Raw genomic sequence first — 121,896 nt, forward strand, 5'->3', positions numbered from 1 at the left:
GTGTTCTCTGTGTCCTCTATTCAGGAGAGATTGTCATGTGAAAAGTGCAGAAGGGAGAAAAGGAAATTAGGCAAAAGGGCAGATGAGGTAGATGATTTGAGCTAAATGTGAACATCAGTGTCATTCTGCTTTTAAAATGTTAAAAACAGTACCTGTTTAAAGAATTATATGGACCAGATACTTGCAAATGTGTACATTTATAAATATACTACCATTCAATTGTTTGTGATTAGTAAGTGTTTTATATTTGTATTAAGCAAGGATGCCTTGAATTGTTCAAAAGTGACATTTATAAACACAAAATATTGCTATTTCAAATAAATGCTGTTCTTTTGACTTATATTATTATGATTTCAACATTAATAATAATTCAGCTGTCATCACAGGCAAAAAAAAAAAAGTTTAACACATTAAAATAGAAAATGATTATTTTAAATTTTAATATTTCACAATATTGATAAAATTTGATCAAATAATGCAAGGTGAGCATAAAAGATTTTTTTCAAAAACAATTAACTTTTGAATGGTAGTTTATATATACAAATACAATACATACATACAACATTTCATTCCAAACCTGTATGAACTATTTCTATCAGTGACCTATTTTGTTTCCATATCATGAAAATGAATGGTGACCATGGCTATCAAGCAAATCATTTTTTTTTTTCGTTTGGACCTTAAATGATCTTTTTCGTCTTGGTCCCCACCTGCTTTCATTGTATGGAAAAAAAAGCACCTAAGACATGATTATTAACATTTTTACTTTCCATGGATGAAAGAAAGTCATACAGGCTTGGAAAGACATAAGGATGAGTAAATGATGGCAGAATTTTCACTTCAATGTGAACGATTCTTTGAGGTGCAGGTGATATTTCCTTAATCCTCTGAAAATCAAATCTTATTGGCAATCAATGAGAATGAACATGCAGAGATGTGAATATTTTATGCCCTGCACCTGGCAAAAGTTCAAAATGCTTATGTTACAATGAGACTCTCAATGACTGACTGAACATAAGCAAGGTTAGGGCGCATAGAAAGACTCAACTTTGACTGTAAAATTGAAACAGATGAGACAGGCCATCTTTATAACCTAAATAAATATTGATTTTGAAAAGCTTAACTGAATAAAAGACCTTCAATGACTGCTGAAAGACTGCACAGCCCTCACTGACAGGATAGGTGTCATTACTTTAGTGAGAGATAGATATTATTGGACTTGCATACAGAAGGGGACTCTGGGTCACAAACAGAAGCAGTCAATAGTCTTATCAAGGACATTCTCATTCACTTTTTCACATGCCTCTTCAAGCACAGAAAGTGAGTTCTGTATGATTTCAAAGCAATAATCTTTGCAACATCCCGTTATCTAACATTTTTAATAGTCTTAATTACATCTCGATGTTAAAATTGCTTTCTTTGTAGGCATTCGCATAAAGGCGCATCAATCAACTGTAATTGCGCTTAGATGAGAATAACCTTTTTAAAAAGGTAAAAAAAAAAAGATCTTAAATATGTATGACAATCTTTTCAGATCTTTTCAGATAGTCTGTTTTAGGCTCACCAGGTTGAAGATTCTGGAGAGTGTATTCTGTTCCCTTCTGCGTCTGTGAGGTGATCTAATGCTCTCCGAGCCACGCGCTGACGGGGATGCCTAAAACATATAGTTTATGAACACAGAGAGGATACCAGCCTTCTGCTCTTTAATGATATACTATGAATATGTTTTTCTTTGTGATATTATATCAAACTGTGAATCTGAAAAAAGTTAAAAAGCAAAAAACAACAACTGGAGTTTATAATGGTGCAGTATAGTTTCTGTGCTATATGTTTTGATTGGTGATGCATCAGTGCATTTCTGCACTGACATCTACAAATAAAGAGTGCAAAAGGAGGTTGCAGCACAGATAATGTTACATGTTTGCCACATATCAAGTATTATAGGAGGGGGTGATTTAGAGATGGCAAGAGTGAAGCATAGGAGGATAATCATAACATTGGATTATTTACATATTTTATCTACCATAGGAAATGCCAAAGAAAAACACTTTATTTGTGTGTTTGTCAGTTACTAATGCCCAAATACTTCCAATGTTGCATGCCTGCTTTTTGCATGCCTTTATGTTTTGGAGCCTGTGGAGTTAAAGAACATGTGACAAAAACACAGGGGGCGCTGGTGAGTCAGTGAATCAAGACCTGAGAAGGGAGTAGATGGGTTGGAGTATGGGTTTATGAGGGGAAAGAACAGTTCGAAGACCCCTAGAGAGAAAGCTGCTTTACCGGCTGCGACTCAGAAAAAGCCTTGCTGTCTCAAAGTCATCAAGAAGCAGAGAGTCGCTCTGGTTCAGGAGAAATTCCATCAGAAAAGAAAGAGTGCAACAATCAAGGCAAAAAATATATACAGTAGAAAGAAAGAAAGAAAGAAAGAAAGAAAGAAAGAAAGAAAGAAAGAAAGAAAGAAAGAAAGAAACTGAAAAACAAGCAAAAACATGAAACCTCTAATAATGTTCTAATAATTTTAGTGCTTAAGATCACTCTTTTATGTACTATAGCACAGCTAAAAGCTGTGGAAATCCATAATCACATGAACAGTTCGGGTAAAACTACAACAGATTTCTTAAGTAATGCCTATTTCATGCAGTCTGGCATTACAAAATGTGTTCTGAATTGAAATTGCGCATCTCATAAGGAGTGCGAAGTTAACAAGTGCAAAAATCATATTGAAAGCATTAAATGTGGCTAAATTGAAACCACAATGCAATAATGCTTAATAACTCCACTAAAAATGTCATGGGCCTAAATTTCATGGCCCTTTTTTGATTTGGGTAAAATGAACCCATTCAACCAATAAATCATCCAATCCCACAGGTTAACGAGAAGATCGCATAAAGCGCAGCAAAAAGTTCAGCAGCTGTAATTAGAGCGATGCATTGGTTAATTCATAAAGAAGAGAACAAATGATTAAGATACGTGACAGATCTATTAGAAACGAGACATAGGACAGGAAGGCATCCTGCAGTCAGCCAATCAGATCGTTTATGAGAGTGTCTGTGAATGCAAACGTGAATCACATCAAAGATGAATGACGTACCAGGCCCAATAGTTCTCTCCACTGCACATGAAACAAAAAAGAATGTAGAATGATAAACTTTCTTCTTAGATGAAATTACAATTTCATTGCTGGACACGAGAGTGCATAGAAAATGATTTTGCGTCACATTCTAGTCATATCTATCTGCTAGGAAACAGCTGTATTATTAATTTAAGTGGGTGGTGGGAACCTCATGGTTAATAGAGGTAATGATGGCCTAATAGAGTGTTACAAATTTCACATTCTTGCTCTGTCACCATTTATATCCTGAGCGAAGCACTTTTTCAGCAGAATTTTGCTTCAAATTGTCTCGAAATAACTATAAATGCATATACCAAGAGCATTTTAAACCATGAGATTAGATGCATGCCAGTAGAAAAATGGGATGTGAGACTTACCCTCGACTTGGGACGAGGAGAGGACCCCTTCAAGAAAACAAATTAAAACTTTTAGTCAAGGACAATTTTAAGAATTCAAAAAGCAGAGCCACATCTTTTAATTTAGAGGCCTGAGTATTATAACGAGACGTTTGGTTATCCAGCATAATACAAATAAGATAAGCAATCCTTGAACACAGACTTTTCATTTTAAAGATGTTTACGGGGTCGATCATTAGGCTTCCTTGCAGTTCAGATGAATAATGAAGGCAGAGACTGTATATTTTTAATGAACAAGCCCACAGAACTGAGGAACAACTGTGCAATTAGTGTTTCCCAGAAAACCATTTTTAATTTAGGACATGAGTAATGGGGAAATGTTAACACTTGTATTTAGCTTCCACAGAACTGATTTTATGTTTTCAGGGGGAAAAAAATAAATCTACATGCTGGTTTGAGGTCATGCCATCTGAAAGTGGAATTTGACACATTTTCACATCACATCTTACATCACAAAATAAAAAAGGTGATGTTAAAGGAGAACAATCGACTTCTCTGTCACGTAAACGTTACACACATACAAGAGTATATTCTAAAATTTTCATCTGAAATAGTGACTTTCAAAGAGTGACTCATTCTTTACTACATAGCAGAGAATCTAACACTAGTGATGTAAGTGTGTGTAATGTTGTCTGTCTCACAGAAAAACAAGTCTGGACTATTGTAGCAAAGAAAACATAGGCTGCATGTTGAACATGACGACAAACTTGGCCTGCGAACTTAGACGGCAAATGGCCAGACACATTGTGGCATGTCTAGGACCAAAGCTTGCCTTATGTTTCGATTGTCATGCTGAAGTTTAAGCTTAACCTCTTCTAATATATTTGACCTGATGCATTGGTTGAGGTAATGTTTCCCTGCTGCTCAGTGCTGTGAGAGCGGGAACAAACTCTTTGGATCGGTGGGAGCTAAAGATGAGGACAAAGGGAGGTGTGAAAATGTTATTATCGTGTCTTAGGTCGAATTGATTTCTTTTCTGGGGCTGCATTTGTTGGTTTCACATCACTCTTTGAAGTTTGGGACTTGTAAAAATCCATACCAGCACACGTGCATACTTACAAGGCTCCTGAAGAAATGCACCACAGGGTTGACATCTCCACGACGACGGGTGGAAGAGTGCTGGGGTCTCTGTGGAGAGGAGGAGAGATGACCACGAAATGAGCCCTTCAAATAAATGAAAGAGAAACGTCTAGTGTCAAGCTGCAACATACATTAGCACGACAACTTCTTGGACTGGAAAGACAGTCATTAAAGATTCACAATTTAGCCACAAATGAACAGGTAAAAATGGAAATAAAAATATCATGCTTATCTTAATTTACCTTTGCACCTAAATTGACATGCTTTGAAGGAGGTATGAGTGTCAATAGATGAAGCTCTACCTAGAGGCAGTAATTGAATTGCACTTTTCCTGCAGAACAGCAATGTAATGATATCACTTGCACTGTAAACAGCTGTGCCCAAAGCTTCTTAATGCTGTGAAAATTCATTGGTTTTAATATATGCGCAATTTCACCGTGATTGATTGCTACTGAGGAAGCCAAAAAAAATAAAAAATCTCATAAATATAATCAGTTGCTAAAGCAGATTGAACAGGCTTTGAACATTGATCTTTGAAGGAACATTATTTTGAACCAGATTCAGCTATTTGTTCAATGTCAGCAGGATTTAAGATCAAATTTTTGTTCAATTGCTGCATGAAATGAAACTTGGAGAATCTTACTATTATCTGGTTACAAGACTGGAATATATTTATAATTTCACTGACATACATATTAACTGTTTTGAATGTAGCTTTAAAATGGTACATTATTGTACATTATTTATAAATTAAAAATATTTGATGGCAAATAAACAGAACCTCAAATACTAGGACTTAAATAATGAGCGGTACACAGATGGCGAACTGCATGCACATTGTAGAATGTGTATCAACCAATATGCAAAACTGAGAAAAATGTAATTTTTTTTAATGCAGTTGTAAAATGAAACTCTGACTCTCAGATTATGAGAACAGGCAGCCCATTTGCAGTGCAGAGTTAGTTTGAATTTGAGTATTTGTGTGTGTCTGTAAACCACATCCAATTGAATGCAATTGAGTTCTAAACTATATTGAAATTCAGCTATATTCTAATTATTCCCCAAGAAATTTATAGCAAGAAGTTGTCATAGACCATGCCAATGTTTGGAAAACACATTTTAGAAAAAAAAAAAAAAAAAGTGACTCACCTTTCCCTTTTTCTTTTTGTCCCCACCGAAGAACCTGCCAATCTGATCCAGGAGACCAGGGGACTTCTTCTTCCTGCCCAGCCCGAAGGGGCTTTGCCCAGAGGTGCTTGCAGTGGCCATTCTAGGTGTTGCTCTGTTTGGTGGTCTACAGTCTGGACGGCCCACGAATGTCCTTCTTCACTCAATCCAAAGTCCGCTCTGAGGACACTCTGCAAACCTTCTCGATAGTCTTCGGCGCTTCTAAGGAAGAAGGGCTGGCCTTTGAAGGTGTCATCCCCTCTGTTGCATGGCATCACGGGAGATGAGGTGGGTCTGTAATAGCGTCAGTGATTCTGGGCCGGTGCCAGGCATTCTTTCGAGTCCTTGTGTGACCGCGGAGGGTGTCACTACCCTGCTCTCTGATAAAAGGAGCTGCTATTGTTCTAGTCCACATCTGCCTCGACTTGGGCTGAGCACAACAAGGCCTGCCTATGAAAAAGAAGCAGAGCGCTGTGAAGAACGGCTTCAGCACAATCAAACCATTGTTGTGATGACTCATGTTCATTATACAAATAGTTTACATTGAGAAATTGCATATGGTATATTGCAACGTGTGGGGTTTGGAATTGTTAGCTTCAGACATATGTTGCCATGTGCTTTATCATACCGTATGAATGAAACGTCTCCAGAGGTTTAAACAACACAGACACACCCTGATGATGTCATGCGACAGTTGAGGAGGCACGCCTTCTATTATTTCATTGATAAATTTTATTTCAAAATGCTGTGAACTAGTTCTTGAACGGATTTCTTGAAGTAGGTCTTGTCACTTGTATCGTGAATAAACGGTGCAATCTGCACTCGCCGCTTGCTCTGTTGCCTTCCCATCTTGAAATATTCACAAATTAATTCATTTTCAATGACTTTGTAATTCATTAACCTACCGCTGTGTGTGATACTCAGCATGGTGTCCACCGTGCTTTTCAGAGAAACATTATGAACACACGGACAAATCCGTCTCTGTTGAGGGTAAAGTGCTGCTAAAAATGCTGTTGGCTTTAGCATGCTGTTTTTTCCTGCTTTTTTCAAACAATCGACAGTTGTTTGTGCTGCGAGTTTGGCCAAAGAACAAAGGCCACTGTGTTTCGTAGTAAAAATATGCTGTATTTATTATTTACTCATTCATTTTAAAAAATGTATTCAGTTTTGTTGTTTTACTATCTTTTGCCAAAAAAATCTAAAATTCTGATCATATAAATGAAGGCTTTTCCTTCGCTATGATCACCCAGATGTGAGGCTGCAATTTCATTTGTCCTCAAGATGTTTTCCACAAGGTCATTAGTAGAGGAAATTCATTCAAGCTAGAGATCCAGCAATCCTACTGAGCAAATAGGCATAAGGTAAAATAATGATGAGGCATATAAAAAATAGCTCAGGAAATATAAAAAACACAGCGCAGGCAAAAAATGATGCACAGAATTTGTAAACACATCCAGTCAATTTCATATACAATCAAATCTAGACCTGCAGTAATTTACAAATAATGCCATATGATTGCTGATTAATCTGTATAAATGCACTATGCACCAATGACATAATTTGGTTTTATCTCCCAAAGTGTAGACAATGCAGAGCATTAAAACCCACACATGTTAGAGATAAAATAATGTAAGAAACATAGCCAAATTTTAGTATTAAGTAGACAATTTGATATGGGAACCCTCAGGTGGTTTCTTACAACAATCTGTGCTTCTCAATCATAAGCATATATGAGTGGAATTAAACACAAACAGATTTTCACAAATGTTTCAGTTGTTTATTACTGTATATTTCATGTGCAATTATACTGTGAGCTGATGAGGACACATTGAGTATTTGCAAAAGTTCACAGCATCCTCTCAAAACATGCCCTTCACAAGTGTTTGCCTATGCACATATTCAACTAGGCTAGCCTGGCCTCAGTCTCAATTTATAGCAAGCCCCGTGTCTCTATAAATGGAGCTAGAAGCTTGTGTTTGTTCACTCTGGCCAGTCCACAGAAGCTCATCTGTTGGCTGAAGGGCTGGCTATCTACAAACCTCCCACTGCTCTTTAAGAGATCAGTGCAGGAATGCAGAGAGTGGGCAGGTTGCACTGCAAGTGGCCTTGTGTTGAAGACCAGAGACTTTGTTGCCCAGAAAGGGGTGAAAGACACACAGGGGCAAACAATACAATTCTTGATGTGATCTTGTGGGACACAAACATGGGAGAGAGCCCAAAACAACGAGAAGAATGCGGATCACGACCAAGACGCCCACAGAGCAGCTTTGGCCCCACCACCACTTCCATTTGCGATGGAGAAATCCCTGTGAAATTGTCTGTAGACTAACTCTGTGTGTAGCTTAAATAGATATTTCCCCTGAAAAAGTCACTCATTTATCTCTGATTGGGAATACAAAATGACATGATTGATCTTCACACACACACACACACATATATATATATATATATATATATACACAGTAATGTTTCATTTTTCAAATTTCTAAAAGTCCTAACATTTCTGATTATTTCAGATTTAAATTAGAATCCCAATCCCCACTGCATAATGTGCATAAATATCCTGTTAACCATAAATATAGTTCATGAACAAATATGGTAACTCTTTGTTGCAAAGTGAACATTTCTGTGAGTTTTTGCCCATGCATGGCAGTGCGAAGTGAGGGCATGATATTGTTGTGACATAAAACAAATGGCAGCATTATGCTTATGTCCAGCATTGAGAGAGGATGCCAAGAGTTGATGGAATCATTGGCGGCCCATCACTGAGGCATTAGCATCGCCTTGTTTACCCGCCAGAAGGAACAATTAGGACAGGCCTCCGGCACACTGAGATCAGATATACCAAGGACAAAGTGCATAGAGAAGTGCTGGTTTGTTGTTGTTGGTGGATTACTGAATTTATGTTACGACTATTCAAAACCTATCCAAAAAAAGTTTATTGAATTTGTTTATTGTACTGAATTAGCACATCAGTACACAACAATAACATGACCAAAAATATTTAAATTCCAGAAAAGCTTTTGTTTCATAGAAAATGAAGCTTGATTGAGATTCCAAGTAAACCTGTAATCTCTCGTCAACGCCATTAAGCATTCACAATGGCTATTCTTCATGACTCCAGTGACCCGAGCACTGAGATACAGGAGGGAGGTGGCCGCGGTTACCAGAGGACATGTGTAATATCAACACTTTCCGGTGACCACATTGATGAAGGATTGTGGATCCTAGAAATGAACAACACATGACTGGCAGGCAGTGTGACATATGGCACGACATAAGAGTTTGTCTATGGGATGTGTACAGGACATAGAGGGTTGTGTTACAGAATCAAAGCTTTACTAGAGGAGCCCTGTCCCTGAGTGCTGCACAGACCGAACGCACAATGAAGCCTTTGTAGTGTAATTCATGCTAGTTTGTTCTTCACAGTTGTTATTCTGTGACTCAGAAACCCTTGATTTTTTTTATCTATATGTAGAGCACTTCTCTTATTGTCCCTTTAATTGTTTTTGGTTAGACAAAGCAGAAGGTACAATACACACTGGCCAAACACATATTCACTACAACTAAAAAGAGGCATTAAACGTTTACCATGCATAATCTCATTCTGCATGGAACATGTTTGGTTCTAAACTGAATTCACTCCCGAAAGGATAAGGATTTCATTATATAAGTAATTGTTATGAATATAGCAGTTGCAGTTGTCAGAAAAATTGAAACCATTAAGTTTAAATAGTGAGATATAAAGTCACACTGTGAGATATTACGGTTTCTTTTTTTTACACTTTTTTCACTCTGATGTGGAAAGGGCATCGATCCACACGAAATCGAACTAAATAAACAAGCAAAGGGCCATTCACACCAAGAGCAATAACTATAACGATGACTATATTAGCATCCACACCAAAAGCATGACAACGTTGTTTATTAAAAGTTTTTCGTCTGACAGCATTTTTTATCGTTCAGTGGCCTACAAACTTACTTCTCTAAACTAAACTAACTCCTAAACTAACCTCTCAAGAATTAGGGCGATTATTACGTTATAGTTGTAGTTATCTTTATATTTCACATCTTGCATAATAAACAAAAGCTACAGAAGCCAATTTAAAGCTGCAGTCCATAAGTTTTGCCTCTTTGTTGAAACCTGCAATTGCAGTTATTTGCGTAATTATTTTCTTTACATAGGTTGTGCGTCGGCACGACTCCTCAGCGCGGATCATTCTAATGTTTTGAGGAGTATGTGTGGCTGGAAGTCACTGCACCAGTGTGGATAGGCTGGATACTGTACTTTGGAATCATAGATTCTAGCCTACATCTCGGGAGTATGGCCCAAATAAGAATTTTCACCAGATATTGTCATCTGAACAAGTTTGCCACTTTTGTTCCGACCAACTGAGGAAAAAAAACCTCACAATAAATTGCACTACCAACAGTGATTAAATCTAATGATTGGTTTGCTGTGCAAATTATCATTATTGTTATACTGTGCTCTCAAATTGTTAATGTTAATAACATCAGCATTGTGTGACTACATGTATGTAGTGTGCAGAGCTGGGTAGTAACTGATTACATGTAATCTGGATTATGTAATCAGATTCCAAAAATTAAGTACTTGTAGTTAGAGTAAATTACATTTTAAAGTACTCGTAATATATTCACATTATTTCTTAGTTTCTTACATGTAATGCAGGCATTCCAAAAGTTTTTGTCATCTAAACCTTATTCACCGAATATGTTTGCGTTAAGTACCTCTTAGATTGTAAAATAAATATTTCAATAATTAAGAATGTTCACGGTTTCTTTGATGCTGATTAATGATCACATGGCATGCAGGTAAATAAAAATATTTAATCTTTTTTAGTAAGTGATTTATTTAAAACAAAGAATATAGAAATACAAAGACGGTGCACTCCTATAGGCCTACTTATGAATGGGAGAAACTGCAATGTGCAATATGTAGGAATAGTCCCACCTTCTAAATGAAAGGGCCAAATTTCCCATAGAAACCTAGACCAGCTAATGCACATGCATAGTATAAGCAGGTTATGATTCCGCATGAGCACTGGCTGGTCTAGCCTGAAAAATAAGCTTTTTAAATGCTATTTGAGCATAAGAAACAACATTCATTGGGCCATTAATTTCATATTTTTGTTGCTGATTTGACATATGTAATTTAATTGTTAGTTCAGTCAGCAGTTTTTGAGATTTCAGGATTCCCCCATTCATTAAGATTAAGAAGGTGTTGCAAATATGGCCGTCGAGTGAAGAGACTTTCCTCGAAAGGGAGTTTGTTTTAAAATGATTTATTTAATTGTTTAATTTTAATTGTCAGCTTTTCATTAAACACACAACCCCCCTGCAGTTCCTTTCCGAACCCTAGTTTGGGAAACCTTGATGTAATATAATGTTTCATGCACTTTATGTTGTAAAATACAATGAATGGAACAAGTTTTCTTACTCTTTACATCATTATGGTACAAGATAATGCTATTTAAATCAATGTGATTAACGAGTTAAATCAAAAAGTAATCTAAAAGTAATCTGATTATATTATCTAAAATGTGTAATGTAATGGATTACGTTACTGACTACAATTTTTGTCATGTAATCTGGAATCAGTAACGGATTACAATTTGTAAGTAATTTGTACAATTTGTACCACTCAAATGAGAAAACATTATTATAAGCATACTGTTGTTAATCAGGCTAAAATAAGAAGATAGTTTTGAACACTGGCTGTTTATGTAGGCTACTTGCTCAAATTTATTTCGGATCATTTTTAACCAAAACAATTTAAGGACTGCAGCTTTAATCAAACAATAATACATACCTCATCGTTTTATTTATTAATTTTTATTTTTTTTAAAAGCAAACATTTCACATCATATACTTATAAAGGGCATCTTCTGTACCATTTTGTTCTATTAGCCTAGCCTTTGGTATTCTGCCGCGGTATCTAACTGTATCACGTGACCCAACATTACGCATTCCCATTGGTAGACGCTTCTTCATGCCACGGCTCATTTGCATTTAGTGAACTCTGCTGTTCCAACTCTAGTTGAAAATGCATGGCTTCATTTTGCAGTCAGCGTAAACACACTGTAATAGGTGATTCCTACCTGCATTAAAATATGATTATCATGATATCACTCTCATAACTTTACATAGTGTAGCCATTTAAGCTTGTAATATGGAATGGTAGGCCTACATTTTTTTTTTAATTGGTCCTCCATAATTTGTAAACAGCAATAGGCTAGTAAGTATGGTAACAAAGAAACATTTAGTATATGAAACCATGATCCTCACTCGTCGTCTTTTTACATTTTATTATACATTTATCACCAATAGGGAAAAATCACAAACGTTTCAGCTCAAGGTCTTCTTCAGTGTGTTAAAAAATTCCATCCTTCCACCTATTTTATAAAACTGTTAATTATATTGACGTCATTTATTAACCAGTGTTCAGTTCCTAAGAACACAAGTGTTACCATTTACATACTGGATAATTTTCATGTATACACAACATAGATTATCACATCCCCCAATACACTACATAATATACCTCTTAAGTCGAACATGAATTACATAGGATGCCATGTTTATCACTATTGTACAACAAATACAATTTGAAAATGTATAGAAATCATCAGAAATACATCGTCATAAATGATCACTGATTTTCACACTGTAAATACTCAAAATCTACTACACAAAAATATAACAAATTGATTTGACCAATTATAGTTCATTAAAGGAAAACAGAAAGATCTAACTAATTCATGTCATAAAGAAACATTTGCCAGATATCCAGAGCTCTTTATCACAGCCTTAAAGGAAAAATTAAAAAGGAAAAGTTAAAATTCTGAATAAGCAATGTGTAGACTAGAGTCATCCATAGGCTCTTTCAACTAACATTTATGTCTGTCTTTTGTGGATGTTTTCATCCAAGTGTATTGAAGTATGACATTTATGTCTATGTGTTCACTTGAATACAACCCTTGGCCTTGGTGTTGTTGGCAACATGTAACAGTATAATAGTAATTTATCAGAAATAGCTGACAAACATAACCACACAAGTAATACTTAAGTCTAATTAAATAAAAAGGATTCTGAGAATATACGTTGCACTACCATGGAAATCATCAAAGAACGTCCAAATGAAGGAAAAACATTTTATTCAGAATAAGTGGGCCTATCATCTTCATTAGTGTCATTTCTGACCCTGAACTACCTTTGTTACAGTTTTTTACAATCGCTTTGCTACTATTTTCAGAACCTTGATGTCATTTTTCACAACTCTAGACACAAAACTCAAAACGGTTATCACTTGTAACACAGGCTGTCTAATGTTCAAAACATTGCATTGTGCATTCACATCTTGCACTTGCATAATCATTGGTTCAAAAAACAAATTTACTGTGAAATACCATTGAAACATAACTATAGATCACCCACACACAAGCAACCGATAGTTTCACTGTGTCATTGTTCGTACAATCATTAAATATTGTAGAACAAAATAGTTGATACAGGTTTCATTATGGTACTACATGTACAGTAAATACATCTCTGTAAAAGTACTGCAGTAGTAGAGAGAATACTACAGACACAGTGGAATCATTGAACAAAGTTTGTAATATATTGATGCAAAACACTACAGTACAATCACAACATAGGTTTATTTGAATCAAACCAAAAATACAGCAATTAGCTATGAAATAGAAAAGAAAAGACAGTACTGTAAAACATCAAATGCAGTGTTCCTCAACTTGGCTGTAAATGCAAGTCTGCATCAATGTCCTACATACTGTATGTCTGTACAATATATGCATTGTTGTATTGAAGCACAATAAGGAAAATTAGACTACTATTAGTCTTTCATATTATAGATATTATAGAGCAGTCTATCATATAAGCACATTTGGACCTAGTAATATGTAAGCATCAGAAGAGCATTAGGTAACACTTTACTTTAAAGTGTTCTTGTTACATGTACTTACTATTATTATAACAATAAATTACGCATAATTACATGCAAGTAATATTAAGACAACCCCTAATCCTAACCCTGGCCATATAGTAAGCACATGTAGTTAAATAATATTACTCAGTAGTTAAATGGATAATTACATTGCGACAAGGACACTTTAAAATATAGTGTAACCAAGCCTTAAATACTTAACATGGAAATGTTCTGGAAAGATTCAGAATAAGATTAAACAAGCTTCCAACTGTGCCCATGCATGACTTCTGGAGCAATGCCTGAAGAGCATAGTTACATGAGAGATAATTGCTTTCTGTTTTTAGTATATTATTATTGAATTGTATTATTATTATTCAGAATTATTATTATTGTGTTCAGTCTTCTCCTACATGCATTTATTATTAATATATGTTTCCTAAAAGTTTTCTGAAATGTTCTGATAATTTGGTAAATATCCCTTCTTCTTTTTTTTTTTTTTTTGTCTGTACAGTGGAAGTTAATGATAACCTATACAGAGACAGCGAGAGAAAGTCATAGTCCAAAGGTTTGGATTGAGTGAATAAATGATGGCAAAATTGAAATTTTTGGGTGAACTGTCCCTTTAAATGAAAATGAGTTGCCTTTGCTGAATGAGATTTAAAAATCTAAGTCAGTAAACTGAGCCAATCTAATTAACAAAACAGCATGCACAACAAAAGTGTTTAAAGAGAGCTTATTTTATTATATTCTGGTGCGTAGCAACCATTCTAATCACATTTGCATTTTGATTAATACAATTTGGTGAATACAAACAACGGAATTCAGTTTATTAACCAGAATCACAAATTTAAAATCAATTTGATACCTTCTGTACGTCAGTCAGCACATATTTTCAGTTTTAACCAATCATGGCCATTCCAAAATGTTTTCGAAATTTTGCATGATTAAAAAAATGGCCCATTGATTCTATCAACTCTTCAAAGAGCGTGAGCAGGAGCTTCAATTGAAATTCATCAGCTGTAGTGAGCCAGCCAGAGCTGTGTACAGACAAACCGTTTGTTTTCCACATGAACAGTTACTATTTTTAGGGTGCAAAGGTCTCGTCAGGCTCACACAATAATACACGCTGGGTTGAGTCATCCATAGCATCACTGCGGTCCATTAAGACCTAATCAAACAAGCCAACCTCATTAACCTAAGAATTTAACCAATTGAAATGTGCAAGCACTCATTATCTCTGAAGTGTTAAGTACTTCAGTATACATGTAAATTAAATATCTAAAAAGAACTGACAGATTCACAATGGACATCTTTTTCTAGTTTCTGTTCATTTCTTCCTCCCTCTTAGGATAGGTGTTGACCAGAACGAGAGCTTCTACTCTTCTTGACTGGAGTCTTGAGAGAATAATGATGCTCTCTTACCCCCTCCACAGTTCAAATGAAGCACCACAATCACTCATCCCTCTGTTTCCTGAGCTGATGTCGGTCCTCTCCTGTGTAAAACCTCCAACAGGTTCTATAGCATTCTTCACAAAAGAGGCTACACCAGAGTACTTACCTCAGAGGACACATGAGAGGGCAATTTGAGATCGACGCTAACCTTTCATTTCAGATCTATTCACGATTTCATTTCTGAGAATATTGCTTTGGGTTACGAGGAGGCGTAAGGATGGTGCTGAATTAAGAGCATCACTCAGTGGAGGGAAATAAGTTGTCAGGAATGTTGCATTTCATTTTGTGTGGCAGCAACATTACATTATTTCACTTATTTTAAAGCAATTTGAAAAAAACATTTTTTGTTTTTTTGAAAAAAACATTTCAGGCTTTGGAGTGTTTGTTAACAAACAGTGTCAAACTATGAAAGGCATTTTGCAGTTCACTATTTTCTACAATGAAATAATCAGATGAGTTTTGAATGCGATTTCATAAATAATTTAATGCTGCAGATGTTTGCACTTTCTCTATCAGGAACACTTCAAATCATTATTATAATCAGGAGCTCTAAATGAGTGTCTATCAAAATTATCCATTTTATGGACCCATCTGTTACAATAATCAAGAGGAGATTGGGCGAGATAATAATAACCAAGGAGAGATAATGACTAATAATACTTTACGCTTCAGGGCATATTGCGGCAGACTTGTCAAAAAAATTATGACAGCAGATTTTAATTATCATCACTTCTTTTGGCTTTCTCAAAATCCATCAGAAGTATCTTGACAGCAAATTGATGCATTGGTTGAAGGCCTGTGAGTTTGTGGCCTCTGTCCATGGTGCTGAAACAAGCATTATGTGCATATGCTGACCATTACTGTTTTGAAAGCTCTGATGACACCTTCTAAGTAACAGTTTTCCTCACTTTTAATAACCATATGATTAAAATGGATTCTTAGATGAGTAATGATCTTTGTGAGAAGCTTAATCACATTGTGTTTGATTCATCTGACCCAGAAAAACATGATCAGCTCCAGCACGGTCTCTCACAGCGAGAGAAAAAATGTTTTGGTCTTAGAGAAGAGGCAACTGGTCACCATGGAAACTTCAGTAGCTCAGGATCTCACAGGGGCAGCAAACAAAAGGCTGAAGGACTCCAAAACTATCTAAACCGGTAAAGAGCAGCCTAATAATCATTCAGTGCATATAGGAAAATTGATGAGTGGCTGAAGTAAGATATATCAAATGTTTTTTTTTTCTCTCGTCTGATGCAAAACTGAACAATTTCAGAGGATGTCATGTCTGTGAGATGTTTAGGCCTTCCGAGAAGAACTCTAAAAACTATCCTAGCATGTCAGAGTCAGAACTGTTTTATAGTTCAAATCCCTAAAAACTCCTACAAATTTCTCTGGAGATTCTTGGTCTGTTGAGCTTCCTTGCACTGATATGTATTGGTTGTATTATCTCATAATCATTCGCCTCATATGTTTGAAATATGCTCAGGTGTTCTCACATTGTCTGGTGATGCACTGCAAGCTTTTATTTCAGATCATGTGGGCCCACATCCCCATTTTTGTTTATCATAATGATTTTTCATTAAAAAGACGATGCGTGGAAGCTCTCAGGTTACTTTTTTTTCTAAAATAATTTAATTATAAATTCAGTTGTCATAGTTTCCTGGGCCACATCAGTACTCGACGAGAAGCCTGGAGATGTGGTTATCTCTTCAATGATCTTACATGACTAACCATCTCTGGTTCCCTGAGGACAGCGCAGTTGTGTTTCCTCTTTGGATATTGGTAGTTGTGCAGTACAGGTCAAACGAAACCGTTCAGTATGAGAGGAGAGGCAATTTGTATGCGTAATAAGCTTCTTAAATAATAAATGTTGTATAGTGGTGCTTAGGTAATTGGTCATGAGGCGCCATAGAGCTTAAAATGAAAGGGCATAACCCGAAGGAGAGCCGTAATGATGTGATAAAATAATTTCATTTTTGAGAGATTTTCAAATGTATAATCTCATAATATCAGTGATTCTCAACAGGAGGCTGCAGGCCACTTGGGGACATAAAATGATGATGAGAGAGAGAGAGAGAGAGAGAGAGAGAGAGAGAGAGAGAGAGAGAGAGAGAGAGAGAAACAGGAACTTTGAACATCTGTTCTAAATGTAAGCTTGATGAGCAGGTATGAAATCCCACTAATCCTGGCAACAAATGCACCACTGCATCCGAAATCAAATATTTCCCTACTATATAGTAGCCTATGTGAAAAACAGTAGGCCTATGTGAGGCGAGTAGAGTAGTATATACGAATTCATAGTATTTTGAAAAACAGTTGACGTAAAGTACCTGGATGACCTACTATTTCAGGTGAGATTCTGAAGTGCAAATTTTACTATCCCATGAGGCTGTGGGAGAGGATTTATGAATGGCAGTGAATGACATTGGCAGGTCACGTGACCATAACATGGTTGATGTAGTAGCCTAGTAGGCCTAGGTCCGAATTTCATCCTTGCTGCCATATTCATACTACATAGATAATTTTTAATGGTCATTAAGTAAATTCATATTCAAATGTAGTACTCAAACAGTACGCGATTTCGAACGCACCGCAACTGTACAACTACTGTATCGACTTGTAGTTAATTATGACAGTGAATTCCACTCACTTACCAGACAGCTAGCAGTGTTGGCCCAGATCCGGCCTGCATGGATTTCACACAGGCCAGATGTGGGCCGGATCTGGGCCAACGCTATGTTGCTGTCTGGGTTAACTGTAGGAGGCGCCAAAATACATAAAATTACATGGTTGCTTTAACTGCAGATTTAAAATCGTGCTACTGAGAAATGATGTAGCCTATTTCTTTCTCCTCCGTATGTATTGGCAGTTCTTGCAATTAATCTGTCAAACATAGGCTAATGGGTTTGCAATTAATTAAACGCTGCTTTACTTTTAAAGCTATTTTATGGTTTACCTATTTATTAAATGAAACATAGCCTACAAGACCTTCCCACAACCTTTTCCCTTGAAAATGAACCATGGCTTTATTATGGTAAAAGTGAAGCAACCCTGTTTTTTTGGCGTATTGACTACCATTTGTATAACCACAGTTTTACTGCAAATACCATAGCTAAACTATGGTTAGTGTAGTAAAACCATGGTTAATCTGTGGTTACCATGGTTTAACTATAACTATGTTTTTTTTTCTTTGTAATAAAACCATCGCTAATTTTCGTAAGGGTTACGTTGCCTTAGACAACCCCCATCCCTTCACAAACGCTTTATGAATTTGCTTTTTGAACATATTGTGCTTATAATATAGTCTTTTATCATTAGTCTCAAAAAACCGCTTACAATACAACTTTTAAGTCCACTTTTCCCCCCTTTTGATTACCTGTATAGCCGGGAGTTGAAAGGGGTCTAACCGTGGAGAAAAGAGGGGGAAACTCTTGAATCATAGAGCCTGCGCTTTTCTTATGTCAGTGTAAGAGGATGGCTGGGAAATTGGTGTCTCAGTGACGTCCACACAGGCAATATTTTATTGCGGCAGCTCTTCTCCATCTAGCGCGAGCTCAAACACAAGAAGAGCTCCTGCAGGTGAAAACATGAATCTGAGAGCGCCATCAGTGCCAGAAAGCAACTGGATTATCAGAAACTTCATTTCTAAGAATTGTTATGAATTATATTGTGATGCGCGTGAATGAGCACTTTCTGCTGAAACCCCGTCGTTGTCGGACTTCAGTAAACTTTAAAGGATTTCTCAAGCAAACCTTCTCTTCTGGAGAATCAGTAAACCAAGAAAACTAAGTGCAGAAGACTTTTTCACGACGAGGCGTCAAAATAAGCTCACGTTGAAGATGAACATCCAAAACAGCAGTGATTTAGACAGATCTGAGGGCAACACAGACTTGGAGGCACCTGAAAACCCCTTATTTGGCATCGGCACCGATAACTTCGTCACGCTTCTGATCTTTGGACTCATTTTTAGTCTAGGCGTCCTGGGAAACTCTCTGGTTATCACTGTTCTGGCTCAACGCAAACCTGGACAGCAACGAAGCACCACCAACATCTTCATCCTCAACCTCAGCGTGGCAGATCTGTCCTATCTGCTCTTCTGCATCCCTTTTCAGTCCACAGTTTACATGCTGCCCACATGGATCCTGGGTGCCTTTATTTGCAAGTTCATCCACTACTTTTTCACCGTGTCCATGTTGGTGAGCATCTTCACTTTATCAGCCATGTCGGTGGACAGGTATATCGCCATAGTGCACTGCAGAAAGTCCTCTTCCATTCGAGTTTCGAGGCACGCATTGATCGGGGTGCTGGTCATATGGGTGCTCTCTTTCGCCATGGCCACACCGGTCGCCTACTACCAGGGCATCGTGGAAAGTAAGGACAACAGCACGTTTTGCTGGGAAGTGTGGCCAGATCACAGCAAGAGGAAAATCTATGTGGTGTGCACTTTTATCTCTGGATACGTGCTGCCGCTGATTCTGATATCTTTCTGTTATGCCAAGGTTAGTGGCTCGTCTTTAATTGTTGTTGATTAGAAGTATTTTAATTGAATGTGGCTTGATCATAATCTCTATTAATGCAAAACAGAATATGGGGTTGTTTCAGAATCTAACGACGAATAAGAATGTCCAAAATTAAAATGATGAATCTTACTTTAAAACACTTTTCCCAAGTTCTTTGAAATATATCCTCTTTGAATTCATGCTGGTTTAATAATCTTTAAAAAGCAAAATGTGAAAAACTAGACGTAGGAAAACATATTTAAGAATTTACAATAAAGTATTTTTTTTTTCATATGTTTTCCACAAGTTTTTGCATTTGACCTGAACAAAACATTACTTTTTCTCTTTTTTTCTTGTCACATGAAAACAAAATGGCATCCTGCTGTTGGTCACACCACACTGACTTTGATTTGGCTGAAAAATGTCTTTAAATATTATTCATATATTTAAAAATGTATTTTAAATAAATAACAACAAAAAGATCTATTTTTCACGTCAAGCATCACAAAATGTATCAAAATAAATTAGGAAAGAAAGAGGTGTATTCAATTCATCTGCAACTATTTACTTTATAGCCTATATCCAGACAAAAAAGTGTCAAATCATATATCAAGGAACATTCCTCATATTTTCATTTCAAACTCTTATGTACCAATGTGTCTTTAGGTCCTGAATCATTTGCATAAAAAGTTAAGAAATGTCTCCAAAAAGTCTGAGGCAGCAAAAAAGAAGGTAAGAAATATCAGGTGGGCTTTCTTCAGATATTAAAATATCCTTTTTTAATGAATATTTATTACTTTACATTTAGTATACTTTATATTTATTATGTTTCATAGGGTAATATATAATAATTCATATTATATATTATTATTTACACTGACCACACATATTTGTTAATTGCTGATCATGTTGTTAAAAACCAACAAAAATGTCTCTCTCCATTTCTCTTGTCAGACTGCTCAGACAGTTCTGGTGGTTGTGGTGGTCTTCTGCCTGTCCTGGCTGCCTCATCACGTGGTGCACCTGTGGGTCGAGTTTGGCTCCTTCCCGCTGAACCAGGCATCCTTCGTGCTCCGTGTTGCGGCTCACTGTCTGGCCTACAGCAACTCGTCTGTTAATCCAGTTATCTATGCATTCCTCTCAGAGAACTTCAGGCAGGCGTATAAGCAGGTGTTCCGTTGTCAGGTGGCTTCTGAGTGCCCTACAAATGAGGCCAGAGAGATGAAGAGCAAGACAGAAGCAGCACCATCCACCAACTGCACCACTGTGTAATTCCTGCAGCTGTTGTGTTCGTCACAATTTATGATGGCTTACAAATGAGCTAAGGTTGAGTTTTTAAGTCTGGGAGAAGGCAAGAAGCTAAGTTAGAGATTGATTTAAATGTAATATGGTTAGATATTTGGATCGGTTAAATGCTTGGAGGTTTGGATTGCTGCCTTAAGTGTTTTTGACATGTTAAAAAAGCATTTGCTGTGTGCTTACTCACGACGATGCATTTCCTTGCAGAGCAATCGAGACCGTACTTAGCACTTGCTGTGAAGCTGTAGTAATGTATGGCCTGTAAATGTGCAATCAAAAAAAAGGGGGGAAAACAAAGGAAAAAAAGAGAAAGATGGTAAGATGTACAGATGGTGAGTACATGGGATATGTCTTTTTTTCCTTCAGGGAAAATAATCACTGTTATCTTGAGTCATGTTAGAGACTTTCAAAGTCCAAATGCTTGTTTATTTAGTATTATAATTATTATAATTATTTTATTTTCTTGCATTATGACAAATGCTTTTCATATACATGTCTCATGAAACAATGTGGCTTATGTAACATTATCAACATGGGATCTGTTATTTCATTTCCTTCAGGGAAAATAATCTAAAAATATTGAATTGCCTTGAGCCTTTCAAAGTATACAAATGCTTGTATAATATTTTGTGTGTGTGTGTGTGTGTGTGTGTGAGAGAGGTATATTTTATATATATATATATATATATATATATATATATATATATGTGTGTGTGTGTGTGTGTGTGTGTTATATTATATTATTATAATTGTATTATTATTATATTATTATTATTATGTGTGAAAAAATCTGAAAATACTGGTCTTGAAAATATCCCATATTTTATGCATTAGTGCATCATATCAGAAGTATAAGAACATCATGCATCATTCAGTATGTGTATCATGACCACATGAGAAAACAATGTATATACATATTCAAAAAAGATTCTTTTGAAATAACTCTCATTGGATCAGACACGAAACCAATAGTCCTGGTGATGCCACAGTCTTTATTTCAAATCCCCAGCTACCTGCATAAGATGCCTCTTTCAGCAAACCAACCACTTGAAGTTTATTAAATTTACTTTATTATTAGGATAAAATTAATAAGTGTCCTTAACTTTGATGGAAATGCAGAAGCTCAATTTATATGCGGTACATTTAGTGCACATTGAAGTAAAAAATCCAATAATAAGACACTGGACTCCCAGGGTCACGAAAAGAGGCTATGTTTATCTTATCACTTCAGCGAGAGACCTGACAAGATTACCTTTGTGGTAAATGTACCTGAATTACTGATAATGGAATATAAGAAGGTCAAGTCAGGCAGCAGCATCACAATCTCTCAACTCTCAGAATGGAGGGGGAGTTAGGGTTCTAAATGTGCAATATTTCAGATTTGCAGTGGAATTGATATATCTACAACTGTATTGTGTTATTTGGTTTTGTTTTTGTGTGATGTGTGAGTAAAGTTCTTTCATGTGCTGCAAAGAAGAGTTTCTGTCTCAAAGTATCCTGCTTTTGGTCGTCATGGAGACAGTGCAGTACCTGATTTGAGTCCTGCAGTCTCAGGCTTAAGAGTGAGCAACAGGAGTTGTAATTCTACATCATTTGTGTGTGTGTGTGTGCGCATGCGTGATAGGTCACCATGATCTACAAAAACACTTGCTTCTGGAAGCTTCCATCCAATAGGTCTTGATTCTTACTTTACTGCAAAAAAAGGAACCACTACACAATGGAAAAAATGGCTTTTTCAGATTTGTAATTCATAAACAGGAGATGAATTTGTGATATTAACAGTTACATTATATGTTCTTTCATTTATGTTGGTCTACAACTTCTGTTACTCATATACAGTAGTAACTTTTGACAAATACTTTACTGTATTATAACTTGCAAATAAAACAGATAATTGGAGTACACTTTACAACAAAATACTATTTCAGTTTTAATTCTTAAAAAATTCACATTTAATTTAATGTTACTTGCTATTTCTTTGTAATTATTTTTGAAGTTAAGTGAAAATAGTTTCTACATCATTTTTTTCAGAGATACAAAATTTATATATACACAACACATACAGAAATAAAGAACTGAGCATACTGTACATGATGAAGTATAGGATTACAAAAGGATTCGCCAAAAAGGGCTATTTTTCTCTTCTCTGATGTGCAGATTGTAACTTTAAGTGCCTTCCTCTGACTACCATTTTTAAGATTTCAAGATATTCACTCCAGGGCCTCTTGTAAGGGGTCAATTTGTGTGTGTGTGTGTGTGTGTGTGTGTGTGTGTATGTGTGTGTGTGTGTGTGTGTGTGTGTGTGTGTGTGTGTGTGTGTGTGTGTGTGTGTGTGTGTGTGTCTGTGTGTCTGTGTGTCTGTGTGCGTGCGTGTGTGTGTGTGTGTGTGTGTGTGTGTGTGTGCGCGTGTGTGTGTGTGTCTGTGTCTGTCTTTATGTGAGAGTGCACATATGAGTGCCATTTGAATTCTTTTCTGTTCCCAAAACATAACAATAAACATGAATTAGGTTTTATATTTGTTTTCATTTTCTTTATTTAACCAGGTTAAAAAACTCGTTGAGATTAAAATCTCTTCATCATGATCAAGAGTGACCTAGCCAAGAAAGCAGCAACAAATAACATATGATTGGAATCATATATGATTGCAAAAGCAGTTATAAACAGCATGAGACGTCTGGCATTTTCTGGCTCACATTATATACAGTATATACACTGTATATAATGTACTGTACACACACTGCCCTCCAAAAGTTTGGAAACGTCCTAGAAAAGTGGGGTTTTGGACAATATTGGCATGAATCCTTTTTAATTTGTGATAATTTTGCACTGATAAGGGAAAACACAAACTACAAAAACATATTTTATTACATAAACAGTTTATACATAGAAAAAAAATTAAATTTTCGATTCATCACAATATCCACATAGCCACAAATAGCTATTTGTAAACTATCTGACCTAAATTGTGTTCTAATAGGTTCATTGTATTCTAAACTTAATTGGCAATCAATTGTTGAAGCTATTAAGGTGTGCTGACCCAAAAATCTTTTTAAAACATGGGCCAAGTTTAAACCAGTAACCAAGCATCACAGCTGGCAAAGGAGCATGTCTGACTTTGACATGTATATATTGCCATTATTATGTAATCAAAATGAAAATTAGTATTGCTGATCTTCAATGATAATGTCAAGTTACTTTAATGTATTTGCACCAAAAAAATGATAAGGATTTATGCTGATATCGTCCAAAACCACACTTTGCCAGGGGTGTTTCCAAACTTTTGGAAGGCAGTGTATATATATATATATATATATATATATATATATATATATTCTGTTTTAAAATCACTTACGAAAGTAATTTACATCATTAATAATTGATAAACTCGTAACAAAATGTTGCTATATTAGGTTTTACCAGCAGAGGTCAGACTTGCACAGCATTTTAAAACTTGCGCTTCACATTATGTAAAAACCCCTCTACAGATCCACTCAAGTGTTACTAGAGTAGTTACCCACCAAACAAACTACAAATTAATCTAAAATGCTAATAATAAAACACAGCACTCATATAAGTACTCTTCAAATTGTAACAGAATTCCCTCCTCCATTTTTAAACACAGACGGAACACAATACGCCCCCAGCAACATATCAATGTTTTATCAGCATAAAGCGTCGAGAGGATGATGTTATGGTAACAGTATTATGGTAAAAAAAATGTTAGTAGGCTAAATCTGAATTATTATTAATAATAATAATAACAACAATATTATTGTTATTATTCATATTATTATTAATAATAATAATAATAACAGATAAACAGTTTTTACTAGCCTAACTGTAAATTGGTTACCTCGGTTGTTAATCAACGTGGCAATCTGGCGCATTAATTTAATCATAATTATAATTTAATTCTTACTTGCATTCGCGGGATCAGGGATATTTGGCTATTTGGGATCATTTATAATGGCTTCGAATGCGGCTCGTCCAATTAGAATCGAGTCAGAACTATTGGTTTATAATAAAGGAATTACGTACAAGTAGTCATATACAGTATAACAAAGGTGTTGGAAAAATGAAGCATATATAGGGGCCTGTCATAGGCAAACAAGTGGAGTCTATCTTGTGGATACTAATGAATGATTTTGCGGTGATTGTTCGAGTTATTAATTCCGTGCTTCAAGGCACTCATAGGAGTTTAACAATTAAATAAACGTTAATCACTCACCTTTCAAGGTTTACGCAATATATAATTTTGGAAAGAGCATACACGAATGATGTTATGTTTAAAAAAAAAATGTAAATATAAAATATTTAAAAAAGAGAGAAATGTATTTTTTATATTTATTTTTTTATTGTTAGGACAACATTACTGTAGGCTTTGTAATAACCTGCCAAAAGAGACATTATGTCGGTCAATAGAATTGCTTCAGGGTTTGGATTATGATGCAGAGTATAATTTGGGCGCCTCATATGAAACGTAAATGCCATGTGACTAATGACTAAGGTGGCACCTTAAGAATACACACAGTCCCAAGCCCTTATAGCAACTTTCCAAAGCTGTGACGTCAATATGATCCATTACATGCTTTTAAGAGCCATCCAAAAAATAATCTAAAAGCAGAGGCTAACAGGTTCACACTAACCAGCAAAACCTCGACCCCTTGGTCTGAATGCTGCTATGCAACAAAAACATTATTAATCTATGATATTCTGAACCACATCATAGATCTATTCAGCGGATATTAATATAGTGACCAATCAGCATCTGACTAACCATTTTAGAATTGTATAACTGCACATAAAGGTCGAGAGAGATCATGCTGCTGCTGTTGTTCCACTTTCTCTCTCCTCCTCTTCCTCCCCCACAGTGAGCTGATGGCCATACATCTCTTAAAGAGCCCATGACAATCAATAATACTCCACGCTAGCCCTCAGTATTGGACTCTGTAGTCATTTAATACTGCAGCATTTGTCATTATTCGCCCTGACGGCTGAGGTCTGTGTTATTCTCCTGGGAGCTGTTCCCCGGTCATTATCGCTGTCATAAATAATATGCACTAATGAGATATGAATTGATTGCTTGTGTGAGCCTGACATTTTCATCTCTCACATTAAATGCTGTTTAACAATAGATTACCACCCAATCGTTCCTTCAGTACGGAAGAATGAATAGACTCTGCATCAGGCAGAATGCAAAAAATATAGGTCTAATATACCTGCTATAGATGTTGTGCAAAAAGCTGTCAAGTGTTTCTTCTCAAGCTGTTCAAAGAAATACTCATTTCTATCTGAATATTAATCATAAATAGTGTGTAGAGTGCAGGTTTTCAGGGTCAGTTCTCATTATATTAGTGAAAACTAAAGCATTATGCTGCTTCAAATGAATTTTTCTATTAGCATGCTTTAGGTAAAAAGGCTCTCAAGTGGCAAAACTGACTGACTGAAAAGCTTGTTTTATGAAAGACAGCACTAAAAGCTGTATTCGGCCAATAGTTTTCTTTCTCTTGATTAAATCTAAAGCAAACACATCAACAAAACCAGTTGAGCAACATGAAAAGAACAAAAGAACATGAAGAACATAAACTGTGTGTGCTTGTATGGCTGTCACTTTTACTGATTAATGACTTTGCCTGATAATGCACATTGAAGTCGAAGTGTTTGTGTGAGTAAGAGTGTGAGACTGAAGAGAGAAAGTAAGGGAACGAGAACGACGGTGGAAGAGATGGAGATAGGAACATGGAGAGAGAGGGATTGCTGTTGGTCTGTCCCTTTGTTCTCAAAGGAAATGGTGTCAGTGGTTCAGTGTTGCTTGCCATTGAGAGGTAAAGATTTACTGTCATCAAAGAGCAGATTAGAACACACAGACACACACATTGATTTGGGAGAGAGAGAGAAGAAGGGAACGAAAGAAAATAGAAAGAGAAAGAGGGAAAATAGATAGAGAGAGATTCACATTTTTGGTGAGGAAACTCATTCCGCGCTGGGAAAGATATGATCAGCTTATTTCGTGAGAGGGGAACATGGCAGCTCCTTCCTGAATGAACGCTGGAAGAAGTAAATTGTAAATATTGATTTCTGCAATGAACTGTCAATCTTCCTCGGCCCGAGATTATGCCGATCATCGGAGACCGACAAATTCGAAAAATGCTGACAGAGACAGCTGTATGGGATTCGTTTTAGCAGTGAGTGGAGTGGGCTTTATTTTCTGATGGCTGGTAATGGTTGTTCAATTTCATCAGATAACAGCTGAGATCTCATCGGCAGGGGGAAAAATTAAACCAAGCGTGACACCACAGACAGACCTTCACAGACAGAGGGCTTCGTCCCCCCAGAAGGATCTGAGGCACTTCAGTGGTCCTGTATAGCAGGTTAATTTTGATACACTAGAAAACCTGTTTCAAACCGGGTCAAGCCATTGAACTGATGTCAGTCCCCTTAAGTGAGTAAATTTTTTTGATGTAGACAAAGGAGAACTTAACAGATTTGTTCCAAAATGAGGAACAGACGATCTTAGAGGTGCACTCAGTAGTCTTTTATATATATATATATATATATATATATATATATATATATATATATATATATATATATATGTATATATATATGTATATATATATACACACACACGTGGTCAGAATTGTTGGTACCTTTGGTAAAATATGATCAAAGAAGGCTGTGGAAATAAATCTGCATTGTTAATCCTTTTGAACTATTATTTTAAAAATTCACAAAAATCTAACCTTTCATTGGAGAATAAGAATTTAAAATGGGAGGAATTATCATTATGAAATTTGAAACCTCCATTTGCCAAAATAGTATAGGAGTTTTCTCCTATAATGCCTGATGAGGTTAGAGAACACCTGACAAGAGGTCAGAGACCTTTCCTTCATCCAGAATCACTTCAGATCCTTCAGATTCATAGCTCCACGACGGTGCTTCTCCTCATCAGTTCACACCAATCATTTTCTACAGGGCTCAGGTCAGGGAACTAAAATGGCCATAGCAGAAGCTTGGTTATGTGCCCAGTGACCCGTTTTTGTGTTGTTTTAAGGTTTGGTTTTGGATTATTGTACGGTTGGAAGATCCAAACATGGCCCGTTATAAGATTCCTAACAGAGTCAGTCACTTTTTTATTTTTTTATCTGTTGGTATTTGATAGAATCAGTGAGGCCATGTGTCTAAACAAGATGTCCAGGACCTCCAGCAGAAATATAGGCCCACTACATAAAAAATACAGCAGTATATTTCATTGTACACATGGGGCACTTTTTATCCCTGTGTTCACCAAACCCATCTTGAGTGTTTGCTGCTAAAAAGCTAATTTTTTAGTTACATCTGACCACAGAAGCCACTCCCATTTGAAGTTCCAGTCGTGTCTGTTAACTGAATATGCTGGAGATTGTTTTTTGGTGAAAGCATTTTTTTCATGATATTTTTCTTGAAGCCCTCCCAAACAACATGTGGTGATGTAAAGGTTTTCTGACCCTGAAACAACATTTTTTCTGCAACTCTCCTTCTCGCCGTGCATTAGGATGATATAGACACATGTCCTCTTCCAGGCAGATTCGTAACATTTTATGTTGATTGGAAATTCTTAATTATTGCCCTGATGGTGGAAATGGGAATTTTCACTGCTCTAGCTCTTTTCTTAAAGCCACTTCACTAATTTGTGAAGCTCAATTATCTTTTGTTGCATGTCAGACATATATTCTTTGGTTTTTCTCATTGTGATGGGTGATTAATTTGGAATTTGGCCTTTGTTTTGTTTTCCCTCCCATTTAGATTTCAGTGAAACAGGAAGCCATGGATGGATAATTTCAAGTTCATAATCACACTGGTGTGCTCAAAATTGTGAATATGAATGGGAATATATTTCAGATACATTTTACACATAAGAATTTCTAGGGGAACCAATAATTGTGTCCAACATGTATTTGAGAAAAAAAATATTTATTTCATAATGATATTCCCCCCAAATTTAAATTCTTATTCTCCAATGAAAGCTTAGATTTCTGTGTTGTTGTTTTTTTAAATAAAACTAACAATGCACATTTATTTTTACAGCCTTCTTTGATCATATTTACCAGGGGTACCAACAATTTTGACCATGTGTGTGTGTGTGTGAGTGCATATATACATATATATATATATATGTATGTGTGTATATATATATACAGTGAGGTCAATAAGTATTTGATCACCCTGTGATTTTGCAAGTTCTCTTACTTAGAAATCATGGAGGGGTCTACAATTTTCAGCATAGGTGCATTTCCACTGTGAGAGACAGAATCTAAAAATAAAAATCCAGAAATCACATTGTATGATTTTTTAACAATTTATCTGTGAATTACTGTGTCAAATAAGTATTCGATCACTTGAGTCAAAAAATTTTTATATTTGGTACAGAAGCCTTTGTTAAAAATGACAGAGGTCAAACGGTTCCTGTAGTTCTTCACCAGGTTTGCACACACTGCAGGAGGGATTTTGGCCCACTCCTCCATACAGATCTTCTCTAGATCTGTCAGGTTTCGGGGCTGTTGCTGAGCAACACGGAGTTTCAGCTCCCTTCAAAGATTTAGGTCTGGATACTGGCTAGGCCACTCCAGAACCTTGATATGCTTCTTATGGAGCCACTCCTTGGTTTGCCTGGCTGTGTGCTTTGGGTCATTGTCATGTTGGAAGACCCAGCCATGACCCATCTTTAATGCTCTGACTGAGGGAAGGAGGTTTGTGCCCAATAAGTCACAATACATGGCCCCGTTCATCCTCTCCTTAATACAGTGCAGTCGTCCTGTCCCCTGTGCAGAAAAACACCCCCAGAGCATGATGCTTCCAGCCCCATGCTTCACTGTAGGTATGGTATTATTGGGATGATACTCATCATTCTTCTTCCTCCAAACACGGCGAATGGAGTTAAGACCAAAAAGTTCTACTTTGGTCTCATCTGACCACAGGACTTTTTCCCATGACTCCTCTGGATCATCCAGATGGTCCCTGGCAAACTCCAGACGGGCCTGGACATGGGCTGACTTAAGCAGGGGAACCTTCCGTGCGATGCAAGATTTTAAACCATGACGTCTTAGTGTATTACTGATAGTAGCCTTGGAAACGATGGTCCCAGCTCTCTTCACGGCATTGACCAGCTCCTCCCGTGTAGTTCTGGGCTGATTCTTCCCCATTCTTAGCATCATTAATACCCCACGAGGAGAGATCTTTCGTGGGGCCCCAGTCCGAGGGACATTGACAGTCATCATTAGCCTCTTCCATTTTCTGACAATTGCTCCAACAGTTGTTCTTTTTTCACCAAGCTGCTTGGCAATTGCCCCGTAGCCCTTTCCAGCTTTGTGAAGGTCTACAATTTTGTCTCTTGTGTCTTTTGACAGCTCTTTGGTTTTGCCCATGTTGCTACTTAGACTTTGGCTGATTGTGGGGTGCACGGGTGTCTTTATGACAGCTAGCGACCTCAAACAGTTGCTACTAATTTAGAATCATGAGCAGAGTGTAGCTGGACTATTTAAAAGCAAAATAACAGGTCTTTGAGGGTCAGAAATTTGGAGGATAAGCAAATGATCAAATACTTATTTGACACAGTAATTCACAAATACATTTTAAAAAAATCATACAATGTGATTTCCGGATTTTTATTTTTAGATTCTGTCTCTCACAGTGGAAATGCACCTATGCTGAAAATTGTAGACCCCTCCATGATTTCTAAGTAAGAGAACTTGCAAAATCACAGGGTGATCAAATACTTATTGACCTCACTGTATATATATGTATATACTCCGGGCACTGAATCCGGAGTGACGGTGAACGATCCATGTCTCTCCAGTGTCCACTCCACAAACGCGGCAAAATTCGCTCGAGGGCCATCCTCGGACAACAGCGCTCTGTACGCAGAGTTTAAGCTAGCGTCATAGAGCACACAGAGCGCATCGTCCGAGTAGCTGGAGAGGTTGGCGAGGACCAGGAACAGTCTGGTGTGGCCCTCGAGCGATCTCTCTCCCTGCTCCAGCAGGAGGAGGAGGTATTTTGGGCGAAGGAGGGGATCCATGGGGAATAAACACAACGGAAACAAAACAATGACGAAAAAGGCAGAAACAAAAATGGAGGGAACATGGAGGTAACTGTGTCGGTCGGGTCTGCTGTCCCGAACTGTGCTGTGGAGGAAGCATGCAGGAGTCGAGGAAACGTTTTACAGTCTTTAATCAAGGAACTCAGGAGATAATCCACAAAGGGAGATACACACAAACACATAGCAACAAAGTAGACCCGGCCAACAAGAATTGAAAGGACAGGGGCTTTTAAAGACAGGATAACGAGGGATGAAAGGAGACACACCTGGAAGCAAATCAACAATCAACGAGAGGGAGAAACTGGGTCACAGGGAACACATGGGGAGCAAAAACACAACAAAACAGTCCAGGGGCGTGATGCACACACGTGGTTATATATGTATGTATATGTATATATATATATATATATATATATACACACATATATATACAGTATCTCACAGAAGTGAGTACACCCCTCACTTTTTGTAAATATTATATTATATCTTTTCATGTGACAACACTGAAGAAATGACACTTTGCTACAATGTAAAGTAGTGAGTGTACAGCTTGTATAACAGTGTACATTTGCTGTCCCCTCAAAATAACTCAACACACAGCCATTAATGTCTAAACCGCTGGCCACAAAAGTTAGTACATCCCTAAGTGAAAAGGTCCAAATTGGGCCCAATTAGCCATTTTCTCTCCCCGGTGTCATGTGACTCGTTAGTGTTAGAAGGTCTCAGGTGTGAATGGGGAGCAGGTGTGTTAAATTTGGTGTTATCGCTCTCACTTTCTCATACTGGTCACTGGAAGTTCAACATGGCACCTCATGGCAAAGAACTCTCTGAGGATCTGAAAAAAAAAAGAATTGTTGCTCTACATAAAGATGGTGTAGGTTATAAGAAGATTGCCAAGACCCTGAAACTGAGCTGCAGCACGGTTGCCAATACCATACTGCGGTTTAACAGGTCAGGTTCTACTCAGAACTACTCAGAACAACTCTTTTTCAGGATTCTTTGATAAGTAGAAAGTTTAAAAGAACAGCTTTGTAACACTGTAAATTTGTTTACTGTCACTTTTGAGCAAATTAATGTGTCCCTGCTTAATAAAAGTATTAATTTCTGAACAAACAAACAAAAAAATTAAATAAATCAATCTGACTTGCAATGGTAGTGTATATCTAAAAATGTTTTATGCATAAATCTATAATTGGTAATAAATTTCTTTTTTTTTTAATTAAATCAAATGAAAACTCTAGTCATGTCAACAACCTAATAAAATTTGTACAATTTCGCTTGCAGAATAAATTAACTCTGCATATAGTGCATTTCTATAATGGTCACACATAGGTTAGCAATATATTTTACAATGGCTTTAAATATGCTTTTTTTTTTCTTTTTTGCCGATTTACACCTGCTATTAGATGCACAAGAAGACAGCCAAAACACACTGATGCACATTTTCTCACAATGCGTCCCCAAATTGATCAATAATTAACCAATATTCGTTCAAGACAGATAGCGTTTTCCCTAGAAATGCAAAGTGATCATGAGTTTTTGGCTACCTACATATGTTTTTTTCATTTCCACCTGTATTTTAGCTGACCACTTGAGATCTGACCACCAAAAACGCATCTAAATACTAGGCAGAAGCAGGGCAGGAATGAAGCAGTAACATTCAGTGAATATATTTTAGTGGTAAAGAAAAACAGAGCAGCAGTGGGCTGTGCAGGTTTGAGCAGGTTTCCCCCCTCTGGTCAGATCAATAAGGTTTCTCTGCAGGCACAGAGCTGGTTATAATCCTCAGATGAGTTATGTTTCTGTCATAACCATGAGAAGGTTTTAACACTGACTCTCGGCGCAGATAAACAGTAGGTGGCATGTGTGGAACAGGAGCAGAGTGACGATGACAGCTTTTGAAACATTAATCCAAAGGTGAGGAGCCTGATACGAGAAGGCTGCACTGTTTGTATGCTGAACAGTCTGCCAATCTTCATATTGAACACGGGCTCTGGAACACTGGGCGCTTTGTGGACTCTATTATAAGGTTTTTGACGTATAAAGAAAAGAAGAAGCCACTTTCTGATGCTTAACCTGGTGATCTATAATCTGAGAATTTTGAAGGAAAGGCCATGAACACAAACACACAGATATGAAACTATTCATTCATCACGTATATTCTCAGAAATGCTTGAGTGTGATTGGTCAGTCGTGGCACTCAGGGCTATATATGGAAACACAGGCAGTTGCTCATTATTGTTTATTTTGCGATTAATGACTGGCTGGCTGCACACTATCCTGCTTATTTTATGGCTTATTTTAACCACCTGATAAATACATATGTGGACATGAAATATTGTTTTGAGTTAAAATTATTGTATAATCTTACCTGTGTATATTATCAGCTTAAAACTCTCATATCACTCTGTGAACTCGCTCCCTCTTGTTGCAAACGCGACGCCATCTTCCATCTCAGTTATCGATTATAAATGACCTCAAACTTCTTAAAGCATTAATATTACTGTAATATTGCAACAGTGTTCGTCTTGTCGTTAGATATCGTTTGTATAGCGTTGCAATAGATGACGGCGAGAATAAGGAAATATCTGACCATGAAATGGCGCGATTGACCAATGGAGCCTTTTCAGAGCCTTTTCTGTGACGATGCATTTCCACAGTGACTAACACTGTAAATCTAGCTTTTTATATTTTCATTTTTTTTAATTGAATGGAGCCTGCATTTATAACACTACTTTGTGTTATATTACTTTGACATTACAGAAAACCAGTGAAGATATGTGCTGGCAAAATGAGTAGGGTTTCAGAGTTCATTAAGCCCTCGTCTAGCAATCCCAATGCTCCAAATAGTAATTAAACATCGAAAATGATATTTATTTGTACGTTTTCTGAGAAGAGTAGCCTAGGCCTAAATTTTCTATGTTCACTTTTTGCGCTGCAGCTGACTGATGAATCGCGCGCATAAAGTCGCTTCCGACAGCGCGCGATCCCGATAAAAAAGCCTATACACTATACACACTGTATTTAAGTAGGCTATTCACGCAAACAAAATCTGTAATGTTTTAAGTGAACGTTTGGGGAACTCTTGGGAAAACATCTGATGTGTAACATTAGGCTGTCTGTCACATGTTAATCTAACAATAAAAGAAAAGAGGGAATCACTGGCTGCTCTTAATTGAACTGCTTTTGTAGTTTTAATCAATTTATTTGTAATGAACACACTTAAGTGATTTTTACATTTGATTAATTGATTACATTTGTTTTTCTTAGCCTACTTAAATGATTTTGTTTAAATGTAAAATGAAAAATGTAACGCACTAGGCCTGTTTGTTTCTTTCTTATATTTGTTCTGCTGTTTTTTTTTTTTTAAATAACATTCGTTATTAAAAAATTTTTGTTATTATGCCAATAACACGCTGGATGGTCTCCCTCCTCTTTAGCCTGGAGGACACGGCGTTTGTGATTTCCAACAAGAATGTCAAATTTAGACTCATCTAACCATAGAACATGTTTACACTTTGAAACAGTTCATTTTAAATGAGCCTTGGCCCACAGGACACAACGGCGTTTTTTTATGCATGTCAGAGCTTTAGTTGGCATCTACAGATGGCACGGCGGATTATGTTTACCGACATTGGTTTCTGGAAGTATTCCTGGGCCCATTTAGTAATGTCAATGACAGAATCATGCCGATGAGTGATGTAGTGTCGTCTGAGGGCCCGAAGATCACGGGCATCCAACAAAGGTCTTCGGCCTTGTCCCTTACAAACAGAGATTTCTCCAGTTTCTCTGAATCTTTTGATGATGTTATGCACCGTAGATGATGAAATTTACAAAGCCTTTGCAATTTGGCGTTGAGGAATGTTGTTTTTAAAGCACTCTTTCACAGATTGGAGAGCCTCTGCCCATCTTTACTTCTGAGAGACTCTGCCTCTCTAAGACATCCCTTTTATAGCTAATCATGTTACAGACCTGATTTCAATTAACTTATTTATTTGCTAGATGTTCTCCCAGCTGAATCTTATCAAAATTTCTTGTTTTTTCAGCCCTTTGTTGCCCCTGTGCCAACTTTTTTTAGACCTATAGCAGGCATCAAATTTGAAATGAGCTCATTTAGTGGATAAAAGTGTAAAATATCTCAGTTTAAACATTTGTTCTCTATGTTCAATTGTGAATAAAATATTGGCTCGTGGGATTTGAAAGTCTTTTAGTTTTCATTTTATTCAAATTTAAAAAACATCCCAACATTTCCGGAATTCTTCAAAAGTGATGCTGTAGAATTCTACATAGCTACCTCAAAAATGTTCAAAGACAAAATTCCAAAGATGGCTGCACTTTGTTTCTCTGATGCATAAGGTCTATTGCAGCTGAGAAAGCAAAAATTATATTTGCTGTACTTTCTGTTCACCCCTATAGAAGTTTACGACTTTCACTTCTGAGAACCCTGTGAAATCCAAGTAGTAGCCTATAAAAAGCCGGGTAATATTTTTGTATAATGACCACTTTCCTACATCACTGTTTCATGTATCTTGTATTACTCCGAAGTTTTCTCTCTGCTCACATCATTTTTTTAAATTAGGTGGAGACCAGGTATGGTTGTTACACTTTTTGTTTCAACATCTGTTACTCACTGAATTTTTTAGCTAGATTGCTCAAACTTTTATACAAAGTACGCACATTTTTTCACTACAAAAGGCACCAATTCAAACCACTGCAAGAAAATCATAGCCCTTATAAGTTGATGTCAAATACATGGAGTGTCCTTGTTATAATCTACCCCACTCCCGGGGTATTGTAACACATACTGGGGTAAGTTGTAACAGTCAGACAAAAGAATCAAAAACAGCAGCCACCCCATAAATGTTGCTTCAAAAACAGGTTTATTGAAACAATCTAAAAGAACAATACAAAACAATGTCGCACTTTCTACGAATGACCACAGATCAAATCCATGGTCTGTTTGATGCAGGAGTGTGCACGTGTGTGTAAATTAGACATCTAGAACAAACCTCCTCAATAGTTAGACTTACTGAACACTCTACTCCAGTGTACCGAGTTAAAGAATATGTAGATCTAACAAAAAGAAACTGTATAAATTTGTGTCTGAGATTGTGGCTATGTGTGAATTTTCTCAATCAGAGTCACAATGGTGACAAACCAATGTTTTTAACCCAAGAGTGCAGACTTGGTGGATCCAGAAACTGCATAGGACACATTTTACCCACACTTCTTTTGACTTTGAGCTGACAAAAAGCTCCATATAAACAACAGCAAAGATCTCAGTTGTAAGGAAATGCTAAAATGTGTTACAACTTACCCCATCCCAGTCATCCAGTATTTAGTTAGCTGTATTAGCATTAAGATTTGAAATTAGCAGTTTAAAAATGCATCACATTTTGCCTGAGAATCTACAATTTATTCTAATGTAAGTTATGATTTTATCTGCACCAGTTTAAGTACTAAGCAAAATATAGTTTTGTCAAAAAATTGGATTTTTACATCAAAATCAGTTTTTTTCTTTATAAAATCTACATATACCTATTTACAGCCTTGACAACCATTCAAATAATATCAGGGTGGAAGTGGGTAAATAATGAAATTATCATAGGACTCCTAGCATATCCCTGATAGGTGGAAATGGTGTTGTTACAACTCTCCCCATGTTACAACCTGGTCTCTCCTAAATATTTTTATGATTTTTTTTTTTTTTTAGTAAGTATAAGTGCAATCACATTAGAAATGTTTCAGCAAAATGATGTGGGTCAAAATGGATGTTAATAGTGCAGCGATGTAAGAAGCACAGCTCACTGAAGTCATTTTCAAACACTCCACTTACTGTTGGTCAGTCCACACAACCAACCAGTCGAGAAATCTGCATGGGGAAATGCCTTACCCTCATATAAATTTCCATTAGCTTTGATTCCTATTGAAATGGCAGAATTTTGCCTGCTGAAAAAATTGTAAATTTGAACACACCTTAACTTATGCAACTGCAAAATAATCCCCTGCATTGCCATTTTCAATAGGTAATAGGTGAATAACGTTATAAAAATAAGAAAAAAGGGAAATGGAAAATGGAGCGAAAAAACAAGCAACATCTTTGCTAAATGTCTTTCACAGATTTCCACAATTCAATCAGAGACCGCTGCACACCTGTGAATGATGTGCAGAAAGCCAATGCTGGCACTTTGTTTTGTTAGCATGTGCACATCCAGGTCTCATAACATTAGGACCACTCAATGCGCTGCTCTTTTGAATTACTGCTCCTGGGCCAGGCCTGGGAAGGCTCATTTGCGAGCAATCGATACAGGAGAGGGATTGGGTGCAGATGGAGCGGTACATCAGGTCGGCCTTGATGGGGAAATCATTGAGGTCAGCGCTGAGAAGGCTAGAGCTGATCAGCTGTGTTAAACTCCTGCAGTGTCTCAGACTTCGCAGGACAGGGTCAGATGCATAAACAGACTGCTCACCGCCGCATTATACCTCTGAGAAACGTGCTTGATCGTTCAAAGATGATATGAGAAGATGGTATTAGGTTTTAAAACATCTAGACCTCGTTAGATTCAATCTTAGATTACTGTGACAAATGAACAGTAGACTTAAAGTGATATATGCAAGCTGACAGGCTGCCCATAATATTGTTTTTGGCTGTGCATGACTTCAGGTCAAATCAGATGAGATTCAGTGAAAAATGATCCGTTCCCAAAGAAAGTCTTGCAAAAACACACAAATCATATGTAATTGTTTTTTCATAATTGATTCTGTCTAACCGACTTCTGAAAAAAGGCTTATTTTGGCAAAAAAGAAAAAAAAAAACTGTTGAGGGAAAAGAAAACAATTTACAATACCAAATTATTAGTGATAGCCTACATGTACAGGCTACTGCCAAACTAAATGAATTCAAATATGATTATATATATAATATATATATATTACACACACACACACACACACATATATATACTATATATTGTTTTACTTAGCAAATATACTATTTCATTAAATATATTACAGTGTAAATGGGTTTTCCACAGGTCACTTTCCACTTAACACAGTCTCATCTTGCAGTCACTACTGTCAAAACTCAAAAATGACAAAAATAAAATTTAGTAATCAATTAAAAGTAGCATATATTTCAATAAATGAACATTGAGGCCAGAGAATTTAGCACTGTTTCTCTTTTAACTACTAGTATAGTTTAAATGGTTTCACACAGGTCACTTTCTCCTCTGGCAATCATCATTGTAACAAGGAAAACAAGACAATACAAAACTTGTAATTAATATTAAAAACATCAACAAACACTTTGGAAAGCAAACAATGACAGCTTTTTAAAGACCGCTTTTAAATATAATATGGCATATCTTTCACTTAATGAATACTGAGGCCAGTAATTTTATCAGTTTCTTTTTTGTTGAACTATTAGTATAGTGTAAATATTTCCATACAAGTCAATTTTCCAGCTCTTGCAGTCACTATTGTCAAAATTCAAATATGCCAATAATAAACCTTAGTAATTCATATTTTCACATAATTCATATAATCAAAAAAAAAAAAAAAAAAAGTTAAATAAGCAGCTTTTTAATGACAGCTTTTAAATATAATATAGCATATATTTCATTAAATGAAGACTGAGGTTTGCCATCACTATGGTCAAAACGATGTGAGCGTCAATAACTTTTCTCCCATTAAGCACAAATGATTCAGTTGTGTTAATGGCATTTTTGTTTTGTAGTATGCATGTTTCCATGGCAAACAGCCGTACTTGAACTTTTGTCCGAGCGATTAGGACACAAGGACAGTGCCTGCAGCATTAGGTGTGCTTTAATTGCCATTTGCATAGTGGGTTAATCATTTTCCGACTCCCCAATTACTTACCCTCTGTGTCCATGTCAATGACGCTCTCACACAGATGCCCACATTTGGGATTATGGAGGCTTTGTTTTGCTTAAATGGTTATCGTCCTGGGATCAATCACAAAGTGTGCATTTAGAGAGCAGAACGTGGTTTTCCATTCGGTTGCCTTCTCTTAATTCTAATAGGCCCCCATTTATAACATTGGAAAATATTTTTTTATATAGGTTTTTATTTATTAATTAATTGTTTAGAATATATATATATATATATATATATATATATATATATATATATATATATATATATATATATATATATATATATATATATATATGCATATATGCACATTGATCAATAAGGATTACTATTCAAATTGCTTATTTGTACATTTATTAATAATAATAATTCTACATTTATTTATTATTTTCAAAAACTACCTAGTATTTTACCAGTGAATAAAAACATATTTAATAACCCATATATTTATGACAGTTACTATGTATTCACCTAATTATGATGCAATTTTACTTTTTTTAAGCAAATTATGTAAAATTTTGTTGAAAAGCAAGAAAAGGTTTTCAAAATCTTTTATTGATTAACAAATTGAATACGTATTCATATTTCATTTACATAGATCTGACATGAAAAAAGTTCCTGACAGTGACAGGAAAGTGAGTATTCTGGAACACAAAGAGCTGACTTCCAAATTATTTATTGTTGATTCCCTAGATTTTGGCATCTTGTTTTCTTTCCCCAGCTGTGTAGTGCCGACTTTGCCCTTTCCCTGAAAGGACGATATGAGTGTCAGATTTATGACCTGCTAAACGAGGCTGCTGGCCCGATTGAAATCTACTGCAGTGAGTAACAATGACAGAGTGAGGATGTTTGCCCATGATTAGCAGAAATGCTAGAGGTTAATTACTCAGATCTACGTTTATTGTTCCATTTGCACATTTCAGACAGACTGATCGTTATTAATTAGGGTCACCGATCTGATCGAGGCGAACAAGGAGCCCCTACAGCCATTTCAAGCAAGCAGAGACCGAGGCACCATTACCTCGGCGGAACAGTTAGCGCTGTAAGCTATTGGCTTCATCTAAGAGCTGCATTAGCGTGAAGAGCTGAGCTCATAAACAGTGTGGGCCGAGCTTTAAATGGCTGACTGGGTTTATGTGCTCTTCTATTTGATAATGCTTTGCACTTCTAATGCATTTTTAAGTGGCCCTTCACGTACTCATTTCCCAATAAAGTGGATTACTTTGCTTTAAGACCCGGTATGAAGGGGTAAATCACAGCAACAGCCAAATGAAAATGGGAAAATTAGGGGTTTTTTTGCATATGGAAAGCAACACCTGGCTAAAGAACCTTCAGACAGGGCTTCGCAGCTAATTACAGGAAGTGTTTTTGACTTCCTGTTTTGGAGTGTTGAATATACAATTCAAACTATTCGACATACAATACATAACAGCTCGCGCGCAGTGCCAAAAGCACTTGACGGGCCAAAAGCCAATCAGCCAATATGCTGGTATACTAATATCAAAATGAGAGTTTGATCCTTGACATTTACTAGATATTATTTACTTAAGCTTGAAAATTGAATCAATACATTTCGGCAATTCCATAAATGTAAATCAGATCTTTAAAACAGGATTATCCTCTATGAGGTGATGTTATTCAGAGTGAAATGACTGACCGCAAGAAATCAATTCGGCAAATTAGAGAAGGATGAATCAGACGGCACCCATGTGGACATGGAAAATCAATAAAATAATTTAAAAGATAAAGGCTCTGGGTCCTTCAAATCTCCCCTGTGGCTATACGTGACAGTTTATTCTCATTAAAGTTTTGGATAAAATGTCATACAATGGAATTTGAGGACTCTTGTATAAACAAAATGAGTCGTACCACCTTCCTATCCGTGGTGAGTAAAGTTGGCGCAAACCATGTGTTTCTAATAAGTAAGTCTACGCGGAGGCCTTTGTTGCAACTGATGACTCAGAGATGTTTCAGAGTCCTGGCATTTCTGCTGCATTAGCTTTATTGCTATATTTAGAGTTGCAATGCACTTTCTGGCTGAGGGATATCATATCTGAATGGCTTCAATAGAAAATATGATGGCAATCATATTTCATACCATGTGGTGGTGCTGCAGTCCAGTTCCTCGTTCTGTCAGATGGAGATGTACTCTGATTTTTAATAGCAGAACCAACAAGCACAGCAGGTGAGTTGGATTAATGTATTTTTTAAAAATAGAACTGAACTTAAAAAATGCTTTTGTGCTTCAGTGCCATCCATTCTTTTCTCAGCATGTGCTGTGGCATGATTAATTAATGTGATTGTATTATTTGACTGTTTGCCAGTTTTATGTACATAGTCGTTGCTGGTTTTTGTCTTATTAATGAACTTGTTGTCTTGTGGTGGCAGCATGCGTTTGTTTCTCGACTCAAAGTGATCAGTAAGGTACCCTTGTGACATTACCCTTGTCGTGATTCCAAGTTTTGAGGTCTGTGTTTGGTGTTTATGAAAGTTTTAATCTCATAAGTACTGGAATATAAACCACGAAAGGAAATTATTTGCTTAAAAGTCTTAAAAATGTTAAAAATTAGTTAAGGTAATTGTTCAAATGACTGCATTTTAAATTCAGTCAAGATATTTACTTCAAATAATTACGCAAAATAATCAACTAAAAAAAACATGTAAACTGTTGTCTTCATTTTTTAAAGTTCTGCAAACATCCCATTTTTTAGAGTGTATATAAACAGTGTAGTAATATATGACAAATGCGTGACCACATATGACAGAAAATCTATCCAATAAAGAACAAATATTTAGACTTACCCTAGACTGATGGTTCATTTTAATAACACTGCTGTGATGAAGGTAAATAAGACTGAAAGTTCGTCTTTCTGAAGAGGGACTCAGAGTTTCACAGAATAAGTTATTTACAGGCACACTGAAAGGTCACACTAATCTCTGAATAACCAGCCATTGATTTTCAGTTATACCTTTTAATAACGTAGAGAAAAGAGACACTCCTTTATATACAATATTTATTAAGTGCCTCTAAATTATTAAGTGCCTTTAAAATTACGAAATTCTCTTAGGCTTTGCTCTAAATCTTTTTTCTTTGTGAAAAAACAAAAATGGAAGCATTCTTCACGCTTTGGTCTATTCAAGATGCTCATCGACACAATGTAGGTACGGAAACCTCCATAATGGAGATGGCAAAATGAGCAGAGATTATTCTTTTGAAACGACTAATTGGTATGAATTACTAAAGCTACGGCTGTTTACACCCATCTTCTTGTTGGTTGACAGGTCTGGACCTCACAGGGCACCCCTATGATTGAGAATGAACTCAGACAGCATCTGATGAGGTCAGGCTATTTGTTGATTAATAAACAAAGAGTCACACTAGGACTCCATTAATCAAATGAGAATGTCACGTTCCGTATGATTTACATGTCGCCTCTCCTCCAGCAACTCTGTTTCGGACATGGCACGGGGTGGGAACAGAAGGATGAGGGATGAGAAGACAGGATGATGAAGGGTATTTTAGAGAATGAGTTTACTGTATGTGATACACTCCGCACAGCGGGACTATTCGTACAGCAGCAAACTTTCATTTCTGTCATAAATCTATCTATTCAAAATATACAGTCAAACGCAGCCTGCAGGCTTGTTTATTAGTTTCGGTTGGGATTGGGCACAGGTTTTCCAAAGAAACGTACATTTAAATTAGATGGAATACATAAAGTTTTTTTTTTTATATATATGCTTTGAAAATAAAAATACATAATAATTAAAAATATATATATTTTATAATAAAAAATAGAGATTAATTTTGTTTGTATGGTTTGTTTATATGCTCCTATGACTTCTATGATCTGTGTTCAAACTAAATAATAATTCTCATTCAGTTTCAGATTCAGATTTTTCGGTTGTAGTTTCAAATCTGATTCTAATTCATGTCATGTTTATATTTTTATTTGTTTTCATCATACACTATCGTCACATCGATGTTTTAATAATGAATCTGATTCTAATTCTTATTCTGATTGTAATAATGTTTGTTTGTTTATCATGCACTAATAAATTAAAAATCATTCTAGTTGTGATTCTGATTCCACTTACTATTTTAAATGTGATTCTGACCATATTTTACTTTTTAACATTTGTTTACTTTTTTGGTCACACAGATGAATATATGTTAATTACAGATTAATAATGTTTCTGGTTCCTATTCTAATTCTAATTCAAATTTATATTTGTATCCTTATTCTGACTTTCAATCTGACTGATTTAGTTTTTTTCACGCATCTGGTTCTGAATCTAAATTTCACTCTTACTCTGATTAAAATTCAGATTTTGAGTGTGATTCAGATTAGACGTGTTTGATCACATATATTTTTTTTTGTGTGTTTTCACACTGACACATCAATAATGTTTCTGGCTCTGATGTAAATTTTTTTTAATAAAAATGTAGTTTTTCTGACTCTTAATCTGAATTCCGATTCTCTTCATACAGTGAGAATTCTGACTCTAATGGTTTGATATGGACTGAGGGTTTTATTTCACTCTCTGTATAGACGCAGGCTGGTGGTCAGACTCTGACCCTGTCAGTCAGTGACCCTGAAAAATGACACACTGATTGACTCTTTGTCACCACCGTGTCATAAGGACGGTTGTCGTGGCAGCTGCGGAATGTTCCGAGCATAAAAGCAGAGCCATCAATCTCTGCCGGAACACGTCTTGTTCCTCGCTACCCTGGGATGATTTCAAACACCACAGGTCTTTTCCATCAACCTTTAAAAATGACAGATGCTTGTCAAGACTGCTTTCTCGCTGTATCGATGCAAATACACATCAATCAAAACTACACACAAGGAGTGTGTCAAACATATTCCCAAACTTATTTTTGATGTTTCCTTCTCCATTTAAGTTGCAACTGTTTCAGAGAGACCACAGTGCATGGAAGCAGATGTAATTTCATTTATATGTGACGTTTCCCAGCATGCCCCATTCAGACGCCAGAGCATAGCAGGGGGGACACTCTTTTATTCCCTCAGTCTCAGGAGACATTCTCCAGCGTTAAAGATCTCACCAGAAGGTGAAGTCAACTAGCAAACATCCCACAATAATGGCACAAAGTGGATTTAATGTCTCACAAAGCATCAGCCGTAATCCACAAAGATGACTCTCACAGTCTTTCAGGGAGTTTTTATGATGCTAATCAGATCGCTGACAGCTTGAAGTCCACGGCTGACAGCGATGAAAGCAAATTTAATTTTCTGTTTCCACACAACGCAACATTATTGAAACATGCACTTATATCTCTACGTTGCGATGATGTACGATGAGCTGTTTTGAAGCATATGGTGAAACTAACATTTGGGCAAAAACTGCCTCAGAACTGTGTCCAGTCGGGTTTTCATTTAGCAGCTGTTTCTTAATCTGGACACAGGACCCCCCACAGTTAGACCAAGTATTTACTTTTCCCTCAACAGTTTACATTTGATAACAAGTGCGATATGTTCACTTCCTCAAGACACTCTCATGTCCCATTCTCTTGCATAATAGACCAGTGAACACAAAGTAAGAGAGTATGGGACTAGAATGAAGTTTTAATAAACTAAAGTAAATCATAATAATAATAAAATATACATAATTATAACGACTTATTAAGATGCCAAAATTATGTTACAAATTAAAATCATGTACATATACCATATGGCTGTCTTTATATGAGGAACAGTCTGACCTTGTCTAATACTTTTCCTGTAAAATAAGACTTGTTGACTTTCACCCATAGGAAATTTCCTAATACTTCCTTTTTGTGTCACGCTAAAGCACATATTTTACATGAAGAACAGTGAGTAATCTGTCTAATACTTTTCTTGTACAATATATTTACTATAAAACAAAACCAAATGATGAAAATATATTTGCACATTTGTTTTATATATATTCCTTTATAATATTATTATAATATTATAAATATTATAATAAAAAATACATATTTTTATTTAATTTTTAAAAAATATTTTCTAATTGCATCTATTAGACTTTCTTTCATAATTATTCTATTGCTTCAAACATAACACTGCTAATAAAAGCTAACTGTTATCTCTTGTGCTAATGAAGCATGTTGAAACACTGAGAGAGCGAGAGCGAGAGAGAGCGAGAGAGAGAGAGAGTGTCTGTGCATCCGCTGCATGTTCTCTGTGCCTCAGTCATTAGTGCAGCAGTGTGAGTGAGCGTGTGAGACCTGCTCTCTCTGGCTGCCCTGCTCTCTGCTCTGTTGTTGTTTATGAAGGCCGAGGAAGGGCCGGGGAGTTGCTGAAATGACAGGACATGCCAACAAATTGCATCACTTCTGCCTCAGTAGCTGGGGACAAAGCAACGCCATATGCTCAGGGCTGGCGATGAATGGGGCTCATTTCCATGGCCGCACCAGGCTCCCAGCATCCCCTCTGTCCACCCGGGAGACAGCTATGCCAAGACATGTGACACAGATGAACCAGTGTACTCCATCTCACCAAAGAGAAAACGAACTTTAATGCCAACTACTACTTTGTTTTAAGTTTAAGTAAAGTTGGTCACAACTCTTAATAAAGATTATAAAAGTTTAGGTAAATTCATGTAGATAATTATTTGCAATTACTCATTATTTTCTGTTCTAATGACAGTATTGCATTACTTTTGAAGTCAACATAAAATCAAAATAGATTATCTTTACTTTCTTAATGAACATTACTGGTCCTACCGAAAAAGAAACTGCTTATGTTTAATTTTACAGTAGGCCCCACAAGTTTTGAATGATAGTATTCAAAAAGCTATTAATATATTACTTTATATAACAAAATAACAAATAAAAAATCAAATAAAAGTCCTGCATGCCCTACAATTTTCTCAGAAATAAATTACAGAATGAAATAAAAGAAATAAATGATAATAAAAAAAATCTGAAATCATTAACACCGTTTGGATCTCTTACAACTTTGGTAATACAAATGAAATGAACTCTTTTTTTTTTTTTTTTTTTGCTGATAAAGCACATTTTATTCTGCTACTGATTGTTATAGGTAATCTGGCTGTCTAATATTTTTCTTGTAAAATATATTTGCAATAATGGAATAAAACAAACAAGCAAACAAAAAAAATACAACAAAAATGTAATATATTTGCATTTTTTTATATTTATTTTCTATTTTCTTGTTTATTTTTTACTTTTTTTTCCTCCATAAGAAACAAAGTAAAATTGTGTACACATGCCTGTGCCTGTCGTACGAGTAACACTATAAGCAATCCATCTATTTCGCTTCCATTTATTAGTTGTTTGGATTTTTATTTTGTTTTAGTCTTTGAACCTTTGAAAGCATTTACACCATTTGTATCCCAGATTTAATTATTATGATTCTAAAGTGGTAACTATAATTGAATAAAAGCAACATATTTTGGTAGAAAAATTATGATTGCTAAGATACATTTTTGTAAGGTATACTGCAATGTATTTCTGCAATATAGGCCATAACAAAGAGACTATGCACATCCAAAATGAATAAGAGTCTCCTTAAAAATACACCATATTTCTTGTTTAAGGACACTGTACCTTTTTGCAATCCCCACAGAGGCGCGTCCCTCTCTGTCGCCAGCCTCTGCTCCTAATAATCACTCTAATTAGAGTCGTGTGCTGATAATCAATCAAAACGATGGGGCTAATCTGTTAACCTCTCTCTCATTCTGCACCTAATCCACCAACCCATTAGCAACCCTTTACATCACTAAAGCTATTTAACCAAAATCGCAGAAACACTCCAAAACCTTCAACGGTGGCCAATTTGTGTATATATGACTGCTGATTAGTTATTTTGAGTGCTTAGTGACACAGCCAATTACGAATGGCAAGAGAGAGAGGGAGAGGCAGAGAGAGATATGATTCTGTCAGTGTTAAATTGAGCATAGAAAGTCCACAGGGTTTAGGCATGTCTGCGCAGATGTTGTATGGCTGAGTTGTGTTCATTACTTCCCTGAAATGATTTTAGATAGCCGACCTCCGAGCTAGACAGACGTTGATTAAATAACTCTCACAAATCGGGATCAAAACGCAACCCGAATGGAGAGTATGTGGTCTTTATAAACAGAGAATTCTACAATAGAAATGATTCAAGTATCGGACGTAGCGCTCAAACAGTGTGATAAAACCCTTTCTGATATCACACCGCTGACTTTTATGCAGGTGTTATCCGAACTAACTTTTAGGCCAGAACTAGTTCAAGGTTATTTGTCAGTATATGTTTACTCTGGGGGGGGGGGGGGGGGGGGGGGGGGCTGCTGACACGGGTTGGGTCGGGATCCTGAGTCAGCCCCACTTATGATGTTCGCTGGTGTATTCTCCAACCTTCTTGTCTGGATTGGTGCCAGCTGCTCTGCCAATCCTCAGCTTGGCATAGGTTGAGATCAGGCATGCAGGTGCTCACTCTTTCTGTCTCCCGCCACTCTTTATGCTAGGAGTGTGACCCTGAGGTAATTTTAGTGCCAGGGTTGTTGGGGCGCTGCCAGACAGTGGTGGTCATGTCAGATATGGTCATTAGTGTTGTGAAGATCTTGCCAGAGGATTTCCTCCTATGACCTGCTAAATGTTTAGGCTCTAGGTTTCGAGTAAACCAGGTGTCTGGGGGGTGAGCTAATCTGTCGTAGTGTTTTAAATCCCTACAGTTAACGACATATGCCGCTTATTTCTGACACTGGTAAAGTGTTGAACTAGACTGTACAGCTTTGAAAAGGCACTGAAAAGAAGGTTATTTACCTTACTGGAGTCTTATTTTAAAAATGTAAGAAAACAATTAAATGTATTATTTTTTTTGCTTAATAACTAAACATCAAAAGTGTTTCATTACATTAAACAGACCAATTCTACTAATATGCAAGAACCAGAAAGTGTATAAAATATTTATTCTTAGGGATGAATGAATGAATAAATAAATAAATGAATAATATATATAATGGGTTTATTTTGATATATAATAATTTAAGTGTAACATAATATAATTGATTAAATATTGTTGTATAATATGTTAACTGGGTTTATACATAAACCCAGTTATATAATTTTTAGTGATGTTACTGTTAAAAGAATTTTAAAGGAAATGTTTATAAATGTATATAAAAGAAAATGGAATTTAAAGCTGAAATTATACTGAAATTAAAGCTGAAATTTACAACGTTCACAATCTTTTTCTTTCTTAATTTCCTGGAGTTTTCTCTGTCTCTCTCTCTCTCTATTCAATTCAATTCAATTCAATATGTGTTTTATTGGCATGACAGTTGTTACAATGTATTGCCAAAGTATGTTTACATTGAATCTAGAACAGATACGCATTTTAGAAAAAAATAATAAATAAATAAATGCATGTATATGTAATTAAATAAAATAGAACAAATCAATTCGATGAATTCTATGAACTATTTAAAATTCAGTGTGATGTGTGTGCGCATCACTGATTTGTTGGCTCCTCCCTCTTTTTGTGACAGGCATCAATGTATCTTGCTACTAGTAAGATACAATCTTGTTTCTCACCTAATAAATATTGAAGTTGAATCTCTCTCTCTATATATATATATAAAACAAAGAAGGAAAATGTCCATAAACTGAATTTAAACCTCTGAAATTATTGTTTTTAAAAAATCAAAGAAATCAAAATCTCCTCTGAAATCAAAGCTTAAATTTTATTGCAAATTTTGCAATCTTTTTCTTTCTTAATTTCCTGGAGTGTTTTTTTTTCTCAATCAAATGTGACTTTTACACTTTAAGAAATTTCGTTCAAGGCGAGCAGCGACTAACTATGATATACAACTCTTTGATACTGCACAAGTAATAAAGAACGGAAAATCTCTTGGTGGGTTTTCTTTCCCCTCTCCCTCTTTTATTTTCTGAAAGGAGATTAAATATTTCTGCATGAGGAAGTCTTTTTAAATCCTGCAGTGACTACTGCACTGGCCCCACACTTATTGCTTGGACACACCGAGATGCAGTGAAATCCAGAAAAGCTTCCCCTGCCCCAGCTGTCCACAATGTAGGGGGAAAAAAATCAAAGTCATTTTCATGGTGAAGACAGAGAGCATGTAAAAACAAAGTGTTTTATGACCTGTTGCTTCTTTACAGGTGTAAAATGTTTATAACGAAATACCTCTAACAATATTAGTGCTTAATGAGCGTGTTTGCTTAAAAATGAAACAAACATTGATTCTCGTGACATCACACAGAGTTCATATGGAAAGATGTAAATGCTCTGATGTGTTGTGGTGGGAAAGGGGCGGATATGCTTGTGTTCAGAGATGATCTCCTGACATCTCCATTGTGATCTGACGGGAAGCCGAGACTGCCAGAGTAACTCAGGACACGCATTTATGGCTGTCTGAAATAACGACTTAATTTTGGAGAAAGGCAAATGTTTTCCCACCCACTTTTTTCCTTCTGTCTTTCAAGCACACCAGCTGACTAAATCCATGAAGTCAAACACAATGTTTATCATTGCAGTACTGCTCTGTTTCAGATGAACGGCCACGATATTATCACTGCCGCATTTTTAGCATAACTCCACTTATACAAACAGCTTTTTGAAAGATTTGGAGTCATCAATCTCAGGGACCCGCGTCCAGCTTTACAATGGTGTTTTATGGCAGATGGGCTGTCCGGGAAACTCAAAGGCTCTCAAAGTCAACTTTTATTCCTTAGGGTTTTTTTTTTTCTCAATCTTCTCCAACATGGATTTGAAACCTGATTGGCGTTTCCAAGGAAAATTCGATCTTGAAGCCTCACTTGCAAGTGATTCTACCCATAAGCCCCCACACCTCCTCTCTATGGTCACTTAATCTGCTATGGAAACGTCCGGCAGCGGGACACTAGTCATATTAAACATACTAAGCCATGTCCATATTGTCCATATAGTTCCCACAATACTTTTTTAATTTAAATGGATAATTCTGTCATCATTTACTCACCCTCCACTTGTTCCAAACCTTTCTTCTGTTGAACATAAAGGAAGAAAGTTGATAACCAAACAACTGATGGTAGCCATTGACTTCCACAGTATGGAAAAAATACTATTAAAGTAAATGGCTACCGTCAACATTCTTCAAAATATCGTCTTTTGTGTATCTTCAAAAGAAACTCATACAGCTTTAGAACAACTTGAGGGAGACTTTTTTCAAAGTCTATACTGCAAAAGCATTGTTGGAGTGTGTATCTGTTTTATTAAGTATCTATTGTGTGGATAAATGACGTCCTAACTCTATTGTTGAGCCTCACTTGTTTGTGACACCAGTCTATCAAACGCATCCCAAGATCCAGATCGATCTGGTGCAGGTGTCTGCTTCTGTCCCATTATCAAAGTGCTCTTACTGTACCAGACTAGAGGGGATTACGTCTAGAGACCGTAGACTAGATAGAAAGGACCACACCGACACCCCTGGCCTCTTCAGGGACACTTGGTGGGGGACAAAAAAACTTGCTTTTGTTCCCTCAGACAAAAATTAATTACTATTTTAATAACAGAGCCAGACTTGCTGAAAATCGGCTTAGAGAAATGGTGATGTAATGATTGCTGGAGAGGAGTTTTGTAAGGGGCATTGGGGGGCTGCCTCGAGGGCCCTCCAAAATCTCTATTTGCCACATTGAAAAAGTGCACAAATCAAAGCGATCTGCGGGAAAATGAAACCCACACAGTAGGTTTGAGAAACCCGGGCTCATTGTACAAATTCCTGCGTGTCGTTGTGACATCTGCACGCAGTGTGTGCTTCCTTTACGTCTCGCACACTTCAGATTGCGCAGCTGAAAGAAATCAAGTGTGTGTTGAAATTTCACAAATGCAAATAAATTTTCCGTTCTTCCCCATTTGAAGTGGGGTTCGCGCCGGCCCGCCAAGTCTGCCGAGAACAAGGGGGAAAGTGATAAGCTCGTTTTTGATGAGCAACATTTCAATTTGCATGTGAACACACACGAATGGTGTTCTCTCTCTCCCTCTTTTTCCCTCCCTCCCTCGCTCTCTATTTTCTCTCCCACTCTCTCTCTTCCTGCCCCTTTCCCCTGACCGTGATTAATACACACATGTTGTACAAAGGGCTCCTTGTTAGCTTAATGGCAAGGCCTAAATGGAGACTTATATTTCCAGGATTATATCTGTATTCAATTGCAAATGATTTTTTGGGGGGACTTTTAATACCCTGCTCTCTTGTCTATGAATAATAGTATCATTTAAATGTAGCAGACACCTGGTGCAGGGAGGGGGGAGCTCAAGGCACCGAGTCTGGCTGGGCACTACTGCCAACTTCCCTCTTTCCCAGCCTTGCCTTATCCCCAACGACCAGCCTCCGATTTCACTCCCTTACCTTCAAATGCCATGCACTTGAAACTTTATTCTCCCTTCGGTAAAAAACGCAGGCTCTCCTGAAAGGAAGAGAGGGATGGAAAAAAAGGCTGAAGAGATTTAAGAGAGAGAGGAAAGAAATTCTTATCAATCTTTTCATAGATTTGGGGAAAAGTCATCTGAAGGAGCCGTGTAACGTTTCAAGGGACCCTTCCAATTAAATACTTAAAAAAAAAGGTACAATAAAAGAAGCCTCTCCTATACTCAACGGAGGCATTAATGCTCTTTTGTTGATTTATTGTACATTACCTTCTGAGGCCATAGAGAAACAGGGGGTACTTTAGACGGGGGGCCATTTGTATGCGCCCCGCGTCCGTCCTGCGCACAATCCGGCCTGTATTGCGTTTTGCAAATTTATACCAGGATGTTGGTTTAGAGTGTTTCCCTGGAAAAAAAGAAAAGTTTTTCAAGTAAGTGTCTGCTTTCATGAGCACAAGTGACTGAAGCTTACAAACAAAGCTTTGTTTCAAAACTCACAGATGTATGGCCGGAGCATGCCTTTGTCCTCCAATGCTGAGATTTTGTTTTTTTTTGTGGATTTTCTGTACAATGCAGACAAAAAGTACTGGTGAGCACAGATATTAGACTAAGCTTTCCCAGGGTTATATTTTTCACCCAAGAGGCTTGTTTGTAGATTTCGAGGCTAAAAACGGGAGAACACTTTTTCTTGTTTGCAGGGAAAAAATTAAAATAACTATTGTTCCTCATTTGTGAGACACTTTGGATAAAAGAATCGGATAAATGAATGCTATTTTTATATTGCGTAAACGGATGCATTTACTACAAAACACTGTACGTTATCAGGGAATATTATTCTGACAAAAACTGTATGAAGTTGTGCCTTACACTGAAGCCTAGCTGAAAACTTTGAAAGTTTCCAAGCGCATCAATTTTATTTTGGAAAGACCTGCCAAATATCGTTTTATGCTATCAACACCCCGCATCCACATCGTTTCTTCCTCAAAAGTTTTGTCGGAGTCCGTTAGCTGCTATGCAAACAGCATGTGTTGGGACTTGGCTTGCCAACGCTTCTTTTGTTGTGTCTAGACTACAGGAAATGCAAAATTGCATTTGTTTACAACCGTTAGGAAGTCAAAGCCAAGGCAACGATTAAAGAGCTGCTCCCAGGAAAAAAGGCTTGAACACGTAGCGCAGATTTTCTTTTGAGGGAGAGAGAGCGAGCGAGAAAAAACACAGGAATATACGAAGAGGGACTGCCTCATAAAAACATCTGTAAATCTTATCGCACTGAGCGTCATTGTTCTTATTCACCGTCCTGACATTTGCTCCTGAAGCTTGTAAGTGCTGCTGTTTTCAGATCTAATCTCGAATCAGTCATTCTCTCAGCTTTCTTAATGAGTCACATAAGGATGTGAGGGGAGGAAGTCGATCCCTAACCAGAAATTTCAGGTTACCACAGTAGTAGCCTTCACTTCAATTTTTTCTATTTTAAGAATGTTCTTCCACGATGTGCGGATTACGGCCTGTCATCTATACACCACCGTCTGCTTTCATTTGTTTGTATAAGTTCTCTGACCATGTCTCACATATGGGACTTTATGTTTTTCACCCTTCGGGAAAATAACAGTGAATGACGCTGACCTTGTTCTGTGTTGTTGCAGTGAGATATGTGTCTTCTTTGTGCCATGAGAATTAGTTGATATGACTGAGCTTCACCAATTCAATGTTGGACCAGACAGACGGCAAACACTACACTGTTGACTGACTGTGTCTACGTACTTTACACTGTCTGGTTATTCTGCTTATTCACTTAAGTAGCAGTTTTATTTTAATTGTCAAAGCTACCACTGACAAAAACATATCTTCATTTGGAGCCAGCTACAAAAAATGTATTCGGACACTTGATGGAATTAGATACAAATTATCAAACCAAGTAGCAAAAACGATGCCAGACATTTTCTCAGAACTAACTTCACTTTTCTATGCAAGTTCTGTAATGACTTTTAAATAACTGGTCTCAAGATCATTTTTAGTGGATGTATGAAGTCAGTTCCTCTCAAGTTCACAAAGTTACCTCAGGTGTAGCTCAGCATAAAAAAATATTATACCACACTAGCAATTTATACTAGAAGATTTATGTTATCATTAACAATACTGTAAATTTATTGTTTTATAAATAAAAATTGACCTTTTTTTTTTGGTTCTGTTTTTTTTTTGAAAATGGAATTTCATATATTTTGTTGTAGTTCAACGGCAATAGCACATTTTTAGTTCTAGTTTAAGTTCAAACACTTTTTAGGCCATTGTATAATCTTATATTATTATGGCATTTTAATAATAATATTTGATCATCACATTGTAAACCACTAATCTAAAGAGGACCTGAAATGATCTCGTTCTTTTGTTTTGCAGTCTCTAGATCACCTCTGCTGGACATTATGGACATTTTTAGACAAAATTAGTTCACATGCCCAAATTAGTTCAAATGAGTGATGTGTATTTGGAAAAAGCATGGAGGCCACTATATAAGCTAGTCTCATTCAGCACATTCAGAGAAAGCTGTGCCTCCACTACCACACATAATGGTGCGCAGAGATAGTTTTAACAGAGGAAAACAGGAAGTGCCCTGAGTGACCTATAACAACAGCTGATTTAAAGCTATTTTTATCTACGTTTAAACAAAGCCGTGAGATCATAAGCCCTCGGATCTCAAAGTGAGATATATGTAAGATGCATTCCTTACATTGAAAGTATTCCAAAAGCATCCAAAGGGAGAACATCTTATAGGCCATAATGAGGTAATCTCAGGTCTTCTTCCATCAGGGACATGTATGGTGACTTCTCTGCGGTTAGCCTCAAGCGTCTAAGACATGGAGAGGAAGTCACTATTTCAGAGAGTTTACACAGATGGAGCCCACTCTTCAGTCAACACTCACATAAAAATCAAGCAAGACTTTTTCAAGACTTGTTTTTTCTTTTCATTTCAGTGTACACACAGATGCTTATGGCGACATAGAGGTGCCACAGTTTGTTACGAACAAGCAAATTCGCATGAAGTTCAGCTCATAGTGAAAAAATATCACAGATGATTATTATTTTCATATGTATACAAACCAAAAAAATAAAAATGACAACAACAGATCTTGATCTTGATTTAGAACAGGATAGTTATTTACAAACCAGTTTAGATCTCATTACAGCAATCAGGCAGATCTTTTTTTAGATATACTGTACAGGCCACTGCGACTTTTGTTATTCATTCTGCCATTAAATAAAAGTTAGACTTTGCCTTTCTGCTTCTGTTGCTCTTGGTTTTCTGAACTTTTGTCTGTGGTTTTACAGCAGAATGATGGGAGACTCACATAAGAGGTGACTCATAAACCAGGCACACACGTCCGCTAGTCACTGTCTGTTTACTTCTGACAGCTCTTTACAATCGTTAACTGTAAATGTCACAAGCATCTGTGATCTAAGGCCAGTGGCATGCAAGAGAACCCATTAATTTATTTTACTTTGTCAAGACAGCAACAATCATGGCCCTGGGCACCTTTGTGCTAACCTTTAGTTTATGCATTCAGAGGACTATTCAATGGCAACAGGCTTATGTCAAAGCCACTAGATGACGGACGATCATGCTAACCTGGTTTTGCATCTCTCTCAGCATGTTCAGGGAAACAGCTTCCTAATCGTTATCTTGTCCCCAGCCTCCAACTGAGAGAGTAATTTTGGACATGGAAGGTTAGATGTCCCCCCATATGCTCCTTTATTGAGCTGTCAGTGAGGTCTGACTTACAGATACACAGTGTCTATTTAATTACAGAATACATCCAAACTTCAAAAAAAAGAAAATTGCATAACCATATTTTTGTTAAACTTTACAATTTCCACATACAGTAAATTTATAGGTATTATATCCAATCATACACGAGTCATTGATACTAATTTTCATCTGGATCTAAGAAAATAGTGAAAAAGTGACGCATACATCAATATATTAATATGAATATACATCTTCTATGATTATCAATATGTTTTCAATTTCCTGAATTAAATGTCATTAAAAAAAAAAAAAAGTCTTGGTAGTGCCAGATTTAATTTTAAAAGAAAAAAGTCTCATTAAAGTCTAAAATAAAATAAAAACCTTTGACATGAAGACTTATGTTAAAGTAATTAACATTATTTGTATTATTATTTAAATAAAAATGAGCAGAGTGAAGCATTTTTGTTTTTAAAGTAATACATCTGAAACATTTCTGTCTGCCAGATCAAAGCCATTGTGGTGTAACCAACATGCAGGAAGCCATTTTGTTGTCATGTGACAAGAAAACAACAAACTAGTAAATTATATCCCAGAAAGGACTCCTCTAGACCCTAATAAAAAAAAACAATAAAAAAACATCATATATGTAAAACAATTAACTTTAATTTTTTTTTTTGGGGGGCAAAATGCTTATATGTATTCAAGTTATTTTACATAGCTTTTTAGATGGTGGTTACATCATAAAATCATAATAGTAATAATAATCAACTAAAAAAAGTAAATTTCTATTAACTTGCCACATGTATTTTAAACAAGATTTCTCAGCTTCATCATCTCAGACATTGTGATTTGTCACTGGCCCATATACATTTGTGTTTCAAAGACACTTTATAACTTCATAAGACAAATGCAGTATTTCACTTTCCTAATATGTTCCCCTAAGGACCAATAGACTGCACTATTAAACAGCGATCTACCGACCAAAGTACAGATATTATATCTGTATAAAATACGTCCTGTAATTTCAATAGCATATTTCTAAATCCACAGACTCTCCCCGTCTAACGTTAGGTTTACCTTTGGATTAGATTACGCATCCTATGTCACAAGATACTTCCTGTGAAGCGTTCAGAGAATCTGAGCTGATGGAGATTAAACTCATTTGTTACATGCTTTTCCTTTATAGAATGCCAATAAATGCTAATAGCAGGGTCTGTTCTTTTTCAGGTCATAAATGTAAGTGAATTACTTTGCGCCTGAAGTCTTCCCTCTGCCATCTCAGACTGCACACACTCACAGCCAGTAATTAACTACTGTTTTTACTGGCTTTACTCTTGTTTTTGCTCGTTATTCCCTCGAGAACATAGAATACATAATATCCTGTTTGAGCCCAAAATTTGCTGTCTTTCATAAAAATAGTCTGTTGTCATGACGACTTGGGTTAACAGAACTGAAACATCTTCTTTGCAAGGTTGTTTACAAAGCAAAAACTTTGTGTACGTATTCAGCGAAGCGCTTTTGCAGAAGTGTTTGTAAATGACTGTAAGTACGGGGGTGAAATCACTACATGCAGTTGCGTATCAAGGCACACGGCAAAAAGCAGTGCAAATGCTGATCTCCATGCTGCTTTGCTACAGTAAAAGTAGAACGGTGTTTTTTCAGACAGTCGATACAAGACTGTACCACGGTACCGCCGAGGGACCCGTATCTCACGGCTAAAAACGTTTATTTCGCCTTAGATGTATCAGATCCAACTGGCCTCACATAGACCCTCACTCACCCCTCATACACTGAGATTCAGTTTCTTTTCCCAGCTCAAGTCTCTCCCGCTAGTGTCAATCACAGCCTTTATTGGTGGAAGCGGACCTGACACCCTGAACCTCATGTGAAACCATGGCCGACAGGAGGCAATAAGCCGGAGAATAGCAGCCATCTCAAAGTAGTCCTCCATTTAGCAAGTGCTTTTTTTTGCTCTCTTTGCTCCAGTCCTGCATTAAAGATAGAGAAGAGAAATCAATAGAGGTTCACAGCATTAGATAAAAGTCGCAGACTTGAGAAGCAGCCGCGTTAGATGTGGTAAATTAAACCAATCAGAAATTTCCAGAGGCCCTCGGCACATAGAACAGTGCTATCTCACATCTGTCCATCTCACTGGCCCGTCTCTGCTTTGTTTGTTCTTCATGTAGTTTCGGCCTGACACTTCATTTGTTGATCTATCTGAGATGATGTGCTTTATACTCAGAGTCAAACCCTCTTCATCGTGTTTAGAGTAGGGAAAGATGTTTTTTAGCTGTGGGATATGTTCTTGGTTAAAAAGCTGCATTCGGGGCTAAAAGGAACGGAGAAATTGCATGGACCATGAAAAGATTCTAAACACGATTTTGTTTTAATGGACAGAAAATTATAAATCTCAACAAACACAGACTTGGGGAGAATTCTTTATTTTTTCAGCAGAACACAACTCTTGAATTGCACACTTGAACTGAAACACTGGTTTTCTGCACCAACTGCGACGATTATTTTCAATGAAAAGCGAAATTGTTCATCATACGCATTTTTGTGAAGCTATAATGTGTGATTACCAGGTGAGATGGTGATATAGAGTATAGAAAAAGCCATATCTATGATGATTAGTTCATTTAAATCTGCCTTGTCGCATAATTATGAAAGCAGATGGGGAATGTGAAGAAAAACAGCATGAAAAATAAAACAAAAACACAATTAACAACCGCACAGGCAAAAATTCCCTGTAGGTACAAACATTAAGGGTTTCATAAGCAGAATTTTAAATATTTTGTCCTTCTAGGCGCTCTTCTTCGTCTGATCATTTGGTTTCATTTTGAAAAGCCTGTTTCTAATCCTACATGGCATGGATAACAGAAAAGCTGGGATAACGGCAGCCGTTTTAAAGACTTCCCTTGGGGGTGGATTTTGACAATTCCCACCACTTTGTAATTTTATTGATAATGAAGAGGATGGCGAGGAAGGGACTTTTGATTTTTGCCAGAAAAGCTAGTTAAGGACAATCAATAGTACATCATTGGGAGAGTTTTGTGATAAAAGCCCTCGGTTACCCTGGCAATCCATCACTTGGCCATACAGATAGGTCAAACGAAATTATATTGCGCTTATCTCTCTACACCAGAAGAGTAACAGAGACGCCGATCAATAGGCTTATATATTGTTCTACTTGTGTTGTAATGGAAATGATGTATCGCTGATTTAGAGCCCTTTGGCCGCTATACACCAGCGATACTGGTCAGATGTGAATGTTGTCTGATCCCTTGAGAGCAGCTCAATATAATGATAGACACATAACTGAAGTTTACTGTGTTAGGTTTATTCGGCACCACACCGCAGATCACAAAATAAGTGCCATATCTTATATTTTGATCCTTATGAAGTCGGTTTCATATCAGATGTGAAGTTAGGCAAAAAGTAAACAGAAGAAAAACAGCAGGTTGAACAGGGGTCCATCGTTCTGTGATATCCTAGTGGTCGCCTAATGCAATAAGCTTAGAACAGCCCTCCTGCATCTCTCCAGGACTTCTGCTGGGGTTTACACGCACATTTGCAGCAGAAAATCAGCGAGCTCCCGTTTCAGTTCAGCTCCTGACGTTACACGAAGACATGCACCTTATGGGACTCTGGATTCCGCAGGAACGCGCATAGTTTTGAATTGGATGAACTATGGAGGATGCGTCCTCGGCACGAGCGAAGAGCAGGCGGACCGTCCGAGAACAGAACGAACGGTGTTTGTTGTCAACATACTCCTAAACAGTGTGCGAATCATTCGACTGCGTTCTTGACGTTCCTCATGTAACTTTAACGATTTTGAGCTCGCGTTCTGTGCACGTTCCTCTCACGAAACCGAATTGTTTTTTTGTTTGTTTTCCCGTAATACAACATTTAAAACGTGAAAACAGTTTTTGTGTTATACCTGTGGTATATAAATGTATAGAAAGCCATAAATTGTGGCAGTACTTATGTTTTGTCGACGCACCGTCCCGTACAGATCCTAACGGAAAGCGTTCTAGCGGCTTAATGTTGCTATGGTGACCTCCTCAGGCGAACGCGACTGTTGGCTAGTGTCTATTTAGTGTACTAACTTGTAATCTAACTTTTGTGGTTACTGAACCATTGTTTGAAGGAATATCTACCGTTAAAAAACGTCCACATTTTATTTTGACTTCCTCTGGGGGTTTAAGCTTTAATTAGACTAAACGAACCCTTCAAGTAAAACCCAACTACCGAGGCAGCTGCTTTTATAATAGGTAGCCTGTCACAACAAACTTTTCTTGCGTAGATATAAAAATTAAACAGAACTTATTTGATGGAAAGCTACGCTTAAACTAGAATCAATACACGTCGAAAGAGTCTGTTTTAAAGGTGCTTGAATGTAACTCATGCTGTCATTTATTTGAAAAGAAGGCGTGTGAGCGTGACAAGACTGCTTTTCCGTACTTACGGTGATGTTTAACAAACTACGGATGGACTTTACGCCATGTGAAGTGCCACCAGAGCTGTAGACGCACTTGTTTGCGTCCAGTTTGTGGTCCTACGTGAACAGAGAGCAAAAGGGGGAAAAGTGAGGAAGTGAAACGGGCTAATTACTCAGTCCATCCCTCATTTCCATATCCAGAGAGAGTGTCTACTGGCGCGCGGCCAATCCCTCATGCAGCGCAACGTAATACATGACCCTCTTATCATTATAACGCCGACATGCGCAATCTGCACAACGGTAACAACATCTAATATCTCTTATTCACTGACCCCGGGACTGTACGGGACTGCCTGCGTCCGATGTTTCTGCAGATCGGAGCGCCGACGCGAAGCGCAGAGACATGTCCCGAAGAAAGCAAGCGAAACCTCAGCATCTCAGATCGGACGAAGAAGGAGCACAGTCGGACAAAAGTCCGGATAACGGTATGCGAATTGAAATACGACTCTTTTATTTGGCTCTTTAGATATAAGTTTCTTTTGTCAGAATTTCGCGTTGTTTTATGGTTCTTTTCGAGTGGTGATGAAAACACGCTGTAGGATGCATGGCATAGAACGGACACTTTGAACATAGATAGACTCTTAGAGGAAAAAGAACTTGATTTAGTAAGCATATGTAAGTTTATGCCACGCTGTGTTCAATTCAAGTAGGCTAGATGGAACTCGAGACAAAGTTTTACATCCTTAAAAAAGAAACGTTCTTCGATGGTTCTTACGTTCAACAGAGAGCCATTTTAACTGTATATGGTTCTTTGGAGATTAAAAAGTTCTTAATGTTAGGATTCTATGTTCTTTAAAGCACCGGTAGTATATAGATGTTCTCTAAAGAATCAAGGAGATTTCCTTATGAGATGATTGTAAAATTATATTCGAACCTTTTATTTTTAAGTGCATCATAAAACACACGTACAGTGCGGTTATATTCCTAGGCTACATGAAACATACAAATATGTGCTTTTGGAAATTTCGTGTCAAACGTTTATGTCATTTGTCAAAAATGCCGAACAGCTTTTTTTTTCCTAAATAATGAAGCCGTAATTTCTAGTTCTATGTAGGCTATTCTAGCTCTTTGCTAAGAATCTAAATTAATTAAAAGTAATTTAGCATTTATGGGCATGCAATGTTCTCGGCGATTTAATTTGCTTAATTAGGAACTGTACACGTAGGCCTATAGGCCATATTTATTTATTTTTGTGTTTCATATAGGCTAGACTGTTTTTCAAAAAAAAAAAAAGATTTAGCTAACATGATTTAAAATGAATTAATTAAGCTATAATCAGTAACGGTAGATTACAGCTGTGCATCTATTCTGCTTTTGATAAAGCACCGAAATAAAGCACTGCAAAACCTACAAAAGTGTCCCATTGCAAGACCCAAACAAAACCTTTAACATTCGTCTGTTTGCGTGAGAATAATTCCTTTTGTCATGGTAATGAAGTTACTTACGTGCCCACATGAAAAATCCTCACACATGGTTTGGTGTTGAAGTTGTGTCTTCATTTAAATCGCGTTAAAGTATTTACTGCAACACAAAGATCGACCTAAAAGAAGAGAATCAGAATATGGTTTGAAAACAATGAAAGACATGTATCGTTCTTCAGATCATTTTTAATCAGATGAATTCGTTATAATCAGGCCTGATCTGTTAGAAGAGGCTAATTAAAGGATTCAAATGAAAACCTGCTGCAACAATATTGAAGTATAAATAATTAATCATTTTTAAGTCTTGAACGTTTACATAAAGTTTAAACATGTGGTTTAGCTTTTTGCCATTTTATTTTACATTTAGTCAAATAAAATGACTGCTTTAGTCAGTAAATTTCTTTCTTTTTTTAGAAAATAAAACATCTGCTGGAAGTATTCTGAAATTTACTTAAATTAATGTCAAATAAGTGCAGAATTTAAGATAAAGCTCAAACACACTGTGTATTTCAATGCATTTAAGAAAATATTACTAACAAACTAAAGTAACTTAGGGACCTAACACCATCTGTAATTTGTATCTGTTAAAAGATTAACTGGCATACTGTTTTGTAATTATATTAATGATAAATTATGTTTCCATTTTAAATGAATTAAAAAATAAAAAATCATTTGACTTCACAGTTTTAGCCATGTATGCAATATGTACTTAGCTGATTGTTTTCTCTCATTTTGCCGATGTCAACACAATCATTTTGACTTTCGTGTTTGCCCTTGTACATCTTTCAGTTCGCCTTCAAATGCCATTCATCAGGCCTCTACAGTAACGATTGTCTAATAGCATTTTAGCTTTCTTCTTTTGGGGCCTGAGAAATTTATTCTAAGACTCTTACGTTGTAACCTTTGTCTGTCTCATATCGAAAAGATCTAGCTAGCTACCAAAACCACGGTTACCAGCTGAGCACCCTAGGAATCTCACAAGTTTTTTAATCTGTGTAGTGGCTCATGCTGCAGGGCCTCACATAATGTCTTTTTAGATTTAAGAATTTGTTATATCTGTCTTATGAACACAGTTTTGTCCGTCTTTTCACTGGGGAGGCCAAATAAATTTTTTTGTAATTCTATTTAGGCTATTTAGTAAATGCTTATATCTATATGAACTAATCTGTGAACATTTTAAGATTTGCAGCACAGCCTTAAGTTAATTGGTCGCCTCATTATATCAGTTTCAGTTTGCTCTCACCTTTCGGTGTTAAGGGTTTTCAGACCACCCACACAGTTACTGGAATTAGACGAGCAAATGACCCACATTGTAACTACTCTGAGGAAGGCTCACAAAAACTGAGAAGAAACACAACAACACCTGACCACAAAATTATTTCAGATATTCTGTTATCCTCTATTCACTCATTTCTCTTTCTCACGGTCACTTATTCTGAATTTTTTATCCAAAAATATTCTTATTCATAAACATATTCAGTGTGGCTACATCAAGGCTATAAAAGGTGTGATAAAGAACCATACATCTTCTACATTTTATATTACTATATTAAAAATTATAAAAACATTAATAAAAAAGGAAAGAGAAAAGAAGAAATTAAAAAAGGAAAGAAAAGAGAAAATGCACACAACACACACACACACACACACACACAAATACAAACAAACAGAAAATATAAGGAAGTAATGGTTTACATTTTTTTCTGTTTGGACTCATATACTTTGCCATCTCACTAAGCTTATTATGTGTAAATCAAAAAAAAAAAAAAAAAATCTGACAAGTGCATAAATGACCCAAACCCAGCTTCTTAAGCGCTCATCTGTGAGCCAACAACCTATAACAGTTTAAGTTGATGTAACCTAGGTCTTTTATATGTAATCTAATGCAAATATCAGAACAGAAAAAATATTATTAAATGCTGCTTATTTATTTTATGGCTTCATTTTATTTCATTTTTGGCTTCCATGATCATAACTTTTTGAAGCTGTGCATTCTTGTTCAATAAGGATGTGCTGTAAATTTCATAATGTTCTTGTCGTTATATAATTTACTGAATCGATGAGAAAATAGCACTGAAGAGATTTATTTAAAGATAAATACACTGTAAAGGCTTTAACTTCTAGTGAAAACACACAGATTGTTTCTTATGATCAAATATGACATGATTTAAAACAATTTGAAGTTAACTGTGCTTTTACACATTTAAAGATGAAACCATTTTGTCAAGGTTGTACACCTTTAGCAGTTAGAGATAACTGTTTCACTCAACAATGTCAAGTGGAGAGGAATTAGTTCTTCAAATTCATCAGGAAATAAGAGTGTTTGATAGCAATGGAGAGTTCAGATTAGTCAATCAAAGACTCAATTTGCTCTCAACTGACAGTGCAGCTGTGAATTGTATAAAAACATTGGAAATCAATATCCCCTATAGAATTTCATTAAGCTCCCGTATATTCAATAGATAGGTCGCATAATTTGATGGATTGTGCAAAGAAAATTATCGTCTGAGTCTTTGGAGCATGAGCACAAAGAGGCTGACTTTCAGTAATTGGTAAAGTGGTACAATTGATTTAGTTTATCTATATTGTTCACTCCTCCAAGAATAGCTGTGAAAAATCTATCATCTCAGAAATTTCTATTCACACGCTTTCTCTCTGTGTCTTTATCTCCCAGCACTTCTGTTGAGGGGAGACGATGAGGAGGACAGCGGCACGGAGAGTCGCAGCGGAGGCGAAGAGACGCACGTGTGCGAGAGGTGCTGTGCTGAATTCTTCAAGTGGTCCGAAATGCTGGAGCACCAGCAGAAGTGCACGGAAGACCCCCCTGTGCTGATAGTAAAGGAGAATGAAGAGAAGGCCATTTCCAGAGGATCACCGACAGAGTCCCTCTTGAGTGCCCACAGTGACTCAGCAGAAATGGAGGTCAGTGAGCTCAACTCTGAGCTGGCTGAGAAAGTCGACGAGATGCCTGAGGAAATGCACATGATCGACCTGAACGAACAAATGGATATAAGTTTGCCTGAGCATAAAACATCAAACCTCAGCCCTCTACCACTTGACAATGAAAACACCACCTCTTCCAATGCACCACCTATAACCAATCACTATGACATGCCCAGCACTAATGTGACCCTGGAGATTCTTCACAGCACCAGAGTGGCCGTTGCTCAGTTTTCCCAGAGTATTCACTGTGCGGGGTCTGCAGGCAAGCTGAACTCAGCTACGATACCCATGATTCTGGAGCAGTTGATGGCGCTGCAGCAGCAGCAGGTTCAGCAATTACAGCTCATTGAGCAGATCCGCAGCCAGGTCGCTGTAATGAATAGGCAGCCTACGCAAGCCGCCCTTAATCCTGCCTCAAAAAGCCTGCCCTCTGACTCTAACACTTACAATTTCCAGGGCAATGCTCCACCCCCTGTACTTCCATTATCTGGGGTCATGCCCTCTGCAGTGAATGGGCAGGCTTCTGTATCCCAGGCATCTATGCTTGCGAGGCCACCGTTGCTGTCTTCCCAGCCAAGCAGTGGACAAATCAGCTCTAGAGCACTGGAGAGTGCCACTGCTTCCGTAACAAGTTCCAGCCCTCATCTCTTCAGCTACAGCGGGACTTCCCCGCTTTTGCCCACCTGTAGCGGATCGCCCTCTAGCGTTAGTAACACCCAGTCCATAAGCACTCCCAGCCCACTATCAGCTGGCCAGAGTAGCCTCCTTAGCCCTTCTGCCAACCTACCATTACTACCTCAAAGCCCTCCCAACGGAGTCATATTTCCCAATCCACTGGCCAGTATTGCAGCCACTGCCAGTGCATTAGACCCACTTGCTGCTATGATGAAGTACCGTAAGGGCAAACTGCCCAGCGTCTCAATGTTTGACAGCAAGCCCAGTTCCGAGGACCCGTTCTTTAAGCACAAGTGTAGGTTCTGCGCTAAAGTATTCGGCAGTGACAGCGCCTTGCAGATCCACTTGCGCTCGCACACAGGCGAAAGGCCCTTCAAATGCAACATTTGTGGAAACCGTTTCTCGACAAAGGGAAACCTCAAAGTCCACTTCCAAAGGCACAAGGAGAAGTACCCTCATGTTCAGATGAACCCGTACCCAGTCCCAGAATATCTTGACAATATCCCTACCAGTTCCGGGATCCCCTATGGGATGTCTTTTCCTCCGGAGAAGGCAGGACCTACTTGGTTAGACAGCAAGCCTGTTCTTCCGACAGTGCCGTCCTCAGTGGGTCTGCAGTTGCCACCAACAGTACCAGTTATTGAAAGCTTAAGTGATTCATTTACAAGCACACCCTCTGAAAGATCTCCGCACAGGCCGTCGCCAGCCAGAGGTGAACTTGCACCATCGTCGCCCAATCCCACCGGCACTGAGACAGATATGTCCACCATTGCGGCCTCCCCTAAATCAAACAGAGAAGGAGAGATCACACATAGCTTCAACACAGAAGTACACCTGCCATCAAACAGTATCACTAGAAATGCTAACAACCCCAACATCCTGCTTCTGCAGTCCACGTCTACAGAGAAACCTGTTACGGTAAATGTAAGTGAGTCCACTGATGCTCCTTCGGCTGATAATAAGTCCTCTCCACCACTCATCTCGGAGCAGTTCAAGGCTAAGTTCCCATTTGGTGGTCTCCAAGACTCTATGCAAACATCTGAGACATCGAAGCTCCAACAGCTTGTGGAAAACATCGACAAGAAGATGATGGAGCCCAATCAGTGTGTAATCTGCCACCGCGTGCTAAGCTGTCAGAGCGCGCTGAAGATGCACTACCGCATCCATACAGGGGAGAGGCCATTTAAATGCAAGGTTTGTGGACGAACATTCACCACAAAGGGTAACTTAAAGACACACTTTGGTGTCCACCGTGCAAAGCCTCCTCTTCGGATTCAGCATTCATGCCCGATCTGTCAGAAAAAATTCACGAATGCAGTTGTGTTACAGCAGCACATACGCATGCACATGGGTGGGCAGATTCCAAACACTCCTCTGGCAGAAACCATCTACGAGAAAGATACAGATATGGAGAGTTTTGACAGCATGAGCACTTATGATGATGACTGTCTTGATGATATTTCATTTGAAGAAGAAGGGGATGTTATGGAGAACAATGAAAACACTCTAAGCTCGTTTTCAGACAGTCCACCACCAATCTCATCTCTTCCAACCAGTGTATCAGAAACTCAAAGCGTAGGTGACGACTCATCCGTCAATCTTAGCCAATCAAATGGAAAAATGATGGTCAGATGTGGACCTATGGATAACGATCTTCATGCTCTCGGCTCTACCACCACTGGCGAGATGGAGAACCACAGCATAAAAACTAGTTTAAAGCCACATTCGTCTAGTTCTATTCACATTTCACACTATACCAACAGTCAACCTGAGGGCCAACATGAGCACTTAGTCTCTCTGAACCTCTCCTTTAAAGTCCCAGAGGCAACATCTATAGTAAAATCTGAAACAACAGATTGTGCTGCAGCAAGTACAGTCAACAAGGTGACTGTTAATCAAACAGGAATCCAGCCTATCAACTCTACAGTCAAGAAAGAACACCTTTTCAACATGCAGTGTTTCAGTAAGGAACATGGTAAGCTAAAACTGCTATATGACACCAGTAAAGCACTGTATACTGAAAAAATGCTCAGTGAATCTAATTAAATTGAGAAAAGCTTTTATTTTTTTATTACACAGTTATTTTAGGTTTTTACAAGACTAGAATATATCCATTAAAACAAGTAATGTTTTGCTGAACAAACCTAAATGTATGTCCTTGTGTTACATAGTCGCATACTAAATAAAACAATTTATTATTATTATATGAAATGTATGGGATGAACGAGTAAGAAGAACCTAGTCTCAGTACTGGCGTTAGCAGTTATTCTTACTGAGCGAAGCAACACACACACCGTAGTCATCATGTAGCCCACAGTCCAAACACAAGCTCCACTCTTTAGAACAACAGTAACCACACAAAGACTACAAAATAACAGACACTCTTTTAAATCTATAAGATAACTGAACATTAGACATCAGTAGTATTTCCTTTTACTCAGAAACAAATAAAATAGCATGTATTTTTAAAATGTACTCTGCTAATGCAGTCATATGCTAAGCATGCAGGGAATAAAAATTCCACTGTCCAGTTATGACAACAAAATTGATTCATGTAATCTCAACACAAAATCTAATTTACAAATGTAAGTGATTTGAAAATAAAGAAATTATGTTGTGGTAAAATGTTCAAAACATTTTTTTCTTAGTAAACTAAATAAGCAGCAAAAATCTGTTGTATTTTTTGTACAATTTGAATTACTTTAAAGGTGAAGTGTGTCATTTTTTTAAATCTCCTATCCTAGCTAAATATGCAGAGACAACTGTAAGTAAGCCGTATTCAGTTCACCTGAAATGTGTAAACATTGTGGTGCTACACAATGCCTGACACCGCATCATAGCGCAACTAATGGTGTGAGTTTGGAGCTGGACTAGTCTGTTTATTCAAGTAATGGAGGTTTCTAGAAGAAATGTTAAAAATATTAATATATAGAAATGATTAATTATTATTAAAATTTGAACAAAAACCTGCAATTCTGTTGGGCATTCTTTGACAAGAAATGACACATTTAATCTTTAACACTTAATACATAGCATTATGGTATTTATTTGTTTAATTACACTGCTGATTTTATACCTTTTTTTTTTTCAGAAAATCCTCAAAGGTCTACAGAACAGGATACTAAAAATTCGCCGACTGCAGTGAAACTGGAGATGAATGCTTGCAATAGACCATACATGCTAAAAGAGGGGCCTTTCCCTGCATTTGGCCTGCAGTCTCCCACCTCGCTTTCTGAGGTGATGATACCGGCCGTCACCTCACTCACTGGACCACCCCCTCCCAGACGGACCCCTAAGCAACACAACTGCAGTGCATGTGGGAAGAACTTCTCTTCTGCCAGTGCCTTGCAGATCCACGAGCGCACACACACTGGCGAAAAACCCTTCGGCTGCTCTGTCTGCGGTCGAGCGTTCACAACCAAGGGTAATCTCAAGGTATGTGTGATCATTATTGTATTTCATCTAACAAGTGAGTAACTTAAACTATATATGACCTTTTAAATTGTTTACATTTTTAAATTAAACATATTATGTGCTTTTATTTATTTTTATTTTTATCATTTTCATAAAATGCTTACCATTGTTGAATTGTGTTATGTTCCCAGCATTTAAAAAGTTATTGTGCATGTGTGGACCAGGGTTTAAGCCCGTCCTAGGTCAAGGCCCACTCTCTCTCCCTTTACTGTCAATTCTTCACCATCCTGTCAATCAAAAATGATGAATAAATATATAAATAAATTAATAAAATAGACATGGTGGTTGTAGCAACATGAGTTATTTTTTGTAATTTACAGCTCAAAGCTACAGACACACAAATGCCGCAAATATCGTAAAATGATTTGTTATTGATTTCTTTTTCATTTCTGATTGTCTACAGGTGCACATGGGCACTCATATGTGGAATAACACTCCTGCCCGCAGAGGTAGACGTCTGTCTGTGGAAAACCCAATTGCCCTTTTGGGCGGTGACGCCCTGAAATTCAGCGAAGCGTTTCAGAAGGATTTAGCAGCACGGGCCATGAATGTGGACCAAAACTTCTGGAGCCGATATGCAGCAGCTATAACTAATGGGTTAGCAATGAGGAACAATGAAATATCCGTCATTCAGAGTGGAGGAGTCCCCCAGCTTTCTGCCATTACTGTTGCCACGGACAAGGCTAGCACTGGAAACAGCCCACCAATCACAGCCATGGAAAAAACAGGCTTAGAAAGGGGAGCTGGACAACACTTCTCCATGATGATTGATGACAAAAAAGACATTGGAATCAATTAAAGTAAAGGTGACATATTCTTTCTCCTTGCATAAGGAACATTGAAAATTTAAACGTGTCTTGATATTTTAAAATCAGAATAAACTCTTCAGAATGTGCTTGATCCATGTGGGAAAAGATTCAGTTTATCTTATGCTATAATGGCACTTGTTTTTTTTATTGTATTGTTTAAACTGAGGCCACAGTTAGTTTTTCAATTATGTCCACTGACTGAAACCTTACACTTGATCCAAGGGCATTGCTTTGAGATGAAATTATTATTTTATGTTGTAAATATGTATTTTATTTTATTTGTTTTTACCCTCTGATTTTGCTGTTAAAAATCACTCTATTCATGGGAAAGGGAACATGTTTGCATATATAATAGAGACTTTTAATTCCCAAACTGTGGTCTTAATATAGTTACAGCTGAAAGTATGTAACTAAAATCCCCAAGCAAAAGATAAAGAGACAATTCAGAGGCTTTGAAAAGAGATCTATTATTCTTTGACATCCCACTGCTTTGCTGCTATGCATTGGATGCAAACCATTTATTTTCATGCAAATCAAGTACACCACCATGAAAGCCAGTGTCATTTTAGATGCTATCAGCAATTAAACGTTCCATCTTACACCAGCCTATGCTATGTCATTCTTAATGCTAATTATATGTTTTATGCTATTCTCTGCCTTATTTACTTTTACATGCAAAATTAATTAGTGGGCCAACATGAGACCATGAAGTATAATATGACTGCTAATAAAGATCTTGCATTAAAAACACCTTTACACTTCAGTTTAAGGTATAGTTATCAATGAAGAACTTGTGATGCATCTGAATGTGTTGCAGGACAATTCTATTTCACAATTTAGAAGTGTGTTTTCCTATCAAGAACAAAATAAATAAATGTTTCCAGAAACATTCATGTACAAGGAAAAAGAAAAGAGTGAAAACAATATACTTGTCTGTAATGGTAGCTCATGTCTTATTTACTAAGCGTGTCATGTCAGGTCATTTTAGTGTTTTTTATTTTATTTTATTTTGTAGTGCTATTTCCTTATATAATATATTGTTTAGTGTTGGGGAAAACATAAAAATATGAACAAGCAGTTTTTTCATAAGATAGGTAATGGTGGGGATTCGATGTGTCCTCTGCATGAAAAGGAGACACTATTTTTGTACTCAGACACATTATAAGGAATAAAAAGTACACCAGGTTTGCTTTTCTGTCTGCACATCAGTATTTTTACATGGGACAACTGAGGTGGTCTCTCAAACATGCTGACTGAACTGGATTTATTTCTAAGATGCAATATTGCTGCCACCCTCAATAAATAAATCTCAAACTAAATATTTTTGTTTGTGTCACTTTACTTGTATTTTGTAACTATATGTGTATATTGTAACTCTTTATCTCTTTCTGTCTGTCGGTATGTGTCTGTGTTGTGACATAAACACATAAACTGTGTCGAGTCAGACATTGTTACAGTTATTTAAAATAAATAAATGAATAATTATATTGCTGTAATTTAAATGCAACATTTTTTGGCCTCTTTTGGAAACACAAGCCTTCAAAGGACGGCAAGACAACACTGGTAAGATGCCTAATGTGAAATAAACCATCAACGGTTACCCATACATTCAATCACGTAAGATATAAAAGCACCATAAAATAAAATACCTTCAGAATCACATTTCGAGATTATAGCAGATATCTCCCTCATTGTAGTCCGGACGTGACGACATTCATACGTAACCGAGCAAAGATGGCAGACAGCATCCCTTTGAATCCTGTACGGAAGAATTCGAGAAAAACTGCGTATTATAATGCTGGAAGACCTGCCAGGTATGTAGACGGCTGCATATTCATATCAAACACGTCTTTTAAACAAAAGACTGTCATTTGAGATGTTACAATGACGTATTCGCTGATATTGGGTTTGTTTATGCCACGGTTCCGGGGTTGAGTGCTAACGGGCTAACGCTAGCGGCAATGTAAAATCAGCAGCGCGAGCTGTCAGTGTCAGATTACAGTTAACAGCACATGAGAGGATACAAGACTCCCCGAGAGATGTGATATAATCATGTGAGATGTTTGTCACTTCGGTTCCTGCTCGGGAGACGTCTGAGGTACATTAACTGAGGCGTATTATAACACGCTCATGAAATATTCTGTAGGTGTAAGTACTTTTATGGGGGGTCTCATATAAAATAACATAGAATATGTTCCAGAACATTCATTAAACATCACAAAGCACCAAAAACACAATTCGCGTGCGTCAGGTACGTTCGTAGAAAATGTCCTTAGCTTTTGGTTTATCGTTAGACCATCTTATGAGGCTTTGTTCCATCTATAGCATATCTCATTTGCCTTAGGTATTTGGCGAAGACATGCCGTGGTCTTCTGATGCTGAGTTTGACAAGATATCGCTGCAAACTGTTTTCCCACGGTTTATGCGAGGCAAAGATGTCAAAGATATTCATTTAGAAACTAATGTCCATCTGGTTTTCCTGAACCGCATAAACAGCCTAACAGCAGACAGGATCTGTATTTATGGCATCCAGCTGTTTGTCAAATGCTGACAGTCTAAGGACCACTTGTGGCATTGCTGCTTGAGAGTATGGACCAAAACCAAAGTGATTGCTTAATTTGATTTCATTGTTTGGGGTAATGCTATTGCACATAATCACTTTGTGAATCGTTTTGTGTTTTATTGAGGAGGAAAGAGGAGAGCTGAAGAACTGACCACAGTTAGGAGAGATTAATTGGACCACCAGCTATGTTTGGCTCATACTTTGCTTATTCTGTTGTCCTTCTTGATTTATATGGGTGGTTAAGCAGATTTGATGGTGATCTGATTTCTTTTATCATACAATTGAATACAAATATCAGTGGTGGGCCTGCGGGCTTCGAATGTCTTGCATTGGCCCTGCTAGACTGTATCATTTTATGATTACAACGGTCAGCTAACTTATTTGCATTATTATTATTATTACGCCCATTCTGCTTGACCGCTGTCGAGACGGGTTAACCTAAAAGCATTTTTAATGGACACCAAAGGCTAAATTCTGCATGGACACATGTCAGAGTGATGTGTTTTTGTTGACATACCTCAATAATAACTTGCCTATTGTGGCAGGAACCGATTAGCCTTTGTAGAGCTGATATTTGTCATTTCCCATTAGTTCAAAGTCTCGTATAATGGTGAATCTCACGAAACTTGTCAAGAACATGTCTGGACCATATTTTGTGCCAAACTCAAAATAAATCAATGAGAAATTATTATGCAGAGCCAGCTTTATGTAAGCCATACGTAGGTTGATTTCTGAGCATCCAGACCAGCCTGATTTACTCATTTAATGAAAATGTGACTAAATTGTACTCACCTCAGGCCATCCAAGTTGCCATCAGAATAAGAGTTCAATCAGCTGATAAAAACATCATGATAATGCACAAGTAAGAAACAAACCCATCTTTAAGGAGTTTTAACTTGAAAATATTTCTGACCAAAACACGTCTTAATGTTAGGTTTGTTTCTTACAAACATGCAGCTTTTCGTTTCACAAGACATTAATAATTATTTAATGGACTGGATTATTATGATGCTTTTATCAGCACTTTGGACTCTCAGCACTTTCGGCACCCATTCAGTGCAGAGGATCCACTGGGGAACAAGTGATGTAATGCTAAATTTCTCCAGATCTGTTCTGATGAAGAAACAAATTCATCTTCTACTGTATATTTAATATATCTTGGATGGGTAAATTTTCATTTTTAGGTGAACTGTTCCTTTAATAACCTGAGAGATTTCCGTTTCTCCATTGAAAGTCCTCCAAAATATTCAGGTTTCAAAAATGCATAATAAACAGTCCACATGAATTTATCAGTTTACTAGGATGAGAGTTGCTGAAATCGCGTTTGGTCTCGTACTGTATCGTGTATCTTGTCAGTGTGTGCACTTGCTTGGCCATTTGTAGTTGATAAACAGGAAAGTGGGTCCAGCTGAATTGAAATGATCATTTGTTGGTTTGGTATAATAAAGGTTATTATACCGCGGCAGCGGTCGCGGCAGTCGTCGTGTGAAGCCCTCTTAGTGTGAAGACCAAAGAGTGTAAAGACCATCGACTCTACCGTGCGACTCCACCGGGCAGGGACACCGGCAAGGGATAGTAGTAGCTTTTTATTTAATTTTTTCATTGATATGTTTATTATTGAAATGTTGTTGTTATATGCATGTGTTAATTTTATTTAATTTCTTTATTTTCTTAAATATGTGGGTAGATAGTATTTATAGAGTTGTAACTTTTTAGTTTTAGTTACTTTTTCTTATTTGTAAGTCGCTTTGGACAAAAGCGTCTGCTAAATGACAAAAGTAAAGTAAGTAAAGTAAGTAATCCAAGTGTTCTAAGTCACTTTATATGATGAACAGGTTTAATTTAGGTTATTGTTTACATATAAACATTGATCAACACACATGCGTAGAGCACATTAAATATGGTCAAACATGCTTGATTCTTTAGTTGTGATCTGATTTCTTTTATCACACAGTTCAGTAAGTGCAGTAATCTTCACTATCACTACACAATGTGGGCGTTCGGTGTGTTGCGGAGAATCAAATATGATTCACACTCTCAAATGTATTTCTTCCTGATTCATTCTTTTAGAGGAAAAGGGAGTGTTGCTTTTTAAAATTCCTAGGACTAGAGTTTGTAGGCTGTTAATGTCCTCCATTGTAAGTATATTACGCTTCTTTAATAATTTAACAGACACGATATCACTACCTGAGGACTCGGAGGCCTGTTCAGTCAGCACAGTTTGAGGCTGGTAGGTATTTTTATGCTTTTTTCAGTGTTCAACTGCAAAAGGCTCTCAGTGTTTACAGTGGTCACAGAGGCCTAATTGCATGAATTAAATCTATCCACAGACAGTTCTAGAGTGAAAAGAGAGCGTGCAGGTTTTGATGCTAAGGCTAAAGTTGATCTGGTGCAGAAACGGCCTGGCTTTTGTGTGGGTGGAAGTTGATATCCTCTTGGGACGTCGGCTGTTTCAGAGTGTCACAATAGCATTCTGCTGATCTGGGTTTGAGACTCGTCTCAATAAATGAGGAACACAGTGTGAGAGAGGAACAAATCCCTTGACTTCTGCATTTTTTGTTCCAGTCATTTATGTAGGCGCCTTTAAAAATGCCCTTATTTTATTGCATGTCTTTTTTAAATTTGAGAGGTAATAATGAAAGTAGGAATGCTGTTTTGGGAAACAAACAGTGTCTGTTTATTACATTTGTGACGTGATCTTAATTTGAAACAAAATCTATGCTCTTTTTGTAGTTTAGCAGATTATTTACCTTTTTGATCATTTATATAAATGAAAAGGGCTAAACAGCTTTTATAATGCATAAAAATTATTATGATGCTTAACATATTAGAGGGGTAACATCATAATTTTTTGTCTTAATGTTACAATGTTTCAGGTATCAGAATGAAGACGAATCCTCGAACCTTGATGAGATGCCGCTAATGATGTCAGAGGAAGCTTTTGAAAACGACGAAAGTGACTATCAGACGCTGCCCAGAGCCAGAGTGAGTCAGAGACGCAAAGGACTGGGCTGGTTCCTCTGTGGTGGATGGAAGGTCCTGTGCACCAGGTAACAGGCCATGTGAGAGCTCATAATAATGTATAAGCATTAAAATGTTACCTCTAAGTGCTCTTAAAGGATTAGTTCACCCAAAAATGAAAATTAGCCCATGTTTTACTCACCCTCAAAGCATCCTACACTGCAAAAAATGCTTTTCTTACTTAGATTTTTTGTTGTTTCCAGCCAAAATATCTAAAAATTCTTAAATCAAGAAGGATTTTCTAGACGTAAAAATTATTGTCATGTTTTCAGAAAAAAACGAGTCAAAATTAAGTGAGTTTTTGCTTGAAACAAGTAAAATAAACTGCCAATGGGGTCAACAAAATAATCTTGTTTTCTGTTTGCTATTTTGGCTGGAAACAAGACAAAAAATCTAAGAAAAGCATTTTTGTGCAATGTAGGTGTATGTGACTCTTCTTTCAGATGAATCCAATCGGAGTTATATTACAGTCGGCATGAAATCAAAATGGACTTTATTTACTTTACTATAGCACATTGCTAGTCTTTATGTTAAAAATGAATCCATGCAAGTTAATCCGCTGAAAAAAATAGTTTGTCTTGGTAATCTTTAATCAAAATCTGAACATTTACTTCCACTCTGGAATGGCGTCAGTTTGATGTTTTGGGCAGAATATCCTTAAACACACCCCTCCGACCGTTGGTTTTCTATGAGTGAGAGACAGAGAGGAGGAGCGCTAAAATAAAACCTTGCCCTCTATTCAATATTCCGTTTTTGCTGGAAATGCGTCACTACACTGAAATAAAGTCGGCAGCAACTTCCGGTTCACCCGGACTTTAAAAATTGTCCTTCCTCTTCCAAACGTTAGAATGGCAGTAGGTGGGTGTTTTTTTCCAAAAGTAGCCAAATAAAGCGCATTCATCCATAATAAAACGTGCCTCACATGGCTCTGGGGACAAATAAAGGCCTCCTAGTGAATTGATGCGTTTTTTAAAGAAAAATATCCATATTTAAAGCGTTATAAACACTTTTATCTCACTTCCGCTAAATTAGTAGGTTGAAGGCATTCTGGGCGGATAACATAGGACGTCGCGTAGCGCATATTAGTATTTGTCTATCTAGCATGAACCACTTTTTTAACTTGACTGTGTGTCACAAAAATGCAAGCCATTATGCATAGGTTATCTGATGGATACTTACAAAGATACTTACAATTAAAAAATATAATGAGAACCTGTTCTTTGTGAATGGCCTCTGATTTAAAACTCGATTGAAGATAGTTTGGTCTTAACTGTAAAGGCCTGTTCATGTTAAGGGCGATAATTATAACTATAAAGTTTTATTAAGCATTCTAATTCTATGAGAACAGGGAAGTCCATACCTCATTTATAACCATAAGGCAGTGTCCACCAAAGCATATTTAACCAGCTGAAAATGCCTAGCTGTGATTGCTTGAGAGCGCTTCTGCGGCGCGGCATTTAAAAAAAAAAAAAAAATTCAGTTAAACACACCCTTTGGGTGCAACGATACGGAATATCCACGGAAGTGTAATTAGTATCTGATTTTGCAGATACTTTATTCATGAATATAAAAATGTTGACATTATAAAGTACTTGCTCTGGCCCTTGTTTTAAATGCGCAATGTTCTGTTGTTGTGCTTCTTGCTGTCGTCTGTTGCTGTTGTACAAGGAGGATGTAGCGATTGGTCAGTGTGGAATTTGTCCTGCCCATCCTCCACTTTGATTGGACGGCTGACTAAAAATTGTCAGTGATGAGCGCTGCATTTTCTTTCATTATTCAAATTCTTCCTTCTTTCATTATTCACTTAAATATTCTTCAACTCTCGGTGGCGAGAAAAAAACGCTAAGAAATGCTCCTGGCGTTTTAAAAAACGTGAAAACAATTGAAAAAAAATATGGAAAAAATGCTCTCATGGACACCTGGCCTAACAACACGGGAACTTTATTGTTGAAATCACATTAAGAATTTTAAAAAAAAATTCTAGTTGAAGAGTGATAAAAACATTGACAGCCAGAATCAGACTTCAAAGAGCTCAAGCTTTTAAAGCAGCAGACAACAGAACTGCGGTGCATGTTTTAATAAACATAAGATCACTGCGCCTTGGTGTGGATGTTAATATAGTTATGATTATAATTATCTTTATAGTTATCACTCTTGGTATAAACAGGCCTTAAGTCAGGGATTATGATTTTATTCAACGATATGAAAGTAAAATTATGTCTTTGAATTATATTTATGTGTGGGCTTTTATCAGAGAATATTGATATGTGATCGCTTGTGAATTAATTTGATCATCTGATTAATGTATCATGCAATTAATTAGATTTAGTTTTTTTAATTGATTGACAGTCTAGATAGACAGATAGAGGTTTTGCTGAAGACATTCAAAACATCTTGGCCTTCACCTTTTGTTAATAAAATGTCACCATTGTCATGGAGCCTATTGTGTGTGTATGTAGTGCTTGTGCCAGGTTGGCTCAGCTCCTTTCTAACGCACCGGTAACTGTGCATGAAATACACACACAAGCACAGGTCCTGTTTTTTGGTTGAGGTGCTCTCTGCGCATCAGCAGTCAGAAGGTCAAACACGCCAAACGAAAATGTGCTTATCCAGCCAACGATGTCAACATGCTGAATGTCTATTTTGGACTTGCATTCCCAGAATATCTCAATGCCTTTTGTGTTGCATCAATGGCATGTGACACAAGTGTGATTAAAAGATATATTAGTCATTTATTGTTATGAAAGTGTGTGTGCTTGACTCTTCTCCACTTATGCGCTACATTATCAGAAGCGCATCTCAATTGTTAGCTGGGTATTGATTTTTTTTTTTTTTCTCCTAATGAACAAATGGGATTTCGCACAGCTGACCAGTTTGCTGCTTTCCAGTAATTTTCTGTGTGCTTAGGCAAAGGATTATGAAATGAACAAATAATTCAAGCAGAATAACTCTGCTTATTCAAACGGCCCTATTATTTGAACTACATTCATTTGAGCAAATAATCTCTCTTATGAATCAGGGCGCTGGCACTTACAGACAAGAGACAGAAGGGGCCAACACAAATATTATTATATTTTTTTCAAGGTTTATGTAATTTAGTTCAGTGCCAGCCAAACCAATCGCCATGACTGTGTACACTGCGCAGAGTACCGGCAGAGTACCGTCACGCCTTTCACCGGGGATGGCAACCGCTAGAATATAAAATGAATATGAAGGTCAACAAAGTGTTTGGCGCTCTCTCTGACCTTCACAGCGAATCAGAGCTTTCATTTTAGTAGGGAGGGGTTTATTTGGCAGGGGGTGACAGAGGACGTCATCTACAGGTTTGTTGTTCTCTTTAGGTATAGCAAGGCCTGCATGGAATCTGCAGCCTCAGATGATTTTTTTAAATGTTTGCCTTTCACAAAATTATATGTTTCCTCAACTCCCTTGCTCATTTACTTTCTAGACTTTATTCTAATCAAAAAGTGTAGTATTTTCAGTTGACTAACCCACTTTTCATAAGGCTTCTTGGTTTTATGCACAATTCATCATTTGTCAAATATTTCATATTATGGAAGCGAAATGAGTTTGTGATCAGAGATCCCCATTTAAATGCATCTCAAATTTCCCTTCACATCCGTACTCTTCTTTTACTGTTTTCTGGCTCTACCGTTTCTGTCTTACTTCTTAGTGGAAGTGCTCCATGTGTATTTGCTTAAAGTTCAAGTGAAACTAGACTGAGCTAGACTGTCTTTACTCTCTGTAACATCACTTACATTAATGTTGCATTAACGTCAGTTGTATTTCAAGTGGAATCAACTGGATACAAGCGACTGGTGATGAATTCCGCAAAAGGTCTCACCGTCTCAGTGTTCATTTTCAAGAGCATTTTAAGTGATTAACAGGGTGATAATTCAAGAAAATCACTGGTTTTCAGGGCAACCCTTAAATTAGGAGTAATGACCAGCCTTGATATTTGTTAATTATTCGGTCAGGGATATTTTTAAATAAAGACCATTTACTGGAATCCAGGCCTGAACTGTGCCTGTAGCACTGTGTCCTCCTTTAAGTGAATTTGTCTAATCACTGGATGATCTTTTTCCTCCCGTGGTCTCTGTCACGCAGCTGTTGCGAATGTCTGGTTCACACATGTCGCAGGAAGAAGGAGCTGAAAGCTCGGACAGTGTGGCTGGGACATCCCGAGAAATGTGAAGAGAAGTACCCCAAAAATGCCATCAAGAATCAGAAATACAACATTGTCACTTTTGTGCCAGGGGTAAGGCAGTATAAACAATCTCTGCATGTTTTTTTGCTTTCCTAGAGTGCTAAAATTGAGCTAAAAAAGACTATTTGGTTTCATATTTGTGAAATGTTACTTTACTTTTAGTCATTTAGCAGACGCTTTTATCCAAAGCAACTTACAAATAAGAAAAAGTAACTAAAACTAAAAGTTAAAGTTAAATTAAATGTTGTATTACTGTTTTTATATATTTGTTATGTTATCAGTATTATTTATAATCAATATCATTTTTATGTTTTTATTTTAGTCTTGTTTTATTTGACACTTTCTTTATAAAGCCACAGAACTTTTTTTTGTTGTTGTGCAGCTCTCGCTAGGCTGTTTAAACTGAAATCTCTACCCATTGTACGCACAGCAGATTTGCTCAGTAATCAGGTTAATGTGTAACTAGCTGTGAAGTAAGGGGGTGTAACAGCAATCTAACGTATCTTTTTCCACTGAGTGTGTAAGTGATCTACTGTATTATGACTGCTGGCGATGTCTTATTCAGAGGAACGCGCCTTCTGTATGTGCTCTTGGCAAAGAATTTGCAGCTTTTATAATGAATTATGTATAAGCCAATCAGGTGTGCCTCCAAAAGCTGTGTCAGAATGTTATGTGTATTACTGTCAATTACCTGTCAATTTGTCATGGTTATATTATCAAATCTTCATCAAATATAAGGCACGATGATTATTTATTTTTGGTGCTTTCTCTTTCTTTTGTTTTAGGTTCTTTACCAGCAGTTTAAGTTCTTCCTCAACTTGTATTTTTTGGTAGTGGCTTGTTCTCAGTTTGTTCCATCGCTGAAGATAGGATATTTGTACACCTACTGGGCCCCGCTGGTGAGTACATCTAACCGCACAACGATCGGAATTGAACACAAAAATGTAATTTCAATCATCACTCTTGTTGTTCCTTTTTTTTTATTGTTGTTCAGGGCTTTGTGTTAGCTGTCACCATGGTGAGAGAGGCAGTTGACGAAGTTCGGCGCTGCAGGAGAGATAAAGAGATGAATTCCCAGCTGTACAGTAAACTCACAGTGAGAGGTGACCACACTATGACACATCCTGATGATATTATGCCATTTACACATTGACTCCAAGAGTTACTTCATTCGGAACCTATAAAGATAATATAATAGCTAAAAGACATGATAATTGATTTATCTGCCTCTTTTGGGGGAGATTTGTGCTATTTTTAGACATCTAAAATTGTTTCAGGTTTTCAGGTTTTGCAATTGTTGTAAAATTATGGAAATTATGCATTATCTCTATTTATCTTTTTATTAACATTTATTTCCTTTTTAATGTAAGGGAGCCAAGTAACATAAAATTATTGGGTCTTAATTATTTGTATTGATGTCACTCGTCTCACTAGTCAAACTACATCAAATAGTACAGAAAATATGCAATTCAGTAACTTAATGCAAATATGTAATTTATTAACTTTAGGAATATTACATATGTAAAGGTCCAAGCCTCTGCATTTCTGTGAAATGCATTTCACTCCTGGGCGACATGTCACTTGTTGATCTTCAATGATAATTCAATTTCACGATACAAAGAATGCAAATGACTTTTGCTAAACGCCATATACGCCACATTATCCATAAAAAATGTCGGGTACTCTGCTTGGGGCTTTTGTCTGCATGTGTGTGAAATCTTAGTGGCTCCCTTCAGTCCAAATCAGCTCTAAATGTTCCGAGCAATTTTTAGAAAATTTACACAAACTGTTAATCCTTTTTGATATGTTAACTTTTGTCAACCCTAATATTTATCATTTTAAAAAGTGTATTTATTAAATATAAATTTGGACACAGGTCTAATTTATTACCTACAGTTAAATAATTCATTTCTAATTACAATTATTTGTCCATCTTATTTTTCAGGGAAGGTCCAAGTAAAGAGCTCAGACATACAGGTTGGAGATTTAATCATTGTGGAGAAGGTTTGTTGTCCTGTTTTTTTTTTTTTTTTTTTCAAGGTATCAGCATGAACTTGCTGCTACGTGATCCATCACATGAAATCCTGTCATTCTTTCAGTGGGACATTGTGTCTGTCTCTCCCCTCGCTGTCTGTGGTTCGCTTTAATTGCTTGCTAGGGAAATGACCTTGTTCAATTATTCAACACAACGCTAAAATAGGACTTACGTTACAGAAGTGGAGTCAATAATACACGTATATGCCCACATTATTGCTAAGTTCAGCATAACTAATATATTAATATCTCTTAAGCTTCTAAGCTGCCCTAGGTGGGCAAGTCTAGGTGGATAGTATGGAAACCCCATGTGCCTCTGACAGATGTGTAATGTTTTGTTTTATAGAATCAGAGAATTCCTGCTGATATGATTTTTCTGAGAACATCAGAGAAGACTGGTGAGTTTCACTCTTCACATACAAGCGAAGCTTTCAGACATTTCAGACGATAACTACTTGTGTCATTAGTCAGTGGTTTCCAACAGTGTGCACGCGGGCACCATGTAGCCCATATGGAACCTGTGAGCCGCTTGTAGAGCTCATTCTATAAATAGAAGTATTCGTATACAAATTTTCGTATACAAATAAAAAAAAAAATAGATAAGTTGTTTTTAAATTTATGAAGTCTTACAACAGTTAGTTCATCAGATTAACAGTGCACGTTCCACTAACTTTTTATAACCACAAAGTGTCCAAATGCTGTCTTTTTAATTTTGAACAGTTTATCTATTGTTTTATCTTTTGATAAGCTAGATGTTTCTCTTGAAAAGTATGCTTTAAGAGCCTCTTGGTTTTGATATTTTGTTGAAGTGAACACTGCCGGTGCTTCACTTACTAGTTTAAAGTGGCACTTTTAATTCTTGCATACTGAGTAACAGTGAGAGAGTGAGAGAGTGTGTGTATGATTACCAGTGTTTACCCGGCACTGAGCCATATAAATGTCTTAGTCACATTATGATACATTATAACAGTATTTTGGAGTGTATAGCTTTCTCCAGATGCTGAAATAAGAAGAGCTTTAAAAATGTTTTTGTTTTTATCTGATGTCCTTAAGCAGTGTTTCTGGTTTTTAGCTGTGGTAGACTCTATAGCTCTTTAAAGTTACTTAAATGTTAAGATTTTTAACAGTTTGGAAAGAATATTTTAAAACACTTTTCAGTATTTATGTAATTCCATTTCTCATGCTTGCTTGTTAGATTTTTGGTTTATAAAAATTTTCAGATTTTCTATGTCTATACTTATTTTCAGATTTGATTAATTTTTAAAATGGACAATTATAATAATAATAATTTATTATTTTATCTATGCTTTAACCATGTCTTAATGAGCAGATGCTCTGATGAGATGTATATGGAATACTGAAACATGTCCATATTTCTCCCAGCATCATTTGTTATAAAATTTATACAAAAAGTCTATTTCAGGGTCCTTGTTTTTAAATTATTATAATCTTATCTATTACAATTTCCCCAATTTCTTTCTTTTCTTAAAATACTATGTTTTTTTTGTTTTTTGTTTTTTGTTTTTTAAGAAATATGACCCAGGCATGTTTTTACAGGTTGTGCCTCAGCAAGGTTTGATGATGTTAGTAATCTCAGTATATGGAGCATGATGAACACTGAAGCTTTTGTTCTGAGAGCTTAAAGACAATGACCTTTCCTGTCTACTGCCTACTGTTATATCAGTCTTGTCCAAGATCAATATGAACAATATGTTAAGCATTCAGAGTTCTTTAGTGTATAGGGGCCAAGGTTTTGGCCCATAACAAATGCGTCCTTCACGCATACGTCTCCAGCCCTCTCACTTTTCCGTCTGTAGATAAAGAGAATACACCAGAATAAATTATTGGATATTGTCCAATATTAGATTTTCCTATAAAGTATATATTTTTTTCTGTCAGATTTAAGATAATGTTTTTGTTTTCCAGGTTCGTGTTTTATAAGAACAGATCAGCTGGATGGAGAGACAGATTGGAAGCTGCGAATCGCTGTTGCTTGTACTCAAAGACTTCCTGCATTAGGGGTATGAACCTTGTCTTGCACAAAAATAGTACATGTTCAGTATTGCCATGATCTTAATACCTGTTAATAATAAATTATACAAATATTTGTCAATTGCAGCAAGCTTGACTTCTTGTATGAAATACGATGTTATGGTCTAGACCTAGTCTTTTACATTTAAGTCTATTAATGGTGCATTTATGCTTGGCACAAGTCTGTAACTTGTGGAATAAATTTGACTTATGCATTTTTCCAATTGCTCAAAATAAAATATATCATCTAAAAATAGTATAGTAAGATGATTCAAACTGTCAAAGACATCATCACCCATCTACTTCTGGAGCAAAAGCTGCTGCATCCCAAATCACATTTCAGCTCCTTCTGTTCTGTTCTTGGATGGGTCTGTAACTTTACCCCCGTAGGCAGTGAGTGATGTATCCCACACTCAGACTCTCTCAGGCTGATGATACGAAGGCTCATGTTTGATATCAGTGTGTATCTGATTTACTGGCCGGAGGGTTTGTTTCACATGGGCCGGTAACTTTACCCCAAGAGACAACTGGAATCCGCCAAACGGCCTGTCTCCCGGTGCCATCGGCATGGAGATGACACTCACCTCGAGCAAGGGTTCACGTTTGTATTTGTCTTTCCGAAACCACTTAATGTGATCACAGAATTAAAATTTCAGCAAGTCGCCGAATGATTGCTGCAGTAAAGCAGCGGGAGTGGTCGGATCGGGTGTCTGGTGGGCTTGACAGTCAGATCGCTAAACATCCCTGTTTTTCATACTTGTGAACACGTCATCGAATGCAAAAGTCATTATAATTTGTAAGCAACCCATCAATGTTTTGTTTTGTTTTAATTACGTTGTTTTGTCTGCATTATCTGTTCTGTTTGAAATTCAGACTTGTGGCAGGATGTCAGAAGGGGCTTATTTTCATGAGAATCGCTCTGATTGCTAGTCGCTTTGAGTCCTGCCATAATACTTGTACGAACGAGAGGTCGGGTTTGGGCCGAGCCCAGAACTTTGTTTGTCAGATGACATTTCTGCTGCTGATTTATTGCGTTCATGTTTTTTCTTGACCTTTTCGCTTGCCGTCCACAGGATCTCTTCTCCATCAGCGCGTATGTTTACGCCCAGAAGCCTCAGCTGGACATTCACAGTTTTGAGGGGAACTTCACAAGGGTAAGAAAAACTGCTGTTAATGAAGGAATTTTTACGAGGCTTCGTTTAGCATGAGCTGTGATGTCACGGCCCCAATTTAAACCCGCTGTTAGCTTTTTGTAGAGGTATTTAATGTTGTGTTGATGCCCAGTAAACTAAACCTAACCGCTGTTTTTAATTGCATATTAAAATAACATGGATTCTCAAAGTGTGCCTGTTCACATGACTGTGAGCTGAAGTGTCTCTGGAATGTAAAACCGGCCAACGAGACGCATTCCTTGCTACGCTGATGACATCACGGGTTGTTAGGCTTGCTCCCAGCCCATTGGCCGAGCACAGTTCCTTATTAACAGCAGATTAGCGCCGTACTGGAGAAAGAGAGAGGGAGGAAAAAAAGGGACCCCCCACATGAAGCCTGTCTTTGTTTGAAGTCTTCGCTCTTGGCCACACAGCATGCAGGGGCAGAAGATCACTTCCTGCGCTGAGTCACCCTCCTGAGCCTGCTTTTACAAATCTGCAGCTACACTTCCAAACGCTGTTTCCCATAGTTCTTACTTGCTGCACCTTATTGCCACTTCAGTGCTTTATTTTTTTTAAAGGAGTACGTCATCCAAAAATGGTTCTGTTACTTACTCACCATTATGTTGTGAACTTTCTTTCTTCTGTGGAACACAAAAGATGTGTTTTTGAACAATATTCTCTATTAAATATAATGAAAGTGAATGAGCACTGGGACTGTCAAGCTTAACAATTACAAAAAGCAATGTAAAAGCCATTCAAGTTAGGAATGACATGAGGGTGAGTAAATGATAAAATTTTCATTTCTGAGTGAACTGTCCCTTTAATAAAGTTTTATGGTTCCGACTTCAATAGCCCCTTACAATGACATTTTAATCCATTGATTAATCACTTGATTGATTGCTTCTGCTTGTATTACTCTCATTTGTAAGTCACTCTGGATACAACAATCTATAAATGTAAATGCGAATATGATTATTCTTAATGGCAGTCACGTGCATGCACATCTTTGTTAGTAGCTGAGAGGTCAGTCCATTTCAGTCCTGATGCCTGCACGTTGACTGCTGATTTTATTTACTCTTGTCTGTGTGCCTCTGTATTTAAACAGGTGTGAGTGTGGGTTTATTTAGCTATACATTGGGGAAATTTAGCGACATTCTTTTTTGGAGAAAAAACAATTGCATAATGTTTTATAAAGGAAACGTTTTCTTTTAGTGGTAGGTTATGGTTTAGGGTTGATTACTATTTATTATTAGCTTTATATACAGTTCATGAAGTTAAACATACAGTGCCCTCCAAAAGTATTGGAACAGTAAAGACAAAATTGCTCTGTTGGCTGTGGAGTCAAGACATTTACAAATATGATTAAAATATGAATATGAGACAAAACTACAGAATGTCACATTTTATTATTGGGTGATTCAACACATAGATGTTTTACCAGCTAAGAAGTTCAGCACTTTTAGAGTTTCATCCCTCTATCTGATGTGAACATAAGTATTGGAGCAGTTGCCTCACAGGTCTTTCTAAGTGATCAGCTGTGTCCTGTTGCATTAATTCTTCAGATATTAAAAGCAGGGAATGTGTTGTATCAGTTATATTCATTACTTCTGCATTCTGAATGTTGCATTCGATGATGACACACACAAACCAGGCTGAAGATGAGGGAGCTGACTTTGACAATAGGGTCTGGCTGCAGACTTGCACTTGCACGCTCAGACTTGCACTCTCAGACACTTGCACTTCCGCGGGTGACGTCACATGCAGTCTTTTTTTTTTTTTTTTTTTTTTTTTTTTCTATTTATTGATAATTTTTTTTTTTAATCTCTCAACGTTTTACAACAGTAGCCAGGTGGTGAAGACAAGAAAAAAACTAAATTGCAATGTCACTTACAATCGCCGCTATCTGCGACGTCACTTGCGTTGCCAATGGAGACGAGACGCTGTGGTGCTTAAACGATTAAAACTAATTTAGTACAATAACGAACAGGGTCCTGCAAGTCATCTGTAGGAGAAAAAGAAAAGACCCGCAAATCCGTGGCTACAGAACAGCAGAATATGAACGCAATGCGCAAAGTTTCTTCATTAAGCGTTTTCCTCCCATAGAAAACCATAAACACTTAATATGGCTTAATCTATTAAAATACATTAAGTGCAATTAAAAGATAAAATTCGATGTATAGTTATTATTGAATGTACTACAAGGCAAGCAGACGGCCGTGAACACAATACGCAAATTTTAACTTGTCCTCCCATACCGCAAAACGCTTAATGTGGCATAATGGACTAAATTTAATATAATAATAATAATAATAAGGGACTTAAGGGTATTCTGTAGTCTTTGACGAAGATGATAAAGACAATTCATCAGCCTATAAGTCTTGTTGACACAAAGATACAGACCAGCAGATATGAACGTGCATTATGAAATGCATTAAGTGATATTAAAAGGACGCGATGCATTAAATTGCACGTTAAACGTTTTCCTCCCATAGAAAATCATTTTAAATACAACACGTAATCTAGCTTATGGACAAAGACAATGTGTAGACCGTTTATTCTATTTGAAAATAAATAACGTGAAACTTTGCGTTTATTCTGGGTTAACCTGCCTGTACATTAGTTATGTATATTTTAATAATGATGAGGAGCATATTGAGTTTGCACTTCATCATCTTACTCCATTATGCTACATTATCCCATGTTTTGCGTTATAGGAGGAAAATACTATATACATATTCATTATATTAATAAACTGTATTAATTTGCTATTTTAATAGATTAAGCCATATTAAGTGTTTATGGTTTTCTATGGGAGGAAAACGCTTAATGAAGAAACTTTGCGCATTGCGTTCATATTCTGCTGTTCTGTAGCCACGGATTTGCGGGTCTTTTCTTTTTCTCCTACAGATGACTTGCAGGACCCTGTTCGTTATTGTACTAAATTAGTTTTAATCGTTTAAGCACCACAGCGTCTCGTCTCCATTGGCAACGCAAGTGACGTCGAAGATAGCGGCTATTGCAAGTGACATTGCAATTTAGTTTCTTTTTTCTTTGCAGCCAGACCCTTCTCGACTTTGAGATAAAAGCACGCAATTTGGATGCTAAAAGAAAAGAGGAAGTCAATTAGAGCTATAGCAAAAACAAAGGGCATGGAGAAATCGAGTTTGGAAACCACCAGCAACCAACAACAACCTGATCGGCTGAGAAAACAACAGTAGTTGATGACAGACAAATCATAAAAGCTGTGAAAATTAATCCTAAAAGACGTGTCTGTAAAATCACCAACAACTTCCAGAAAGCTGGGCTGATGCTCCGACAATCTACTGTCCTCAGGAGACTTTGACACAGAATTACAGATGCTACACAGCAAGATACAAACTGACCAGCACCAAAAATAGAAAGGCAAGATTAGTTTGCAAAAAAGCACAAAGGTGAGCCAGAAGAGTTTTGGAACTGTTTATGGACAGGTGAGACAAAGATGAACCTTTATCTAAGTGATGGGAAAACAAAAGTGTGGAGAAAAAAAGAGAACTGCAAATGATCCCAAGCATACAGCCTCATCTGTAAAGCATGGTGGATGTGGTGTCATGGCATGGGCATGCATGACTGCCTCTGGAACAGGCCCTCTCAACTTTACTGATGACTTAATGTATGATGACTGTAGCAGAATGAATTTGGAAGGGTACAAAACCATCTTGCCTACCAATATTCAAGAAAATGTCACCAGATTCATTGAGAAGTGCTTCATATTGCAGGACAATGACCCAAAACACCCTGCCAGTTCAGTCAATGAATTTATAAGGGCAAAGAAATGGAAAGTCTTAGATTGTCCAAGTCAATCTCCAGATTTAAATCCGATTGAACATGAATTTCACCAGCTGAAGAGGAGAGTAAAGGCAGAAACTCCTCAAAACAAGCAACAATTGGGATTGGCTGCATTAAAGGCTGGGAAAAGTATTTCAAAGGATGAGACCAAGAGTCAGGTGATGTCTATGGGTCACAGACTCACTGCTGTGATTGTGCGCAAGGGATCTGCAAATAAATAATAGCTTTTAATCTTTTATATCTGCCTTATGTTCAACTGTCCCAATACTTATGCTCACATCAATGAGTGGGATGAACTCTAAAAGTGCTGTTCTTTTTATTTGGTAAAACGTGTGTTGAAACGGCTAATAATAAAATGTGACATTCTGTAGTTTTGTCTCATATTCATCTTTTAATCATATTTGCAAACGTCTTGACTCCACAGCCAACAGAGCAATTTTGTCTTTACTGTTCCAATACTTATGGAGGGCACTGTATGTAAAGTTTGCGGTCTGTACGGAAGTCTTTAATGCTCACCAAGGTTGCATTTATTTGATTAGATATACAGTATTACAAATTTTCAAAACTTTTACAACAGTTGTGCTGCTAAATGTTTTAGCAAAACCTTGATACAGTTTTTTAGGATTCTTTAATGAATAGAAAGAACATTTATTTGAAAAGTCTTTGTTACTTTTGATCAATTTAATGTGTCCTTACTAATTAGAAGTATTAATTTCTTTAAAGGGAAAAAAAAAATGTATATGTGACCCTGGACCACAAAGCCAGTCTTAAGTGTCAATTTGTACATCAGAATTATACATCATCCGGAAGCTGAATAAATAAGCTTTCCATTGATATATGGTTTGTTAGGATCGGACAATATTTGGCCAAGATAAAACTATTTGAATATCTGGAATCTGAGGGTGCAAAAAAGTCAAAATACTGAGAAAATCGCCTTTAAAGTTGTCCAAATGAAGTTCTTAGCAATGCATATTACTAATCAAAAATGAAGTTTTGATATGTTTACAGTAAGAAACTTACTAAATGTCTTCATGGAACATGATCTTTACTTAATATCCTAATAATTTTTGGCATAAAAAAAATTGATAATTTTGACCCATGCAATGTATTTTTGGCTATTGCTACAAATATAACCCAGCGACTTAAGACTGCTTTTGTAGTCCAGGGTCATATATCTATATACATATATAACTCTGTTTTTAATAATTTTCAAAAATCATGTTTTTTCATTGTGCATTCCAATTAATTTCAATCAAACTGCAGTTGGGTTATTTTGATTAAAATAGTAAAAAAAAAAAAAAAAAAAAAAAAAAAAAAAAAATACAGCCATGAACATGATTTTTTAAAATTAAAAAATCGGAGTTATCCGTTTTTGCAAATAAATATAATAATCTTCATACACACACATACACATACACACACACACAGAGAGAGAGAGAGAGAGAGAGAGACCCCAAACCAAACTGCTAGTGTAAAAATAATGAAAATGCTAAATAAATAAATAAATAAATATATCCTAATTTATAAGGCTAAATAAATGTATTTGCTGTAAATGCATTTGCTGTAGTTATAATCATAATCTGCATTGTTTCTTCTGTTGAACGCATTAACTTCCATTGTAGGGACAAAAACAAAGATATTTCTCAAAATATCTTCTTTTATCTAGAGTCATAAAGGTTTAGAACAATAAATAACAATATTTTCATTTTTGGATGAGCTATCCCTTTAAGTTATGACCATTTTATGACTTAAATATGATGCAGCCAAATGTTTCTCGTTAAACTGTCAGATTCACTGCTGCAGAAAAGAATTATGAATGCACATCTTGGAGCTGTTTCTTTGCATGTTAACTAAAACGTATAATTATACCTAAAAGTTTCGTTGAAGTTTTATCGTAAGTATAGAATTATGATTTATGGGTTAAAACACTCCCATTTCTTTGAGCCTTATCACTGATAAAAGGCCTTTTCTCTTCATGAACCTCTTTCCAGTTTTGCCAATCTGACAGATTGGCATTGCTACATCTGTTGGCCAGAAAGAGACAAATAACAAGAACAAGTTGGCCATCTTGAATAGAGGACACATCTCTCTTGCTGTCTGCGTCAGTGCGCATGTCTCGGCAGCCGCAATGTGTGTGGCCCTCTTTCTCACTGTATATTATGCCCTACTGACAGAGGATAATTAGATATCATCCGTATTCACCCAGCCGCAACATGTTATGTGGAAAAAACCATTTAAAGATTTAATTTCTGTGCTCCTCCCCTGATTTATGGCCTGGCGTCAGAAATTCTGTTCTGTTCTGCTCAGCACAGAGCGTGCTAACACTAAAAGAGGCCTTATTATGATGTTCAGCATGGCGCTGTTTTTGTAAACAAGGCAAATCAAGTCAAACCGATTTCACCGTTCCCTCTAAATGGACTGTGTCGCTTAACCGGGCATTAGTGTAATTCAATCCGCCGTCTAATTCCCTACTTAATGTTCATCGTGATGAAAGTTCATCGATTCATTATTTGTGCTTTGAGTCTTTGTCATTTTTATTGACCTGCTTTTTAAAGGCCATAATCAATAACCGCTTTTTCCTGTGCTAGATAACCATGAAATCAAAACAGACTGGACTAATGTACAACCTCTGTCCCCAGGAGGACTGTGACCCTCCCATCCATGAGAGCTTGTGCATTGAGAACACCCTGTGGGCCAGCACTGTGGTGGCATCTGGTAAGCAAAGTCTTTTCCAGCACCAAATTTCTTTCATAGAAATATAAGAAAAACACAAGCCTCAGAGGTCTGAAATATTCATCACAGGTCAAATATCATTTGAGTTTATTGTGTTGTAGAAGAGTGTGCCGTTGATACCGAGGCGGTCCGCCAGCATCACTCAAGACCCCCTTCGCTCTCCCGTTTGTTTGTCACTTGAGATCGTCAGACTCATCTGCTACTATTCAAACAATCTCAAGAGCAGAGAAATATGAGGAGCCGTTAATGGGAGGCCAAAGTGTCTGGCTTTTTGCAGTCCTGTCCCTGCGGTGTCAATGAAACTTGTCCCCAAAGAACAGGTCCGAGATCGGTTTTTGCCACTACGCTTTCTCCGACATCTCCTAGGGGTCTGTTGTTTAGAATCTGATCCCAGTCCAACAATAATAGCCGGACTATTCCTTCAAGCGGCCTGCGTTTGTGCCAGCGATCGGCCCTTCATTGATCTGTGGTTGCCCCGTCTTGGTTCTCCAGGGGTTTTTAGAGGTTCTTCTTATTCCCCACCATGGTGTGACCTTCAGCTGGAGAAAGTCCTTCCATAGCTCCCCACAAAACACAGTCTGGTGACGTCATCCCATCCAACCAAGCAGACCCAACACAAAACACCATGGGACGTGTAACCGATATGCCCTGTAGTCCTAGCCCATTAAAGACCCCCTTGAGAGCAGCCTAAGTTTCGTTGCTTTCCAAACATGAAACGATATGTCGAGCTTAAAGAAATCAAGAAATATTTAAGCACGTTTTATGTTGTGTTACTGTGTTTAAACAAAAGTTGGATTTCGCCGCTTCCTCATTTAGCGGTGAGGCTGTATACTCCATCAGTAATTAGTTTACTTTAATGAATCAGTCCATTACCAAAGCAGGACCATTGATCTGACTATAATAGGCCTCATTGTAATGGTTTATTTCTGGGTGTCCCACATATTGAATCATTTGTCTGAGTCTCAGCTGTATCCGTTAACTGGAAACACACTTTTTAAGCTAATTGTTCATTAGGCCGACCAGAGACACACGGTTGGTTTATTTATCGTTGTCCATTTGCAATCAGTCATCCCATTTGCCCTTTTTTTTCAGGTACTGTCATAGGTGTGGTCATATATACAGGAAAAGAAATGAGAAGCGTGCTGAATACGTCGCAGTCCAAAAACAAGGTGGGTTTGTTTGTCATTGTTTGTGTTTATAAATGAAATACTTGGTTTCTTTAATTAGTTTTTTCTCCCAAAGGCTAATTGTTTGGAGAAAAAAAACACAATTTAATGACATATAAGTATGAGCTGTGATATCTCAGTTGTATTGTCAATACACACTGTACATTGCCCAGATACTGTTTTTGCCTTTAACCTTTCAATATAGACTTGAAACGAACCGAATAAAAATAGCGAACCGTTGAGGTGGTTTTCAGCCCTGATCTTAGTGACGAATTTGGACCTGTCGATGTGAAAGGACAACCCCAGAGAGATTAATCTAGAGGGAAATTAACCAACCAAGGGCTTGCGTGACATTTGTGGCAGAGCCTTAATCCTGCAGAATTCCCCTTAATGATTAGATACAGTGGACGTCAATGCTGTAAAAGTAAACTTAAAAACGTCAAATCCCATTACACTCATTACCCCTCCCTTAACTGACCCCTGCTGTCTTTGGCTTTTTTTTTTCTTTTTTAAACTTATCCACATGGTTCAGAGCTCTGACACTGTTCTACTCGTATGTGCACTACTGTTCAAAAATGTGGGGTCCATAAGATTTTGTAATGTTTTTAAAAGAAGTCTCTTATGCTCCACAAGGCTGCATTTATTTGATAAAAAAATACAGTAAAACTGTGATGTTGTGAAATATTGTTTCATTTTTTTCTGTTCTAATATATTTTAAAATGTGATTTATTCCTGTGAGGGCAAAGCTAATTTTTCAGAAGCCAGTGTCAAATGTCACATGATCCTCCAGTAATCATTGAAACATGCTGATTTGATGCTCAAGAAACATTTTTGTTATTATCAATGTCCCAAACAGTTCTGCTGCTGGATATTTGTCGTGGAATCCATGAAACATTTTTTTCTAGATTCGTCGATGAATAAAACAATAGAAAAAACAGCCTTTACTCTCACAAAAAAAAATAAAAAACAACAACTAATTTTGCTGACCCCAATCTTTCAGACTTAAGTAAATTCATTTACCCAGCTCTGTTTCCTTTCATGACATGATTGGTCTTAAAACCGTATGTTGTGGTGCTTTCTGAATCTTACTTTTGAAGTGCATAATGTTAAACCTTAATGTCTTAAATCAGATGTAATTTTGTAGATGATAAAATGCTGTGTCCTATTCATTATATTTTTATTTTGCTTAATATGCAAGGTCAACAATTAAGTAAATGTTATTAATTTGATTTAATCGTTTAATTGTGCAATTCATTTGATCTAAATTGTGAATATCATTTAATTAGCTAGCTATCAGCCTGTGCGCTTGATATCAGCATCACAAAAACCATCCAAGAAACCCATATTGGTTAACCACTATTCTTCATGTCATGAAGTGTTTCAGACCCTGTCATGGATGCTGCAAGATGTGTGTGATAGCAGCAGCTCTGGCGGAGCTCATAGCTCTACCATGTTCGGTGTGTGAGAGTGGAATTCAATATCTCAAGGAGATGATGTCAGAGGTGCCAATACAGGGAACGAGACGGGGTGGGAAAGTCGATACGACTCGGCGAAAGTCACTGAGAACGTTTTCGCCTCTTATAATCTGTTGTGACATTCCTTGCACAAAGCTCTAAGCTCTCACTAGAAGCTGCTGACAGCACATAAGCTATCACTTTACACAGTGTGTGTGTGTCTGTCATTGTCGTAATATGGAGCGATATTCTCTTTGAGGATCGAAACTTTGGTGGTCTGAAGGATGTGACAAAGGGTTGAAAAAACCCTCTTCACTGACCAGACACTGCTCATACTTTAGGTGTAATAATCACAGGTGTTTGATTGGATTTTTATTTTATTTTACTTTGTTTTCTTTTATTCTATTATTTTAAGCAATGTAGAAGCTCAGATGCGTTTATTTTATTTATGAGCAATCTAGAGCTCAGTTGGATTTTTTTTTTTACATTTATTTTGTAGATTTTAAACAATGGAGATGCTCAGATTTTATTATATTTTTTATTTTATTTTATTATTTTAAGCAATGAAGATGTTCAGATGCATTTACTTTATGTATAAACAATGTAGAGCTCAGTTGGCTTTTTCTTTTTTTTTTTTTTTAAACAATGAAGATGCTCAGATTTTTACTTTATTTTATCAAATCAAATCAAATCAAAGTTCCTGGAAGGAGAGTGGCAAGAGGAAAATGTTACAAGTCCAATTCAAACTCTCAGCTTTACATATGAGCAGCACCAAGCTTAATAACAACGGCTCTGACAAAATGTCTTTAAAACTTTAACAAGTTGTGAAATGCTGTATCTGTGTGACATTAAAAACTGCATACCAAATCAATTAATGAATAAACATCAAATATTTTTTTTTTTTTGTTTTTTTTTTTTAAGTTAATATTAAGTTATTACTAGCCAGGGACAATGGCCAGTTATTCAGTTTAGTGGTTGTTTTATAAAAGTATTTGACCAAAGAATGCTGTGATTGACCGAAATGAATCAAATAATTGAGATGTAATAAGTTGTGAATATGATAGTTTTAATATAAACATTCAGTTTAAGTCTGATCATTTTAGTTGCTAAGTTTGTTTGGTAAAGTAAAGAAACTTCTCAAGACCTCTTCTGTGGTCCCGCACCGTGGATGGCATGTTCCATTAAGCTGTATTGCATATCCAGTTTCTGGAGCACTAGTATAATGCCATATTGTTGTAACAGCCTCTGTATACTTGATGGATTTCAACCAATGAATATTCATTATGCAGGCACAAAGTCGTCATCAAATTTCACACACAAAACATACAGGCAGCGAGGGCAGGTTGAATCATTCCTTTCACTTTAAACGAGGCCCGGATGAATAGAGTAAAATATGCACTCTCGATTCATTGATAGCATCTTCAGCTTGAGGTAATTGAGTCGCTTTTTCCTCTCGGGCTGAATGAATAACGGCTTCACCCGATCCCTTGCCAGCTTTGCAAAATTCAGCCTCTGCATTGTTTTGCCCCCATAAAGGGGGATTCCTCCCTTTCAGCTGGGCAACTATGTCTTCTGTCTTAATTTTTCTTCATTTTAATCCTTCCATTCCCCCCTTTTTCCTCACTAGCTGAAGCATGAAGCTCGAAGTGGGGCGGCAGGCCATCGGAGGGGTTTTAAACTACAGCTGATAAATCAGACAGCAGCTCTTCTCTCCCAGTGTATCCCAGTTTACTCAGCCCTCCAGGGACTGGGGGCTGTAGCCAGTTGGGGGATTAATTTTGCTAGCTTTTTTTTTTTTTTTTTTTGTCTCTTCTGTTCAATTTGTCCATCCCCTCTCTCCCCCTCCCCCCGTCCCTTTCACGCAGATTCCTTTTCTCAGGGGACGGTGTTATGTGTTGCTGTTTTTATTAGCGCGCTGCCTAGATGAAAGACCTCAGTGTTTTCGCGCAGGCCGTGCTGTCGGCCCTCGCTAGAGGGAAACAAGAAAAACTTCTTTTTTGACATAATTTTCCCACATATTCCATTGGCTGAGGGGACATACTTGAGAGAAAAAGGGGAAAACTCCAGCTCTTTTGTCAGGGACCGTTTCTATGAAGAGGCGTTCTGCTTTTATTTTTCCGGTTTTGCCTCCTGTTCTTTTCACAGAGACGACAACAGCAGTGGGCTTCTTGGTTAAATGCCTCTCATCTCTCCTCTCCTCCACATACACTATTAACATGAGAAAGGTCTGTGGTCTGGAATGGGCCTGGGGGGCATTGATCAGTGCTGGCTTATGGGCAGGTTGTTTTATTTTTCATAAGAGTAACATTTCAGATCACTTCAGATGAGAGGAACCCTCAAGGTTCTTGTTCTCAGAGGGGATATCACATGCTTTAATCAAATACTCATTCATATTGGGAACGTTTTTTCGGGTGCATTATAAGCAACCTGTAAAAATTATAAAAAAAACAAAATCCCTGGAAATATTCTTTACTATATATTAATGAATGTATTTACTATTATTATAATACTTCATTCAGATTGGTCAGTGGCATATGTATAATTGACTAAGCTAGTTTCACTCACTTATCACGTTATGGGTTTATAATAAAACACTTAAATCAATAAATAATATACTTAAATTTTCATGCGCAATTATATATTTAATGAGGGATAAATAGCCATGTTATACTCATAATAATGTACAGTCAGCCAATAATTGCACAATACACCTTCACAGGTTAATTTACAGTGATAATGACCAGCTGAGTGTACATGATCTCTTACTTGTTTACTAAAATGTAAGTTTAAACACTTATTAAAGGATACAAAAAGTTTCAATTTGATTTATCATTCTCATCTCTTCCTCTACAGGTGGGACTGTTGGACCTGGAGTTAAACCGCCTAACAAAAGCTCTGTTCCTGGCTCAGGTGGTTCTGTCTGTTGTTATGGTGGCTTTGCAGGGATTCCTTGGGCCCTGGTTCCGAAACCTGTTCCGTTTCGTGGTTTTATTTTCATACATCATCCCCATCAGGTATGTTTATATTATTATCACCCAGATTACACTAATGTGAAAATATTGCTGCAAAATCATCAGCAGTGTGAAATGAAAACAAGCATATTTTAGTACAACATTTATATGTGTGTGTAGTCTAAGAGTAAACCTGGACATGGGGAAGTCAGCGTACGGCTGGATGATTATGAAGGATGAGCATATTCCAGGTACTGTGGTTCGGACAAGCACCATCCCAGAAGAACTTGGCCGTCTGGTCTACCTGCTTACAGACAAGACAGGTACTTTTAGATTTTTTATTTTATTTTATTTAATTTAATTGTTTCATTTTGTTTTTATTTTATTTTTTGTTATTCTCTTCCTTGCTTTATTTCATCCCTCTTTCTTTGTGTTGAAACCACTCTGGCCATCCAAAAGCTTTATAATAACTATTGATTTTTCTCCTGATCTTAATCTTTGTTTGCTGTTTTTCCAGGCACTCTGACCCAGAACGAGATGGTCTTCAAGCGCCTCCATCTCGGTACTGTGTCATATGGGATGGACACTATGGATGAGATCCAGAGTCACATCATCCAGTCCTACGCTCAGGTGTGACTGACAAGTGTCACCTTATACATCACCGTTAAGACCATCACTTTCACTATAGAGAAAACTTAAGAGGTTTCACATCCTTCACAAACTGCTGTCATCTTTGGAGTGTGTTTGTGTGTCTGTGTGTGTGCAAGTTTTGTGCCAACAGCTGGGTGACCGTGTTAAAGCCACAGTGGCAATTGATTTTCATGCTTCATGGTCCTTCATTACTGTGATGATGGAGTGGCAGGCAGGTTTGAAATGTACCCATGATAGGAGCGATCATAGCCTTATTATATCCCCCCTCAGGACGTGTCAGAGTCCGTGTCCAACAACTTGTGTGAAATTGAGTTTGACAGGAATCAATAAACATAATGTAATTTACAGCTTAACATGCTTTGGTGTGCACGAGGCAGTTATAGCTCTGATTCTCTCTGGAGTGTTATGAGTATAAAGAAATTGCTATTAAAAACAGCTGTTGTTTTGTAGAGGGCAAAACCCATCGTCTTTTTTGAGATGGGGTGAGTGTACAGACAGTTCTTGCCTGTCCAACTGGGATTTTGAACTCAAATTGTGTTTTGAAATGTCAAAATTTGATATTCATATGTAGACGATGTTGTTCAGTTTGAAACCTTCAGTTCACAAGCTTTTTGAGGCTCTATAATAGCATTCTTAACTTTCCATAAAATTGTAATGTAAAGGTGAAGTATGCCATTTTTGTGGCACTAAATGAAAATGAAAAATGTGAGAAAATTATCGGTTCAGTTCACAAGCATTTTGTGACTCTTTAGTGGTGTTGTGGCTTAAAAGTTTTTCCATTAATTGAACTTAAAAGGCCAAGTATGTTGTTTTTGTGGGACTGAACTTTAGTTAATGTGAAGGTAAGAAAATTCAGAGAGGAGCAGGACCTTCGAATAGTGTAGAATTGTATATGTAAACGCTGTTGTATATTTGTAGGTGTGTGTGTGTGTGTGTGTGTGTGTGTGTTTGCGAATTCTGATTATTTAGTCACTCAAATACTTTTTGATGTAAAACGGACTGATTTCCTACATAGTACTAGTTTTTTTTTTTTTTTTTTTTGCTGTATCACTGTGTTCTTCTCTTTCTTGCATAATACATATGGTGTTACTAAATATAAATATTTAGAGAACACACCAATATTATAATTCTTGATAATGCCAAAAAGCTGATAATTAAATTCTACAAGTGAATTTAGACATCACAGCATTTATAATGTACATTATAAAAATGGATATTCATTTTGAGATTTGCTAAAGATTGTTGTTAATATTATTAAATTAATGTTTTTTTTAAAAAGATTAAGTCAGCAAATATAAATGTAATAATTAAGGAGCATTTTTAACTCTAGTCAGTATGACATGCCTATTTACAACTGGCTGACTGTGCATTTATCTCATCACACTTTTACTGTACTTATTTTTATATACATATTCAGATTGTCAAATCAGGAACCTAACATACTTTAATTCTGAGAGAGTGAGGCAGCAGTGGGGTGTTTTTATGTACCTTCATCTGCGATTTGAAGGCTGTGTGCAGGTTGTCATCTCTTCCCCTCTGCAAAGCTCTGAGGAGAGAGGAGTTCATCAAGAGAAATCTCCTGCTCCAGTGGAGCACAGCAACCCCTGTCAAGCACACACACACACACACACACACACACAAGAGGACTCACAGTGGTGCTTATGTAAATTGATAAGTTTCAGAGTCAGGGTGGGAATCCGGCGTTGTGGTGTGGGGAGACACTGATGAAATCTTCGCGCTTTTTTTTTGCCCAGTGTGTCCTGACACTGAGAGAGCACAGGAAGATGAATTATCAGCACGCACTTCCTGACCAGTCCCCCGTTCTTATACTACACATGAGGTTATCAGGTTGACATAACTTCATCGTTTAACTGATTTTTAAATGTGTTGAACTGAATACTTTTTTAAACAAATATTTCTTGCTGTTAAGATGACTTGGAAAGGGTGACTTAAATTGTTACAATAAATTATTTCAAATGAATTCTGTTCTTTTTCTAAGAATGCTTATGCAAATGTTAAGCAGCACAACTGTTTTCAACACTGAAAACAATAAGAAATGTTTCTTGAGCACCAAATCATCATATTAGTGATTTCTGAAGGATCATGTGACACTGGAGACTGGAGGAATGGCTGCTGAAAATGTAGCATTGCCATCACAGAAATAAAATATATTGATATAGGAAACAGTTATTTTCAATTATATTAATATATCACGGAGTATTATTGTATTTGTGATCAAATAAATGCAACCTTGGTGAGCAAATAATATTATTTTTGAAGCTAAAGCACACTCTTGTTATTTCAACTTTGTGTCTCTCCAGGTGAGCTCGGCACAGTCTAATGGCAACAGTGCGAGTTTAACACCCTCTCGTAAACCACAGCCGCCCGCACCAAAGGTCCGCAAGAGCGTGAGTAGCCGGATCCATGAGGCCGTGAAAGCCATCGCCCTCTGCCACAACGTTACACCGGTGTACGAATCCCGCGTTAATGGTGCCAGCACGGAGCCAGAGAGCACAGAGGCCGACCAAGACTTCAGTGACGACAATCGCACTTACCAGGCCTCCAGTCCTGATGAGGTAAGAAAGATGGGACGTCCTGAAAGAAATCGTATTTATTCAAGTCATGTATTTATTTGCTTAATCAAAATTAAAATATTATTTTGGCACTTTTTTTGGCATTTTTATTATTTTATTTTTGGCATTTTCTGCTTGAGTGGTTCGGCCAAGAAAAGAAAACAGGACACTTTTTTTTTTTCTATTTATTTTATTTAGAAATCAGATAGATTGCATTGACACTGGTCTCCTCATTCCTCTAACAGTGTAATCCTATATATCGCTGCTTTAGTATTTATGACTCCCCCACTTTAGCCTTGAATTTACTGCCTTATTGGATGGTAATATAGACTGTGTTAGTAGAGAAATCTGAGAGGGCTCAATAAATATCAGAAGCAGAGGGGGCAGGGATAGGTCACACACCAGGAAGGACTCGGTCATCATTTGTGTTGAGAGATCGTAGATATTTATAGATCCGTTGTAGAGCAACAATATTTTGAATGAGTTGTTGGTAAGAAAAGCACTAAATAAATGGCAGAAAAGGCATTGAGGCCAAACATATGTCACAAAGGCAGCGGCAGGCTCATTATAGTTAAATATATTTTTTAACAGAGGGGAATGAAGAGTTGTTTGAGGCTCGACTTGGAGGTATAATTCACCCAAAAATTACATTACTGTCATCGATTACTCATAATCTTCTAAGCCTGTATGACTTACTTTCTTCTGTCGAGTGCAAAAGATGAAGTTTAGAAGAAGTTTTCGTTTTTTGCCATTGCTTTTCATCATACAATAAAAGTCTCCAAAAATGACCAAAAAAACCCATAAAAGTATTGTAACAGTAATCCATATGAAACCAAGGTATACAGAAATACAGCCTGACTGCATTTTAACTATGCTATCTTTATATAGCTTTTTGTCATTTTTGGAGCTTCACAGTTTGTGGAGCATATTTCTTTTTTGTTGTCTATGGAAGAAAGAAAACCATATCCATTTTGATCAACATGGGTAAATAAGTAAAAATGATGACAATTTTGATGTTTAGGTGAACTAACCTTTAAGCGTTCAATAATTCTGAACAATGTTTGCTGTTCCCTTGCAGGATCTAATGAAGATGAACTAATGAAGGGCAGTCGTTTTCAAACAATTGATTGTTTTCAAGGAAATACGCTAGTCATTATATAAATTGAAAATATTCCGGTGCTCTTTCATTTTTCCTTTATACAGACCCAGCATCTTTTTCTTCAAGACCTTCTGTAGACGTAGATATCTTTTGAGAGTGATAAAAGGAAAAAGAAATCTGTCCATCTCCCTCTTTAGTGGAATTGCCTGTCCTCTCTTCTCCCTTGATGTGTCTACTTATTTATTTTCTTTAATGCCCAGGTCTTATCTCTCCAACGTCTTCACTCCGGGATTGATCAATATTTAATTTTCTCTGAGAGACTAGCGGTTAACACTAGTCTTTCTCTACGTGTCACTCTCATCAGCGCCTGTGTCTATGTGTGCTCGCTCAAAGACCTCCAGCCTTTTCAGCCTTTAATATGACAGTCGCATAGCGATAATATTCCTAAAGAGAGCCGAGTTCAGGGATTGAATATCCCAGATGCCTTTCCGGACACTTACTTTAAGTCATTTGTGACCTTTGACCCCACACTGTCATGGGTCAGAGGTTTATCATGACCTTTAATGATTGGACATTCTCATGAGCAAGACTGTTTGTTATGTCCGATAATGAAGTTTTACTTATGGGGGGTAATAGAAGTTCACTGATGGTTTTATTAGTGGTTTTGGCTTATTCAGATGAGACGACAGTGTTCAGTAGCTGTTGACCTTTGCTTCTTCTAGGAAAAATATAGTATTGCCCTCTAACCTTTAGACTATTAAATAGAAGTTGTCACAAAAGATGGGCTACTCGTACAAGAGAGTTATAGCATGTTCAATTATTTTAGAATGACTTTTTTCATTTAAAATCTGTGATTGGGAAGTGGAATTTGTAATATGAATTTTAAAACTAAATATAAATTTCACAATTATTATTTCCAAGCCTAGATCGTTAAATAATAATAACTTAAACTTTTAAAATGCCAGTAATCAAATGACTGGAAAAGTCATGAAAAGTCATTGCTCAAAAAGAGTAAAATAATATATATAATAACGATAAGTGAAAAATAGAATTCAGATAAACTTCTCTCAGCATATTCCTGGATGAAACTGCTCCGTCAGATAAAACCATCTCCACTTTGCCTTCTTTATGGCGTCGTATCATATTTCCTGTCACATCTGGTCTCTTTATTAAATAATAGCCACGTCTTCATGTGGTCGTAGGTCACATGGTGTGGTTTCAATCCTCTCCGCTTCTTGAAGGCACAGTGATCTTGGTTTATGATTACAGCTTTTCTTCCTGTACTGCTGAAATGATTGATAGAGTGTATTAAAGGCTCTCCCCTGTGTCATTAAACAGATCCCTGCTCCTCTCCTGAAGGCATTTCCCCACCACCTGAGTTACGTGTGTGTGTGTGTGTGTGTGTGCGCGCTCTTGAGGGCATCATTTAGCACTGTCAGGTTGATAGAAGACTGGCTAATTAGTCATATCACATTGAAATGCCATAAACAAGAGTTCTAGCTGTGTTCTGATGTGTGTAAGAGCAAAGAAAGCAGTTGTAATCAAAGAGCTGTGGAGTAATTTAAAGGCATAATTTGCAGGGATTTTTATGATCTTTCAGTCTTGAGATAAACAGTGCATGCATTGGGGTCAAGAAGTCTGAGACACAACTGAACAAGATTTTATGTAATTTATTATCTTTTCAATCTTTTCTAATTCCATGCAGTATTTTTTATAAATTCTATTATCAGCATATTTCAAATAGAATTGGCAAGTGAATTACTAACATGATTTTTAGATTGTCTCAGTGTTTGGTTTGGTTTTACTGACTGTCAAGCATGATTTGAGAATGATCCAAACGGAATCTTGTGCTCCAGTGGACACAAGAAAATTTGACTGTACAAGAATTCATATGATCAGTGACTCAAATTGGATTTTCAGAAACTTCATTAGTGACCTAGACCTAGTGTAGATTTTTTATCCTAATTTTTTTAGGCATAAATTAGTGCTGTCAATCGATTAAAAAAATTAAATGCGTTAATCACAGTCCTGGACTGTGATTAATCGCAAATTTTAAATACTAGGATTTACCTGTAAATGTGTTGAAATAAAGGAATGCATGACAAACTAGTTTAAGGTAACAGAACCTTTCACATCTCCGCCAGGTGTGAGACATAATCCTTATTATCCTTTTGTTTTAATTCAGCCATTATCAGCCTTTATATTGGCAATAAAAAGTTTACCAAGCTACATCGCTTCAATCCCAGTACACATTTGCCCAACTATTATCAAAAGTATTTCTAAATAAATACAACAAAACATTTTCTTGTGACCTTACATGAAGTATTATGATAAAATGCATTATGAAGAAGAATTGGACCTGTTCTGCAGGTGCATTAGAGCTAACATTAGCATCATGCTACATAAGACAATTTATGAGATTAATACACTTTCACTCAGAACCAGTGTTGGGGAAAGTTACAAGCATTACAATATTGCGTTACTACCCCAAAAAAGTAATTACGTTACTATGCTACTTTTTATGGAAAGTAATGTTACGTTACTTTTGCATTACTTTTTAAATATGAGCAGGGCTTGATTGTTTTTAATATAAGAAGTTCTATTTATAGCAAATGTAAAAGCCCTTTCACACCAAAAAGTGTAATGAATAAACCTCAGGCTGAAGGAAAAGTAATTTCACGTCTGTACAGTAGAACTCAGGAGAAGGTGAAGCACAATTGTTGTTTGCTTATGAGTTTGGTTGAACTGGATCATCAGAGGTCAGCAGCAAAGACATTGATTAATAAAATGGGATTAGATACATTTGTGTTATTTAACATTTAATTATTGCAGGTTTGCGTCATATTCTGAGTTTGCATTTCACTCTTTTAATTCGTTTTGATAAATACTAAATCAGTTTTTTTACGAGAGGGATGAATTAATGCACATTCACACTTAGTATAGTACATAGTACTACATTAAAAGCATGTTCACACAGCGCGCTGTCAGTAAATAAATGGGAAAAAAGTAACTGGCGTTACTTTTTGGAAAAAGTAACTAATATTTTCTTGTAAATTAAAAAATAATGCGTTACTTTACTAGTTACTTGAAAAAAAGTAATATTACGTAACGTGCGTTACTTGTAATGCGTTACCCCCAATACTGCTCAGAACTCACTTTAAACCACCATCGAGTGTTTGTAAGTAAATTCACATAGAATTTAGGATGATAGTGTGCATATCCACGCAGGCAATGATTACCTTCCGCGCTGCGATGACTACGAGAAGTTGGGTCAAACCTTATCGAACGATTAATTTGCGTTAAAAAAAATATTAACGCGTTAAAATATTAACGTTGACAGCCCTAGTATAAATGTAAATGTGACTTTTTTTGAAAGACAGTTTATTTAAATTTATTTTATTTTATCAGTATACTGCTGTTGTCTCTGTACACTGGAAGCTTCTCTCTCTCCACAACATATTGCTTGCATGTGTATACATACAAGCAATATGTTACGTGTTTGATTCAGATTTTATTTTTATTTTTTCATAAAATGTATTTGTTTGTAATTTATATTACTTATGAATATTATTTACCTATGTTTCTACCTATTGATCTGTTTTATTTTATTTTATTGTATTGTATTTTCAACTTTAATACAGTATTTGTTTTTTTTAAATCTACTCATCAGCCATACTATAAATATGCCCAGCTCTTTAAAGATGATTTGATCATAGAGAGCAAAAAGTTGCATGTAACTGGTAATAAAAACAGATCTTTTACTACAAGGCAGTCTTTCACATGTTGTGTAGGTGGCTCTGGTGCGCTGGACTGAGAGTGTGGGTTTGACTCTGGTGAACAGAGACCTGACGTCCCTCCAGCTGAAGACCCCAGCCGGACACATCTTGACCTATTACATCCTCCAGATCTTCCCCTTCACCTCTGAGAGCAAGCGCATGGGCATTATAGTCAGGGTGCGTGTCGCATTACAAGTGTACGAGTGTGTTCGTCTGTGTTCGGAATTACATATTTCTCTCATTTCAAACTCTAAAAAACTTCTGGTGAGAATATGAGTTTGAAAATATGTGCGCATCTTCTGCAGTGTGGCTTTATGTCCTTTAGCCTTTGAGTAAGCTATTAGATACTTCAGGACTCTGTGTACATGAGTGTTTCTGTGAGTGTGTCGTGTTGTGTTGTGTTGTTTGTTTGTCTGTTATAGTACATGGATAAAAGAAGCTTTTGACATGCGTTTGTGTGGGAGCTTAGTGCAGATCATCTCTGTTTTTCTTCTTATTTACTGATAACTTTAGGGCTCCACGTGCTGTCTGTGTGGTTTTGTGCTCTACAGTTGGGCATTAATGATTTAGACATGATTTGGATATTTTTTTTTAAGTGTTCTCTATTGAATTGATTGTGTTTCAGGAGGAGGCTACGGGCGACATCACATTTTACATGAAAGGGGCTGATGTTGCTATGGCGAGCATTGTACAGTACAATGATTGGCTGGAGGAGGAGGTAAGAATGCATGAACCATTGTTGATGGGAAAATCGGCATTCTGCTTTTTCGTGTGGGTTTGTGAGCTTATGAATAAATCTAATTGTCTGTTTCTGTGACCCTTCTTTTGTTTTGTTTATTTGCATTTTTAATTGTTTTTGTATCCAATTCATAATCTGCCTTTGTGTGTGTTTGCGTGTGTGTGTGTGTGTGTGTGTGTGTGTGTGTGTGTGTGTGTGTGTGTGTCAAATGACAGTAAACACAATACAAATAATGTAGCACCTTTATATTTGTTCTCAAATGTAATTTATCCATTCAAATGCCACCAGATTAAGAGAGTCTCACAAATGTTGGTGTAGTGTTGACTGGTGTTATTTTTAACATTTTAAGTGAAATTTAAACAGTAAAGCGCACTGTAAAACCTGACAAGTCAAGAATACTCAAAACATTTGAGGAAACGTATTGCCTCAAAAAACAATTTTTTTTTAAGTTAGTAGAGTTTAAAATTTTTGACAAGTGGGGCGGAGCCAAGCCAAGCCTTGTTTCTATGATCTCACCACACTCATCACAATGATAATTATATACAACTTGCTTCCATTAACAACACATTCATTCAGATCTTTATAGTCAAGTACTAATTAGCAACGGCACACTGGCACATGCTGCTACCGTAGTTATCTAAAAGACTCACAACACTTGCATGTAAAAAGTCAAACAACATGAAGTATATATAGTCTTTAAGTTTTGCTGTCCATCCTCAACCTAACCACAGGCTCTACTCTTCACCACAACGGTAGCACTAAAAAATCAACATAACCGAAACCTATGTAAATCCTAACATAACACAACATTTAAGTACTAACTTATGTCTCTCTATGTTAATCTTGTGCAAAAACTCACAAAATAACACTTAATTCCTACATTTATTTTCCTTGTTGTCTGATGCAAAGCGTGCTGGGAACTAGAAAACGCAATCGTTTTAAGTGCAACTTACTACAACAACATTTTGAGTTATACAGAACTTATTTCAATTAAGTACAATGAACTTTCATTATTATTTGAGTGAAATGAACTAATTTCATTTCATTAATTTCACTGTTCGGTTTTACAGAGCAGTTATGATACACAAAGCTAAGAAAGCATAATGTAAGAAAATATCTAACCATTTTTACATATTGTGATTTGTATTGCATGTTATATAATGACACTGTTCAAATGTTTGGGATTTTTTAAGGAATTAATACTTTTATTTAGCAAGGATGCATTAAATTGATCAAAAGTGACAGCAAAAATGTTGTTATAAAATATTTATATTTCAAATAAATGCTGTTCTTTTAAACTTTCTATTAAATAAAGAATCCTGATAAGAAAAGAAAAGTCATAAAGACAACTTTTGGTAGACAAATTTGCACAAGTTTAAAAGTTTGGGGTCAGTAATATCGTTGTGTTTTGTGACAGTAGAAACATTTTTATAATGCTACAAAACATTTGTATTTCAAATAAATGCTTTTTGTAGTATTTATAAAAAACTCAGGAAAAAAGAAAAAGTTTATATTATAAATATTAAGCATCACAACTGTTTTTAACGTTGATGATAATGTTTCTTGAGCACCAAATCAGCATAGAACATGTGACACTGAAGAGTAATGGCTGCTGAAAGTTCAGATTTGCCATCACAGCATTAAATTACATTTTAAAATATATTAAAACATAATTAAAATATTTTAAAATTGTACTGTATTTACTGTATTTTTGATCAGATATATTCAGCCTTGGTGAGCATGATCTCCAAACTTCTGAACAGTAGTGTATATTAGGGATTTAACCGTATTAGCAATATCGTGACAGCAATATAGATAGTCTCGATATGATCATGGTCACGTCATGATATGAAATGATAGGTTTTCCTTGTTTTTAAACTATATTTAAACTCTTTATTCTAACATAAAAGGTCTTTAAATTTGTGTTTTGGGCCATTATGCTTTACAGTACTGTCAAACGAACTAAAACCGAAAGCACAATATGGCTTAATCCGTTCATCAACTTCGTTCAGGTGATCAGCTCATGATCCTGTGTTTTCTGTGCCTCAGAATGGCTCCATTCACTGTGAACTTGTTTATTTCATGTGCTGTGAGTTTAGTGCACATTTGGGAATGCAACAGCCACCAGTTATGCTTTATTTTTGCGGCAGATTACAGCATTTCACTAGATTTGGAATGAGATGGTGTTTTTGTAAGCCTGTTTTCACTGAAGCTGGAGTTTTCCTTTAAAAAATAAAAGCTATACTGCCATTTCCGTCAAAATAAAAGCTTATAAGTGCAGTATGAACTACTGACAGCTAGCGGTTTAAATGCAGTCCAAATTTAAAATATCCCTTTCAAATGTAGAAATTTGGAAAGAACAATTGTAATTTCCCTACTGTAGTGTGAAGCAAAAATAATATACCTATGAAATATTCATTTTCATTTATTTTACAGTGCAATTGTTTTACAATAGATGGCTATTACTGTAATTGTTGTTATTATTAGTATTATATTCTAATTTGTTTGGCCTTACCAAAACGCCAGTGTGAATGTAATTTAGACTGAGACAGTATATCACAAATAAAAAGAGGGTTGAGTCCCATTTAAAGTTCAGGTACAAGTCAATTCTGATTCAACTTTTTCTGATTCTTTCTTAGTTAAGAACATGGGTTGGAGCTCTTAATTTTGAACTCTCAAAGTACATTAGATAGAATAATTCAACTTTAAAATGTACACAATTTTCAATATTTCATTTGACTTTTTTTTTTTTAAGTGCCCCTATTATGCGTAATGAAAGATTCATATTTTGGTTGTTGGAAGTCCCCAACAACAGGTTGACATGCATGCAAGGTCAAAAAACAATTTCATTGTCTTATAATATGCATTTATTTTTTACCTTACTTCCTCAACGACTCCCAAACGATTTGCTCAACGATTAATTTTTCCAAACCCCTCCTTTGCGTGACGCTAATCTGTGGTGATTTGTCCGATTGGTTTCATTTTCATTTCATCAAGCCTGTAATGCCTCATGAAGAAGTGCTTTGTGTGCAGCGTTACCAGGGAAACCTCTGTTTTTACCGCTCCAAAAGGACACCTAGTGGCAAAAAATGTATTTGCATTTTCATTCAGACCAACGCGAAAAGACCAACCAGTGGGTGGGCAATATGCTAAGGTTTCATGTTGACATCAACATGAACCGGCTTGGGATTCGTTTAAAAATGACTCGTTTCAATGGTTCAGAGTCAATTCTTTCTTTTTAGAGACAACAACTTTATACACGGTGCACTTTCAGATTTAAAACTTTGCAGGATGTTTTCATTCACTTAGAACTGTGTTGCACACGGCATGAAAGGTAATTTGCAAAAATCCATAATAGGGGCACTTTTAATATCGCAAGAAATATTGTATCGTGGACTTCATATCACGAATACTATACTATACTGTACTATAATATTCATTATAGTACTGTGAGATTCTGATATCATTACAACCCTGGTGTATATACATATTACATTTTATAAATTTATAGCATAAACAAGTATTTGCATAGTATATGACGACTCATAGCTCATACAGTTCCCGTATGTCTGTCATTCCAACTGACTTCCTCAGTAGGTACCTCCAATGTTTTTGGTATTGAATCCCTTGTATGAGTGACTTTATGAACAGATCCCTATTGAATTAATAATCAACACATTTGATAAGGTAGCACTAAGCATAACAAACAGGTTGGCCTGTCCTAGCCTCTGTGATCAAGGACAATCTGTTTAGCCCATCATCACACATGCATTTCTCGCTTTGATGATTACAATTGTATTGGCAATATGCAGTCGATGAGGGGCGGAGATGAGGCTTATTAATTAATGAATGACCTCAATAAAGGCGTATGACTGGGAGCATCATGTCATAATCCTCATGCGCTTTGTGTGTGTGTATGTGAGATGCTGCTATAAGGACAGGTCAATAAGTAATCACTGCATCACTTTCGCCTGTTGGATTTTCATATCAAAATTAAACCGCTGTCCCACATCTTTTACAGTCTGCTCAAAGATTCCCACAGGCACTGTTGTATTTTTCACGATTGATTCTTCCTGTGCGTGTGTGTGTGTGTTTGCATATCTCTATTCGCATGACACTGATGATGTTTCCAGTTGTTTATATCTTTGTTCTCATGCTTTCTGTATACCAGTTGAGTTCACAGTCTAATACACAACCACACACACTCACACACACGTCATGGCTGTAGCTGATGTAATTGAAGTTGTGTGTTGCATTATGTTGTCTCAGTGTGGGAACATGGCCAGAGAGGGCCTGCGGACACTGGTAGTGGCTAAGAAATCACTGACTGAAGAGCAATACCAGGACTTTGAGGTATGATATACCAATTCACAAATGGGTTCATATGGGTTAATATTGTCTGTTTGTACTCCAACAGAGGAACCATTATTTTTAAGCAAAATGCCATCGTTGACATATAGATCTAAATTGTTTTGTGTAATAAATACAATGCAATAAAAGACCTTTAAAATGATCTCTAGAGAAATATTTAACATTCTGTACCCAAACTGATTGCTTCCTGTTGCAGTATCAGGATCAACTTATTTATTTCCTAATAGACCAGTATGACCCTTGAACCCAAAAGTTGATGATACTAAAAATTTACTCTGTAAAAGGTCTACTATAGATAAAATGCTATTTACTCTGCGGTTTTTAGTTTCTTTAATTTTCCATTGCTTAAAAAACAAATTCTTGAATCTGAAAATAATGGAATTTTTTTGTGCATTCTAAAAATAGAAAGAAATGGTTCTGGATAAAATGTTGACAGAAAATTATATGTGTATCTGATAAAACTGGTTACTGTATATTGTCATTCTGTTTTAGGATGTTGATGGAAAGAATACAATTATTGGTTAGCATGTAAATTATGGGAGATAACAGGTGGCATTAAAGCACAATTTATCAGCATTAGATTAGATTATTAGATCGCTAATTTCTTTCTAATTTCTAATTAATTAATTTCTTAAATTTATGTTACCAGTACTTTACTCATTGCAAGACTTATAATTGGATTATTCAGGAAAGAGCATGTAAAACACGTAAGCATCTCAAATTCATTTGTTGTCCCCAACACTTGGGCCAAAGTTAGCGTGTTGCAATAACGGATGCATTTGGACGAGGCGGCTAGACGTCTGTCTGTATATAATAATAACCATAACAACCCCATGACTTGAGTAACAAGCTGAAGTAATCAAAACCCAAATTTGGTTTGTCAGTAACAGAGGGGAGGGGGGCGGGGGGTTGCTTAATTGTACGTTTGAAGAACCAGTTATAATAGATAAAAATGATGCAAGATCATGTCAGCTTTGCCATGCACCTATTAAATTTTTTCCCCAGAGAATCCCACCAACAAAAAGAGTAACTACATATTCAAGGGAGTTTTCATTTTCTGTCAAGCCCAAAGATTACATTTCATTTTTGTACGTGTATGCGTATGTGCGCGAATGCAAACGGTCGATATATGCACTCTGGCTCAAGCCACTGCCTCTTTCGCCAAAGATAAAGAACCCTTTCAGTCAGATCTGGTGCCACTGGACCCACCCAGACCGTGATTTCAACTGAGGTGTTTATTTTTGATTTTTTTTACTGACAATTCACTTGTCTTTAGTCTATTAGTTATACTACTAGTTTTTGCTATGGTATTTAAGTACTTAAAGTGTTCTATTAATAATAAGTGTTCTTTAAATAATAAAGAACCATTTTTTGCTCATCCAAGAAATGACCCAATCTATGACTCAAAATCCGTAATATGATCCAACCCATGAATTGTGTGATCCGTTGCACCCCTACTCTGTAAACTTGTTATTTGAAGGGAAAATACAATCATGGAAGTTTTTAATAATGCTGATTTGTCTGCAGTGAAGTTCAGCTGTTGTCTCTAAAATTTAAAGAATGCCTTACCGAGGGGCTACCAGGGGTTTTTAAATTTTGTGAGCCCTGGAACACATACACTACCGTGCTTGTACAAAAATGAAGTATACTTTGGGCTTTACAAAAATCGTGTGGTGCATGTACAATATGCGCATACTGTTCTGGTGATGAAATTGCGTCATGTATACATGTAAAAACAAGTATACTTTGGCCTGTAATGAGCAGGTTAGTGGAACACAAAAAATCTTAGTCCCAAGTGTTAGTGTCCAAAAGGGGCAAGATATCATCTGACTTAGCAGGGTGTCGCCAGAGACATGCTAAAGAGTAAAGACGTGTACTGTTAAGTGTCACCAGAGAATGTCCTAGGTTAACTTAAGTCAGGTCCGTAGAGGTATTTATCCCACAGCCTGTTTTCGCGCATTTTTTCAAGCATTTTTTTGTAAACACAAGGAAAAATATATTCACTTTAAAATATAATCACTTTTATACATGTAGAAACAATATGCATATACACTACTGTTCAGAAGTTTGGGGGCTGTAATAATTTGTAATGTTTCTGAAAGGTTTCTTATGCTCACCAATGCTGAAAAAATGTAGTAAAAACAGAATTACTGTGAAACATTAGCTGTATTATACTTAAATTTATCTTAAAATATAATGTTTTCCTGTGATGGCAAAGCAGAATTTTCAGCAGTTATTATTTAATTATATCTTGATTTTATTCATTACATTTATTATTTGGTGCTCAAGAAAGATTGAAAACAGTTGCTTAATATTTTTGTATCTTAATATATATTACTTTGTTTGGTTTAGTTCTTTTTTTTCTAAAATGCTTTGATGAATAGAAATTTAAAAGAACAGTGTTTGTTTGAAACAGTTATATATATATTAAGAATGCCTTTAGTGACACATTTGATCAATTTAATGCATCCTTGCTGAATAAATGTATTAATTTCTTTGAAAGAAAAAATCTTGTTAACCCTAATCCTTTGAACAGTAGTGTTATTTGTAATAAACAACATTTTGTACAGCACATTTTCAAAACCATTTAATATACAGTATGAAAACATGTCACTTGGAAACCTCTTTGAACGATTATGTTGATGTTACAAACAAATCATAGAATCAGAGTTTGGAATTGATTAATTGAAATTGTCAGTTTGAACTGATTTATATAAGCAACTAGTCAAATTAACTAACAGCTACACCATTTTTGCTACTGAAGTAAGGCCAGTTTAAAATCCTCATAACTTAGCACCCATTTTATCCATTTCTGTCTGTTCAGAGTCGTTATAATCAGGCGAAGTTGAGTATCCATGATCGCACTCTGAAGGTGGCGGCAGTGGTAGAGAGTCTGGAGAGAGAGATGGAGCTTCTGTGTCTCACTGGAGTAGAAGATAAGCTGCAGGCCGATGTCCGGCCCACACTAGAGCTCCTCCGCAATGCAGGGATCAAGGTACACATGCAATATGTGGCCAAAAATATGTCAACACCCAAACACCATGCCAATATTAACTCTTGGGTTCTTCTTTATGTTTCAGATCTGGATGTTGACCGGAGACAAGCTGGAAACTGCTACGTGTATCGCCAAAAGTTCCCACTTAGTTTCTAGAAATCAAGACATCCACATTTTCAAACCGGTAGGATCAGAACCACTGGTTATCTGGTTTTTTAAGTGAAGTGGATTTAGTGTGAACGCTTTATGGTGTTCCTGTGGCAGGTGTCTAACAGGGGCGAGGCCCATCTGGAGCTGAACGCCTTCAGGAGGAAACACGACTGTGCGCTGGTCATCTCAGGAGACTCTCTAGAAGTAAAAAAAAAAAACTTGACATTTCATATATTAAACAAAATCATGTATGATCAGATTTGATTTTCTCACACTGATTTTGTGTGGCCCATCAGGTCTGTCTGCGCTACTATGAGCATGAATTTGTGGAGCTGGCATGTCAGTGCCCCGCTGTGGTTTGCTGTCGCTGCTCTCCCACGCAGAAAGCTCAGATCGTTCGATTGTTACAGCGACATACAGACAACAGAACATGTGCCATAGGTCAGTCCTCTCCACTTCTCTCTTCACTCAGTCTGTTGAGTCTGTCTCATCGTCCAATAACTGAGACAAAACCCACTTAAACTCAACTCTCTCAAAGCACATGAATCTTTGAGAGCGGTAAAGATGACTGTCTTCACAGTGTCTTCTCATGTTTTCCTGCTATCATCTTTCTTATCTCTGTGCTCAGGCGATGGAGGAAATGATGTCAGCATGATCCAAGCAGCAGACTGCGGTATCGGTATTGAAGGGAAGGTGAGGTGTATCTCATTAACGTAGATTGTCTTTTCCTATCACTTTTAATTCATGTTTAATTAATTATATTTTCCCTGCAAAATGTTTTTTTTTCTCAGTAGCAGAATGTGTAGGTGTTTTTTTTTTGTTTAATTCCCTTTAATCCATTTGTTAAAACTCTTGTTAGATTCTCAGTACTGTTATACAGTATCGTTTTTATTCAATTTTATTAAATATAATATTTTTGCAATATTGACAATCAAACATTATAATTTAAGGTTTAATTCTGATATTGATGTTTATATAATTTATTATATAAAATGTACTAAATATTAAAACATTTTACTTTGTCACCATAAAGACGAATAAATTTGCTTTTTTAAATTATTTAAATAAAAAAATACATATATATACATATATATTATTATAATAATTATAAAAAAACAATATATATATATATATATATATTTATTTATTTATTTTTTATATATATTTATATATATGTATGTGTGTGTGTATATAATTTTGTTAAGCTGATTTTAGGCATTCTGTTAATATGAATTTGGGGCAAATATGCTTAAATGTCACGATGATGTCAACACTTAATGGTCATAGATTATTTAATTTTGTTTTATTATTATTTTGAGGTAAAATATGAAAATATGATCTGGGTATGTTATTGGCAGTTTAGTGACATTTATCCATTCATAGTTTTTCCTCAAAGAAAACATTTATTAGTACATTTATTAACTCTTTTAATCTATCTTAAGAAATAATAATAAAAAAGGTAACAGTATAATATTTTAGACTCTGTGTGACTGAGTTCATAGAAGTGCATTATGTCATCTTGCCTATTGTTCCAGGAGGGAAAGCAGGCGTCTCTGGCGGCAGATTTCTCCATAACCCAGTTCAAACACATTGGTAGACTGCTGATGGTACATGGCCGCAACAGCTACAAACGCTCAGCAGCTCTGGGCCAGTTTGTCATGCACCGTGGCATGATCATCTCCACCATGCAGGTAACATACACACAGTGTGAAGAGCCTCATGTAATTCAAATTCAAAACGTTTTTACCCCAGGCTCTTAATGCATGGTTTTTCATTCTGGAGCATCAGTGGGCGTTTGAACCTTCTGTAATGGTTGCATATGGGTCCCTCAGTTGTCCTCAGTGTGAAAAGATGGATCTCAAAATAATACAGTCATTGTTGGAAAGGGTTCAAATACACAAAAATGCTGGAAAACCAAAGAATTTGTGGGACCTGAAGGATTGTTCTGAAGAACAACAGGCAGTTTAACCATTCAGGACAAACAAGGGACTCATGAACAACTATCACTAAACAAAAAAACAACGCAGTATTAAGAATCGAGGATGTGGGGATGTGAACTTTTGAATAGGGTCATTTTTATAAATTCGACTATTATTCTCTCTTGTGGACTGTAAACATCATTTATGTGAAATATCTTATTCAGGTCAGTACTAAATAAACAATAGCATGCATTTTGTATGATCCCTCTTATTTTGGTAAAATAATTAACATTTTGCAGATTCTGAAAGGGGGATTTAAACTTTTGACCTCAACTGTATAGTTCCATTTCTGTAGTCATATAGTGCCCAGACTCATTACAGTAAATCTCTCAACACAAAGAGCAACACACTTGTGTTGCTGCTGTGCAGCCTCTTGATTTGAAGTGCTAACATCTTGATTTGAATTTGTGTCTTTCCCCTCAGGCTGTGTTTTCCTCTATTTTCTACTTTGCCTCTGTTCCTCTGTACCAAGGTTTCCTCATGGTGGGGTAAGTAAAGGCTGGTTCACATAAAACTAGTGAGCTGCCTACCTACACTGTAATTTTGGACATCATAGGCGCCTTTGAACATGATGCGTCACATTTCCCGACATTATCTATTTGTTTCTAGTTACGCCACCATCTACACCATGTTCCCTGTCTTTTCTCTGGTGTTGGACCAGGATGTGAAGCCTGAGATGGCTCTGCTGTATCCTGAACTCTATAAAGACCTTACCAAGGTAAAAATATAGGAGACCTTTTAATAGTAAAGATCAGAACTAACCATCAGCTCGAGTATCTGCATGATACACTTGATATAAGTTTCAGGAATGAAGGCATGAGTTTGTTTGCTGCATGACAGTGATGCTGACTTTGGTTTTCCCTCCACTAGGGTCGCTCCCTGTCCTTTAAGACCTTCCTGATTTGGGTTTTGATAAGTGTATATCAAGGTAAATGGATGAACAGTGATGTTTTATATTTTTGTATGACTGTAAACTGTAACTCACCAATAACCTTTACTCGCATCTTTTTTTGGGGGGGGTGCATGATCTAGCTGCACTGAATGTGAAGATGTGACTTGATGTGAATGTGAAAAAACTGACACAGAGCCACAGAATTTTTATGTTTAAAGGGAGGTTTAAAAACAAAATATGTTTATTAGGGAATTAAATACTCAGTTATGATTACAATAATATAGGGCTGTGCTGATTCTTCACCACCAAATCAGCATATTAGAATGATTTCTGAATGATCATGTGACACTGGAGAGTAAATGCTGCTGAAAATTTGGCTTTGCCATCACAGGAATAAATTATATTTTAATATATATATATATATATAAGAAAATTGTCTTTTTAAATTGTAACACTATATTTATCAAATAGAATGGCAAAAATAATATTTATTTTTAAGCAGCCAGGCAACAGATCCTCTTTTCATAGTAAAAACAGATTTTGTACTTTTCTCTGTATATTATGCTGGTGTAATAATGCAGAAAATATTTTTTTAAAAATGCTTGCACACATCTTTTAGAATTCGGTTGGAACCTCTGGAGGAGTGATGCTTGAGTTACCATTGTGCCTCGGTTGATCCAGAGGGATTGTCCAAAGTAAAAATTTACTGAACAAACGTAAGGGAAATGTAAACGTGAAAAAAACCCGATCCAATCTGAGATAACATGACATCTATAAACTAACCATTAACAGACGTTCTCTACAAATAAACTGTGAACGTTTCATCAAATAAGTAAACATTGAAGCGGAATGTAACTTGTCTCCAGTGAATTCAGTGGAGCTCTTTTCATGAATGTGATTTTCAGACCATCGCCAGCTCTCACGCGCGCACGGCTGCCTTATCCGCACTGTAAATCGATCCGCGCAGTGAGCAAGAGAGATCAGTGTCCCCGTCTGACAGCTCCTGCTTTTTAATTAAACCTTAATACAGAGAGACAAGAACAACAGGGAAATATGAGCAAAGAATCCATTTAGTACAGAGAGTAACCCTGAGGAATGTTCGCTGTATGAAGAGAGGCAATTATGTGATCAGTTAGAGGCCATTAGGCTGGATTGCGCTGGCGTTTATGATTAAAATGAAAACAGAGACGGTTACAGTAGGCTGAGGAGCCGAGTGAGCGTGTAGCCTCGCGAACAGAGGTCAGAGCTCAACGCGCTCATGTGTGAATGGGGATCAGACTGTGAGGGAGGGTCAAGAAATCACAGAAGAAACTCGCTCTAGATGGACATCAGTAAACCTTATGGATTTGTCAGGTCTTGCAGTCTAAATGACCCTAGCGGATCTGTTTTTTTTTATTGGTAGTTGTTCCTGTATAATTTGTTAGCTACTAATGTGTCTCATGCACATGTGTTTATACTCATTATAACACTAAACTGACAGCTTTATCTCAGTCCCTGTTGGTTCATCTCAAACATTTCCACTGTGTGTCCACCAGGGGGCATCCTGATGTACGGGGCCCTGGTGCTGTTTGATCAGGAGTTTGTGCATGTGGTGGCGATCTCTTTCACTGCTCTGATCCTGACGGAGCTGCTGATGGTGGCGCTGACGATCCGCACCTGGCACTGGCTCATGGTCGTAGCTGAACTTATCAGTCTTGGCTGCTACCTCGCTTCCCTCGCCTTCCTGAACGAATACTTTGGTAAGAACCGACACAAGGCATTTTTTGGATATTCTTATTTTATTTTACATTTTTATTTTATTTTTAATGTAATTGAATTCTGTTTTATTTCATTCATTTATTTACTTATTTAAATATTAATACATTATTGTAGTTGCATATACTTTTTTGAATATTATTTACCTACCCATTTATTTTATTTATTCATTCATTTGTTTATATTATTTTTAATATTAATTTTTAGTTTATTAATTGCCTATCTATTCTTAAATTTGACACTTTTTTTGTTTAATTTGTATTTTATTAAATAAAAGTAAATAATAAATATTTATAATAAATGTAAACAAATCAAAAATATATAAATGTTTTATCTGTCTATCTATCTATCGTTCTGTCTATCTATCTACGGTTCTATCTATCGTTCTATCTAGCATTATATCCATTGTTCATTCTGTCTATCATTCTATGGTTATATTGTTCTATCACTGTCGTTTTTATCCGTTTACTATATAATAAATTAATTAATTATTTGATTTTTATCTATCTATCTATCTATCTATCTATCTATATCTATCTATCTATCTATCTATCTATCTATCTATCTATCTATCTATCTATCTATCTATCTATCTATCTATCTATCTATCTATCTATCTATCTATCTATCTATCTATCATCTATCTATCTATCTCTTTACTGTTTTATCTGCCTATTTGTCTGGCTATATAATAAATTAATTCTAGAATTTTTTGATTTTGCTCTCTCTCTCTCTCTCTCTCTCTGTCTCTCTCTCTCTGTCTCTCTCTCTGTCTCTTGTTTCGGTCAACTGTTTCCCCTTAAGCTTAAATAAAAGGCCAAAATGAAAATGTTCTCTGTAACAGATGTCCTATAGGCTCTGGTTTCAGTGTTCAAACCATACACACATATATTTAGTTTAGACTGATGTACAATAACTACAACTTTTAAGCTCTTTCCTCTTCTTTCTCTCCATCTCTGTTTTGTGACTGTGCCTCAGGCATAGGTCGCGTGACCTTAGGAGCTTTCCTGGGTAGGTTTGTCTTTCCCTGTGTTCTCTGTTGTTTCACCAACTATCATTTCCTGTCTCCACAAACATGTCCGTTCTCCTCCCTCGGGTTTCAGTCTGATGTGGTGTGGGCCCCTGGGTGAGAAGGAGCCATTCAAATGTGCCCTAACCCTGTGATCACTCATTTTTCAGAACATTCCATCGGTGAAGTGCATCCCATCCACTTCATCCGCAGCCTGACAGACTTCTTTATCATAACGTGTGAAAAAGGCGCTTAATGATATAAACACTTTGACCCTGACGTTTCATTTTCTTCATCTGTTTTGTTTGTCTTCAGATCTTTCGTTTATCACCACACGGGTGTTCTTGTGGAAGGTGTGCGTCATCACGCTGGTCAGCTGTTTGCCGCTCTACATCATCAAATATCTGAAGCGGAAATTCTCCCCGCCAAGTTATTCCAAACTCTCCTCCTAAACTTTCCATATGCTCACATGGTGTCAAAAGGCATGCTGATGCATTGATAAGCACACGTGAATGCTACATCAAACACTTTGAAACTCATCTAATCTTTTTTTTTTTTAAATGCTAGATGTTGGTTCACCAAAAAATGAATAAGCTAACATCATTTACTCACCCTCATGTTGTTCTAAACATTTATGGCCTGCAGTCTTTTTTGGGAAACACAAAAGGAGAAGTTGAGCAGAATGTTCATGCTGCTCATCTTAACATCTGCTTTTGTGTTTTATCTGGAAGGAAAATCCTAGATGTATGGAATGACACGAGGGCGAGTAATTAATGACAAACATTCATTTTTGAGTAAAGCCATCCCAGCTAGAAATGCCTAAAAGTGCTTTATGATGCTGTTTATGTGTGCTTCATGAATGCTTTTTCAGTGCTTTTTTTTTTTTTTTTTCATGTGATTTGTGCATATATATGTGTATATATATATAGACTTTGCCATTAGAACTATTTCTGTGCTCATTATGTTTCTGCACTTAAAGATAGTGGGACAGTTATAGGACAAAATGGTGAGTAGTATTAAGTACTTGAAGAGGCTAAAGCACAAATAAAGAGTTCAAGATAGAAATAAAGAGAAACCAAAGGGTGTTTAAGCACCCACACTTGAATGATGGGCCCAATCCTGTCACAATGTATACGAGGGAAAAATCAGCATTACATGTTTTTTTTTATTGAATATATGATAGCTTTTTATTGTTTTGTTTTTTTATTATTGGTGGTATGTAATGTTAACAATTTCACGATAAAGTTTCAGCTATAATGAACCTTTCATTATTAGTATTATCACACCCATCAGCACTTTCCCTTCTGGCTCATTCTGTATTATTAACTTTATTAATGAGTTCTGGGTGGGCGGGGCTTGATAAATACCTGTGGTTGTGATTGGAGTGTTCTGATTGCATGAGTGTACACTGAAGTTGAATTCGGACAGCTCTGGTTTCCTGTTGTGCTGTGGCTGCTGCTGACATATGATCCTGCTGCAAAACTGTGTAAATGTAAACCAGAGCACAGCTTGTGTTATTACAGCAGGAACTATTTGTTCTGGGAACAACGGTCCTCTCAACCTGTCATTCTAAATGACATTGTATACGACTTTTGACATTTGACAAATCAAACTTGATTGATGCATGACTTGATTGACTTTTATTATTAATATGTTGATGCCATCGAAACAAGACATGAATGTAGGTTTCTGTTGTTGTTGTTGGATTGGTGTTACAAATGAATGACTTTTTTAAGATTGCAAAAAAACGCAAACAAAATATTTGGATGTTCTAGCTGCTTAGTAATAAATACACTGTCATGTTTGCTTTTCTTAAAGCAACCTATGGCACTCGCTCATCAGCATTTATGTTTTTATAGACAATGGCGCCTCACAATCAGAATTTATGTTGGAGTTTTACCATTTTTTGAGGACATTCACAGGAAATACTGCACTAGTTTTGTCCCTTGATGACTGTGCTGACGGTGTGAAGTTGGCTCAATAATGTGTAAGATCATCTTGCCTTATCTTTATAGACCAAGTCAGCTGGAATGAGTTTTATCATTCACTTTATTTTCTATATTGAGTGTGTGTTTACAATACTGAATGAGACAATGCCAAGCACACATGTGCCGTACGCTGTTCCTTTCTGGTGGATTTCCTTTCTGCTTTGAAGACGTTGAGTTGTACTGTACTCAGGAAAACCACTAACTGATATTTCTTCTACTGTATGTATGTATGTGTGTGTGTGTGTGTGTGTGTGTGTGTGTGTGTGTGTGTATATATATATATATATATATATATAAACCGTTAATTAACCCTGTGATAGGCCTAACAACAATAGCTTATTTATTATTTGTTTGAGTCTTTTACTTTTGTTTCTCCAGCATTTTTCTATTGACTGATACATGACTGAAAAATGTGTTGTTTTTGTGGTGTTGTTACTGCGACTGCAGCCGCTGCTTCTGTTAGGGTATTTTCTCAATGTCATCAGCACGGTGGTTTCAGCAGTATAATTGACCATTTTAATGATATTGATGTCTGATTAAAGAGCAATATGTTTCCAAATGGTCTGGTGGGTGCCTCCTTTAAGAAGTCTGAATGATTTTAGTGATTTGCTAATATATCATGTCTGCATATTTCGTATCGCTTTTAAGTATATATTGATGTTAAACCAGTAAAGGTACAAATGCATGTTTGATATGCAAAATAAAACTCTCTAGCAGTATGTAGCTTGTTTTTGTAGTATGTAATTGGTTTGGCAAGTGTTCGTTTGATTTTATTAAGCTCAACAATTCAACTCTTTTTCTGAAGATAGCCTACTGTAAGAATGGTTGAACAGTTTTTTTCTTTAATTTATAGGAAAGGTTATCGTTAACTAAACCAACGTTGGTTACAAGCATGCAAGCCCCTAGAAAGTTACTTATTAATGGTAAATTAATTTGTAACTTGATTATATGTTAATGTATTTATTCATTAATTAATGCATTTACTTGGGTATACATTTGTAATAATTTTATAATTTAATTAAAACTGGTCAATAGATATGGTTGTAAAAAAAATGCTTCATATTAGCATTTGAGTAACAGGTCAGTAAAAGGTGAGTACAAAAGAAATCTTAAAACACTGACCCTTTGCTGCAAATAAAAGTTGCTTACTATTTTAAATTTCAGGCCCCCCTTTTACTCTAATCATGTAAAGTGCCATTTCATGTGGAAAGGACACGAGAAGCTATGACAAACATCCATGAGAGGGCGCAGTTTATGGAGCGAATTTTGTGCCAATATTCATCAAACAAATCCAGTGTTTTGCAAATAAACACAATCTGCTTTGCAAAGAAAAACTCCACTTTCAAACAAACGCAAAGTGATTTTCAAATACAAAACTGCACAGGTATGGACAAATATATGTATTGTGTGTTACAGCTGTGAGAATCATTTGCCTTTTTATGAGGAAACTTGGCTTGATTTTCTCACAAATGCGTGCAGGCTGATTTTCTCACGTGCAATTGAGCAACTTTCTTTTCCAAAAACAGCAGATGGCGCTGTCGGTCAATTTACGCTAGTCTCCTGAGACCTAAAACACCTCTTTACCTTTTCAGACCAATATGAGTAGGGAACAGGTGAGTTTCTGTCTTACGGTCTCTATAATTAACCATTTAGATGTTTTCACAAAGCAACCCTACTACAGTGTCAGTGAAATTCACAACAAGTGCTGTAAAGTTGTTAACATGATTGATTAGTTCAAAAATCAGGAGTGACATGGCTAAACATTTAACTAGGCAGTCTTTCCCTATAAAATCTGATCCATTCTCCGTACCTCTTATCCTCTGTTGGATCGCGGGATATAGAATATACATATATATTGATACAATTGTTCAACATTCAAAAATGA

The 121,896-nt window shown here is 36.7% G+C and overlaps 4 protein-coding genes across 9 annotated transcripts in view; 3 read left to right on the forward strand and 1 right to left on the reverse strand.

The window, feature by feature from the left end:
- The window catches only part of LOC306884996 (myelin basic protein-like), a 7,876-nt gene extending 1,806 nt beyond the window's left edge, over positions 1-6,070 (reverse strand). The window contains exons 1-6 of one of the 5 annotated variants that reach the window (XM_079441300.1): positions 5,758-5,999; positions 4,588-4,656; positions 3,490-3,516; positions 3,092-3,112; positions 2,281-2,339; positions 1,565-1,654 (exon numbers count right to left, since the gene is read on the reverse strand). In XM_079441300.1, coding sequence (XP_079297426.1) covers positions 1,565-1,654; positions 2,281-2,339; positions 3,092-3,112; positions 3,490-3,516; positions 4,588-4,656; positions 5,758-5,877 — 386 coding nt within the window. In that variant the 5' untranslated portion in view covers positions 5,878-5,999. Of the gene's footprint in view, positions 1-1,564; positions 1,655-2,280; positions 2,340-3,091; positions 3,113-3,489; positions 3,517-4,587; positions 4,693-5,757 lie in introns of all 5 variants that reach the window. The other 4 variants (XM_079441299.1, XM_079441302.1, XM_079441301.1 and 1 more) reach the window with 4 other exon arrangements.
- A 12,959-nt stretch (positions 6,071-19,029) lies between these two features.
- On the forward strand, positions 19,030-20,961 carry LOC306884973 (galanin receptor type 1-like; the record flags this gene model as incomplete). The annotated part of the gene is made up of 3 exons (XM_079441254.1): positions 19,030-19,689; positions 20,356-20,421; positions 20,644-20,961. 3 exons carry the CDS (start codon positions 19,030-19,032, stop codon positions 20,959-20,961), a joined length of 1,044 nt encoding a protein of 347 aa, XP_079297380.1.
- A 38,955-nt stretch (positions 20,962-59,916) lies between these two features.
- LOC306884923 (sal-like protein 3) lies at positions 59,917-70,205 on the forward strand (the record flags this gene model as incomplete). The annotated part of the gene is made up of 4 exons (XM_079441170.1): positions 59,917-59,998; positions 63,669-66,587; positions 67,704-68,047; positions 68,490-70,205. The coding sequence occupies 4 exons, from the start codon at positions 59,917-59,919 to the stop codon at positions 68,883-68,885; spliced, it is 3,741 nt and encodes a 1,246-aa protein (XP_079297296.1). The 3' UTR covers positions 68,886-70,205.
- A 402-nt stretch (positions 70,206-70,607) lies between these two features.
- On the forward strand, positions 70,608-120,482 carry LOC306884924 (putative phospholipid-transporting ATPase IIB). Of its 2 annotated transcripts, XM_079441171.1 has the most exons (29): positions 70,608-70,709; positions 74,335-74,508; positions 78,587-78,737; positions 79,472-79,585; positions 79,681-79,789; positions 80,632-80,690; positions 81,067-81,118; positions 82,647-82,741; positions 83,825-83,905; positions 90,370-90,445; positions 91,556-91,632; positions 95,937-96,097; positions 96,215-96,357; positions 96,552-96,664; positions 99,007-99,261; positions 104,149-104,310; positions 104,759-104,851; positions 109,142-109,225; positions 112,068-112,238; positions 112,324-112,422; positions 112,503-112,592; positions 112,685-112,829; positions 113,017-113,081; positions 113,924-114,079; positions 114,791-114,855; positions 114,977-115,085; positions 115,238-115,295; positions 116,795-116,998; positions 118,339-120,482. In XM_079441171.1, the coding sequence occupies exons 1-29, from the start codon at positions 70,630-70,632 to the stop codon at positions 118,473-118,475; spliced, it is 3,378 nt and encodes a 1,125-aa protein (XP_079297297.1). In that variant the 5' UTR covers positions 70,608-70,629; the 3' UTR covers positions 118,476-120,482. The 2 variants fall into 2 exon arrangements, with proteins under 2 accessions (XP_079297297.1, XP_079297298.1); XM_079441172.1 differs by lacking the exon at positions 109,142-109,225.
- The last annotated feature ends 1,414 nt before the right edge of the window (positions 120,483-121,896 follow it).

Source organism: Barbus barbus (assembly GCF_936440315.1).
Source record: "Barbus barbus genome assembly, chromosome: 19".
Lineage (NCBI taxonomy): Eukaryota > Metazoa > Chordata > Actinopteri > Cypriniformes > Cyprinidae > Barbus > Barbus barbus.

Bases quoted from the DNA above. Each gene is read 5' to 3' on its own strand.
- LOC306884924 (XM_079441171.1), top strand. From the start codon at position 70,630: ATGGCAGACAGCATCCCTTTGAATCCTGTACGGAAGAATTCGAGAAAA. The intron at 83,906-90,369 runs GTAAGAAAAACT...CTCTGTCCCCAG, and splicing joins TTGAGGGGAACTTCACAAGG to GAGGACTGTGACCCTCCCAT. The intron at 99,262-104,148 runs GTAAGAAAGATG...CATGTTGTGTAG, and splicing joins AGGCCTCCAGTCCTGATGAG to GTGGCTCTGGTGCGCTGGAC.